The 140,056-nt window shown below is 51.6% G+C and overlaps 3 protein-coding genes across 10 annotated transcripts; 1 reads left to right on the top strand and 2 right to left on the bottom strand.

Moving 5' to 3' along the window:
* Window positions 1-18,432: 18,432 nt before the first annotated feature.
* On the bottom strand, window positions 18,433-37,039 carry CAPN11 (calpain 11). 3 transcript variants are annotated; one of them, XM_037519805.2, is made up of 22 exons: window positions 36,950-37,039; window positions 31,941-32,194; window positions 31,524-31,593; window positions 28,632-28,750; window positions 27,404-27,537; window positions 27,043-27,211; window positions 25,246-25,329; window positions 25,085-25,170; window positions 24,479-24,553; window positions 23,676-23,833; window positions 23,295-23,467; window positions 21,862-21,873; window positions 21,379-21,590; window positions 21,040-21,079; window positions 20,885-20,953; window positions 20,732-20,789; window positions 20,544-20,608; window positions 20,213-20,281; window positions 19,714-19,792; window positions 19,499-19,615; window positions 18,980-19,038; window positions 18,433-18,856 (listed from the first exon to the last, which is right to left on the bottom strand). In XM_037519805.2, the coding sequence occupies exons 1-22, from the start codon at window positions 36,978-36,980 to the stop codon at window positions 18,830-18,832; spliced, it is 2,160 nt and encodes a 719-aa protein (XP_037375702.1). In that variant the 5' UTR covers window positions 36,981-37,039; the 3' UTR covers window positions 18,433-18,829. The 3 variants fall into 3 exon arrangements, with proteins under 3 accessions (XP_037375702.1, XP_037375703.1, XP_054554806.1); XM_037519806.2 differs by having other exon boundaries at window positions 31,941-32,191; XM_054698831.1 differs by lacking the exon at window positions 21,862-21,873.
* A 6,601-nt stretch (window positions 37,040-43,640) lies between these two features.
* On the bottom strand, window positions 43,641-65,706 carry TMEM63B (transmembrane protein 63B). Of its 3 annotated transcripts, none has more exons than XM_037519797.2 (24): window positions 65,641-65,706; window positions 59,418-59,600; window positions 59,074-59,153; window positions 58,804-58,842; window positions 57,733-57,823; window positions 56,353-56,390; window positions 55,241-55,383; window positions 55,094-55,145; window positions 54,506-54,614; window positions 53,972-54,042; window positions 51,717-51,797; window positions 51,168-51,291; window positions 50,482-50,615; window positions 50,210-50,347; window positions 49,929-50,082; window positions 49,006-49,112; window positions 48,687-48,773; window positions 48,377-48,442; window positions 47,006-47,168; window positions 46,329-46,434; window positions 45,253-45,420; window positions 44,892-45,007; window positions 44,637-44,717; window positions 43,641-44,379 (listed from the first exon to the last, which is right to left on the bottom strand). In XM_037519797.2, the coding sequence occupies exons 2-24, from the start codon at window positions 59,574-59,576 to the stop codon at window positions 44,188-44,190; spliced, it is 2,499 nt and encodes an 832-aa protein (XP_037375694.1). In that variant the 5' UTR covers window positions 59,577-59,600; window positions 65,641-65,706; the 3' UTR covers window positions 43,641-44,187. The 3 variants fall into 3 exon arrangements, with proteins under 3 accessions (XP_037375694.1, XP_037375695.1, XP_054554805.1); XM_037519798.2 differs by lacking the exon at window positions 65,641-65,706 and adding an exon at window positions 64,956-65,071; XM_054698830.1 differs by lacking the exon at window positions 58,804-58,842.
* Window positions 65,319-78,314, top strand: MRPL14 (mitochondrial ribosomal protein L14). 4 transcript variants are annotated; one of them, XM_037519804.2, is made up of 3 exons: window positions 65,319-65,334; window positions 74,654-74,745; window positions 77,776-78,314. In XM_037519804.2, the coding sequence occupies exons 2-3, from the start codon at window positions 74,675-74,677 to the stop codon at window positions 78,140-78,142; spliced, it is 438 nt and encodes a 145-aa protein (XP_037375701.1). In that variant the 5' UTR covers window positions 65,319-65,334; window positions 74,654-74,674; the 3' UTR covers window positions 78,143-78,314. The 4 variants fall into 4 exon arrangements, with proteins under 4 accessions (XP_037375701.1, XP_037375697.1, XP_037375700.1 ...); XM_037519800.2 differs by lacking the exon at window positions 65,319-65,334 and adding an exon at window positions 65,921-65,985; XM_037519803.2 differs by lacking the exon at window positions 65,319-65,334 and adding an exon at window positions 65,992-66,076.
* The last annotated feature ends 61,742 nt before the right edge of the window (window positions 78,315-140,056 follow it).

Below are 140,056 nucleotides of genomic sequence, written 5' to 3'. Positions count from 1 at the left end.
TAAAGCGCGCGGGTGAGGACCCACAGCCAGGAACCCGTTTAATATCGGGGTTGCTCTATAACACTATGAGGAAATCCAAACCCAGGCCTGCTTGCCTCAGAGCCTGTGCTACTGAGCCCTAGAGCTCCATTGGTCAAACATACTCCACGGAAGTCTCTCTAACTACTCTATCCTATCTGTGAACTCTGCAGGCCACAAACAGCTGCAGAAAGGCACTTGGAGGGGAGGAACTTACTATAGGGAGCCAAAGGGAGGGTAGGTCAGGCCTCTTGGGTCCCTCTGGGAACCTACAAGGGTGTAACTTCCAGAAAACCATGGAGGTCCAGCCAACCCCTGGCCCAGATCCACAGCTGTGACCTTGGATCACAGCTCATCCCACCCCTCAGTTTTTTTCCAGCCTCAGTTTTCTCAGCTGTGGGTCTATCAGCTGTAAGATCTTTGGAGAATAGTCAGGGTCCAAACTGCAGCCTCAGCCACGCCCTCAGTAAACAGAGTGAGGGGCTGGGAGGTGGGGGTGACCTGGGAGACTGATAATGGAAACAGGATGTAGTCTCTGGTAACAATGAGGACAATGAGGATCCCCGGAGGGGGTTGGAAAGGGAGGTTTGGGAGGGGCAGACAAATAGCCAGTTTACTGCTGCTCCCCAAACCCCTCCTAGTATTCACCCCCTCTCACTCCCTTCCCACCTTTACTCGGGGATTAACCCTACTTCCACCCCCAGGGTTGCATCCCAGACATTGTCTCTAAGGTAGAAAGAATTTCTGCTAAGGCTTTCCTGGAAAGATAAGATTCCCTCTGTCTATTTCCCATTTCAGCCTTAGTGATGGACCCTGCCTGTGATGCCTTAGGTCCTACCCATCTATCCTCTGCTGACCTGGAAGGGGTCAGGCAACTTTGAGGACATTTGCTGAAGTTCTTGTTCCTCAAGGGCAATTAGAAAACAAATGTTTGGGTGCCAACTTGTGAAGTTGAAGCCTGTGTATTAGCAGGCAATGGAAGAGCACACTGGGCCCCCCCAAACTTGCATTCTCTAAAGGGATCCAGCCATCTGTGTGCATAGACAAAATAGATTTAGGGGCCTCCCTGGTGGCGCAATGAGTTAAAATGCAACTATCATGCTATCCGCAGCCATTGCAGCTCAAGTTTGATCCCCAGCCAGGGAGCTACCCACATGGCGCAGTAGACCTCTCCTGACTTGCCTGCTGCTCCCCTCAGCAGTGTATTTCACTCAGTCTGCCTGTTCTGCTCCCCACTCTGTCTCTGGTGAATCCTCTCGCCGCCCCCTGCACCTCTGGCCTGTACCCCAGTTCTTGTATGCATAAATAAATAAATCTTTAAAAAATAAATTTAATGTAAAAAAAACCTGAATACAATTGGTGTGCATAGAGAAGAGAAGAATAATAGTTTCCCAATAAAACATCCAAGTTACCCAACCCCTTCTAGGTAAATATCCAGCCAAGCAGTGGGCCTGAAGCAGGGCTACCAAGGTCTGAAATCTTGCCACAAGTCTAAGGCAGCTAAGGAAACCATAAGAAAGGAGTTCTGAAACAAGTCCCAAAATGCTGGGACCAAAGGAGCAAAATCAAAGTGCAAGACAAGGTGATGGCTGCCATTGTTAGCCTCTCCACGTTTCTCTCCTCCACGAGTCTCCCCCAAGCCCTCCAAGTCCCTAGTGCAAGTCCAAAGTTAAGAAGCCAGCATGCCCTTCTTCCCATGTCTCCTCTCTGGTTAGATAGCTTCCCCTGCTGCTCAGTTAAACCCATCCTTGGGTGGGGCAGGGAACATAGAACCTCTCCTCTTTATGGAGATGCCGCTGTTATAGTTGGATGGGGCAGTAAGTGACCCCCGGGGACCTCCTTCCTGGTCCTCTCCTGGGATCCTCCATGCTCATCCAGCAGCATCCTGTGAAACTCCACTGAAAGGTCCATGCAGCAGGCCTGGAATGCAAAAGCCTACCCGGAAGCCCACCTGGGGGGCAGGAATGCGGATACCTGCCTGGAGGACTCAGGCAGTGAGCCTCCCCCCTCCCCCTAGGAGTCTCTTCTCAGACAAAGAACCTCTACCTGCCCCACGAACCTTTTCGCACCCTACAAACTTTTTCTGCCCTTACAGCCCAACTACCCACCTGACCTCTCCTCACCCCATAAAAGCCTGCTTCCCCCTAACAACGTGCGCGGCTTCACTGACCCCCACCTTGGGTGCGTGAGGTACGCCCGGGGCGCAATAAACTTTCCCTCCCTTTGAGAAATTTAGCCTGGCTCTCTTTTTCTTTACCACGCCGAACCTTTCATCCACCATTCATTGGCATCGGTTAATTGGGTTGTTCATTGCAATAACATGCATCGAATGCCTGCAGTGTGTCAGGCCTGTGCAAGGGATAAAGTGACAAAGTAGGGTGACAGGCCAAGATCAGCAAACTGAAAATGGGGCAGTGAGAGCTGAAAAAAGCTAATAGATTCTTGCAAAACCTGGGAGTCTTATTCTTCCCCCTCCCCCGCATGTCAATATCAGGGGTCCATAGCACCCTAGAACTTGGCCACCGACCTGCATAGGGAGGTGAAGGACCTTCTGCATTGGTCCCTCAGGTCTGGATTCCTGTGCTGGCTCTAATGCCCTCTTAGGCCCACTCTGGATGCCTGAGCAGACTGTAGACTGCTCATAGAGGGTGGGGTGAGCCCTCAGGAGTAATGCCCTCCTTTCTAAAGTGGGCGTTGTTGTGCCCAACGTCAACCAGTGCAGCCCCCAAGGACACACAGACAGCCGATGCAAGAACAAAAAGGAGGGCCTCCCCGGTGGCGCAGCGGTTGAGCGCTGGGTTGCGAAGCTGCACGCGGCCTCTGCGACGCCGGTTCGATCCCCGGCTGCTCCCCGGCCACCAGAGGAGGGTCCCACATGGCGCGCAGACCTCTCCTGCCGCCCGCTGCTCCCCTCAGCAGTGTACTTCGGTCCTTCTGCCTGCTCTGCTCCCCGCTCTGGCTCTGGGGAATTCTCCCACCCTCCCGTGCTTCTGACTGTACCCAGTGCATGTATAAACAAAACAAACAAACAAATAAATAAATAAAAAAAGCATGCCTCTATTAAAAAAAAAAAAAAAAAGAACAAAAAGGAGTTTATTACGGGCTCGAATCCGGGCTCACGACACGCACCTATGTAACAGTGGAGGTCGGGAGCCCTGAACAAAGGGAACAGGGATCTTATATAGGGTTACAAGCAGATTTCTAAAAATTAAATCATGTTGACAATCATTCATTGATTACACAGGTGCATCATTCATTGGTTACACAGCTGCATTTCCTAAATACGGTGGGTACACAGTTATTTTATGGCTAGTTTGACCCCATTAGTGGCCCAAATTGCTCAGCTCTATTTTATGGCTAGTTAGACCCATTACTCGGCTCTGCTGTGGCTGTCCTTCCGAGATAAGACTAGAGTGGGGTGGGGGTCATAAACCCTCTTTGGAATGCAGGCTATTTAGTCTTGAGTAAGCAAAACTTGAAATACTAAAATGGTGATTATACACAAGATGGAGGAATAGTGGCGAAGTCTCACAGGCGTGACCACAATATCTCCCTCTGACAGGGTCAAAAGGTGGGAGAATACCAGGCCTTGGCTCCTAGACAGTGTCCAATAAGCAAGCGTTTCCTTCCTTCTATCATTTTGGTTTTTATCTCCCTGGACAACCTGTTCCTGAGGCCAGCCCAATTGGCTGCTCCTTGAAGGCACGCCTGAGGCTCAGGAGCAGCAGCTGGGAGTGGAAGCTGGGGCTCTGTTAATGCTTGAAAAATCAATGCAGGGCCTCCCTGGTGGCACAGTGGTTGAGGGCTGGGTTGCGAAGCTGCCCGCAGCCTCTGCAGCACCGGTTCGATCTCTGGCCGCGGGGCAAGGGTCCCACATGGCACACAGACCTCTCCTGCCGCCTGCTGCTCCCCTCAGCAGTGTACTTCGGTCCTTCTGCCTGCTCTTCTCCCCGCTCTGGCTCTGGTGAATTCTCTCACCCTCCAGCGCTTCTGACTGTACCCAGTGCTTGTATAAATAAATAAATCTTTAAAAAAAAAATCAATGGAGGGTTCATTGTCATTATGTCCCTTTTAGGGCATCAGCGCTGGCCTGGAGCCCTTCCCATTCAAGGGAAGTTGAAGGCAGTGCTGACTCCCAAGCAAGGAGTTCTGAATAGAGGCCAGAGAGTTTGTATACAGGGCGGGGAGTGTTGAGGGGCACTGTTGGCCAGCAGCAGCTATCAGTGGGGGAACTTGAACCCCAAGTATAAGAAGTATTGGCGGGGAAGGGAGGGGCAAAATATTAGCTCAGGGGGCCTCCCTGGTGGTGCAAGGGTTAAAGTTTCAGTGCTATCAAGCTATCACCAGCCATTGCAGTATGAGTTTGATCCCCACCCTGGGAGCTAACCCACATGGCACAGCAGAACTCTCCTGTCTAGCCCGCAGCTCCCCTCACAGTGTATTTCAGTAGATTCGCCTGTTCTGTTCCCCACTCTGTCTCTGGTGAATCCTTTTACCCCCTGTACCTCTGGCCTGTACCCCAGCTCTTGTATGCATAAATAAATAAAAATAGGGCCTCCCTGGTGGCGCAAGGGGATAAGATACAACCTATGAAGCTGTCTGCAGCCACTGCAGCACAAGTTCAATCCCCTGGCCGGCCAGGGAGCTAACCACATGGTGCAGCAGACCTCTCCAGTGACTTGCCCACTGCTTCCTTCAGCAGTGTACTTGGGTCAGTTTGCCTGTTCTGTTCCCTACTCTGTCTCTGGTGAATACTCTCACTGCCCACCCCACCCCCCATCTCTGGCCTGTGTCCCAGCTCTTATATGCATAAATAAATAAATCTTAAAAAAAAAATAAAAATGAATCTTAAAAAATATATATATTAGCTCAGGGGTTGGTAGTTCAGCCCTGTCACCTATCCCACATCTCTCTGCCTGGCGCTATAGTGCCAACTCAGAGAACACTTTATGAACTATAGCATCCTCTGAGGTGAGAGCCTATACATTCACATTCAGGAGGCTGGTCCCTGAGCCATGGCCATCACTCTTTTGCTCACCAAGTCCAACCATGGCAGACCCATGAGCAGGCAATTGGGCACCAGCTAGACATGAAGAAAATGGGGCTTCCCTGGTGGCGCAGGGGTTAAGCACAGCACTGTGAAGCTATCCACATCCTCTGCGGCATGAGTTTGATTCCCAGCTGGCGAGGGAGCTAGGCCCAGCAGACCTCTCCTGTCTCGCCCCCTGCTCCCCTCAGCAGTGTATTTCAGTCACTGTGCCTGTTCTGCTCCCCACTGTCTCTGGTGAATCCTCTTTCCCCACCCCTGCACCTCGGGCCTGTACCCCCGTTCTTGTATGTATACATAAATAAATCTTTTTTAAAAAATTAAAAAGAAAAAAAGACATGAAGAAAATGGCTTACGGAGTTGAACATGGTGTGAAAAGGTAACCTGAGATGACAGGTGGGGCCCTACCCTATCCACCAGAACAGTTGCTCTGGCATGGGGGAAGGAGGCTCAGAAGACTGGCCTGTACAGAATGCTGCCTATTGTACCCACTGAAACAACTGTCATTGCCCCCACTCAGCTGACTGGAACACAAGGTGGGAAGGATGCACCCAAGGAGCAGTCAGCTGTTGGGACAGGACAGCTGCTTCCTGAACAGAGGGAGGGAGCAGTGTGGTCTCAGGATGGGCTGGAGTTGGGGTGAGGGAGGAGGTGCCTGGCATTTTTGATGCGAAGAGGGAACAAAGCAAAACCCACAAGACCCAGGAGTCTAACAAAGACTGAGGAAGATCCTCAAGGAGAAATATGCAGAGGGGCCAAAAAAGAAGATATTCTAGACAGATAGATAGACAGACAGACAGACAGATAGATAGATAGACAGACAGACAGACAGACAGATAGATAGATAGATAGATAGATAGATGAGTGGGCCAAAGTAACAGTCAGAAAAGTGTTTTGTTATAAAGATATTAGTTTTCCCCAAATATAATCCAGAAATTCAACACAATTTCAAGTCAGAACCCAATGGTATAAGTTTGTTTTCCTTTTCTAGAATAGGGTGAGTTGATCATAAAATTCATGAAAGAAAAAAGGACCAAGAATAACCAAGTCAGTATGAAGAGGAAAAAGAAGCGTGATACCAATCTGGCCCTACAGATACAGTCTGGCCCATCTGTTAAGATGGGAACTGAAACCAAGTAGCACAATGCAGCTGGAAAAGAATGGAATAGAGAAGATAGAACAGAGCATAAATATAATGAGCTGAGGGGGAATTTCTGGTCTGAGGAGAGGACACATACAAGGTCAGAAATGGGGCAGAGGCAGTTGGCCATCCACAGGGGAAGGTAAGATTTGCTTCTCTGGCACACCGATTGCAAAAATAAATGCCAGTGGCACTAGAGGCTGATTGTGGAAGGTAGAACTTTAAGATATAGGAACTGATCTATAGAAATTTGGGATTCTGGAAGATGATTTGTTTCATAGATTTTTACACTCTTTTGTTATGGTAATTTTCTGAATTACACCAAAGTAGAGCTCACCATGACCCCCTGGAATCCCTCACCCAGCTTCAGTAATAATTCAGGATCTTTCGATTAACAAAAGACACTACATGATGAAAAGATAATCCCTCACAGACTGGGGAAAGACATTTGCAATTTGATTTAGTACCAATCACCAGTACTTTCATTCAATAAGAGAGGTAAAAGTGAGAGGCTTCTGGGCCTCCCTGGTGGCGCAAGGGGTTGAGATGCAACCTTGAGGCTGTCTGCAGCCACAGCAGCACAAGTTCAATCCCCAGCTGGGGAGATACCCACATGGCACAGCAGACCTCTCCTGACTTGCCCACTGCTCCCCTCAGCAGTGTATTTCAGTCAGTCTGCTTGTTCTGTTCCCTGCTCTGTCTCTGGTGAAGCCTCTCACCCCCCACACCTCTGACTTCTACCCCAGTTCTTGTATTCACAAATAAATCTTAAAAAAAAAAAAAAATGAAAAAGAATTGTTCTTAAAAAAAAAAAGTAAGAGGCTTCTCATCCACACCAGCTCGTGGGGAAGTGCCAGAGAAAGCTATTGCATCATGCCAGGAGAAGCAGAGATTCCTGGAGTACTGGAGGGAGAGCTGCCTGCCACACTCATTTCAGAAAGTGATTTGGCAGTAGCTGGTAAAGGTGGGAAGGCACATTTCCCAGCAAACCAGTCTTTCTCTTTCTAGGTAGGACTCTAGAGAAACTCTCACAGATGTTCAGAGGAAGATGTGTTTTTGTTTGTGTTTTCTTTTGTTTCCATTCAAACTTTTTTTTTTAAAAAAGATTTATTTTTATGCATACAAAAACTGGGGTGTAGGCCAGAAGTGGGAATGTGAGAGGATTCACCAGAGACAGAGTGGGGAGCAGAACAGGCAAATGTATTGAAATACACTGCTGAGAAGAGCAGTGGGAGAGACAGGAGAGGTCAGTTGCATCATGTGGGTAGCACCCTGGCTGGGGATCAAACTCATGTTGCAGTGGCTGGTGATAGCTTGATACACTGTGTCTTTAACCCCTGCACCACCAGGGAGTACCCTCCATTCAACCTTTTTATAGTAACAAAAAACTGGAAACAGCCTTAATGTTCACCAATAGGATGTTAGCGTGCAAGTGAGAGGCACCCAGGGAACCCCAATCTTTCACCCATAAAGGCAAAGTAGAATCTTAGTATGAAAGATTATAGAAGTAGCCTGCATGGAAAAGAAAGAGAAGAGAGGGTATTTTTCCCAATATGTCACCCAAAGTTACCCATCCCCTAATGTGCAAATGCCCAACAGGGCCACTTAGGCCAAAAAGCTTGCCATAAGTCTAAGGTACTTTCTGGCAGGGAACTATAGGAATGGGGCTTTGAAGCAGGTCCCAGAAAGCTGGGACAAAAAGAGAACCCCCATGTGTCTCTTCCAAGTGTCTCTACATGTTTCTCCTCTACACCTCTCCTTCCCAGCAGTACTAGGGTGCAAGATGAGCAGCAGGAACAAGACAGCTCTGTCCTTCAACCCACCCACTTCCCATGTTATATACCTGTCTGCTCTGCTCTGCCTCTTGTTCCCAGTATCACACTGGGAGCTATAGTCCAAGGTGGCTGCATGTAAGTGGGGACAGGGAACATGGTATCTTTCCTAACAAGAACAGAAAAGTAAACTTAATCAAAATAATGGAATAGTGGGCCTCCCCAGTGGCACAGTGGTTGAGCGCTGGGCTGTGAAGCTGCCTGCAGCCTCTGCAGCGCCGGTTCAATCCCCGGCTGCTGGCGAGGGTCCCACATGGCGTGCAGACCTCTCCTGCTGTGTCCGCTGCTCCCCTCAGCAGTGTACTTCGTCAGTCTGCCTGTTCTGCTCCGTTCTGGCTCTGGTGAATTCTCTCACCCTCCTGCGCTTCTGACTGTACCCAGTGCTTGTATAAATACATAAATAAATCTTAAAAAAAATAGAATAGTATATACCAGGTAAAAATGAACACACTAACTCTCATTGTCAGCAGAGATAAGCATGAAAAAGGCCATGTTCAGCAAGATAAATCTGAATGGCTAAAGAATATGAGCCAAATGATGCCATTTATATAAAAAAATTAAAAGAGCTATAATATGTAATTTTGTGGATACATACATGTATGGAAGGTGGCAACATGGATGAGATTAAACAGGTCTTGTGGAGAATAACTCCCTCTAAAAGATAAAGGGCAGAGGGAATAATGTTTCTCTGGTGGGGTGCAGGTTAGGGCTGTATGATTATGACTGCAGCAAATTCTCCCTTTATTTATTTTTTTTTCATAGAGGCATGTTTATTTATTTATTTATTTGTTTGTTTGTTTATTCGTTTTGTTAACACAAGCACTGGGTACAGTCAGAAGCACGGGAGGGTGAGAGAACTCACCAGAGCCAGAGCGGGGAGCAGAGCAGGCAAAAGGACCAAAGTACACTGCTGAGGGGAGCAGCGGGCAGCGGGAGAGGTCTGCGCGCCACGTGGGACCCTCCTCTGGTGGCCGGGGAGCAGCCGGGGATCGAACCAGAAATTCTCCCTTTAAAATGATGAAGAGTACAGGGAAAAGGAGAGGCAAAGGAGGGAGGCCAGGGGAACTTGCTTCTGGGGAGGTGACTCCCCAAGCAACCCCCCTGGTGATTCAGGGCTGCACTGCCTGCTCCCTTGAGCCACGGACCCAGAAGAACTGCAAGTGCCTACCACACTTCTCCTTCTCTCCTTCTCTCTTCCCCTGCCCCTTGTGGATCCAAGTGGAGACTCCCATCCAGGCTGGCCTCTTCCCTCCCTGCTCCCCATCTCTCTTTTCTTGGAGAGAAAATTCTGAAAATACAAGGGAAGGACCTGAAAACTTATTCTAAGAGTGCTTGGAGGACCTGAAATGGAAGGTTTGTGGATATACTTTTGTCAACTCCTCTGAAACTAAATCTGTGGTCAATTATAACAAAAACAATTGTCATTAAACTTCTCCGTGGTTAATTCAACGGATGAACATTTATATTCCATTTGAATCTGATAATGCAGATGTTGAAGAGCGGAAAGTGTGGGAAATAGAGCTGATCTTTTAGGATTAAATGCAATAATACTGGTCAACTGTTAGAACATGTCCTAGTGTAGGTAACACCAGGACAGGAGGAGAAATTGTGCTCGTCTCATACGTGTTTATCCTATTGCTGTTTTCAGAGCACAGCTTTCATTGGATCTTTGTAATTTGCCCCTGAGTGTTCTCTTTTCTAGACAGATTGTTGTAGAGCAACCTCGATACAAAACGGGGTGCCTGACTGTGGGTCCTCACCCGCGTGTTTAAAAGGACTTATCAGGGGCCTCCCCGGTGGCGCAGAGGTTGAGCGCTGCGTTGCAAGGCTGGCCGCAGCCTCTGCGGCACCGGTTCGATCCCCGGCTGCTCCCAGGCCACCAGAGGAGGGTCCCACATGGCGCGCAGACCTCCCCTGCCGCCCGCTGCTCCCCTCAGCAGTGTACTTCGGTCCTTCTGCCTGCTCTGCTCCCCGCTCTGGCTCTGCTGAATTCTCTCACCCTCCCGCGCTTCTGACTGTACCCAGTGCTTGTATGAATAAATAAATAAATAAATAAATAAATAAAATAAATAAAATCTTTTTTAAAAATAAATAAATAAATAAAAGGACTTATCAATGCTCTACTGCAGGCACACGCGAAAGGTTAATAAAAGGTTTATTTACAAGGGAAGGGCAAATGAGGAAATGTACAGCTCAGGGAGAAAAGTGGGAGACAAAGTTTTAAATGAGTCTTACCCGATCCGCCTATCTGGAATCCCAAAATGGCACCCTGAGAGCTGGCCGCAAGCCAGGAGCCATGAAGCAGGGAGGCGAGCGATAGCGAGCCCCCCCAAGGCCCACGTGTTTGGTTTTTTATATCCAACCTGGCTGCCCAACTCCACCCTCAGGTCCCAGCCACCCTCCCTTTGGTGGTGACGGGATTTGTCTTTCCCAGTGTCTTGATGGCTTTAGTCTGGAGTGGGGGTGGGGTCCACAAAGCCTGTATGGGATTAGCTCAGGACATCATTTCCCCCTAACAAGATGAGTAAACCAAGCCTCAAGGAGGGCTTCCATCACAGTCAGAAGAGAGTGATGGGAAGGCATTTGAGTTAGAGGGGTTTGCACATCTGACCCAGGAGGGTTCCAGCTTCAGATGGGTCATGGTGGCCCTCCACACGGAGAGCTTTGGAGCTTCAAAATGAGTGGCCATGGGCCTCCGTGGTGGTGCAGGCGCTTGAGCGCCTCACTGTGAAGCTGTCCGCAGCCTCTGCAGCACGGGATCCATCCCAGCCGGCTGGCGAGAATCCCACATGGTGAGCAGATCTTTCCTGTTGCGCCTGCTGCTTCCCTCAGCAGTGTATTTCGTCAGTCTGCCTGTTCTGTTCCCCACTCTGTCTCTGGTGAATCTTCTCCCCTCCTGTGCATCTGGCCTGTACCCCAGTTCTTGTATAAATAAATAAATCTTAAAAAACAAAACAAAAACAAAATGAGTGGTCATGTTAGCTGGGAGGGACATTCATTTCCTTAGTCAACAAACTTATTTAGTGTTCACGTATGTGGGCACATGAAAAAGGTCAATGAAAAAAGTTCTGCCCAAACATATGGTCAGTATAGCAGGCGGAGGAGTAAACAGGAAATTACAGTACAGTGATCAATGACTTGCTAAGAAAGTGCCTGGCACCTTAGGGCATCCAGGGCCCCTGGCCAGCATGAGGCCTGGGGTAAGTGCCCAGGGAACTTCTCAGCAAGGCCATCTGGAGGAGGGACAGAAGAGAGAGACCTGCAGAAAGGGACTTGGGAGGTAGAATGTGATTTATGGTCTGGTCTTGGGGTGTGGGCGTATGATGCAGGAAACATGAATTTAAGACATTTCTTGAATTCTGTGCATGTGAGGTGTGGGCCAGAAACTATGCTTGGGTGAGTCTTGTGCCCTAACAATGTTTGGGTGAGACCCTGGCTGGTGTCACTAAGAGAAAGAGGGAAACCAGGGAATGGGTCAACGAACTCAGGTTTCACGAAGTGATTCAAAGAATCCCATGAGGCCCCGGGTTTGAGGTCTCTGGCAGGGGGTGTGGCAGTGGCTAAGCTTAGAAGGGATAAAGGCAGGGGAAGTGCGGAGGGGGTCAAGGAGAGAGAATGAGGGATACCTTGGGCAAGGGCAGGAGGGAAAACGTTCTACCATGTCAGTGCCTCTAGTTCACCTGCTTGTGGAGACAGAATAGGACAAGGAACAATCCAAGAGTGGAAAAGTGAAGTCAGAGACTCCGGAAGGGACTAGGTAAAGTTAAGACATGTATTCTGTAAATAAATAAACACAAACATGCACTGTCAGTGATAAACAGTAAGTGGTTGTCCAGGGAGCTGGAATAAAAGGTGAGTTTTTGGTTTTCCTCTGTGTGCTTTTCTCCATTTTCTATGTTCTAATGAGAGTTTGTATTCTTTGAAGTCAGACAAAGGACACAGTAAATGTTATGTACTCCCAGGAGTCTTCAGAATAGAGTCAAAAAGGGCACCAGAAAGAATGAGGAACTGGCGGGGCTTTGGGGGCTACAGATCTGAGAGGGGACAGGTGGCCGGGGATGACAGTTCTGCGGAGGGAAGAGGTGAGGGCCACATGACAGGCACTAAAAACCTAACAGAAAGACAAATGATGAGGAGGAAGATATTTGTAGCCCCATAGCAGACAAAATTTAAATCTCCCTAAAATATAAATAGCTCCTAAAATTTTAAAAGGAGAAAGCACAAAACCTAGTACAAAAATGGACAATGAATATATAGAAACATTTCACAGAAAATGAAATGCAAGCAAAACTTGAATAGTTTGCTCAGTCTCATTTGCAATAAGAGAAATGCAAATTATAGCATTGAAAGAGCCTTTTTCTTCTATCAGATTGGAATTATGCAGAAGTTAGATCACGTGCCATGTTGATGAGACTGGGAAAATAGGCTCTCTTATGTTGCTGGTGGGAGTATAAATTGGTACCACCTTTATGGAGAGGAATTAAATATTGATCCAAATTACTGATGTAGGGCTTCCCTGGTGGTGCAAGGGGTTAAGCACAGCACTGTGAAGCTATCTGCAGCCTCTGCAGCACAAGTTTGATCCCTGGCCAGCCAGGATGCTGCCCACATGGCCCAGCAGACCTCTCCTATCTCGCCTGCTGTTTCCCTCAGCAGTGTATTTCAGTCAGTCTTCTTCTTCTGTTCCTCACTCTGACTCTGGTGAATCCCCTTACCCACTGCACATCTGGCTTGTACATCAGTTCTTGTATGCCTAAATAAATAAATCTTACAAAAAATATTTGCACTGGTATAAAATGACATTTTTGCTGTTATACATGGTAGTGTTTTTCAAAAAGCAGAAAATTGGAAACAACCATCAATAAAGAACTATATTGATAAGTAAATGGGGCCTCCCCAGTGGCGCAGCGGTTGAGCGCTGGGTTGCGAACCTGCCCGCGGCCTCTGCGGCGCCGGTTCGACCCCCGGCTGCTCCCCGGCCACCGGAGGAGGGTCCCACATGGCGCGCAGACCTCCCCTGCTGCCCGCTGCTCCCCTCAGCAGTGTACTCCGGTCCTTCTGCCTGCTCTGCTCCCCGCTCTGGCTCTGGTGAACTCTCTCACCCTCCCGTGCTTCTGGCTGTACCCAGTGCATGTGTAAACAAAAAACAAAACAAAACAAATAAACAAATAAATAAACATGCCTCTATAAAATTAAAAAAAAAAGAATTTAAAAAAAAATAAAAAGATAAGTAAATGATGAGACTTCACTACAGTAGAATACTATGCAGCTATAAAAAATTATAAGGGCCTTTCCTGGTGGCGCAGGTGGTTGAACGCCATGCTGTGAGCTGTCCGGCTGGCCAGCGAGGATCCCACATAGCGCAGCAGACCTCTCCTGTCTCACCCACTGCTCCCCTCAGCAGTGTATTTCATCATTCTGCCTGTTCTGTTCCCTGCTCCATCTCTGGAGAATCCTCTCACCCTCCCACGCATCTGGCCTGTACCCCAGTTCTTGTATAAAATAAATAAATAAATCTAAAAAAAATCATAAGAAAACTATGTAATAGAAGACTATCTCTGAGGTATATGTTTTAATTCTTTTTAAAAAGCAAACTCTTCAAATAGTTTTAGATTTACAGAAAAGTTGTGAAGATAGTATAGAGAATTTCTGTATACCAACAGCCAATATTCTTTATAATTAACTTATCTTAGTGCAGTATATTTGTAACAATTAGGAACCAATACTAATACATTAGCATTAACTACAACTCAGAGTTTATTCAGATTTCCTTAGTTTTTTAAAAAAAATTTATTTATTTATACATACAAGAACTGGGGTGCAGGCCAGAGATGTGGAGGGGTGAGAGGACTCACCAGAGACAGAGTAGGGAACAGAAAAGGCAGATCTACTAATATACACTGCTGAGGGGAGCAGCAGGCGAGGCAGGAGAGGTCTGCCACACCATGTGGGTAGCTCTCTGGCCAGGGATTGAATTCATGCTGCAGTGGCTGAGGACGGCTTCATAGTGCTGCATTTTAACCCCTTGCACCACCAGGGAGGCCCCCAGATTTCCTTAATTTTAGCCTAACATCCCTTTTTTGTGCTGGGATCCCACAGAACACTTCACTGGCATATCTCTTCAGAATCCTCTTGGCTGTGACAGTTTCCTAGACCTTCCCTGTTTTTGATAACGTTGGTAGTTTTGAAGAGTACTCATCAGGCATTTTGTAAAATGCCCATCAAGAGAGATATGTCTGATCTTTTATTTGTGAATAGACTGCAGTTTTGGGCTTTAGGGGAGGAAAACATGTAGGTAACGTCATTCTTATGTACCCATCATAGGGTGGGTACATTCTGCCCACATGAGTTATCATTGTTATCAGTGACCTTGATCATCTGGCTGAGGCTGTGTTCTCATGTTTCTCCACCATAAAATTTTCTTTTTTTTCCCCTTTACCTTGCTGTCCTCTTTGGAAGGAAATTTGCTAGGTGCAGCCCCCATGTAAGGGGTGGGGAATCATGTCCCACCTCTGACATACTCTCTGCTCTTTCAACTATTGTGTTTTGTTTTTTTTTTTCCCCAGCATTTCCTTTCTTCCTTGTATTGAAGATGCTGCTCCGGGTTCGTTTTGTATACTTCCTGCCCCAGGCCTGGACTCAGTCATCTCTCCAAGGAACCCTGGTTCTATTTATTGGAGAATGGTGTTAAAAGTCAATTCCTGGGCAGTAGGTGTGGTCTTTGCTACTGAAGTGTTGTTTGTTCTTGGGCCTTCCCAGCTGACAGAGTAAGAAGATATGTATGCTCACTCCTGTATATGCACATATCTACAAATATATGGTATATAATCATATTGATTGATATGTCCCAATCTAATCATTACCATATGGATCACTTTAACCTCCTCCCTTGGCTTATTTGTAATCTTCCCAAGATATGTATTTTTTCAAGTGAGAAAAGGAGGGTATAGACTGATGTGTAGCATATGCTACTTTTTGTGCAAAGAGGAGGGGAAATGTGAATATGTATTTGTGTTTGCACAGAGAAACTCTAGAAAGATGGTAGGAAAGAGGCATAGGCGATTCATTTTTGGAGTCAGTGGGTTTGGAGTGCGGAGTCCTTGGGTTCACTCTGGAAAAGATTTCACCAGAGCCCCCGTTTCAGTGGCACGCTGCGAGTTTCCCAGGAGATTTTCTCCACGAGACAGAGACGTTAGTTATATTTGAAAGAGCAGATTTTTTTTTTTTTTAAAGATTCATTTAGTCATGCATACAAGAACTGAGGTACAGGCCAGAGGTGCGGGGAGGGGGGTGAGAATATTCACGAGAGACAGAGTCGGGAGTAGAACAGGCAGACCGGCTGAAACACAATGCTGAGGGGAGTGTCTGGAGGGGGTGAGGCAGGAGAGGTCTGCCGTGCTATGTGGGCAGCTCCCCGGCTGGGAAAAGAGCAGGTTTTGTTTGAAAAGGGACAGAAGATGGGCCTCTGTGGTGGTGCAGGGGTTAAAGACAGTGCTGTGGGGCTGTCTACTGCAGCACGAGTTCGATACCCCTGCCAGCCGGCCAGGGAGGTGACCCACATGGCGTAGCAGACCTATCCTGTCTTGCTGCTCCTTCAACAGTGTATCTCAGTGGACCCACCTGTTCTGTTCCCCAGTCTGTCTCTGGTGAGTCTTCTCACACCCTGTACCTCTGGTCTGTACCCTGGTTTTTGTATGCATAAATAAATAAATCTTAAAAAAAAAAAAAAGGGACAGAAGAGTAAAGTGCACTTGCATAGACACAAGTGGGCACAAAGAGCTGCCCCAAAAGGAACAGGTTTGCTGAGAGGCCTGTGGGTTGCAGGCCTTGAAGAGAGCTGCCTCTGCTGAGAGAGGTCAGTGAAGAGAAGTCCTGGCCTGGTACAGGTGAGGGCAGGCAGGAAGGCTGCTGCCCTGTGGAGGGAGCGAGTAGGTGAAAGGAAGCACCTGCATAGTCATAGGTGGGCAGAAAGACTGCTGCCCCTGCCAGTGCAGAGACTGCAATGATATTGTCTTCTCTTTGGGAGGGACTTACTCCTTTGTGGAGTGGCCTGTTTGCTGCTGATTCTGGAGGCCGGAGATAGACTGGAGATTCCACAATGGGCCCAATCCCCACACCTTTACGTCAGGTCAGAGTGTCCGTGCTCCAGACACTCCCTACAGCAGTCTGCTGCTCCCCTCAGCAGCCTATTTCAGTAAAATCCATCTGTAATGCTCCCCACTCTGTCTCTGGTGAATCCTCTCACCCTTCATACCTCTGGCCTGTGCCCCAGTTCTTCTATGCTTAAATAAATAAATCTTTGTTATTATTTTTTAAAGATTTATTTATCTATACAAGAACCCAGGTACAGGCCAGGGGTGTGGGTGTGAGAGGATTCACCAGAGACAGAGCAGGGAACAGAACAGGCAGACTGACTGAAATACACTGCTGAGGGGAGCAGCGGATGCGATAGGAGAGGTCTGCTGCGCCATGTGGGACACTTGCAGGCCAGCCGTGATCAAACTGGAGCTGAGAGGCTGCAGACAGCTTCACAGCATGGTACTCAACCTCCTGTGCCACCAGGAGAGGCCCGATAAATATTTAAAAAAAACCAAAAACAAATACTGGACATTTACATGGTAGACCAGGCAACAAAACAAAATACCTGTAAACACTGGTAGACACTGATGAATGAGGATAAGAGGGAGGGGGAGGGCAAAAAGGGTCAGCGGGGTATTAGGGGGATGGTGGTGGGAATAAAAGGAGAGAAGGGCTGGGAGCATTGGTGATATGGGAGGGACTCTGCTAGAAAGGGAGGTGAAAGCAGTGCTTGGAAAAGACCAATTTGAAATTCCCATAAATAGGGAAAGAAAACATGTTCACACAAAACTTATACACAAAAATATCCAAAGAGGCATATTCACAACATGGGTGATGTTTGCACAACCATGTGACTATCCTCTGTGTCACTGGATTTACACTTCAAAATGGTTCTGATGGCAAATTTTAGGTTCTGTGAATTCTTTTTTAAAGATTCATCTATTTATGCACACAAGAACAGGGGTACAGGCCAGGGGGAGGTGAGAGGATTCACCAGAGACAGAGTGGGGAACAGAACAGGCAGACTGACTGAAATACACTGCTGAGGGGAGCAGTGGGCGAGACAGGAGAGGTCTGCTGCACCATGTGGGTAGCTCCCTGGCCGGGGTTCAAACTGGTGCTGCAGTGGCGGCGAATAGCTTCATAAATTGCTTCTTAACCCCTTGCCCCACCAGGAAGGCCAAGGGACTGTGACCTTTCTCAGAGGGGAGGGGAAGGGAGGAGGGGAAAGCAAGGTCAGAGCTGATTCCTCTGAAGGGCGCACTGACTCAGTTTAGTCTTTGAAGTCACAAGATGGGAGGGGGCACAAGATTAGTTCACAGAAACAATCACCAAATCAAGGCGGATCAGGATCTCTCAAACCCCCACTAAGCGTCAGAGGGGTAGGTGTGTTTAGTGCAAATAAAAAAGCCTCAGGGTGCTGCTGTGGGAGGAAACTTGAAACTGATAACCCAGGTAGCTGGAAGTGTACATAGAAAAGGCGATTTAGTCATTTGGGATTGACAAATCTCTTATCTAAGGGCATTTTTTTTTTTTCCTCTATGGCAATTAAGAGACTACATGAATAGGTGAAAAGTTTGCTTGCCCAAGTCACAGTATCTGGGCAGTTGCACCAAAAGGGGAAGCCGCAGAGAGATCTGGAAGGCTGGGGGAAGTGCAGTGGAGGGGACACTGTGGTCCGCTGCGCCATGTGTCAGCAGGAGAGTGGGTGGGGAGGACACTCCAAGGTCCAAGCTCAAGAACTGGTGGACCAGGACCCATAGGGCCTTCCTGTGAGGGCAATAGTTTGACAGGCAGCAAATTTCTAACAACAATAATGATTTGAATCTGAGCATCTTAGGGATGGAAATGAATCTACTATTGCTGAAGTCCTTACTCCTCCCAGCTGCACACTTCAGAGGGTCAGTTCATCTCTATGGCCTTTCGCAGGTGTTGGAATTTTGACCTTCAAGATGGTTGCAGTGTCACCTTTGGAGACCCCAGTAGGAGATGAAAGAGGGGCTTAGGCCCCGGTGGGCCCTCACTTTGCCCAGCTCAGCAGTGACAGGTTAGGTGCCCCTGGCTTGTTCCTTCTCTGTTGCCGCTCCATGGTCACATGCTCTACAAATGTGCACTTGGCATCCATGGCACTGACCACAAAGGCCAACATGCCCTGTGGTTTTCATGACCCCAATTCTTTAAATGGTCCCTGGAGGTGGGGTAGTAACCCTGAGAGCCCCCACCCCCACCTGCCCCGCTCCTCTTTGGTGTTGGGGAAGTGATTTCAACCCCTACCAGTCTCCTTCTGCCTTAGAAACAGAAACACAGAAGCCAGTGGCAAGTGCTGTTTATTATAATATGCCCCTGAGTGAGGGAGAGAAGAGAAGGTCTGAGCCAGGAGGGGTGGCCAACAGGCAGGTGTGAACAGGACAGAAATCACAGAGCTTCCCCAGTTAGGGAACACTGGGGAAGGATCGCTTAATCTTTAGTGAAATATACTCAGAGGGGAAGAGAGCTTGGGGGGCTGCCTGAAAGCCTGGCTGGGGAAAAACAGAAAAGCTTTGGTCTGGGAGGGTGGGCATGGAGGCCCTGTTGCTGGAGTCAGCATGGCGTCTGGGACCAGATGCTGCCACCAACAGAGACCACAGAGCTGCCAGCCGCAAGGAACACCTGGGCCCCTGGGGTAGAGCAGAGGCAGGAGGCCGGGGCAGGGAGCCAGGGCCTGCAGCACGTCTATCCCCACATGGTGATCTGCAGCCACTGAGGACAGAGAAGCAGCAGATCTGAGAAGGGTAGAGGTAGGGGAGGGGCAGGATGGTTGGGGACCGCAGGGGTGGGGTGGAGTCATGGATGGGGGGGTGCCCTAAGAATCCTTCCACATACCTGGTTCAGGTTCAAACGAATATGGCCAGTATTTTTGGGGTCCATAGTTAGAAAGTAGGCTGTTTTTGGGGGAAGAAGCAAGGGGAATGGAATTGAGAGTCAGTGGTTTGAAGGATCCTCTCTTGATGCGGCAGAGGTGGTCGGAAGGGGCAAAGAAGCTCATCCTTCCTGCTCCCAGCTAACCTCTTGCTGGGCCCAGCGGGGAACTAATGACTCACATAGCCTTACAATAAGCTAAGCCCTGGTCCAAGGGCTCTTCATAAACCAGCATTTAATCTGCACCTCCGTCCTCTGAGACAGTACTATCATCATCCATGCTTTGCAGTCAAGGGAATAGAGGCTCAGAAAGAGAAAGTGACTTCCTCCAGGCATAGAGCCAGCAAGTGGGGAAACTGGGACGTGAACCCACGGAATTATGGTGCCCTGGAAAGGGGAGGGGCCTGGAGCAATGGTCCTCTTGTAGGTATTTGGGGAAAGACCAGTGGTCCCGAGTGGGGAGCGGGCAGGTGCCTGGCTCACTGAACATGGCCTTCAGCCTCAGGAAACAGGTGATGAAGTCGTCAAAATCCACGATCATGTTGTCGTTTGCGTATCTGGCCACCAGCACCTGCATCACCCTGTTATTCACCTTGATGCCTGGAAAAGAGAGAAGTGCAGAACGGGGAGAGTCCAGCCCTCTGGCTGCTGCCTCCCCCATCCCTGCCCTAGTCCTCCCTCTCCTCGCCCCTGGCCACCTGCTTTCTCAATAGCCAAGCGCATCTCATAGGAGTTCAAGGTGCCCGAGTGGTCCTCATCACACTCTCTGAAGATGTCCTGCAGAGCCCAGTGCGTGGCAGGGTGGTTGAAATGATACTTCAGTATATTTGACTCATACAAGACCCTGGGGCGCTCTACACTCGCGCACCTCAAGCTCTCACTATTCTTATCATCTAGTGACAGTTAATTCCAGGCCCATAGAGAGACTCTGGTGCTGCGCCCTGGGCTCCCTGCATGCATCCTGTGTGTTACCAAATGCTTTGACATGCTAATGCACCAACACCTCTGCAGGTCCTGTCCTGCTGTGTGGGGGTGTGCACGTGTGTGCTCAGGCATATGCATGTGTGGAGATGTGCATGCACTGGGTGTGTCTGTCTAGTCAGGGGCACCTCTTCTATTTTCATGCTTACTAGCCCCCATTTTTCTTGAGGACTTTCCTTTCTCACCCCCATCAATTGCCCTTACAATACCCTTTACCGTCCATTTCTTGATTTTTTTCCACAGGATCTGAAACTCCAGAAGCCCCAGTTTGCCAGAGCCATTTTTCTGGGGGGTGGTCAAGGATATCAAAGGAGAGATGAAAGAGGGTATCTGGGGCCAGGGAAGCAGAGGTATCACTGAAGGGGAGCCCATGACCAGGGAGTCCTGTGTGGTAACTATGGTAATAGCCAAAAGAATTGAAACCTTTTGTACCCCACAGCCTAATCCCCACCAGGAAGATGGCGGGCCAGTGAGGCAGCCACCTTGGGGCCAAGCTTGGGGATGGGGGCGGGCGTTGGATGGGGCTGCCCATTGGGCAGGACGATACATCCATGAGGTTGAGCATACAGCGGCACACATCCAGGCCAAAGCCCTTGGTCTTGATGGTTTTGACTGTGAAGGAAGGAAGGAAGGGTAGGAAGAAGAAACAGAGTGAGCCAGGTATTGCACAATGGAGGTCAAGGTGGGGCACAGGTGATGGGGGAAGGGTTGTGAGCTGGGGAGTGAAAGACTCACATCTGGAGGCCATCTTGTTGAGTAGCTTTTGTAGGTCATATATGCCTATCTCCCGGTCCTGGGAAGGGAGACTATAAACCCCTGCTCTGGCCCCTGCCCCCCCCCCACCATCTACCTCCACTCAGGCCCTGCCCCCAGCCTCCAGCTGCTCACCTCTCCTCCAACCACTATCTTATACAGATGTGTGATGTCCTGGTCAATGTCTTTCTCAGAGATGTTCTCCTGGAGGGAAAGGGACCCAGAAAGTTCCTCCACACACCCTCCTCCCCATACTTCCTTAGATCCCCCAACCCCACCACCCCCCTCACCTCTTGGAGCTGCTCAGCATAGATGGCTTCATCAAGTTCCCTGAGCAAAAGCGAATGAGAGTCGCAGAGGTTACCAGGGGTCAGGAGACGGGGATTTCAGACGAGTGGCGGGGAAGTCACGCCATGCACGAAGCAGTATGGCACAGCTTCTTTATGGGGTTTGGGGGTTTAGTTCTGGCTCTGCTACTAACTGGCACTTTCCCTCCTAGGGCCTCAGTTTCCCTGACTGTAAAATAGAAACAGAGGTGGGGGTGGGCCAGAGGTGGGGGTGCTCCCTGAGCTTGGCATCTGAAAGCTCTTGGGCAGGAGCCCTTGGAGCAGAGAGGTGGGGCCTCTCACCAGGACTCGCTGTGCTTCTCTGTGAAGACCCGGAGCAGGAAGTCGGCATCTGTGTGGGGCTCAAAGGTGGAGGGAATGATGAGATATTCCCCGGGCGGCAGTCGGAGATGGCTGTTCACCTCCCGGGAGTTGGTGAAGATCTCTGAGAAGCCATGGTCCTGATGCTTCGTGAAGAAGTCCTTCTTCAAGTGGATATCCTGGATGTTCTGCAACTAGAGGGGCCCTGGGGCTGGGGACAGGGCGGGCATGGGAGGACAGGGAGGTGGGATCCCCAAGGTGAAGTCTAATGGGGCAGAGCTGTGGGGAGGCATTGCCCAGCTGGCAGGTAACCTTGGTAGGGGCTCTTCCTTCCTTGAATCCCACCCAGGCTGGACTCCTAGCTCATTGGTCTCCAGAGCCCTTTGAACCCCACCCCTTGCCCATCCACATGGCAAGAGAGGTGGGGTGGGTGCCTGTCCAGAGTCAAGTTCCACATCTCTGTACCTCCTTTGGGACCTGGGAAGGGAAGAGACGGGTAGGTTAGAGCTCCTCCATGGTGAGAGGGCTCGGGCCTGTGGAATCCAGGTGTGTGTGCATGTGTGTGTGTGTGTGTGTGTGTGTGTGTGTGTGTGTTGGGGGAAGTGGTGGTAAGGGCACCAGGGCGCTGGTAATGGCATGAAGTATGGAATCTGATAGCTGAAAGCCCCAGCTTTGATGAAGGAAGGAAGGAAGGGAGGGAAGGAAGACAGGAGGGTGGGAAAGAACTGCTCCAAAATGGGATCCTTCATGCAAAGTCCCACCAAGACTTAAGAACTAATCTAGGGAACTCCCTGGTGGCCTAAGGGTTAAATCTATGGCCCCTATAGCCTGAGTTCAATCCCCTGGCAGGGCCAGGGAGCTACCCACATGGTGCGGCAGACCTCTCCTGTCTCGCCCGCTGCTCCCCTCAGCAGTGTATTTCATCAGTCTGCCTGTTCTGTTCCCTGCTCTGTCTCTGGTGAATCCTCTCACCCTCCTCTCCCCACCAGCCCCTCTAGCCTACACCCCAGTTCTTCTACACACACACACAAAAAAAAGACCTAATCTTTCAGCTTTGCCCCCTGATCAACCTACCCCATTAAAAAAAAAAAAAGGGAAATTTAATCAACCTGGAGTTTTCTGGCCAGCACCAGTGAGGTCATCTACACGATGTGATCGCCCTGCCCTTCCTTAAGGAAAGTTGACTTTGTCTTAAACAACCTTCCTTTCTTTTGCTAGTAACTTTGTCCCATCCTTTCTGGCTAGAAAAACGTTCCATTTTGTACAACTTCTTGCAATGTCTTTCTACTTGCTAGTGGGACGCTGCCCAATTTATGAATCATTTAATAAAGTCAATTAGATCTTTAAAATAACCTCAGATGTTTTCTGATATTTTGCACTATTGAACCCCTGGATACTGGTCTGGGCCTGGCATACAGCAGGTGCTCCATAAATACTTGTTGGATATGCAAGTGAATAAAGCATCTGTTTCTGGGATTTTGCAAAGCCTGGTTTGGAAAACACTTGGCTTCTGGAGTCAGTGCTCTTGGTGGGGCTTGGTGGGGGCGGGGGTGGAGCTGTCTTGGGGTGTCTGGGAGTCGGGACACAGGTTCTGGTGCTGACCCTTGCTTGTGTTAGCTTAGACACATGACCTCCCCTCTTTCACTGTCCATCTCCTTTCTCTTCCTTCACGGCACTGCTATTCAGAAGGCTTTCAAACAATGCCTGGCACAAAGGAAGCGCTTTCGAAATGTTCAAATTGAAAAAGCTGGGGGATAAAATGGCCAGTCCTGCCTCAAAAGCACAATGTGCCTTCCAGAAAGAAGCAGGACTGTGGAGCCCGTTGGAGGGTGACTTACTCCTGGCTGGACTCTGGGGCAGAGACCAGAGGAGGGAACAAGGGTGGTGCAGGCCCCCACCGTGTAGAGGACAAAGCCAATGGTCAGCAGCTCGCCTCCATGGGACCGTGCCCGCCGCCAGTTCTTCTGCATCAGGGCCACCAGGCAGGTGCAGACAGCGTCACTGCTGTCGTCATCGTCGTCATCCTCCTCAGGGAGAGAGATCTTAAACTGGGGGTTGGTCCAGAATGTGTCTGTGGAGGAAGTGGGTGAGGATGCCCTTGTCAGGGTGGACTGGCATCTGAGCCACTGGCCTGCCTTCTCCCAGGAGCCCAGTGGGATCTGAGAGGACTCTGACCTTTTCGTGGGCCCTGATCCCTGTGACCCTGGGCTCCCAGGAGCACTTGAGTGGTGAGTCAGTGGCCCACCCCTTACTCCCAGCCCCCTGAGCCCCTCACCCACCGAGGTGGTTTCTGCAGCCCCCTGCTGTGCTACCCCTCCGCCAGCTGCCTTCATAGAAAGTGGTGTGCCAAGAGCTCTTGCTCTCAGAGAGCGCATCGGGCATCAGGTTGCAGATCTCCAGCAGGGTGAAGTTGTTCAGAAAGTCATCGTAGGACATCCTGGGGGGGGGGCGCGGGGAGAGGGGTGGTTGTCTCATTATGATGTGTGGCAGAGGGATGAAAATGGATTACTCAGAGTCCATGTCCGGAACAAGGAGAAGCCTAGAGGGACTACACTAAGAAAGCGCAGCCCAGCTCCAAGGGCAGTCTTGTTTTTATTTAGAATCAGACAGAAAGTAAAAAGATCAAGAAGCAAGCAGGCAAACAAGGAATGACCAAGTGTATGGGGGATGCGTCACCAGCTGGCCCCAGCCAAGGTTGAGAAGGAGAAAGCCAAGGATAGCCTCAGTGTTTATGCTACTCTAGCCGTAACACCTATTGCTGTTTCTGCACGTGCTGTTTTCAGCATGTTTGGATCCTCACACCAGGACTTTTGCTCTTAGAGGTTCGTTATCACCTTTCCCTGTTTCTGCACACAGAGAGGTACAGAACAGTCAAAGCAAAGAATAATCAAGGCAAAGACACAGAATAGTTGAGGCACACAATAATACAAGCTCCCACAGGGTGTGAGGGTAGAGCCCATGAGTGGCACACCACCATTTGTAGCCCCCCACAGACTCATCGAAGGCACAGGTGGGATGGTGGCAGGGGAGGTGACAGGGTGGGAGCCGGGGGAGAAGGAAATCCATCCCAAGCCAAGCTGACCAGAACTCCCCGTCCTCCTTCTTGTTCAGCAGCTGCTTCTGGAGGTCCTGGGTCACCTCTTGCCACTCCCTGGAGCTGGAGCAGAGGCGGGCAGTGGAGGGAGAGGGTCATGGTATCAGGAGGCACCTCTTTCCCCAAGGTATTCTCTAACCCCCACCCTCAAGGCTGGGTGTCCTGTTTTATTTTTTTAAAGATTAATTTATTTATACAAGAACTGGGATACAGGCCAGAAGTGTGGGAGGGTGAGAGGATTCACCAGAGACAGAGTGGGGAGCAGAACAGGGAGACAGACCAAAAACACTGCTGAGGTGAGCAGTGGGCGAGACAGGAGAGGTCTGCTGCGCCATGTGGGTAGCTCCCTGGCCTCCGGGAATCAAACCCATGCTGCAGAAGCTGTGGACAGCTTCACAGTGCTGAGCTCAAACACCTGCTGAGCAACCGGGGAGGCCCCTGGGGGTCCTGCTTTAGATGGAGAGTAGAGGGGGGGGGGCTTTCCATGGTGTGCAGGCTGTAGGCTGTCGGTCCCATTCCCACAGTGGCCTGGCCTTGCTCATGGGCCCGCTATGCCCTCTGCCCGCACCTGAGAGGCTGGCTCAGGGTACCTACTTGTCACTCCAGGCTCCATTCCACTCAATTCGACCCCAGGGATTCTGGACTCGAATCAATGTTACCACTTTGCCTCTGTAGGAGATCTGGGGGGGAAGGGAGGAGGAGAGGTCAAGGGCATAGGGTCATCCTTCTCCAGGTGGGGTACAGTTGTCACTTACGTCGTGGAGGCCTGTCACTGAGTAAGCATGTCCTTTCACCAGCATTTTTCGGGTCATCGATTCCAGTTCAGTGTTACTGGAGATCTATAGCACAGGGAGGGGGAGGAATCAGTGTGTCATCAAAGGGATGGGGGTGACCGAAGAGAGGGGAGAACTCTCCTGCTATATTATTATTTAAACATTTGTTTATGCATACAAGAACTGGGATGTAGGCCAGAGGTGCTGGGGAGGGGTGAGAAGCTTCACCAGTGACAGAGAAGGGAACAGAACAGGCAGACTGACTGAAATACACTGCTGAGGGGAGCAGCAGGGCAGACAGGAGAGGTCTGCTGCGCCATGTGGGTCACCTCTCTGGCTGGGGATTGAAGTAGTGCTGCAGTGACTGCCATAGCTTTATCATACTGAGACTTAACCCCTTGCGCCACCAGGGATGCCCCAGTATTATTATTTTTTTTATTTAAGCTTTGCATTTTCTAATAATTGCAGATTCACATGCAGTTGTAAGAAACAATAGAGGCATCCCGTGCATGCCATGCCTGGTGTCCTGAGCAGTAACAGCTTGCAAAACTCTAGTACAATATCCAACCAGGATGTTGATGCCATTTGTTAATCTTTTTTTTTTTAAGATTATTTATTTATTTAATTTATACAATAGCTGGGGTACAGGCCAGACGCACGGGAGGGTGAGAAGATTCACCAGAGACAGAGCGGGGAGCAGAACAGGCAGACGGACAAAAGCATTGCTGAGGGGAGCAGTGGGTGAGACAGGAGAGGTCTGCTCGCCATGTGGGTTGCTCCGAGGCTAGCGGGGATCGAACCGCCATTGCAGAGGCTGTGGACAGCTTCACAGTGCTGCGCTCAACCTGTTGCACCACTGGGAGGCCCCCATTTGTCAATCTTATGCAGATTTCCCCACTTCCACTAAAACTCATTTTTGTGTGTGCTATGCAATTTCTTGTCTCCACCGGCAAGGTCACAATACTTGTGCTGCCATGGGTCGCCACACTGCCCTCTTCTCGTTACCCCTCTTCCCTAACCACCTGCAGCCACTGATCTGTTCTCCATTTACAAAATTTTGTCATTTCAAGTCTGTCATATTAATAGAATCATATAGTAGGGAATCTTTTGGAATTATTTTCATTTGAGATTTCCTTGAGATTCACCCAAGTTGCTATGTGTATCAGAGTTCAGTTCTTTTTACTGCTGAGTGGTATTCCGTGCTGTGTATGCACCAGTTTGCAGAGCTGTTCACCCAGGGAAAGACATTTAAGTTGTTTCCAGTTTCTGGTTATTGCGAATAAAGCTGCTGTGAGCATCTGTGTACAGACTTTTGTGTGGATGGAAGCATTCCTTTCTCTGGGCTCAATGCCCAACACTACACTTGCTGGGTCACACAGCAGCACTCAGGAGTCATTTATTTGTTTGAACAAATATTTGTTGGGTGTCTCTAGTGAGCCAAGCACCACCCTACGTCCCAGGATCCAGCAGAGAATGACACAAATAAAGGCACTGCCTTCCTGGAATGTGAAAACTGTCTGGAGTAGATAGACTATGAATAAATATGCAGATAGGACAACATCAGATCTTAGTAAGTGATGGAGAGAAAATCAAAACCATGTACTGAGTCACAGAGGGTAAGAATGAATAATTTAGATTGGGAGGCTGACTCGCTTGAGAAAGAAGCATTTGAACGGAAATGTTAATGAGAAAGCTAGTTACGCAGGTGTCTGGGAAAGAATCTTAGCAGTGAGAGGTGCAGCAGGTGCAAAGGCCCTGAGTCAGGTGAGGCTGGCTTACTTCAATGGAGCAGCCCATGAGGGAACACCGTTCTATGGCTTTCCTTAACATTCTCTGCAGGTTCGGAGGTGGCTTCTGGAGTTCCACGCTCTCGGTCACACCCCCAGTGAAGTCCTCAAAGCCCTCCACTGTGTTGCCCCCTGACAGAGCTTCATAGGATCCGCTCAGCCTGTGGGCAGAAAGAGGACCCTGTTTGGGCTCTGGGATGGAGATGTGAGTTTGGACATCAGAGGGTATTATGAGAGAAGGGAGGGATGGATGCCCTATTATTCCTTTGCTTCTTCCCCTGATTCCTGCTACCCCCGTAGCTGCCAACTGAAGGAGCAGGCTGGGAGGTAAGCCCTTGGCTCAGGGGACTCACTTGGCATATGCCTTCTCCAGCAGGGCACCCCAGAACTCAGAGCGTTCCACTGAGTGCACAAACACCAACTTGCCGTTCTTTGTGGGCAGCCGGTCATCTACCACCACGTCCATCCACTGTCCAAACTGCCAAAGCTGTGGGCAGAAAGGTGGACCTCAGTAGAGCATGGGGCATCTGTCTGCCCCAGGCCTTCCCCCACCATATGTTCATATGATCTCTCTCTCTCTCTCTCTCTCTCTCTCTCTCTCTCTTATTCTCGCTCTCTCGCCTCTCTCCCTCTTTCTCACTCTCCTTGTGTGAGAATTCTGTTACACGAGCACCTCCTGGTGGCTAGGCTCAGAAACTTTCTAGGTCATTCCTCAGAATGACTAAGTAAAAGACAATGAAAAGCCTGAACCCCCACCCCCCACCCCAACTCTCTTCTTCAGGTTCTGCCCCAGGGCCTCCAGCGGGACCCTGCCCATCTTTTGACATTGGTTGGGCTTTGTGATTTCTGAGATCTTAAAAATTCTTGTGGTACTTAAAAATATAGGCATATATTTTTAAGATTTATTTTTTATTTATGTATATCAGAACTGGAATGTAGGTCAGAGGTGCAATGGGTGAGAGGATTCACCAGAGACAGAATGGGGAACAGAACAGGCTGATTGACTGAAATGCACTGCTGAGGGGAGCAGCGGGTGAGACAGGAGAGGTCTGCTGTGTCATGTGGGTCACCTCCTTGGCTGGGGATCCAACTCATGCTGCAGAGGCTGCAGATAGCTTGATTGCGCTAACTTTAACCCCTGCGCCACCAGGGAGGCTCCGATACTTGAAAACATATTTTATTTCACAGAGAATTTGTCCACATATGGCTAAATTTAAAGAACAAAAATTATGTGACAGGGATTCCCAATGTCATTCACACATATTCACACACATACACATGCAAATGTGTGTGTATGTGTGTGTATCTACTGAGAAAAAGAGAGGCGGAAGGAGATGACAGGACACAAACTGATAACAAATTTTTTTGGTGGTGGGATTAAAACATAAGTTTATATGATTTATTTAGTGAGCAGTTATATTTCTGATAGTTTCTAATAAATGCCATTTTTCAAAAAGGAAAAGACAAAAGGTAAAACTTCAAAGCACATTTTAATTCTCTCTTTACACACACACGCGTGCGTGCACACACACACACACACACCACCTTACAAAACAACTCTGACATTCAAATTGCCCTCACCTGAAAATGGAAGATGCCCGCATAGTTTTTCTTGAAGCTCTGCCCTTTGGGTATCACGCGGTACAGCAGTTCAGGGTATGTGGTCAAGGATCCAATGGCAGCCAGCAGCCAGCAGTCCCCTGGAGAGAGAGGCGGGAGCTGCCCTCTTAAGCTCCCCATCCATATATGTAGGCACCAGAATCCATACCCACAAGGAGGAACAGGTACTGACTGTGAGGTCCCCTCCCAGAACTCTGCTGCCTGACCCTCCACTCTCTCTGGTGAGTCCTCTCACCCCCGACCCCACACCTCTGATCCACACCCCAGTTCTTGTGTGCATAAGTAAATAAAAATAAATCTTTAAAAAAAATAGATTGCCTATGGAGAAGCCATTTCTTCTTTCTCCAGCTCAGTGAGCTGCGGTGCCAGCTATGGGGCGAGAGGGCTCTTTGGCCTCTGCCCTGCTACATAGGGGACAGAATTTAGGCCCGGAGGTAGCCCACCCTGGCTTTGTCCCTAGAGTTGCAATAAAGGGTTTGGAGGAAGCAGTGGAACAGAATAAAGTGGAAGCTATCTCGGGGCTGTCTATGGGAGAGGGAGCTGAGGAAACCCATTGCTCCTTTACCCCACATGGAGAAAATTCTAGCACCTGCAGTGACTTCAGATCCTCTCCTCAAGGAGGAGAGCTTGATTCTCCCCCACTTTAGCATGGGCCAGATTTGTCTTCCGTTTTACAAATAGAACCTGGCAGAGTCACAGTGTGTTCTCCTGAGGCTGCACAGGTTAATCCCAGGGAAAGTGGAGGTTCCAGGTTCCACCCTAAGGAAGGGTGGAGCTGGGCAGGGAGGAGGAGCTAGAGAAGACAGGGAGAAGAAAGGAAGGAGATCAAGGAGACCTGGAGGAAGCATGTGGAGCAGAGACGTGAAGAAGCTGAGCTTGCTTCTTGGCCTTGGACTTGTGCTAGGGACTTGGGAGACATGGAAGGAGACACTTGAAAGAGATAGAGACGTGGGTGAGAGGCCTGTGGGGAAGCTTTTATAAAATCTTGACTTGAGTTTTTTTTTAAATTTATTTATTTATGCATATAAGAACTGGGGTGTAGGCCAGAGGTGCAGGGGGGTGAGAGGCTTCACCAGAGACAGAGTAGGGAACAGAACAGGCAGACTGATTGAAATACACTGCTGAGGGGAGCAGCAGGCGAGACAGGAGAGGTCTGCTGTGCCATGTGGGTTGCTCCCTGGCCTGCTGGGGATCAAACTCGTGCTGCAGAGGCTGCGGATTGCTTCATAGTGCGGTGCTCGACCCCTTGTGCCACCAGGGCGGCCCTTGACTTGGGTTTTGCTTTTGCTTTTTCCTTCCAGGCTTGCCTGACCCCTTCTGCCCCTTTTCTATGGGTTCTTGCAAAAAGGTGCCTTAGAATTGGGGCAGGCTTTTGGGCCTCAGCTGCCCTGCTTTGGGTGACCCATCCAGCTGGGCATTTACCCATGAGGGGATGGGTAACTTTGGGTGCTTCATGGGGAAACTCTTCAACTTTTTTTTTCTTTTCTCTCTATAGCACACTACTCTCTATAGTATTAAAGTTCTTTTTTTATTGAAGGTCTAGTGCATGCGAGGGATAGAAGAACCTATTTAGAGCAGGCAGATTTGGGGGTCCTGGCATGCCCCTCACTCTGCCTGCTAACAGATATGGCCTGTTACTAGACTATGTAGTAAAAGTCAGCATGGCGTCCTCCTGTTCTTGCTCTTTTTTTTTTTTTAAAGATTTATTTATTTATGCATATAAGAACTGGCATATAGGTCAGATGCACGGGAGGGTGAGAGAATTCACCAGAGACAGAGTGGGGAGCAGAACAGGCAGACTGACTGAAATACACTGCTGAGGGGAGCAGTGGGTGAGACAGGAGAGGTCTGCTGCGCCATGTGGGTTGCTCCCTGGCAGGTCGGGGATTGAACTCTGCTGCAGTGGCTGATGCTAGCTTCACAGTGTGGTGCTTACCCCCTTGTGCCACCAGGGAGGCCCTATTTTTGCTCTTGTATCCCTCACTCTGCCGGGAGCCAGCAACCAGGCTGTGTGGACACTAAGGTGTTCTTATGGAAAAACCTATGCAGCTGAGAACTAAGGCCTCCTACCCTCCTACCCACCATATTGGAAGTAGATCCTCTAGCTCCCATGAAACCTTTACTGGACCGGTTTCCTGCCTGACATGCTGACTGTGCTCTCACGAGACACTCTGAGGCAGACCCACCTGCCTATGCTGCTTCCAAACCACTGCCTCACAGTAACTGTGAGACAATAGATGTTTGCTATTGCTTTAATTTTTTTTTTTTTATAGAGGCATGTTTTATTTTTATTTGTTTGTTTGTTTTGTTTTTGTTTATACATGCACTGGGTACAGTCAGAAGCGCAGGAGGGTGAGAGAATTCACCAGAGCCAGAGCAGGGAGCAGAGCAGGCAGAAGGACCGAAGTACACTGCTGAGGGGAGCAGTGGGCGGCAGGAGAGGTCTGCGCGCCATGTGGGACCCTCCTCTGGTGGCCGGGGAGCAGCCGGGGATCGAACCGGCGCCGCAGAGGCCGCGGGCAGCTTCGCAACCCAGCGCTCAACCGCTGCGCCACTGGGGAGGCCCTGCTATTGCTTTAAGTTGCTGAGCCTGGGGGTAACTTGTGTGGTGATGGATAACTAACATATCACCCCAATTTATTGCTTCTGTTCATGGGGTGTAGCAGGTAGGGTAGAATCAGGGCTAGGAGAGGAGCGGGGAGAATGTACCCTATACTTTTGCCACCACCTCTTCAGAAGGGAAGGCACAGGGCAACAGAAGAGGTTGTCTGAACCTAGGATCTCCAGTTTCCCAGCCTCAAAAGACACTCTATTGCTCCCCCACCTCTGTCATCTTCTCCCCTCCCCACTCACCGAGTACCCCTTGGCAGATGTCTGTCGGGGTGACTTCATTCATAATGAATTCAGGATTGCTTGTGATTTGCTGCAGTGAAGGAATAAATGTTTCAGGGAACCTTGAACAACCCTTTCCCACCTTTCCTGGGGGATCATGCCCACCTCTAAGTTCTAGGGAAAACATGGGGGTGGGGAGCAGGGGACAGAGGAGAGGGAACGGGTCAGCTTGGCATTACTGCAGGTGTGGTGACAAAAGTCACTGACTTTCCCAGGGTTTATCTGAGAGGCTCTGCTTAAGAATGTCCAGAACCATCCCAGCCCTGATGGAGCCCAGTGCCAGGGCTGGGAAAGGGGATTGGAAATGATTAAAATCACTGGGATCCCCCACCCCTATAAACCACCCCTATAAACCACCCCTCCCCTCCCAGTGCCCACACTGGGCCGCTGCCAGGAGATATTCTGCACGCTTTTGGAGTTGGGGCCCAGATCCTTGAAGCCCAGTGAACAGGGCTCGGCAGGGAATAAGGGGTCCTCAAACAGCTCCCCCTTCCTCAGGCAGGCTGCTCGCAGATCCTCAAAGTTCTGGTTATTGTAGTTCTGGGCGTTGTGGTGTTGGCCCAAGCCCTGGGCCTTGAGTCGATTGTGGCTTATGTGAGCTGCCATGCCCGTGTTGGTAACAGTGGCCTCTGCTTGATAACAAAAAGACAAATCACCCAATTAAAAATTGAGCAAAGGGTCTGAATAGGTTTTCACATGAGAAGATATAGACATGACCAGTAATCGCATGAACAAAATTGTTCAGTATCATTGGTCCCCAGGGAAATGCAAATCAAGGTCACAATGTGATACTACTTCACCCCACTCAGATGGCTATCATGAAAAAGACTGAAAAATAGCAAGGGCTGCTGAGGATGTGAAGTGGGACTTCTCATACACTGCTGCTGGCAATGTGCAAGGGCTAGTCACTTTAGAGAACAGCCTGGCAGTTTCCTCAGACAGCTCCACACAGAGTGACCCCATGACCCAGCAATTCTACCTCTGGGTCAACAGTCAAGATAAATGACAATGTATGTCCGTGCAGCACCTTATAGACAAATGCTTGTGGCAGCGTTACTCATAGAAGCCAAAAGAAGGAGCGTGGGACCCAACGTCCATGGAAGGATGGTCAGATGAAATGAGGCGCATGCACACACACACACACACACGCAACACGCATGTACTCTGAAAACATGACACTAAGTGGAGAAGGCAGCCAGCCACAAAGCACCAACTATTCTAAGAGTCATCTGATGGAAAATGCCCCAAATGGGCCAATTTATATGGAGACAGAAAGTAGATTAGTGGTTGCCCTGGGCTGGAGGGGATCTGCCGTTGTTGGCTAAAGGGTATATAGGGTTTCTTTCAGGGGACCGTGGGAGTGTAAGTTAATTGTGGTGATGGATGCACAGCTCTGTGAATGTGCTAGAAGTCATGAAACTGTCCATTTAAGTGGGTGAATTGTATGGTGTGTGATTATAGCTCAATAAAGCTGTTTTAAAAAATGACCTCCGGACCATCAGACAGGCACTGCCTTTTGGGGAGAGAGGAATTAATGCAGCTTGGAGGGCAGGTGTCAAGGAAAAGGGACTGAGGGAGTAGGCGGAGAGTCAGGGGATGGCCCATGGGGGTCCGGTGGGTGAGTCTCTGGAGAAAAAGTCAGGCTGGCTGGCAGATCCTGAGCCCAGACAGCTGGCGACCAGCCCATACCTCCTCCCCCAGAGGGATGGCAGCCCGCTTATATCCCTTCCTGAGCCCACCGGAGCTGCCTGTCTTGTGTCACCAGTGCTGGCCACAGGGCAGGAGAAAGGCCAGAGAAGAGTGTGGAGGAAGAGGAAGAGGAGGTGAAACCACAGGGCCAGATCAACTTTGAATCTCCGCGTGCATCCTGCCCTCAAGCTCCCCACATTCTCAGCTGACTCTGGGATGAGGAAGTGCTTAGGGGGCAGGGGAGGAAGGATGTGGTCTAAGTTCAACAGAACCCAGTTGGAGCTGGGGTGTGGGAAGAATCGCGAGTGAGGGAAAGAAGGGAGTGTTTACGGGGGCGGGTCGGAGGGCTCTGGATTGTCCAGAGTGGGGACTGGGAGGCAGCCTATGCAGGGTGGAGTTCTTCAGAAGAAAAAACAGGGGCTCCAGCCTCCCTGGTGGCCTAAGGATTATGTCTCGGTGCTATCAGCCCTATGGCCTGAGTTAGATCCCTGGCCAGGGAGCTACCCACATGGTGTGGCAGACCTCTCCTGTCTCTCCCGCTGCTCCCCTCAGCAGTGTATTTCAGTCAGTCTGCCTGTTCTGTGCCCCACTCTGTCTCTGGTGAATCCTCTCACACCCCCCCCCCACCTCTGGCCTGTACCCCAGCTCTTTTTTTTTTTAAAGATTTATTTATTCATGCATACAAGAGCTGGGGTACAGGTCAGATGTGCGGGAGGGTGAGAGAATTCACCAGAGACAAAGTAGAGAGCAGAATAGGCAGACTGATTGAAATACACTGCTGAGGGGAGCAATGGGTGAGACAGGAGAGGTCTGCCACGCCATGTGGGTGTATTTGCGCAGACAGCTTCACAGTGTTGCGCTCAACCGGCCGTGCCATCAGGGAGGCCCCAGTTCTTTTTTTTAAAGTTTTTTTTTTTTTATGCATACAAGAACCCATCTCTCTGAGGCTGTGGGCCCTCAAGGTTGGCAGGGCGTGGGGGGCTCCTCTCCCCCACTGACTTCAGTCTGTCTTGCACAGTGCCTGGCCAGTAGGGCCTTGGCAATACTTTCTGTGAATGAATGAGTGACTGCCTTGCCTTCCACAGGACTGTTTTTTATCTGTTTTTTCCTCTCCAGCCCTGCCCATACTCCCTGTCCACTCTAGTCCCTGGGGTATTATATGGCTTATTATTTGCCTCACTAACTGGAATGAAAACTGTGGTCATGAGGGCAGGGAGCTTTGTTTGTTTCGTTTGCTGCTGTTTTCCTGCTGTTGTGTTGAGCATACAGCAGGTGCTCAATAAATGTTTGGAATGATGTTTCCTGCCTGCTGGTGGTAGGGATGAAGTTTGTGTTTCTTGGATTTCTCCCAAAGATTTGGGCCCAAAAACTGTTCAGTGGAAGAGGTGGATGTCCATGGCTCACCCCTGGGGCCCTCCTTCTGTTAGAACCCACCTTCAAGCAGGTGCCACTAAAGGGACCTGGCCCGACTCACAGGCTGCGCCTGAGCTGGGCACCATTCTGGGGAAGCCAGAATGTTTGTGGGAAATAAGCAAAGATCCCGGCTATAGAAGGCCTCTCTGCTGTCCCGTGGGGATCCCTGGGGCCTGGAGTTCCCCGACCTCCACTAAGAAAAGCTCACTGGCTGTGAGCATTGAGATGAGTTTGCTGAAGAAAGACTTTGACTCCTGTCCTTGGCTTCTTCCATGGAGCCAATCACTTGTGATGAGAAGATATTAGGACTCATCTCTCAGTTACACAAATAGCTAACACTTAGGTAGCATTTATAAAAAATAATAATAGTTAACAGCGATTGAGGACGCAGCACCTGCCTGGTGTGCTTCTCCACACTTCACATGCATTAAAGCATCACAACACTGTCAGTTATTATTATCCTCTCTCTGGCAGGGAGGGAAGAATAGAGGCACAGGGGCTGGACTTCCTCAAGGCAGTACCCTTAGTGGGCAGCAGAGGCAGTGGCGCACTGAGGTCCATGCTGCTGCCCAGCTCACTTGCTGCCTGGCTCGGAGGGAGCCTCGGTGGAGGGGCAGATGCTGCCTCTGAGAGGATGAGTGGTGAGCAGGCCTCGGTCCTGGGTGATCTTGTTAAGCTACTCCCCCTCAGCTGGGAGTGGGGACTGAAGATGGGTAAGGTATTGGGGAAGGGTCAGGAGGCAGCTTATTCCTCTTCAGTGGAGTTAGTCCCTGGACTGCATGGAGCCAGAGGGGGTAGCTGTGTGACCTTGGGCAAGTTGCTTTACATCTCTGAGCCTAGGTTTCTTTACCTGTATAGAGTAAGCTATATCTTTTCGGTTTCCGGATTAAATGATACCCAATAGATGAAAAAGACTGGCATCCAATAGGTGCTAGGAAAATGTTAACTGCCTTCTCTCCACTGACCTGGCTGCCCCATGAGTATTTACTGAGCCCCTGCCAGTCACGGCCCTGGGCACTGCACTGAATGGTCACAAGGATAGCAGTAACCTACGAATTCATCACAAGGGGGTCCTCTGTGGCTTGTCTGTCTCTACTCTGCATCAGGCTTTTCTTAGAAACGGTAGAAAACTCCTTCCTTTACCTTCAGACTAAGCAAAAATGAATAAATGTGTGTGTGTGTGTGTACTATAAGTGGCATATTTTCTCCCCAAATTACCAGGGGAAAGAATGTGAAGGAGTTACACACACACACACACACACACACACACACATTCACTCACCCACCATAGTTATCAACAAAAATGTCTCCAGAGAGGGCTCCAGCTCAGTCATGTGGGCTAGGGGCGTGCACCAGCTGAGATAGATGGATGGACAGACAGAGTGGGCTGCTTGAAGGACATGCAGAGGCTAGAGCAGTAAGCTGAAACTAGTCCTGTGTGAAAGAAAGCATTTTGCCCTCAGTACATATCCTTATCACCCGGATCACACTGGGAGTCTCCCCCTGAGGGTGGGAGCTGCTACACCACCACCACCTGCAGATTTAGAGACAGTTGAATTTCCAGAGCTAGAAGGAAATGAGATGTCTAAACTCAGGGAAGTTTGAAAAAGCAAGGGCTGGCTTTGGGGTCTCTTTCTAGGGTTAGAACTCAACTTTCAGGGGTTCAAGCTGATGGGGAGGGACCAGAAAGCTGGGGGCTGTCACTGGGTGCCTGGCTTGGCAAAAGCCCTTCTGAGCTGGGTGAGGAGGAGGGCTGAGCATTATGCTGGCTGGGGTTGGCAGCCTGTGATCACTTACCTCCCATCCCCCACAACAGCTTCGTTCTGCCCAGCCCCCCACCTCCTCTGCAGTACTGTCTACCCCAGGTCCTGAGGCCTGGTCCAGGCCTGCCTCTGTAGGCCTGGCCTGCATCTGCGGCCCTCCCGGGATCTGATCTTTCTAGACCAAGGGCCTGTTTTTCTAGGCTGGGGAGAGGTTCTCTGTATCCAGTTTTATTTCTCTAACAGTCACTGTGGCTTCCCTCACACAGATGCTTTTCTGAAGGCGGCTGTCCCAGCCCTCTTCCAACCCCAGCCTCTCGGTGAAGACGGAGGGGAAGGACTCCTGTGGGTCTCACAGCCAGTGACCTGTTCTTTCCCAAACGGTCAGAGGAAGATGCCCAGCTCCTGCTCTTGGGAAGCAACCAATCTGATGGAGGAGTCACCCTCAAGGGCACTGGCCCCATCCCTGAGGGGACGCCCTCATCTTCAGAGGCCAGGAGCAGAACAAGCCCCCAGCACGCCTACCTTCAGAGGACAGCTTTTTGGCGGCCTGCATGGTGCTGACAGTTGAAGGTTGTGGGGGAAGGGGCAGAAAAGACCCCACCCCCACCCAGAATGCTCCAATTGCAGTGGAATTCTTAGGCCAGTGGCATACTTTAACAGCTGCCTTCCTGGTCTCTCTTCCCTCCCATTTGTCCTCCCCACAGACTGGCACTGTGGGTAACCTAATCCTTTCGCATCTGCCTGGTCTCCATCTACCACCTGAGGCCATCTCCCCAGGGGCATGGAGACCCAGCACCCCACTCAGGGGGCCTCTGGCAGGTTAGCTGTCTTCCTTGTGTCATCCAGTCAGAACAAGTCTGAATCCTTCCCCTCAGCACCACGCTTCCAGAAAGAGGTTGTCCCTGACACATCAACTTGATCTTTTTATCCCAGAAGCTTCCTCTGCCCAAAACCACTTTCCCACTAACTCAGGGGCTCTGTGTGTGTGTCTGCATCTGTGCGTGACCTTCTCCTCCGCAGCTCTCTTCTCCTCTTAGAAGCTGCCCTTCTCCAGCTTGACCTCATCCTAACCAGCCAGTTCCCCAGTGACCCTATTTCCAGACAAGTTCATATTCTGAGGCATTGGGGGTTAGGACATCAACATATCTTTTGTGGGAGACACAATCCAACCAGTAATACTCTCTTTAGCATGGTCAAGGCCACTGGCATATCCAGTGGGGAAGGGCGGGCTCTAAGCTGGGAATTCTGCCCCCGTAGTGTTCGGTCACTGAGGACTGGGACATGAGGTTGTCCAGGTGGTGTCTTGGAGACAGAACAGATGCTCAGACCACTGAATGGAATCACAGAGCTTTTTCCAAGCACCAGCATGAGCTGATTGGCCGCAAGCCCTCCTCACCTCCATTTCTGGGAATATTAATCATAGTTTAAGTGCTGATTATATGCCAAACCGGGCTAAGAACTTCCCTCTTGTTTAATCCTTGAAACAGACATGGAAGCATTATTCCCATTCTACAGATGAGGAAAGTGAGGTCCAGCCATGATATAATATAATAAGACATATATATTTGGTCTCTGCCCCGGTTCCTGACACAGAGCTCCTAAATTCCTTAGAATTCCCAGGGTGATAGGAGTCTTTTGTTGTAATGAGGGGTTTCTGGATGGGCTCCTTGGTCACCTCAAGATGGGGAATTTTCACCAGTCTAATTTAAACCTGGATTAGAAGCTTGCAACTTTTCGGAAGTTGCAAAGGGTTGCGCAAGGGGTTAAGTCACAGCACTATGAAGCCATCCGCAGTCACGGCAGCAAGAGTTTGATCCCTGGCCAGGGAGCTACCCACATGACGCAGCAGACCTCTCCTGTCTCGCCTGCTGCTCCCCTCAGCAGTGTATTTCAGTGTCTGCCTGTTCTGTTCCCCACTCTGTCTCTGGTGAGTCCTCTCACCCCCCTGCACCTCTGGCCTGTACCCCAGTTCTTGCATGCAAAAATAAATAAATCTTTGAAAAAAAAAGATTACAACTTTCACCCCCACCTTTCATCCTCTAGGTTGGGGAGAAAGGCAGGAGATTAAGTTAATAATTAATCATGAAGCCTCCATAAAAGTCTCAAAAACACAGGCTTTGGCATTCTCCTGGGTGGTGAATACATCCATGGGTCTGGAGGTGGTGGCCCCAGCTCCATGCAGACAGAGCCTCTGCTTGCGAACTTTCTGGACCTCGCCCTGCATGTTCCTTCATCTGTATACCTCAGCAGATCCCTTTACAATAAACAGGCAGCCATGTTTCTTTGGGTTTTGTGAGCCTGAAAGCACATTGCAGACATCTGAGTAGGAGGTCACAGGAGCTTCGACTAATAACCAGCTGGTCAGAAGCACAGGTGACAACCTGGGACTTGCCATAGGCATCTGAGGGGCTGGTCTTCTGGGACTGAACCCTTTGCCTGTGGGAACTTACCTGGCTCCAGAGGGATAGTGTCAGTGCTGAGTGGGGCTGAAGAACACCCAGATGATGTCTGGGCAGTTGAAGAAACGGTTGGTGTAGAAAGCCCTCCCTCCCCGCATTGGTGTGAGACTGTTTTGTGTGTCAAGGAAAACAGCTTTCCTTTTCGAGAATTATGACCCAGCCTGTCCAAGGTCACACAGCTTGTCAGTGGGTGACCTCGAACTTGAGGTTAAAGTTGCAGCTCTGATCCTTTGTCTTCTGCTGAGCCCAGCTGTAAAGAGAGGAAGTGATTTTGCAGGCCCCCTGTGGCCTCCCTGCCCCTTTCTGTGACTCTTCTTGGATCCTTGACAGCATTCAGCCTGGAGCTGGACACTGATGCCCGGTGAAGAGATGGCTGTCAAAGGACAATATTGGAACCCCCTGCCAGACATGGGCTCTGCCTGTGATGAGGGTGGGGCATGTTGTGGGTGGGAGGTTGGGCTCGTGTTTCCTCTGTTAGGATCGCCTTTCCTGGCCATGGCCTCTCCCAGGGACCTTAACTCTGCCTGTGGCCACTATCTAGTGTTTCACACTTGCAACTTCAGGTCCTTCTGGAAGACTGTAAGTTGGGGTTAGAGGAGATGCTCCCCAAGGGAAGGGAAGCATGTGGGGATGTGAGGAATTGCGGGATTGACCGGAGGCCCAGGCTGAACTTCCTCCAGGTCATGCTGTGCAGGCAATGGTGCTTGTCACACAAAGGTGGTGGGGTGTCTACCCATCCATGTAGAAAATGGGCTTCAGGAGAAATGAGGGGACTTCATGAACAGGGTCCTTGATTCAAAACCCTTCCTGGGGCCTCCCCGGTGGCGCAGCAGTTGAGCGCTGGGTTGCGAAGCTGCCCGCAGCCTCTGCAGCACCGGTTCAATCCCCGGCTGCTCCCCGGCCACCAGAGGAGGGTCCCACATGGCGCGCAGACCTCTCCTGCCGCCCGCTGCTCCCCTCAGCAGTGTACTTCGGTCCCTCTGCCTGCTCTGCTCCCCGCCCTGGCTCTGGTGAATTCTCTCACCCTCCCGCGCTTCTGACTGTACCCAGTACTTGTATAAATAAATAAATAAATCTTTAAAAAAAAAACAAAAAAACCCTTCCTGGCTGTTTCTTAAAGCGTGGCCCCCTGGATCCCGCTGGCCCCACTCCAATCAGCACCAGCCTTCTTCCTGTTTCTTTCCTTCCTTCACTTGTGTTCCAAAGAACTTAATTGGAGCCTGTGGGACCGTCAGAGGCTGGGTCACCAGCTTTTCCTGGTCACCTCAGCCTTCCCATTGCCAGCCATTATCTGGGACCAGGTCCTTACATGGGACTCCCACCCACCCCATGCATTCCCTGCCCTGCACTTCTTTTTCACTGTTAAATTTCTCAACAGTAAAAAGGAGCCCAACAGTAAAAAACTTGCAAGAGGCATGATGCCCTGCCTCTGGGTTCTCATAACACACTGAGATTTCCTCCCCTGACCGGCCCCACTGTGCACCGTCATGCTAGCTGGGGGAGGGGGTGTGGAGGTGCCTGACTCAGACTCCTCTGAGGTCTCAGCCAACTCTCAGAAAGCGCCAAGTACAGTGCTGGGCCCTCAGGGTCTGCACACAGTAGGTGTTCAGGATGGTCTGATAGAGGGTTCAAGGGTGACAGGTTTTTTTTAAAGCTTTATTTATTTATGCATATGAGAGCTGGGGTGCAGGCCAGAGATGCAGGGAGTGAGAGGATTCACCAGAGACAGAGTGGGGAATAGAACAGGCAGATCGACCGAAGTGCACTGCTGAGGGGAGCAGGGGGTCTGAGACAGTAGAGGTCTGCTGTGCCATGTGGGCCGCTCCCTGGCTGACTGGGATTGAACTTATGCTGCAGTGGCTGTGGATTGCTTCATAGTGTGGTGCCACCAGGGAGGCCCCTCAAGGGTGACAGTTATTTGGGGCCTTAGGGCCTGCCTGTTCTTTTTTATATATATATATATATATATATATAATTCTTACATTATTTTTCATCTTTGTGCAATGTATGCATTTTCATTTTGGTTATATTCCCCATACAATTGCATCCCCCTCTTATTTTGAAGCTAGTACTTCTTCACCCCACCCCTCTCTCCTCTCCCCATCCCCCGCCCACCCCCAACCCACCGTAGTGTGTCTCTGGTTTATAGTTGCTTGTTGATTTTGATTATTACTTTATTATAATTAGTCTTTTTCCTGGTCCCTTATTTAGGTTTTCTAAATTCCTGCTATGAGTGAGACCATCCAGTATTTTCTTAGGGCCAGTTCTTTGTGCTTCCTGCTTGAAATTCACAACTGATTTCTACCTGCCCAAGAATTAGCACTTTACTCCCCCACCCTCGGGAGCCCCCTCCCCTATTTTGGGGATTCTACCTGGGAGTCCACAGTTCTCAGGACTGCAGATCTTGGGACAAGTGGAGGCTTCAGCATGGACGAGACTCTGGACTTCATTTCTCCTGTGTTTGGGCCTCTCCCACCCAGTCTGCCTACAGCCGGCCCCCAGGGAACACTCTCCACAGCCTGTGGTAGGACGCCTGGCGCTGCTCCCCTCTGCCCCTTGCTGTTTGCTGTCCCCTGTTGGTTTCTGGTTGCTGGTCTGCAGGTTCCTGTGGCACCTGTTTCTTCCTCCTTCTCCCCTGAGGTTTTTTTTTTTTTTTTTTAAAGATTTATTTTATTTTTTAAATTTATTTACACAAGCACTGGGTACAGTCAGAAGCGCGGGAGGGTGAGAGAATTCACCAGAGCCAGAGCGGGGAGCAGAGCAGGCAGAAGGACCGAAGTACACTGCTGAGGGGAGCAGCGGGCGGCAGGAGAGATCTACGCGCCATGTGGGACCCTCCTCTGGTGGCCGGGGAGCAGCCGGGGATGGAACTGGCACTGCAGAGGCTGCGGGCAGCTTCGCAACCCAGCGCTCAACCCCTGCGCCACCAGGGAGGCCCTCCCCTGAGGTTTTTCTCCCTCTGGGAGTTCTTTGACTCACTTTGGGTTCTGCTGGTGGGTGGTGGGTGGGCAGGATGATGCGCTGCGGTCTCAGAGGTCACTGGGTCATGCTCTTGATTTTATTGATGAGGAAATGGGCCCAGTGAGGAGAGGTGGCTTTCCCAGGTTGCATGGGGGGAATGGTGACAGAAGGACCCTGTGCTGGTGCAGCGTGCATGAGGCTCTGCAGGCCTCAGGAGGGTGGGAGGCAGCAGTCACAGGAAGGCCCTCAGAGATGCTAGTTTGAGCTGGGCCTTAGAAGTTGAGTAGTAATTGACTAGAGGGCAGGGAGGGGATTTTGGGGGGAGGACCTTGTGCACTCCTAGGGAAGGACAGATGGGCCAGCAACTCACTGAGATGCTCAACAAGGTCTTTCCAAGGTCCCTTCCTGGCCTGTGACCCTGGGCAAACCCTATCCCCTCCCAAGCCTCTGTCCTCTTCCAACAAGAGGCAAACCATACCTGCTTTGTAGGTACTATTAGCTATGCGCGATCACAGTACTAATTATAGTTGCAGTTATAGTATTAATGATAGCTATTGGGTTTTACTGTGTGCTGGGCGTCAGGCCAAGTGAGCACTTATTTGTTATCTCAGGCAATCCTCACAGCAAACTCATGCTTGACCCCAGAGCAGCCTTCTGAGGTGTAGATACTTTAAGCAGGTAAGTCACTTAGCAAAATTCCTGGTACATAATAGTCACTCAGTAAAATGTAGCAGGGGGGCCTCCCTGGCGGCGCAAGGGGTTAAGCACAGCACCATGACGCTATCCGCAGCCTCTGCGGCACGAATTCGATCCCTGGCCAGGGAGCTACCCATGTGGAACAGCACTCCTGTTTTGCCTGCTGCTCCTTTCAGCAGTGTATTTCAGTCACTCTGCCAGTTCTGTTCCCCACTCTGTCTCTAATGAATCCTCTCACCCCCTGCACCTCTGGCCTGTACCCCAGTTCTTGTATGCATAAATAAATAAATCTTAAAAAAAAAAAAGGTAGTGGGGTCTCCCTGGTGGAGCAGGGGTTAAAGACAGCACTATCAAGCTATCACCAGCCATTGCAGCAATTCCCTCGCTGGCCAGGGAGGTGATACACGGCGCAGCAGACCTCTCCTGTCTCACGCTGCAGCAGTGTGTTTCAGTAGATCTGCTTGTTCTGCTCCCTACTCTGTCTCTGGTGAATCCTCTCACCCCCAACCCCCTGCACCTCTGGCCTATACCTCAGCTCTTGTATGCATAAATAAATCAATCTTAAAAAAAATAAAATGTAGCAACAATGTCAACAAATAATGATGACAGCATTTGACCTGGTGATCAATGGCTCTGTTTTCTTGCCTCTCCCCCTCCAGGGCAGCCACTGAAAGCCCTTTTCTGGAAGCAGCCTCCTGGGATCTCCCTTCCAAAAGGTCTTCTTCCCACACAATGTGGACTTGTGGCTTTGTCCACTTTCTGCCCTAAATCTCTATCCCCTCTGCGTGGCTGTCAGGGAGAAGGGTCCCACAATTTCCTCAGGGCAGGCATGGCAGCAGAGCTGGCAGGCAGGACGACAGGTGGAAGTGAACACAGCAGCCCCTCCCACCATTCTGCTGCTGTCCCCATGCAGAAATGGAGGCTCCACAAGCTGACTGGGGAAGCTCTTGCCCAGGGTCATGTGGTAACTCTGAACAGGTCCTCCACGCAGACAGAGGGTGGTTGGTCCCTGGGCCTGTGTCCAGCTCAGCAGCACAAGTCAGACAGTACCTCGGAGCTTTTCTTTTCATTTTTATTTTAAAGGAAAAAAAAAAACAGTGCAAAACCCCATTTTTCCAGTGTCAGCCATGCCCACCCCCCCCCCAGGTCACCACCCCCCAACTCGGGGCCTGACTCTTCCTCCCACTCAGTTCCCCCTCCCCACTCATAGTGGGGGGGCTCCATTTCCCTGGAGTACCAGATCCCAGGGGGGGGTATGGGGGGGGGAGGAAAGAACTGGGGGGGGCAGCCCCTGATTTACCTGCCCCCCCAGGTCTCCAGCCATGGCACCAGGTACCCCTCTTGGCTCTCATTAACCCTTTCCTGACCTCACTACTAGCCTGGGGGGCATTGATCTGGGGGAACCCTAAGCACACCCCTCTTTGCCCCGGGGCCGGCTCGGGGCTCTCCTCACTGAGGCTGGGGGGTTCCCTCCCTCCCTCCATAGTGGGGGAGAGCAGTGAAATCCCCAGGTTTAAATACCTTAATGAAAGCAGGGGATGGGGGAGGACGGGGCTTTAGATCTAATAAATTATTAGCAGTTTAGTGTCCGTGGGGAGGTGGGGCAGGGTGGGGCAGGGTGTGGCCTCCAGGGCCCCCCTCCCCTTACTGGTGAATTTCATTCTCTATGAGGCTGTCCTCGCAAGACTGGAAGTCTGTGTCCGTGAGGCCATCAGGGGGCATCAGCAGCTCCTCATCTTGGGACGAGGATGATGGGGGCTCGTCCCCTGAGCTCCCAGGACCCCCATCCCCATCCCCGTCCACCTCTGAGTCCTGCAGCACCTGAGCGATGTATTTCTGCAGGGAGAGAGAAAGGGGGTGAGGGTGGACAGCTGCCCATGTAACGAGGGAGTGTGTGTGTGGGGGGAACACAGGGCCTGCAGAGGGAGGGTGGCGATCCTTAGGAGGAGGTGGCAGAGCCTCAATGAAGCCAGACTGCTGCCGTCCCCTCTTCCCCACCTCCCCCTTCGCTTTCTAGATGGGACATGGAGTTTCGGGACCAAATCTCAATCAGAAGTACCTCCCTGCCTTTGGCCATGCATCAGGGCACTCACCGCAGATTTGGGGACAGCGGCAACAGTGGGGGGCCGTCCATTGCTTCTGGAGTTCACGGTATCTGTCTCCGTGTGCTCAATCTTGAGGGGCCCAGAATGAGTCAGGGAGTGGGGAAATGCCCCTGCCCTCAGTCTCACTCATGACCCCATACCTTCTCAGCACCCCATTTGGCCCTCAGCTCCCAACCATCCCTCTGCCCCCAGCCCCTCTAGAGGTTCTGCCATCAGCCATCCCCCTGCCCCCCAGCCCCCCACCTTGTAATTGTGGGCACTGAGGTATTTGAAGTGTCCGAAGCAGACGTGGCAGAGACAGATGACGATGGTGATGACCAGGACCACGAATGTGAACATGGACGTGGGGGCTAGGAACCCTGGTATGGGGGGGCAAAGAACGGGGCTGCTACCTCTCCTCTGGGCCCCTCCCAGAGGCCCACTACCCCACTCTGGCTACCTTCTGATGCATGCCCATGGTCCCACGTGCTGCAGCCTTGCCCCGGCCTCTCCCAGGCCCCGTGCCTCTGGGCCCTGATTATTGAGGACCCTCCCAGGGCCTGCTCTGCCTCTGGAAGGAGGCCCCTCCATCCCCACCCTGGCTCCCCAGGGGGGCGGCCCTCACCCGTGCGCATGGTGGAGAAGAACAGCAGCCAGAAGAGGCAGAGGATGGGTGCAGCCACCACCTGGTTCACAGCCCCGGAGTGGATCTTCTTGTCCAGCTTGGCCGGCAGGTAGGCGTAGTAGAGATTGTACCTGTCTACCAGGTGCTTCAGCAGCATGTACATGAGCCCTGGGGGAAGCCACATGGGCCCTGACCTCGGCACCTTTGCATGTCCATCACAGGTGGTCCCGGTCCTTCTGAGGTGGCTGAAGGGCTGGCCTCCCTCCTCCCGCCTAAGCCCTGAGCAGGATCGTAGAGCTGCAGCCTCTCTGCCTCAGCCTCTTCAGTCTACAGCCCCTTTTTAGGAACTTTAGAAATCCATTCATTTGGATCAACAAGCATCCCCTTAAAACCTATATCGTTTCTTGCTATCCCTGTCCCTAAAGAGATGTTAGGTGTTAGTTCTATTTTCCTAGAGCCTGAGGGAATGGGAATTTTTGAACGAGGACAAGGAGGTTAGTTTGGGAGGTTGGAGCTGTCAATACCAGGGAGGGTGGTTAAGGTGGTAGGATGTTATCAAGGGGGAAAGTAGAGGCCACTAGTGGGGGGACAGTTGAAGAGAAACTTTGTTAATTTCTTCAGAAGGAAGAGGGACCTGCCCAAGTCATACGGCTCAGCTAAAGCCAGGCAAGGACCCAACCCCACCCTGGAATCCAAAGATCTTGCCTGAGTTGACAGGGCTGTGTACCAGTGTGCCCATGGATCCTGTGTAGGCATGTGGACACCTCAGTGGGCATGTGATGCATGTTCAAGAATATCCATTGGGTGAAGCCACTGGTATGGGCGGGCATGGCCATGTCGAGGTGACTGCCCAAGGGCCCAGCACACCAACTGGGTCTGGCCTGAGCTGCGATGGCTTTTCCCCTCCTCCCCCCTGGCCTGCCCCAGACTGAGCCAGGGACCGGGCGGGAGGCCTGAGGGGTCGGTCTCCCAGCCGGGGCCCTGTCCACTCGGGGTGGCCTGCCTTACTGGAGTGGAGCGAGTGAGGTCCTGGGTCCCCCCGAGCAGGGCCCAGGTCCCGGCGCGGCGGTGCCTACCGAAGGGCACGATGATGGGGCAGGTGATACTGTAGGTCATGACCACCGTGAAGACGCACATCATCCAGGCGTAGGCTGCGCCAAACTGGAACTCGTAGGCCTGATGCTGGGGGGGAGATGGGCAGGAGGGCGGCTCAGGGAGGGGAGGGGCAGACTGAAGGGGCACAGGCAGGTGGGAGGGGCCAGGAAAGAAGCCCTGGGAAAGGAACCCAGTGTTCAGGGCAGGGCAAAGCAGATGGAGAGAGGAGCTGTGGCCAAGATGGGAGGGCAGGCAGGTAGAGTGGCAAGTGCATAGGGAAGGACCTTCAAGGGATCAGGGGCTAGCAGGTGGGGGATCAGGGGAGAAGAGGTGGGTGGACATGGGAGTGGGGTACCCACAGCCCTCATGTGGGGTTAGGACAAAGGAACCCTAGGTCTAGGGACCCAGACCTCCCCCAGCTCCCATCAAGGACACTAGACTGTCAGAACTGGCTTTCAGGCTGAACCACTGCTGTACTCAAGGGAAAAGGCCCTACATAGGAAGGGGATAACTCAGGGCCACCAACTGCTCTCCACAAGCCCACGAACTATATACTCCCCCAAGCCCCTGCACCTTTGTACTCCCACTCCCTACACGCTGTTTCTGATTGGCCCCACCAGGGGGCGCTGTGCTACTGCTGCGGCCCGGTAGGCCGTACCCGCTTCACGTTGCGCCTCTCGGCGGCTGAGCGCGCCAGGCAGAGCCGGATCATGTACATGAGCAGGCCCGGGATGCGCAGCAGATCCATGGCGTTGCCGATAAAGGCTGAGGCAATGACGTAGTTCACGAAGAAGGCGCCGTTGTCGGGCAGGAACACGCACCTGCGGGCACCAGCTGCTCCAGCACTGTACGCTTAGGTTACCCAGGGGCCACCTGCCTACATCCAGCTGATAGCACACACCTTCAGCCCCACAGAGCCGTCTGCCATTTGGGCATCCCACCTCAGCTCTCCAGAACCAGTGTCCCAGTCCTCTCAGATGTGAACCCCACAGGCGGACCCCAGAGTGTCAACAGACGCCTCCAGAGTAAGCCCCAGACATCTTCGTTGTGAGTGGACACACCTGAGAGTGTGAGCCTGAGACATCCCTCAAACTTGTGCCCCAGAAAGACTCAGGGAGGAGTATTCAAGACCCCTAAGGCCACCAGAATGTTCAGGATATGACTGACCAAGATCTCCAGAGACAATCCCTATGAGAACCCAAAGATCACCAAGGGTGTGAGTTCCAGGAACACCTGGAAGGTTTTCCCCCTTAGACCTTAACTTAACCAGGAGCTGCTCCCAGAATATGAGCCCCTCCAGAACACAACTTCCAGAGACCCTCCCCTGGTATCTGCAGGCGGGCGAAACCAAGAGCCTTAGTCAATGCCCATGTCACTCCAAGCATGAATACATGAATACCCCAGAGGGCTTAGAGATAGACCCCAGGCTTGTCCCCCCACTCCACAGCTATTGCCTGTGCTCCCCAGATACATTCATACATCCCAGAGCAGGCATGTGATGAACTCCAGTCACACCTCTGCACAAGCCCAAATCTTTCAAGATAATCCCAGCTTGAGCCCCAGCCCCAGAACATCCGAAAGTCCCCCAGAGATATCCCAAGAGGTTTCCATAGATACTTGAAAGTGTGGGCTCCAGAGACCTTCAGGGATACCTCTAGGAACCCCCAAATCACTCCCAAAACTCCGCTGTAGACACCACTCAAACCTCCCAAATGGAACTCCAGACTCTCATAGTTAGCCCTAGAATATGGGCCCCAGAGCTTCCCATTACCCCCCTCCCCAGTGTGGTCCTCTGAGCCCAAATAAATCTTGAGTGACCTCAGAATCCAGAGAGGTTCACAAAGAGAGAGCCCAACCCAGACCCCAGGGACCTCCCCGACACATATACCCGAGACCCCACAGATGCACCGAGCTCCTCCCCACTCCTGCCAGAGGGCTGGAAGCCAACCCTTCCACTGAGGCTGGCAGTGTGTCTCAGGCACAGCCACCCCGCGGTCAAGGTCCTTTCTTAGGGCCCCCAGTCACTCACTCAAACCGAATAGCTGCCTCGGCCAAGAATTTCTTGTCAAAGAGCCAGCGGAAGAAGAGGTCCAGGCTAGAGGAGAAGAGAGGTGTGGTGGGGGCTGGAATGGCCCAAAGTACCAGGGGGAGGGGAGTTCCACTTACGAGCACTCCTATGTGGGAACAACCTCCCCTATCCTTCAATGGGGCAGGTGAGTCAGGACCACCTAGGGATGACCAGCTTCATGCCCTCAGCTCAGCAGGGAGGTGGGAGTCTGAACTCTTCCCCACTACTGCCATCTTATAACCCCCAACCCCAGCTCCCACCCCAAACTCACCTGCTCAGCCCCAGTGAGGGTAGGAGCAGCACCATAAAGATGAGGAAGGTGTAGCACTTGTGCATGGTGGTCCTGTTCTCCCCGGAGCTATGGCAGGAGCACAGGGACAGAGGTCAGGGAAGCCAGTCCCACACCTGCTCCCCAAACCAGTACAGTATCCCAGAACAGTTTCCTGGAAAGGGGGACTTCCCAAAGGGAGGATGCTAGTCACTTCCTCTTCTGTGTCAGCTCTGGATGGCCTGGGGCAGGGAGCCTGGAGGTCGAAGGGCTGCCCAATGGGGATAGGTACACCAGGGAGAGGTTGCTGTGCGTGTCTCACCGTGTCCAGTGAGCTTCAAAGAAGGCAGAGTAGTAGACGATGGTGGGGAGCAGGGCTGAGAAGCACCACAGCAGCAGGGTGGGGAAGAACTGGGTGATGATGGGATTCTGTGGTGGGGAAAAGAAGTGTGTGCCAGGTGGGGACAGGCCAGTGGCCCAGATGATTTTGCCTACCTGCTCCCACCTTCACTGAGCCCAGGGCCCCGTCAGAACATCTGGAAGGCCAGGGCTATAGGTGCAATCCCAGTTTGAATAATGTTAGTAGTTAACATTTGCTGGACAGCTCCTATAGGTGACGCACTACAGGGATTAATCCTCGCAATGATGCTGCTGACCCATTTTACGGATGAACAAACTGAGGCAGAAAGACATTTAATAGCTTAGCCAGCTGGTAAGCAGTGGGGTAGAGATCTGAACCCAGGCAGTCTGGGCCTTATCTATTATGCTCGGATCACTCAGTGATTTTCAAACTGTCTCCCTGTGAACTTAGAGGTTCCCAGGAGGTATGCTGTGCACGTGGCAGGAGTGGGAAGGGGAGACCAGGCGGAGGTGACTCCCATCCTACCTCCTCGGAGCAGCCATGTTTTCCACCACGGGTTTCATGTGAGATGCCTTTCAATAAAGGCATCAGGGTCTAAGTTTGGAAGCCAATGACTTAGTCTGAGCCTTTCATGCTTCTATTCGAGAAACTGAGGGATGAGGAGAAGGAACTTATCTGAAGTCACATGGGCAGTTAGGGTGGCCTCTCCTTGAGGAAGGTGGTGGGGAGCACAAGAACAGTATACAGAGCGGTCTAAAGCCCATAGCTGTGTGGGCGCTTCCTGGCAGGGCCTGGCTGTGGGGAAGAGGAGCTATACTGGGCAGGAGGGGTCGAGCCTGGCATCTGTGTCATGTGACAACATGGGGGGGGGCGGGGTGTCTCACGTTGAGGTACTCCACGGGCTTGGTGACATTGAACTTGTCCATGGTGGTGATGATGATGGCCGGGGTGGTGAGGAAGAAGAGGAGGATGAATAGGACCACGTTGATGACCAGGCAGCGCAGCCACCAGATGAAGCCTCGGATGGAGAGGTGCTCCCTGGGGAGACAGGGCAGGGGGGTCACTCCAGGACAAATGTCGGTGGTCCCCATGACACTTAGGACCCTCCACTCCTCCCCCAACCCCACTGGAGCCCACTGGGGCCCCACGAAGCCCCATTATTCACCAGTAGATGTTCTGTGGGTCAGGGGCGTAGGACACGGTCCAGTTGGAGATGTGCAGGGACTCGCTGCAGGACGAGGCGCGCGGCTCCCCCCGGCAGGCACAGCCCTGGCACTTACACACGTTGAAGTCCTTTAGGATGCTGGTGGGATGGGTACCAGTTACTGTGGCACCAGCCATTGGGGACCCCACTGCTGACAGCTGGCTGGAAGCGAGGAGCCCCAGCTGGTCACTGGGGGACAAGGGCCAGGGCGAGCAGGCCTGGAGGGGACTCACATGGCGGTGATGGTCTCATTGTGGAAGGTGACAAAGGCCATGCCTAGAGGCTTCTCGTTCACCTTCTCCTTCTCCCGCTTGTACTCCTCCTTCAGCTTCTGTTCCAGCTTCGTGTAGTACTCAATGGCCTCCACCTGCCAGGACAGGTGAGATAGCATGAGAGCCGGGCTGGGGCGCGCAGCTCCCAGCGAGCAGAGCCGGGGCTCACGGCAGGCCTGCAGCTGCTGTAAGTTGCTAGGTGTGGCTCAGTCAGCCACACAACCATCCCCCGAGGTTCATACACTTACTCCCGTCTTATAGACAAGAAGTCTGGGGCACAGAGCAGTCAAGAAACTTGTGAAGCCACAGGGCTAGTAAATACAGCACAACTGTCCCCTTGACTGCCCGCTCCTGATAAGGGGCTTGAAAACTTAGCCGTTGTAGGGAAAAGTTAAAAACTGCTCCTACCCCAGCCCTGGTCTTGCCTCCTCTAGGAGGTCCATCTGCCTTCACGGATTTATGTGCAAAGCCTATTTATGTGCATGTGTTTCTGGGGTTTTGGGACAGGATCCACTGTGGGGTGCACCCATCACCACTGCAACCTGTCTCCCCAGGACCTTCCAAGTCCTCCCAACTTCCATCAAGAGCTCTGGGGGCCCCGAGGTCTAAGTGGAGGCCAGGCTCCCCCATGGCGGGCCCGCTCCTACCTGCTCACAGCCTCGCACCACACAACAGCAGAGGTGGCCGCAGGGCTTGGGGTTGATCATGGTGGGGACGTTCTCCTTGCTCTGGAGGTTTGTGAAGTACAGCTTCCCCCGCTCGGCCTTCTTCCTGTGAGACCCAGGTGCCCAGTCACTCATGGCCCAGCCGGGGCTGGGGCTGCCTGGGAGGTTGGGTAGCTTTGGGTAACCTAGTTCACTCCCCAAGTATAGGGTTTAAGATACATGGTTCAGACATGTCCCCATCCCAGGGTCTCCCCAACCATCCCTTGAGGGCCAGTCTGGCCTAAGTTTCTCATTTTGTAACTGAAGGGTAAGTCCTCAGGTGGGGTTGAGATGGCAGGCCCCTTTCCTTTGCAATTAACACTCCCAGTCTTGCTCTTTCCAGAGTGAAATTACTAGGCATACCAGGGAGTGAATAAAATCAAACACCTTGGGAAACACATGGAAGGGGAGCCAGGTTCCTGTGTGGTAGCCAAGATCTCACCAACAATGAGCAGAGGGCCCCTCGGTGTGTCCCCCCTCCAGCCCCATTACCTCTCTGCATCGAGGAACATGAGGCGAGCCACATTGTAACATGGGCGGGCTTCGAGAACTGTGCAGTTGGGGTAGGCCTCCCTGAAACACAGTGCACCATCACCCGCTGCAGGGTCCCACCCACCTCCCGGCTTCCACCCCACACCTCAAGACACACACTCCCAGTTCAAGATCCCTCTTTCTGAGTTTATAAAAACTAGAGTTCCTTAGGACCAAAACCTTGAAATTCCTCCTCACCCTTATCCTAGTGGGCCCAGCAGTGTGGGAGCCCAGGATCCAGCAGGGATATGAGGGCACGCCTGCCTGCAAGGGGCTGGGAAGCCACTCTGGGGGCTGACTCTTGCCCCAGGCTGTGGACTTGAAGTTGAGAGAAAATGTTTCTAGCACGGGCTGTTCTCTTCACCCTGGTTCCAGAAGGCCTGGCTGGAGTCCAGCACTGAGCCTTGTCCATGACTGGCCCCAACAGCACACAGTGCAGCTACAGAATGATTCCTGGTTCAGCACCAACCAGAGGCTGATACTGAATCTGACCTGAGACTGACCTCTAACCTGGGCCAGAGACAGAGGCCAGAACTCTGAACTGTGATGCAAACTGACCCATAACCCAGACCTGAGACTCACCCGCTAGCCCTGACCCAAGATCGATCCAACCTTGACAGGCCAGGACAGACCAGCCATCGGCTGTCCCTGACTCTCGGCCCCTGGCACCTGGTAACTGGAGAGGTTGCAGAAGGCTTGCTGAACTGAGTGCAGGAGCAGTTCCTTTATTCTTAGGAGCACACATTGCTGCTGGAGCCTAATCCCTAGTCTAGACTGAGCTCCACCTTTGAGAAATTTTTTGATGGATGCCGAAGATGCATGAGATACAGTTTTAAAGAGACAGCAATGTGGACATTGCACAACCCATGAGAATCTGGAAACTTAAATATGGAATGGGGCCCTTGAAATTCACTTCCTAGGAGGCGATAGATCTTCCCAGACACTGCTGGTGCTCAAACCATTTTAAGATTCCTCTTTGGAAGGGCCTTTATCACTGTGGCTTGATGAGCCCTCATTCTCATGTAACTAACTCTAAACCCCTAGTCCCCACCACAGAGGCTCTCTGACTGCGCATGGGGTGGTCTCTAATTCTGCTGAGTCTGTCTTTCAATGCCCCTAATTCTGAGCATGCCCTGTTCTTAATCCTGACCTTGACTGCCCCTAATGCCAAATTTAAATTCCAGATAAGGTCCCAAATCATTCTCTCCTATTGACCAGGGACAATCTCATTTTAACTGATGTCCTATAACTTGTATGAGGACAGGATCTATTTCTAATTTATTTGTCCCGGGTGTGCAGAAGGTGACCAAAAAGTGGGAGCTCTTAATGGTGACCACAAACTTGCCACTGTCCCATATGAATCTGATCTATATCAGAGAGTAGCTCTCAATCCTGTTCTGATCCAGGATGATGACCAAGTTCTGATGCAGGCCAACTGACAATGGATCTAGACCTCACTAAATCCTGGTCTTGACCAGACTGAGCCCTGGTCCTGACTGGAATGAGCCTTGATCCAGACTACCAATGTTCCTCATCAGGACCACCGGGAGGCACCTCATTCTAACAATAAACTGACCCAGACAAATTTCCGACCAGACCCTAGACTAGTCCTAGTCCTGACCTCCATACTGTGAAACCTCCTGAGCGCCTGATGGTATTTCACAGCCCCAGGGTGTACCACAGTGACTTATGCCTAACAGCACTGGGAAAGTTTGCTGAAGGGATAGATGAATGTATGACAGGATCGCCAATCCTGTACATAGACTGCTCTGGCCACCCAGGATGCCTAGAGCATCCATCCTGCTCTTCCCCAACAATCCCAGAGATGAAACGAGCCTTTGAGAATGTGCAGCCTAGGTTTCCCAGGACTGCAGTTTGCACACAAACTCCAGGATATCACTCATGGTGTAGAGGGAACCACATACTTCAAAGGGCCCATGGACCTTGGGTTAGGAACTCATGACCCAGTTCATACTAGGAGGAGAGGCCCTGGAGACTCACTTTTCAAGTCTTACTTGTATTTCTCCTATTCTTGACAGGGTCGATCACCCAGCCAAGTGCTATATCACCCTGGATCAGAATTCATCCCTAGTCTAACCTCCAACTCCTGATGCAACCCTAGGTCTCAGAATGGGAGGCGAGTAAGGGCGTTCTTGTTGCTGAAGGCAAAGAAGAGTCTGCAGGACTTGGGGGTGGGGGTAGGGGTGGCTACTCACTCAAAATGCTTCTTGATTTTTTCTGACTCTGCATATTTGGAGATTCCATTGATGAAGAGAGTTCGCTTTACCTAGGGTGAGAGGGGAGTGGGTTTGCCCTCCTTTTTGACTCCAGAGGAACCTCAGGATGCAGGGAGGGGGTGGGGGATGGGGTAAGCAGAGCAGAGCAGGCAGTGGTAGGAGGAGGCCTGAGGGAGGAGCCAGGTCCTAGGAAAAGCAGGGGGCATGTTTCTAATAGAAATCAGGCAGTAAGCCCAGTGAAAGAGCCATCTCTTCTCGGCTCTCAGATCCTCAGGCCATGAAAACCCAGCCTAGTGGCTCACAGTGCCTCTCTAGCACCCACCTGGGAAATCACTGATGTGATTCCATTTCACAGATGAGGAAATCAAGGCTGGAGGGAAGTAACTTAACTTGTTGGATGGGTGTTCCTGAGCTGCTGAGCCAGGATTCAAACCCAGCTGGTCTAACCCTGGAGATGCCACCCCTTGGGGCCGAGGCGAGAGAAGCCTAGTGGAAGGGGCACTGCCCACTCACCAGATCATCCTCCTTATAGCGCATCTTGGAGGTGTGTCTGCGCATGCTGTAGACGGTGAGCAGCAGGTACAGGAAGGCGAAGGAGGTGTGCAGCCATAGCAGGTTGTTCCTGTGGGGAGCAGTGGGGGGAATGTGGAGCCACTCAGGTTAGGAACACAGACACCCCCAACCTGCCAGCATCCATTAAACCCAAGCACAGTGTCCCTACACCACCACCAGTCTTCTGGCACTGCTGCCCACAGGACAGACTCCATGCTTCACACTCCATGCTTCACACCCCGAGTTTGCTCCATCTGGCTAAAGTGTCCCGAAGAGGCCACCTCTTCCTGCCATACCCACTGGCCACGCTGCCTTTTAGTCTGCCCCAGTTAGCTCCCCTGGGCTTGAGGTTGCACCCTCCTTTGCTTTATTGGGTCATCCCTGGAGATCCGCCACAGGAACTACCTCTTCCATCTCCAACCCAAGCCCGCAGGGCCCCAGAGCCATCTCTGCAGCTGCAGTCACCTCTTCCTCAAACCTTCTCCCTTTCCTTCCTGCCCATTTATATGGCCCAGACTCTGGCCTCACTGACCGGCTTCCCAACCTTACCCTGATTTCAAGTTGGCAATGGTGGTTCTCCCGAAGCTGTAGGCATTATTTTCTGGGAGGTGGGAAGAGGGAGAGGAAGGTGAGGGGGTAAGGACACATCTCTTCCTGTCTTTGCTCCCTGCCCCTCCCACCTTGGCCCTCACTGACCCAGCAGGTCCCCTGAGAAGTTGACAGGCAGCACGATGCCTACAGAGAGGACGCCCACAACAACCAGCAGCCCAATGATGTGCCGCTGGAAGGACAGGTAGTGCACCGCGTCGCCCCCACATTTGTCCCGGATCTCATCATCTCTGCAGGCACAGTGGGGACAGAGGAATTAGGTGAGGACCAGGGAAGCACGGTCCACTACTTTCCTGCCCTCGCCCACCCCCAGCCCACATGCACCCCAGCCAGTGACAATCTAGCAACAATATGGGGCTTGAAAGGGTGTCTCTGGATCCCCTATTTTCTCAGAGGGGAGGGAGGGAGGCAGGAGAGGGAAGGGGAAGGAGAAAATGGTTGCAGGGAGAATGGGAAGAACAGAGGGAGGAAAGGGCTAAGACAGGGCAACAGAAATGAAGAAAGAAGAAAAAGAACAAAGGCTTAAAGGAAAGAAAGGCGAGGGAGAGCCAGAGGAAAGGAAGGGACACAATGAAGACAGCTGACAAAGGAGAAGTACACTAAGGGATGGGAAGAAAAGGGAGCTGTGACAGGAGAAAAAGAGGAACAGAGACAGAAGGCAGAAGTGGGAGGGAGGACGGAGCAGCACCTATGGGTGCTGGGAAGCATGTTACACTTGGGGAGGGGCCCTGGTGTTGGTGGTGCTGACCTGTCCCGGCCTCCTGCCTCTCTCAGCGCTCACTGCCTGCCTGCCGCACTCTGGCTGGATCTCCTGACTTCTGCCTGCTGGGCACTGGCTCCAGCCTGCTGCTGGCTGGCTGCTCCCAGCCTGCCTGAGCCCCCACCCGCTGGCTGCTCAGAGGCCTGAGGTGGGAGCTCCAGGCCCTGCTCTTGCGGGGTGGCAGGGGCAGGGAAAGTTGAAGGTAGAGTGAGGGGTCCCCCAGGTGGGGGGGCACACAGAAGACTGTGGGGTGATGTGAGGCCAGCTCAGAGGACAGCGAGATGGGGATCCCAGGGCCTGGCTCCTGGAGTAGGGGAGGTGCTGGGCTGGCTGGGAGCGCTAGGCCCTCAAAGCGGCTGGCCTCTGTATTTTGTAGGGAGAAGACAGGTTCTGAAGTTTCTGTTTTTCTTTCTTTAGAGCCTGATGACTGTTCACTTACTTTATCCTGAAGATGGCTGTCAGCCAGGAACAGAAACCCTGGGGGGACAGAGGGCTATTAGTTGGAGTCCCATCCCACCAATGCAAGTCCCTTCCTCCCCAAGTCCCACCCACCCCATTCTCATAATCAATCACCCACTGCCAAGGAACTAGCTCATCCCCAGAGAGGGAATGAGGAAATGAGCCAGCCTTCAAAGCAGAAAAGGACCAATATCAACTTGGGCTATCTGCGGGCCTGTAGGGCTATCTGCAGAACTACAGGTCCCCACAGATACCCAATGGGGCAGCAGAACTGGAGGAAGTCCTGCAGTTGTGCGGGACAGGGTGGGGTTCAGGGTTCAACAGAAGTGGGACCTCCAGACCTGCAGCTAACAGGAAGAGTTTACCACATAGCTGCCAAAAGGAGAGGGTGGGGGGCCATACTGCCTGAGGTTCAGCCCCCACCTTCTAGTGCACCACAGAGGCACCAAAATCCAGGGTCTTTAGAGCTGCAATTTCCCCTCAACCCTCCAGACCAGCCTTCAGAGACCAGCAGCTGAGTGGGGATACATGGCGGGGGGACCGGACAGACAACCCCCCCCAACTTCCTATTAGGAGAGGGTCCTGGCTTTGGCAGGATGGGGAAGACAGATGCTCTCCAGCCAAGAGGCAGGATTTTGCTACCTGTTGCCAATGTCACTTGAATCTTGGGGCCATCTAGACATTCTGGCTGGCTGGGTGACACCTTTGCTTTGCCAGTTACCAGTGTGTGCCAACTCAGGAAGCAGATGGGCTTCTGCTGCTATAGCTGCTACAAGAGCTGCTGCCCTTGGCCCCCAGCCCGAGCTGGCTTGACCAGGGTCTGAGGAGTAAGTTCTGACCAGGACCCTTACTCTGGAAGTGTTGGGTCTGACGTGAAAGGAGGTCTGGGGTCTGGGGACTATGTGAATCACAGGCACATGCCTTGTCTCTGGAGGCACTGCCAACCAGCTCCAATTTACAGCAGGACAACTGCACTATCCAGCCAGGGGCCATCAGCCCCTGAGCTACACAATGGATTCTGTATGTTTTACTAGGCAGGCTGGAGGGCTACTTATTACCTCTAAAACCATGTTTAAGGAGAAAGGGGTCCTCAGGATTAATCGGCACAGACACGCACATAACTATTGTGGTGAACAGGTTTGGGAATCACAGATGTTAGTTTTGTGCTACTTTGGAGGTTGACATGGGAGCACAGAGCTAGGGTTCTGGGTCCAAGTGGTTATCCTGTGGTGCTCAGACAGCATTCCCCTGGCTGAGAAGAGCCACACTCCATAGGTCCCTGACTCCATGTCACTAGAAGCTAGGGGCAGCCATGGAAGGAGAGAGTGGCTAATAAGTCAGGCAGGAGGAGGGCACTCACATTGTCTCTTTGGTCAAAGTCCACGGAGCTGGAGACAGATGTGAGCCGCTCATACCGATCATGACTGTCCCCGTGCATAGCTGAGGCCACACTGGGGGTGGGGAGATGAGAGATCAGAAAGAGCCTGGTGAGTCCAAGCCCATGGAAGCAGGAAGGAAGTGGGCAGATTCCCACTCCAGAGTTCCAGGGGCTAGACAAGGCACAGAAAGTGCAAGAGGCTGAAGCGGGGTGCCCCTACCCTGCCTCCCCTTAAATATGCTTTCCCTTCAGAGGGCCCTGGGGTACCAATTCAGGGCAGCTACAAAGGGAGAAGGGTGTCATTGGTCATCTGCTCTCACCCCCAAGCACCAACGTTGGAATAAGAATGAGTGGATCTGCAGTTCCACAGCTGACCAGTGGGGGGCGAGCAGGGGCAACAGATACCTAGGTCAATGGTGGTGGTGGTGGGATTGGTGTGGGGGGGGGTGTGCGTGTAAGCTTGTAAGAATGGACAGGAGCGCCCCAGAAGGGTTGGGGGTAAGGAGGCGCTGGAGGATGTCTTCCAGGTGGGCCCCTGACCTCCCTCTTCTCTGACTCCAGCAACTGCTGCATCTCTAACTCCAGGTTCTATAGACAGAGACCATGACGTGACACCAGGACCAGACTCAGGGCTCCTTGAGCAGCCCCCCTCCCAGGCCTCCAGAAGGGGTGAGCACGGATCCCTGAAATATGAAGAACTAGCTGTTAGGGGATGGGAAGCCACTGGTGACACCCAATCTTGTCTCTGCAACCAACAGGGTGAGTTGTGAATTTCTGGGAGGATGGCCCCTCCATTATAGCCAACTAGGGCCACAAAGATTGGGTACATGGTGAGGAACTTCTCTCAGGCAGACAGCCAGAGGAGAGAGGCAGAGACAAGTTGGGGAGCCCCCTGCTCTGCAAAGCACACCACCCGCGTTAATCTGAAACATGAGCCTGCAGAGGAGAAAACTGCAAAAAGAAACTAGCAACTTGGCAGGAAGAAAAGAGAAGCATGAGAGAAGAAAAGGAAAGCTGGTTTAGTGGGGATGAGGGGGCTGGTGCCCCACATACTATTCCTGTTCCACTCGGTCCCTCTCTTGTCGCCAAAGCCTGGGGACAGAGAACAGACAGGGTTAGCGGGGGTGGGGGTGGGGTGGGAGGGTCCCTGGGAACTGGCAAGGAACAAAAGCCCAATTTTAAACCCTCATGACCCCCATACCCATTCTGGGACTGGCCCCTCTTCATTCCCCTAACAAAGGGTGATGAAAGAAGGCTGGTTCTTTCCTGTTCCTGAGGATTGTGGAACAAGGTAGGGCTAAAGGCAGGGCTCCAGAGCCTTACCTGTCTGCATCTGTCACCAAGGCCAGCCGCCCATAGTCCCAGGCCACCTTCCGCAGGATGGAGAACAAGAACAGCAGTGCCTGAGAGAAGAGGGTGGTTGGCAGGTGGAGAGACCATCCACCCATGGATTAGCCAGAAGGGCAGGAGCAGAGGGGCCCAAATCTGATCTCGGAAGGGGATGATGTGGGTGAACAGAGAGGCTAGGCTTGGGCTGGGTGATAAGGATCCTCTTGTAGTTAAGCCTGGGGAGTCTGGATCAGGTGGGGGAGTGGTCAGAGCTGCAGGTGTCTGTTAGCTCTATACAGGGTGTGGAGACCAAGGGTGGGGGACCTTTGAGCACTCACAAGGAAGCACATGAAGTCAAGAGCCAGCACAGTGGGGACGCCCCCAAAGGGCAGGCCCTGGAGGACGGTGCTGCGGATGCGGGCACTGTAGCAGTAGTCCTTGGGGTTGCTGTTGTTGAGGGCCGTGGTGCCCAGTGTGGCCAGCAGGAAGGGCAGCATGGCTGCTACTGCCGCATGGTCCTCCTGGGCAGAGAGCAAAGAGGTCAGCTAGGCTCAGCCCCTATCCCTCTCTTGGCTTCAGTAGGGTGAGCCTGGGGAGGGGGCAGTGAGGGCAGATCACTGGGCTGCCTGGGTGGGTGAAGTTCTGGCTTCTGGAGATAAGGGTTGGGGAGGGGAGGGTTGAGTCACATGGATTTACCTTCACTGGTTCTAGGGCTGCGACCCCACCCTGGGTCTGGAGAACTCAGCTTAGATCCCAGGCCAGGCCTGAACTGGGGAGACTGGCTTGTCTGAGCTGAAAGGTTTCTGTGGATCTCTAACATCTGCCTTCTATCACCTCCACATACACACATACAAAATCTCCCTCTGTCCAGCCAGAGCTGAGAAAGACAGGAAGAGGTCCTAGTTCTCAGCATCTATGGCTAAGAGGAGGGGCCTCCAGGGGAGGGGAGGACGGACCAGCAGCCAGCTTCCTTATCTTCTCATCTTCTATTTATACCCATATTAGAAAAAAATGGCATGACTTCATTTGCTTAGTTTCTCACTCTATTCATCTTTCCAATATAATTGGCTTCAAAACAAGCTTCAGAGGCTGCCCCTCAGTCCTCAGAGTCGGGGTCTGAAGATGGGGTCCGAGTGAGAAGTCAGTTGAAATGCAGGACTACTGGGTATTGTTACTTGCTGGGTCCCAGCCACTCCTGCTTATCCTCATTCCTCTTCCCCTACCATGGCAGCAGCTACACTTTTCTCCTCTGGCTCCCTCCCTCCTCTACATTTATTTCTTGCATGGGTCACCTGAGTGGTGTGAAAACTACAACTCCCAGAGTGCACTGTTTCTGCCTCAAGAGCAGGGCAGGCTGGGAATGCTGTGCCCTCCAGTGAGCTTTTCCACTGCAAAGGAAGAGAGAGTGTTCAGGGGCCACTTAGCCTGCCTAAGCCCTCTGTAGACAGGTTACAGCCCTGCCCATTCTCTGCCACTGCTGGGCAGGATGGTCCCAAGTCACAAGGATGGGGTAGGAAGGAGCAGGGAAGGGCCAGGCATAGACCTGCCTCCTGCTGAAGAGCAGCCTGCCAGGATGCCTGGGTTCTGGAAGTGCCTGGGGATGAAGCAGAGCAGGGCTCTGGGGAGGCTCCCAGGGCAGAGAAGAAGTGTGGCCAGGCATTGCTGCCCCACCCCCATCTTACTGGAGGGCCCCTGGGGCCCCTTCTGCTGACAACACTAAAGCTCTGCCTTGGAAGAGGGGGGTTCCCCAGGGAAGAAAGGAACCAGACAGAGAGAACAACAAACCTAGAATCGGTGACTGTAACTCTGGGAGCAAGCACCTTCCCTCCTCCTTCCCCCAACCAAGTCCCTGGAGTGACTCAGAGGATTTCTCCTGCCCACCAATCCCTGGGTACCCCCTCCCTTTCCTAACACTTCAACAGCTGGGCAAGAGGCACCAGCTTAGATGGAGGGGAAGCTGGGATTGTTTATATGTTTCGCTTGGTCCCAGGGAGTCTCTGAAAAGCCTGGGTTAGGAAGGCTACAAGGAGTAGCTGCTTGTGTGTGTTATGCTTCCCTTTCCAATGTAATCAGTTTTTTAAAAAGGGCAATTTTGTAATTGTAGCAGGCACCATTTATCTAGTGTCCACTGTTTCAACAATAATATATACATGATTTCATTGACTCCTTGGCAATCCAGAGCTGGATGGCATTGTCATTTTGAGATGTAGGCACAGGAGCTGAGAGAGGAGGTTAATAACTTTCCCAAAGTCACACTGTTAATAAAATGATTGACCCCAGGGCTCAACCCTAGGTCAACTTTTTTCTCCCTAAAGCCAGAAAACTTTTTTGGGACACTGATTGCTTTTTTTTCCCTTTTTTTTTTTTTAAAGATTTATTTATTTATGCATACAAGAGCTGGGGTACAGGCCAGAGATCCAGGGGGTGAGAGAATCCACCAGAGACAGAGTGGGGAACAGAACAGGCAGATTGACTGAAATACACTGCTGAGGGGAGCAGCGGGTGAGATAGGAGAGGTCTGCTGCACCATGTCGGATTCTCCCTGGCCGGCCGGGGATCGAACTCATGCTGCAGAGGCTGTGGATTGCTTCATAGTGCGGTGCTTAACCCCTTGTGCCACCAGGGAGGCCCAATGATTGCTTTTTTGTTGTGCTTAGGTCAGGACTCTGCAGACCATAGAAACTTTGGAATGTTCTATGGCTGGAGAACACAAGAGCACTGGGGGCATGAGTGTGTTTTGGTGTGTGAATGCCTGTTGTATGTGTGGGAGATTAGGTGACTGCACGGTGGTCCTTGGAAATGAAAAGAATTGTTGGTTTCTAAGTGGGGGTATGTATGTGGATGTGTTGGAGGCCTGGGTATGTGAAAATAAGGTGTACAGAAGCCTGGGACATCATGAGTTAAAGGTAGGTAGGTATAGGCATACTGATAGTAGAAAGTCCTCTACATTAGCCCCCCCCTTAATTCCCATCCAATGCACTCTAGAAATCAAGACATCCCACTAATGTTTCTGTCTCCAAGGCTCCACCAGGCCAGAGTGTCCCCGCTACTCCACCTTTCCATTCTGAAGGAAGGTGGAACATTCAGACAAGTCATTAAGGGAACCCAGTAGGTTCTTTAGTAAATGAAGTCATTATGTCCATCTGCCACCTTCATCTTTACAGGCACAGTGCATGTGCCCCTCCAGAACTGCGTTGATCTTTCTACCCACACCACAAGGAAGGAGGAACACAATCACTATCCCCATTTTATAGAGGAGGAAGCAGGGAACTATGGAAGAGAAGCCACTCTCATGAGGTCATGGGGCAAGTAAAGGGTGGAGTTGGGGTTGGGGGCTCTGCCCGCAGACAGGGTTATTCCAAGTTCTTAAATGTGTGGGTGGCTGTTGGGCTAGGCACCTGCTTTCAAAGCCTTCACTAAGAGCAGGTGAGAGGAGGGAAGAAACTGAGGAAGAATATTTGGGGAGTAGGGGGTGGGAGAGGGTGGCGTTCTCCACAGAATTGCTTGAGCCAGCAGTATCCTGGAACTTCTCTAGTCTGACACTAAGGCTTTAGCAGAAGAGTGTTGGGAGTGATGGAAGATTTTATTTCTAGCTATCCTAAGGTTGGTATTTTACTATTAAGGTGTGTGCATGGTGGGGGGAGTTAGAAGTCAATATTTTTTCTTACAGAATTAGTTGGGAAGTTTTGATTTAGGACTTGGGGTCATAAAAAGGCAGCGTGGGTTGATGGGAGGAGATGAAGATGGAAGCCAGCTCTGTTACTATGTAAACTGCGCCTCAGTTTTCTACTCTGTAACAAAGAGTAGGGATAGGCAAAAATGTGTCCACAAACGAGATTAAGTAATAGGAAAATGGGGCCTCCCTGGTGTTACAAGGGATTAAGTCTCAGCACAATGAAACTATCCACAGCTGCAGCAGTAGTTCAATACCCGGCCAGGGAGCTAACCCACATGGTGTAGCAGACCTCTCCTGTAGGGAGCTGACCCACATGGCGCAGCAGACCTCTCCTGTCTTTCCGGCTGCTCCCCTCAGCAGTGTATTTCAGTCAATCCGCCTGTTCTGCTCCTCACTCTGTCTTTGGTGAGCCTCTCACTCCCCTGCACCTCTGGCTTGTATCCCAGTTCTTATATGAATACATAAATAAATCTTTAAAAAAATAAAATAAAATAATAGGAAAATGATGCACTTATCAGGTACTTATTATATCTTATTTTGTGCCAGGCACTACTCTAAATGCTTTACAAATGTTCACCAATTTACTCTAATACAATCCTAGGAGGACACTGAGAACAGAACGGAATATAACTTGCTCAAGATCACACAGCCAGCCTAGTAGATCTGGATATGAACCCAAGCAGCCCAGCTTGAATCGATGCTCTTAACCACTGCACTTTGCTGCCTAGACAACAGAGTCACTTCCATCAGGAAGCAGGGGGCTGGAGGCTGGCAGCTTAAGTGGGTGAGATGCCCCACCCTATTATTACCCATTTGCTTTCCCTCTCCCTTCCCAGACCCTCCTTAGGTCTGTGATTTCAGGTTCTGAGGGAGGTGAAGAGGATAGGCAAGAGGGCCTGGTGGTAAGAACACAGGCTCCAGGAGGAGAGATTTAGTTTCTGACGTGGGCAAATTGTTTCAAAACCCTGGGTCTCACCTCCTTCATCTGTAAATGGGGATAAGAATTCAGTTGTGTGGTTGCTTTGAGGATTAAACAAGATGACTTTTGTACAGCTCTTAATAGATCAAGGTACATAATGGGTTCTAAAAAATTAGCTACTGTTATCAGTGAAGTATGGGAAAAAAGGGCTTGGTTTAGTGGAAGAGTGTTAACACTCACAGCAGAATTTAATATGACAGTACTTCTCTATCAGAATAGGCTTCTTATTAGACCTAAGGGGTTATATTGGGTTTGGGGTTCTGTCACTCAGTGACAGGGAATGTTCCCAAACTCTTTCAAACATCCACATCCATCTGTAATTGGCTGGGAGGTGGGGGTCAGAAGTTCAGAAAAGAGGATTTTTATTGATCACCTACCAGGCAGGGTGCCAAGCTCTTTACCTGTGTTATTTAGTTTGATCCCCCTGCTAAATCTTCTAAGGAGATGTTTGTAAACACACTTTTAATTGGAAACTAAGGTTCAGACAGGTTAAGTAACTTGTCAAGGTCACACAGCTAAAGAGTACCAGAGGTAGAATTTGAACTGAGGTCCCCAACACTCTGTTCTAATTGGAGGAAACCTGTAGTATGTCCAAAAGGGGATTCTGAGCTACCTACCACCTCCCTTCTGCCTTGCTACATCCCCACTCACCCACCCACCTATGGGCTAAAACCAACTTGGCTGAGCCAACAGCAGGCCACAGCATGTGCCACGTGGGGCGTGCTGGGACCTGGACCCTCTGGTGCCCTGGAGGACAGTCATGCTGCCAGCACACCCCCGCTGGAAGCCTGGCAGACACTCCCACGCCCCTCCTCACATGTGCCTGGGAGGCAGGACTGGGGGCCCCTCCTTAGGAGGGCTGTGTACAGCCTCATTCTCCCCAGGGCTGCTGCAGACCCAGGGAGAGGCTGGAGCATGGCACTGGGTAGAGAAGACGGAGCCCCTCCACCCTTGGGGGAAGTGGAGTGCTGAGCCCTCAGACCTCCGCCCAGGGGACCCAGGCAGGTGGCAGCACAGCGCCCCAAGGGCAGCCAGACCCTCTGACCTCTCCTTTCCACTTCCCAAGCGTCCTTTTCTTTTCTGGCGAACAAGGCACCCCAGCTTTGGGACTGTCTTCGCTAGGCAGTCAAGAAGGCCAGGAGGGACAAAGCGCGCCCCCTGCCCCCAGCAGGGCCTTTCCCTCACTCGGGGTTCCGCGTCGGAGTCCTTTTCCCACCGTACCCTCCAACGCAGGCCCGGCGGCTCATGAATGAACTGCACTGTGTGGGGCGCAAGGAGAGGACGCGCTCCCGGGGCCAGCCGCCTCCCCAGCCCGCCGACTAGTCCCCAGACGAGTCCGGGGCAGCGGAGGGCCTCGTGCGAGCGTCCACAACGCTGCCCTGCCGGAGTCCGAACCCCCGCCCCGGGCCGGCTTCGGGGGTGCTAGGCACCGGGAACTGGAAAAAGATAAGAGACGGCGGGCATCAGACTTGGCGACCCTGGAATCCAAAGCTCGGGGGCGGGGGAGGCAGGCTCTGCACCGCGGCGGCGGGCCCGGGGCGGGGGGCGCAGCTGGACCCCCCCGAGGGGCGCGGAGGAGACGCGCACCTGGACCGGGCAGGTGGGAGAAGAGTGGCGCTGGGGGCACCGGGGCGGGGGTCCCACCCCTCGAGACGTCCCGAGGGGTGGGGACAGAGGGCGGCGCACATCTGGACCCCCGGCAGGGGTCGGAGGGTTCCCATTCGGCTCAGGATGGTGCAGGGCAGGGATCAGAGCGCGCACCATGGGGTCCCCCGGGCCCGGGATCCTCTGGGTCCCGGCGGAGGTTGAAGGGAGGGGACGCGCAGCTGAGTCCAGGGTTTTCCTCTGGGTGGTGGTGAGCTCCTCAAAGAAAAGAGAGGGGGCTGGGGAAGGGTCGCGTACTCACCCCCAGGCGCAGACTCGGCTCCGACTCGGAGCCCCGGGTTGGGGCGGGGCGGGGCTGGGGAGGGGGAGGGGAGTCGCTGGGCGGCTCGGGCTCCGGGCTCCTGCGGCGGCCGCGGCAGTGTCTGGGGGAGGGGGAGCGGGAGCGGAGCGGGAGGGCGGGGGAGGAGGGAGAGGCGGGGCCGCGCAGGCCCCGCCCCCACGCCGGCCCACGCAGGACGCGCGCACTCGCAGATCGCCGCCCGGCTCGGGGCCCGGCGCGCAGGCGCAGGGGAGGCCGCGTGGTGGCGGGGAAGGCGGTGCTTGGCCGGCGGGGCCCGCGGCGGGCTAGTCCAGGGCGGCCGGAGCGGTATGGAGGGGGCGGCGCTCGTCGCGCTTCTGTCCGCGTCCCGTCTCCCCTTTCTTCCTTGCGCTCGGGGAGGTGCTCTCGCTGGAGGGGGGTGAGGAAAGGCCGGAGTGGGGGAACAGCGAACCCTGGGGTCGAGGCAGGGGAGGCCTCGGTCCAGACCCTCCCGCTGCCCGGGGGCGCTGGGGGCGCCCGCGGCTCTGCCGCCCCTCGCCCCGGAGCCGCGCTCCTCTGCCTGCCCAAGAATGTGGGGTCAGCCCGGGGAGGGGCGGGTGGTAGTCGGGCCTTGGAGAGGTGGCTTTGGCCGGTGGCTCTGGCGCAGCTCTTCTAGTTTGCTCACTTGTCCTTCCTCCCTGGCCCCATCCTGTGTCTTGAGGTGACTTGTCATCTGTGACTCGTCTGCCTGGCGCTTCTGGAGTGGGGAGAGGGAGCTCCCTGCTTCCACTGTCTTGCGGTTCATTGCTTCCGTGGCTCCAGGGGGTTCCCGGGTTTCTCATTTCGGCCAGGCTGCGCCTGCATCTGCCGGGAGTTAGGGACTACTAGGAAGTATTGCTTCCCCACGAACTTTGCCACCCTAAGAGAGTGAGTGAAATGACATTGACAAAGAGGTTAACAAAAGAGTTAGGACAGAGTCATCTTGGGTTACTTGAGGAAATCTGGGAGGTACCTGGTGTGACCGAGGAAGGGCACTGCCTACCTGGGTCTGTCTGGTTCTTCTGGTTGGCCAGTAGTGTCTCAGCTGTTTGCTGGTTTCTTAAAGGGCTCATTAATAGCTGGTGAAATACACCTGTACGGTTTCAGTGCCTTTCAAACAGTCCCATTGGTTAGTTGGAAATAAGTTTACTGGCTCGCAGCCATCATTTAATAAAAAAAAAAATGAAATAGAAAGTGAATGCATTGTTTTTGGTAAGGATAAGTAATGTCTTGAGACTTGCTGCAGGTATATGCAGTGTGAGTGTATCACGTGTTGTATGTGTATTTCTGTGTGTCAGCAATTTTCTGAAAGCAGTGGTCTCCTGTGTCCTCTTGTTTGCCCTCTTGCCTGCCTCAGTCTGAGTTTTCAGTCAGTTGAAATTGCTGACAAGGATGCAGTTAGCACACCAGGAATATACAATGAAGAACAGTGAACAGAGTGGGTCTCTTTAGGGAGGTTACTGCCCAGGTAGAAACCCAGTGCACTCTTCATGAGTTGGAAATATATGCAGTTGAAGAATAAGGATTTGTGGGGGTAGCAAGTAGGTTGGCTTACTTAGGAAGGGCAGAAAACAAGATGGGGTGAAACTTATTTTGGTAGACTGTCTGGTAGGAGGTGTCTTTATTGAATAGGATTCTGGGAATTGCCTTGGATTGGAACAAGCCATGAAGAGGAAAAGGAATCTGTTCTAGTTCCTGCATTCCCCTCTCCCCAGGGGAATTGCCCATTTTACAGTAGGGCTTCTTGGATATCTATTTCCTATAGGACTTTTTTCATGTTGTGTTGATTTTATCATTGGAAAGTTGGTGTGATCCCTTGCCAAATGGCACTCTTAATGGATATCTGGAAAGTGGAAATGGATGCTGTAGTTATGTGGTTTTGGAGCTTTGAGGACCAGAGAAGGCATTTGTGAGTGAGTCCTCTGTATCGTTACTTTTTAAAATAATACAGTTATGAATCTGAACATGTGGATTCTTGATCTGTTTTTGCCTATACCTGACTAGGGTCACCACCTAGACACAGCAGAGAAGAGGAAACATTTCAGAAATCCTGAAATGAGAATTGAATTAAATGCACTATGGATTCCATGATGGAACAGTGGTCAAAATATTTTATTATTGTTTCTAAGTGGCAAGGGTAAGAACCTTCCCTGGAGTCCATTTTTCAGGTGTACTCTGCTGGACACTGTGCATGATTAGTTAGTTTCTCCTCAACATCAGTAATTGTATATGAGGTAAGAGTGCTTTAGAGCCTATCTTGCCCCACTTCCATCTTGGGGATTATAACGTGAAATTCTAAGACCCACATCTTATGGCTATGTGGGGGCTTGTGAAGATCTCAAAAGTCAGGTTATGACTTAGTCTTTCCTTTTTAAAGGCTGATAGTTCTAGGTTGTAGCTCACTTTGGTATGATTTTACATATGTATTAACAGTGACAACCAGCTTTGTGAGAGGACAGTGATTCAGGACTCAGAAAAGTTGCTCTGGGTCAGGCAATGAGCTCTCCTATTAAGAAGGTGCCAGGTAGCTTCTTGATCACTAGGGAAACACAACTCAGAGTCGGAAAGCCCCCCCTGTCAGAAACTCATGGAATCATCAAAGTCTTCAGATAGTGCTGAGACTTAACCCGGAGCCCACTAGGGAGGCCCTGGAATTCCTACCTTAAAATGATCCCTTACAGGGGCCTCCCTGGTGGCAAAGGGGATAAAGATGGTGCTATCAAGCCAGCAAGCAGCAGTTCCCTCATCCCCAGCCAGACAGGGAGCAACCCACATGGCACAGCAGACCTCTCCTGTGTGGCTGCTACTCCCCTCAGCAGTGTATTTCAGTAGATCTGCCTATTCTGCTCCCCACTCTGTCTCTGGTGAATCCTCTAATCCCTCACACCTCTGGCTTACACCCCAGTTCTTGTATGCATAAATAAATCTTAAAAAAAATAAAATGATCCCTTACATAAGTGAAGGTAAAGCACTTTCATTTCCTCGCTTCCTTCCTCTTCCCAATGACCCCTGCTTGACAGAGTCATTGAGGCTTGGGAAGCGGATTCCAAGGTAGCAGACTTAGCTGGAGAAGAGGGGACTGCGAGGTGAAGGGGGTGTGCTGTCCATCAGTGGCAGTCTCACTTTGAGTCTAGGGACCCCCTAGGTTTTCCCTGTTCTCCATTTCCCATGTGCCCACCTGACAGCTCCACAAACTTGGCTGCTTGCCACAGGTCCAGTGTTGGTACTAATAAGGTGATTAAGTAGAACTTAAGTGCCTTGTGCAGTTTTTCTGAGTTTGGTCACACCAAGATTGTTACAAACACATTTCTGGAACTATAGGTGTTTGCACGCCTGTGAGTTGAAGGCGGAGGGGGACCAAAGCTAGAATAGATAAACTACAGATTGAAACGTACCTTGAATAATTGAGAATCATCAAATACATTTAAGACTCTCAATTTGAAATACTTTTGTAACAAGGTGAAATCTAACATAAATAAGCAAATATAGGACAAAAGCCCTGGAAACATTTTGTTTTGTGAATCAAATTGAGAATTAATGGTGCCCTTGCTGGTAGCCATGGCAGAGACAGCCTATCATGCAATTGAGGGATGCTGCCTATTGATGGTGATGCTGTGAGAACTCACAACTTGGTGGGTGAATCAGAATCTGTTTCAGTTCTCAGCTGTGCTGGGTGTAGTGCAGACATTTATTAAAAAGACGGCTTTTAGATTCCTGAGGGTTTTTTTTTTTTAAAGATTTTTATTTTATTTATTTTTGCATAGAAGAACTGGGGTGTATGGCAGAGTTTTGGATGGTGAGAGGATTCACCAGAGACAAGAGTGGGGCGCAGAACAGGCAGACTGACTGAAATACACTGCTGAGGGAAGGAAGGAGAGAAACAGAAGTGGACTGCTGCGCCACATGGGGGTTGCTGGGGGTGGTAGCCCTGAGACTTAACCCCTAGGCCACCAGAGAGGCCCTAATTCCTGAGTTTTAAAAGACTGTGTGGCACCCTGACAAGAGAAGGAGTACTTCCCCCCACAACAGTGTGGAGTGTGTTTATTCCTGCAAAGTTTATTTGTGGTTATTAAAGTATCACCTTAACTGCATATATTGTGCTGGATGTAATAGAAACAGACTCCTAACCTTGGACAAGCCAGCAGGTTGCTTAGCATTTTCAACTTCATTTCGCCATCTGCAAAATGCTACTTACTTTTTTGAGCCTCCAGAACTTTCAAAAATCCTTAGCAGATACATTCCCTATAGATTGTTTCTCTTTGTTATTTGTCTTTGTGTTTTTATTGGGTTCAGGTATGAAATCATCCAAGAATGGTATGTGTGAAAGTACTTGGAGAATTGTGTTACACTTCTGTAAGTATATATTTAAAAAAAAAAAAAAAAAGCAGTAATGAGGTTTTTAAGCTGTAAATAAGAGTATTTATTGCTCCAGAATGATTGGGGAGGAACCTACCAGGAAATGGGGTTGGGGGATTATGTCTTCATGACAAGGATCCTGGGATTTCCTTGTTTTGATTCCTGGAAACTGCCAAGCCTTTGTTTTCCCTGCTTTAATAAAGAAGAAAGTTTATTAGCTGGAGTTTGTCCTTTTTGTGGTTGGGCCTTGCATTTGATTGCTTAATTTTTTTCCCTCTTCCAATACTTACTAACAGGGTCCCCTTTAAGCACTCCTTTGTAATTAAGCTGAGCTCTTGGATAGGCCCCATCCCTCTTGAATGTATGTAATGTGTGAGGGCCTAAAGATGAAAACTAGTATAATTTATAAAAAGGAAACAAAGTATAATTATGTATCAGTCTGTGATACTATATAACTGCTGATCCTTAGTAAGCAGTGGTCTTTCCACAAAATGTCAGAGGTGTAGGCTTTTTCCAACTCAGGCTGATATTAAAATTAGCTCAAAACAAAACAAAACAAAACCAATTCTCAGGGCCTGAGAGGCTCCCCATAGTCACTGGGAGCCTGGGTAGGGGCACAAGAAACACCACCTGGAGCTAGAGGCTGAATGGCAATTGCAGATTAATTTTATTCACTTAACAGATACTCTCTGAGCTCCATTTGTGTGCCAGGCACTGTTCTGTGTCCTGAGTGTGCAGCACTCAGCAGCCCCGGCTCTCACAGAGTGTACACTGCTTCCAGTGGGGCCGATAGTGTGATGCTGATTGAAAAACTCACCTGTGAGTCCTGAAATCCAGAGTCCTCTCTGGTGCAACTGAAGGGGAGTCTTAAAGCAGGATGGAAAACGAACACAGTTCGTGGGTTGTACTTAAGTAATTTCTCCCCCTCTCCATCTCTCCCTGCTTCCTCTTCTTGCTGCTCCTCTCCCTTTCTCTACGGGACATGTTCTTGCTCTTCCCGTGGAGTGCAATACTCAATGCTGACCAGGAAATGGCATGAAAAACCATTTCTGGCAATGGAGTCTTCTGAATTTCTGGCCTCCTCTGAGTCAGAGTGTTGTGGAGGAGGAAGTATCACTAGGGTCTGTCTCCTGTGCAAACACAAGACTCAGAATAACATTACTTGTGAAACAAGGCAATGTATACCCACTGCTCTGAAGTGAATCAGGGCCTTTGTCTATAGGGTGGATTTATGCTGGGAAATAACATCAAGGTCAGCCCAAGTTGCTTTGAAGTAAATTGCCGCCTCTATTACTCTTCCCTGATCTGAACCACTTAGTTAGTGATGGGATCAGGTGTTTTTTCAGTGGCAGTGTGGGCACCAGGGCCAGGAGATGATTCCAGGAGTCTTTAACACAGCATGAGCTCGTCTTCCCATAACCAGCACCAGGGTTTCCTTCAAGCATACTTGCATGTGATGTTTTGGTAGGCAACAAAACAGATAAGAGCTCTACAGGGTTTGCATGTCCCTCTGTGTGGTGCCTTGAGTGGGGGCTCTATCTTTCTGTTGGCTACTTCATTGAGCTCATTCAGCAGTTACCTGTCAGGACCTGCTGGAGTATTTTGGTGGGAGTGGGAGGGAGCCACTGGGGTGTGTGTGTGTGTGTGTGTGTGTGTGTGTGTGTGTGTAAGAATGAGGGACTTATAAATAAGTGATTTGGTTCCTTTGGACTTTCAGGTTCACAGGAATGCCTACTGCTATCTATTTGATGCCAGAGGTCTTTTGGGTCTAAGGGTCACGATCATGATCCACCAAAGATCTAGTAAAAAGTGTTTAAATTGAGCCTTTTCTTATGGAAATGGAAGTGCTCCCTGGAGACTTACTCATATGTGACACAGTACAAGAAATCCTCACCACCTGAGAGTCTGTGATTCCTGAATCCCTATAGTGAGTTCATAAGCCATGTTGTCAAGATCTTTGTGGTTTCTGAACCGCAAGAACTGGAATCTTAACGGGTATCAGCCTTATTACAAAGGTATCCATGTTTATTCAGTGTCTGAGTTTGGGTAGTGAAAGTTGGGGGTAGTGAGAGTTCCCCCAGCACTGGATACCCACATGTCCTCAGTGTGCAGGAAGGTTAGCAACCGATGCTACAGTCTTACGCCAGCCTTCTTGGAGGAGGTATGTTTGGAGCTGGGTCACATTTGGCTAGGCAGAGATGGCGTTTAGGTTGCAGGGTGGCTTGTGAGCAAGGCACAGTTTGGTTTGTGCAGACTGCCTTGCAGATTTTCAAGAGGTGGGTCTTGCTATACCCAAGTCTGGGAAGCCCCCAGGCACTTGTGCAGTTCTTGGACTAACCGAAGTGTTGTGAGGAAGCAGTGTGGTGTAGAGAGGCTGGGTGTCGCAGTTCTCAGAAGAGGGAGTGTGGGTGGTGTTGGGCTAATCTGGAGGCTTCTGTGGAGGAGCTGTGGAGCCTCTTTTTCTCCCAGGGAGTGAGAGCAAGGGCCCACTAGCGTCAGATGGGAAAGCTTGGCTGCGATTGGTAACTGCAGCCTGGACCAGAAGGAGTGCTTTTTAGAGCTCTGTTTTATTTTTTTTTTAAAGCCAATTTTTAGTCATTGCTCAGAGTATGGAGTTCTCTTTGCCACCTACACTATACATTGTCAAAAAAAACTTAAACTGGATTGAAGTGAATAGTTTTCACCTGGTGTTTGTCTGCATTTCAGCTGATTCAGCAAATATTGAGTTGGGTATGAGTAAAATGTGCCTGTGATTTCAGTATTCTTGATGGAACAAGGAGGATAACAGTTGGAAAAATACTATATTTAAATTAAAGTTAGCCATGTTAACTCTGTTGAGTAAGAGTACAGGGTCTAGGAAGCTGACTGTTGCGGTTCAGATTTCAACTTTGTCGTTCCTAGCTTTGTGACCTTGAGCTAATTACCTAACCTGTCTGCGCCTCATTTCCTCATATATGTAAAAAAAGGGATGATAATTACGTCCATAGCAGAGTTTTTGTGAGGCTTAAATGAGATGATGATGTAAAAATACTTAGCCCAGTGCCTGACACATTATAACTACTCAGTAAATTTTCATCTATGGGAACTAGAAAGCAACCTATAAAGCTGCTTCGCACCCTCAGCTCTGTATAGCAGAGTGAGGCTGTAGGCTGTAGTAGAGGGACTTGGACTGAAGCTGGGTCCAGTGCTGGTTCTGGTTCTGCCCTTGGCTAATTGTGGCAAGTCACTTCATCTTTGTAACTCAGTTTCCTAATCTGTGAGATGAGGTGCAGCTAGAGGCTGATGAAGACAACTAAGGGGTGCTGGTGCTCATGTGTCCTTCTGGGAAACCCCAGTACAGATGTGGGAGCTGAAGCTCATAGTTCCTTGTCCAGGGTCACCTAGCTGTAAAGGTAAAGCTCTTCTCATCCCACAGTCTTGTGTGTGTCATATGTTAATCGTTCTGTAACTTACTGCCTTCTTTTGCAATTAATTTTCTGATTTTAATTATTTTTTGCCCAATGCTTCCTGGGTTGTCTAAAGGAAAACACTGGAGAGTGAACTTGCAGTTTAAGCTAACTTGTTGATAAGCATTTATGAAGTGTCTGGCTATTCCTATGAAGGTAAATAGTGGATTTTTGCCCTACCCTTATTAAATAAAATCTTATCTGAGGTGCTTTGAACTTACTCAAGGCAAAGCTGTGTGTAAATACTACAGTGGTAGGGGCCTTCCTCAGCAGAGCTCTCAAATGAGGCTCTCTGCAGCCAAACACTTAGGAGAACAGGCGTGGGACGAACCAGCTGGCTGTAGGTTTTTCATAAACATGCCCCTAAATGATGCCCAGGTGTTGCAGAAGACAGGGGATTGCTGTATTGTTTAGTGCCGGGATCAGTGAGCTGAGGCCTGAGTCACAAGAACTGGTATTTGTTCTTTTATCTCCAGCTTGCTGTCCTCATCCCAGCTTTCAGCAGCAGTGTGGGGTGGGCAGTTTCACCAGGCCTTAGTGCTGTTTCGGAGGCTGACCCAGATAGGAGACCCTGATCAGTGACTTGGTGAGGACATCCTTTGTCTCTCTTCTGCTAGCCTTGGGCATTACAGGTGCACTAGCTGTTACATTTGGAGGAAAGGTGATGTGCTACCAGACAACTGGGCAGTTGCTCAGATAATCTTCACTCGGGGTGTAAGTTCTGGCTTCAGAAAGCACATGCGTGTCAACAAGGGTACTAGTGTGCAGGTTTTCCTCCGCAGAGGACTTGAGAAATGCTTGCTGACTAGGTGTGTACCAGAGGAGTCATGCTTTCTTCCTACCTGTGGAGGTGATGTGTCAATGAAGGCATTCTTCACGCTGTTGTGTTACAGCAAGGCCGGTTGCGGGCCATTCCAGCTCCCTGACCCCAGTTAGAATATGAATCAGCAGATTTGTAGCTGGAATTCCATCTAATTATCCGCGTAGCTTTTAACCACCAAGATTTATATTTAGTGACTAATGATCTTGTGCTAGAAGTACCATCTCCCACACAAGTTCCCAACAGTCTTTTACAAAAAAAAAAAAAAAAAACCACAAAAAACTCAAAACTGGATCTGTGTAAGGACACTGCTTAGAAATAAATTCTCTCCCCTCTGACCCCCCTTTTCCTGCAGGATTTGCTATCTTGGGATCCCATGGCTTTGACTACTGGACTCTTGGGCCCCTTCACACATGTAAGCAGAACCCTCAGCCAGCGTCTTTTCAGGTAACCTTTCCCATTAAGTTCTAAGAGCTGTGTAGTTGAGTATGCGTTCCCCATCAGGGCTGGGTGTCCTGGTGGCTAGAGTGGAAGTGGAAGCTTGGGGGGACGGGCTCAGGGTCAATGAGAACTAAAGGAATCCCACCGAACTAAGGTGTGATCAGTCAGATGAGGGGACAGGTAAGCACGTGGCATTGCTGTGGAGGTGGAGTGGGGATTGGCCATGGTAGAAGATACAGCTTTCATCCTTGTCCCAGACTCTCATGGTAAATCTGACATCTTGACTAGATCACTCCCCGAGTATATTGAAGCCTTCTCTTTTAAAAATGGAATTTTTTTAAAATGATTTGTTTTATTTATTTATGCATATAAGACCTGGGGCACAGGCCAGAGGTGCAGTGGGGTGAGAGGATTCACCAGAGACAGAGTGGGGAGCAGAACAGGCAGACTGACTGAAACACACTGCTGAGGGGAGCAGCGGGCAAGACAGGAGAGGCCTGCTGCGCCATGTGGGTTGCTTCTTGGCCAGGGATCAAACTCAGTCCAAAGTGGCTGGCGATAGTTTCATAGCACTGAGATTTTAACCCCGGTGCCACCAGGGAGGCCCCAAAATGGAATATTTTAAAAAGAAGAAAAGAATATATGTTCTGGGCCTCCCCGGTGGCGCAGCGGTTGAGCGCTGGGTTGCGAAGCTGCCCGCGGCCTCTGCGGTGCCGGTTCGATCCCCGGCTGCTCCCCGGCCACCAGAGGAGGGTCCCACATGGCGCGCAGACCTCTCCTGCTGCCCGCTGCTCCCCTCAGCAGTGTACTTCGGTCCCTCTGCCTGCTCTGCTCCCCGCTCTGGCTCTGGTGAATTCTCTCACCCTCCCGCACTTCTGACTGTACCCAGTGCATGTATAAACAAAAACAAACAAACAAAATAAATAAATAAAAAAAAAAAAAAAAAAAAAGAATATATGTTCTTCTGTCCCATGAGTGTTCTCTAAGTTTCAATAATATTCAACTGGTAGATAATGTTGTCAAGTCTTTTATGTCAGGGGTCCAGTGGTACATAAACTTTTTCAGTAAAGGGCTATATAGTGAATGTTATCATTTTTGTGGGCCATACGTTTTCTGTCACGACTATTCAAATCCACAGCAGTGATATAGAAGTAGGTGTTCTGGATTTGCCCCACGGTGAACTAGATTTGTACCAAAGGCAATAATTTGTTGATCCCTATTCTGTGTCCTGAACAGGCAATGATTTGTTTGGTTCCCAAACAAATTCTGTGTCCTGAACACTTTTCAATTAACTTGTTTATCAGTTATTGAGTGTTGAGTGTTTTAATCCCACCAAATAAAAATGGAATCTTATTAACCAAATACTAAATATGATAGAAGTGTGAGAACCTCCTCTCTCTTCAGGTGCTTACCAGGATGGGCAATACGGGTTGCATAGCTGTTGGCAAACATGGCTTCTGTCCCTGTTTGTGTACTCATTCCACAGGCATTTACTGAGCATGGTGCCTGGGGTTGGTCAGAGAGAGAGGAATAAGAATTGCTTTCTGCCCTAAAAGAGTTTTCACAGTTGGCCATGGGAGCAAAGTTGGAAACAAATAGCTCTAAGAAAATGTGACAAGTATAATAATAGAGGTTTGTATGGTGCTTTGGAAGGCCTGAGACAGGGGCTGCTAATGGAGATGGAGGAGGAGAAGAGAGGAGAGGCTGCCTTCCCAGAAGAGAAGTGGAGCAGCCTCTGTCCAGGCCTCTAGGGAGGTCATGTGAGAGGCATGGCATGCTTGGAGAGCTCCAGGAGTTTCTCTCTGCTGGCACAGAGTGGATATATGATGGTAGGAGGTGATGGACCTCAGAAGACAGGAAAATCAGGGCCAGATTGTTGATAGTACAGTGGGGAACTTTGAACATTCAAGGAGGGGTGTGGTCTCAGTTTTATATTCCATAGTGAACTCTGGATCAGCAGAGCCAAGTATACTGGGAACTAGTTAGGACACTAATTTAGCAGTCTTGGTGGGAGATAGCGAGCGTCCAAATTAAGGAAGTGTTGGTGGGGTAGAGGAAAAGCACAGAGTGCTTCAGAGATAGTATCAGTTGGACTTGGCAGCCAGTGGATGTTGATGGAAAGAGGTTTATGGCTTGGGAGCTGGGGTTCCTGGAGAAGCCTTTATGTGGGTGGGAAAGGCAGCAGTGGAAGGCGATGAGCATAGTATGGGACCTGCTGAGCTTGTGGTATCTGTGTGACCATCTTTGGGGACTTTAGAGTAGAGAGAGAGAGCTAGAATATTGGAGAGAAGTGGGAATAGAGATGGAGTTTACTCTTTGGAGACAGTGGGGATAGATAGAATTGCCCAGAGTAAGCTTGTGGAATGAGAGAAGAGGATGTAGGGTTACTCTGGAGAACACCAGCATTCAAGTTGCTAGCGCCAGGAAAAGAGAAACCTCATGTTATCAGGCTGCTTAGTAATAGCTTACCTGCCTTTAATAAGTACTCTTTAGAAAAAAATTCCCTTCTAGCTTGGAAAAATGCATTAAAGCAAAGCATTATTACCTGTTTACAGTTTCTGCTATATTCTGTCAAGGGATTCCCTTAGCAAACCCTTGCTCATATCTTCTTCTGCCCAGCAACAAACAGATGAGAACATTAGGAAATAAGGGTGTTCTGGGGAAGCAGGTTTTACAGGCTAGGCAGCGGGTAAGGTTCAGCCCATAATACGTTCCCTTAATCCTCAAGGTATTTTTTGGAAACCAAATACTTTCAGCTAAGGTAGCCACGAAGATTGTTATAACAGAAGTTTGGGTTCTTCTAAAACCTATCCAAGTCGAGTTCTTGATGTGGCAGCAGAAGCATTTGAGGCCATGGACTGTAAGGAAACTGTCTTGAGCACAGAAGTATTTATAAGCACCTGACTCGATGTCAGGCCTGGGTTGAGCTTGGTTCCACTTCTTGTTGCTGACAGGTGCTCTTTCCCAAGCCTGGCCCTCTCCTGTGTGCACCCTGGCCAGGAGATGCAGATCTCAAAGTCTTTTCTCTTCCACCAGCACCTCTGGGAGCCTCAGTGCCATTCAGAAGATGACGCGGGTGCGTGTAGTGGACAACAGTGCTCTGGGGAACACCCCCTACCATCGTCCTCCTCGTTGCATCCATGTCTATAACAAGAGTGGGGTGGGCAAGGTGGGCGACAAGATCTTGCTGGCCATCAAGGGACAGAAGAAAAAGGCACTCATCGTGGGGCATCGCATGCCTGGCCCCTCAATGACACCCAGGTTTGACTCCAACAATGTGGTCCTCATTGAGGACAATGGGAACCCCGTGGGAACCCGAATTAAGACACCCATCCCCACTAGCCTACGCCGGAGGGAAGGCGAGTTTTCCAAGGTGCTGGCCATTGCACAGAACTTCGTGTGAGTGGAACCCGGCTGAGGCTGCAGCGGGGCTCACGAGCGGAGCAGGTTGGAGAACTGGACCTTTGCTGAGAGGGAGGGAGTGTGGGCCCCATGGCTGGTGAACAGTGTCCTGTGAGCAAATAAACAAGTTTTCACGTATGTTTTCTTCCTGAGCTTTCTGAGATGTGGTCATGAGGTAAATGGCGCTGAAACACGTAAAAGGTGGCCAACCCATGTCTGGCCATGCGGACGAGTCTGCTTGGAGCAGCCTGTGTGTTCATCAGGATGATGTGGCCTTGGAGTAGTGAAGTACAAACCAAATGCCAATTTAATAAGTGTACAGTAGAATCTGTACATTTCTACCCAGGCAAAAACTTTTTTATTTTTGCCATCCAGAGTCCCCTTCCTGTGGTTGTGAAGATTACTGGGATGTGGGTAAGAGCAGAGGACTTGTTTCATCTAGTGAACACTGCCTTCAAGCTTCTTTAGAACTCAGAGAATAATTCTGTCTCCGCTGGGGGGTCCTCTGCTAGAAACCAGAGTGCCCCTCTGTTCTCAATAGCAGAAAGCAACCTCCCTGGCCCCTGGGGAATGGACTCCTTTGTATTTTGCTGGCGACTTAATTTTGGTCTTGTGCAGGCAATTCAGTGACAAATTATCTTCCATTTATTTGTTGGTCTTGGGGAGATTTGGGACTCCCTTAGTTCTTTCAGTGGAATCTCATCAACTCATTTATAAATTCATTCATTAAAAATATCCCTGACGGGCCTCCCCTGGTGGCGCAGCGGTTGAGCGCTGGGCTGTGAGGCTGTCCGCAGCCTCTGCAGCACCAGTTCGTTCCCCGGCTGCCGGCGAGGGTCCCACCAAAAAAAAAAAAAAAAAAATCCCTGACACCCACGCGTGAATCTTCCAGTGACTGGTGAGAGGCAGAGTGGCATAAAGATGAAGAAACAAGGCTCTGTGGCCAGACAGCCTGGGTTTGAATCCTGACTCCACCACTCACCGCTTAACAACTTTGGGAACTTCTCTGTCGCTCAGTTTCAATCCCTGTAAAATGGGGACTTAATAATAGTACTAACTTGATAGAGCTGGTGTGAGGATTAATGAGTTGTTACCTGTAAGTGCCTGGCAGTAATCAGCACTTGATAGGTATTCGCTGTTTTCGGTTATCATTCCTGTGCCTGTGCCAGCACTGGGAAACAGGCAGATACAGCCTCTGCCCTCAGGGAATTTACAGTGTCCAGGAAATCAACACAAATCACATTACTCACGCAAATCACCAAGTGTAACGTGCCTGTGACTGAGGGGTTAGACTTGGAATGAGACTGGAGTGGGATTGGAGGCAGCTTCCCTGAGAAAGGGCTGCATCCGGCACATTCGGGGTGAGGGGGGGTAGGCGCTGAAAGAAGACCTGATTGGGGGACTGGGGTGGGAAGAGTGCTATTGGAGAGGGGCAAAGGGCACCTCTACGGTGGTGTTGGAAATGTTCTAAATCCAGGCCTGGGTGGGAGTCGCATGAGTGTATACATCTGTAAATATTGAGCGGTACACCTCAGTGTACTTGGCACTTGTAAAGATAAGTGGCCAGGCATTAGCTATGTGAGAGGAGGGGGAAATGTTCCAAGAAGAGGAAAGAGCAGGTACAAAAGCCCTGTGGCAGGAGAGAATGGATGAGTACCAGGACTCAAAAACCCAGTGTGTGGAGCAGGGAGAGTGTGAGGGAGCGTGTGAGGCTGGAGCAGGGTCGCATAGTGCAGGGCCTCGACCCAGGAAGCAGGCTTCATTCTTAGTGCATTGGGATGTTGTTAGAGTCTGGCCTGTGAGGTAAGGGTGCTGGGAGAGGAGATGTGGTTACTCTGCTCAGTGGAGAGGTCAGAATGGATGAGTGGAGGCTTGTGGTAGACTGTGCAAGAGGGCAACCTGGGCAGGTGGTGACGGAGGGAGTGTGGCCTGTAGGACGCACAGCTGATAGGGCTTGGTAAAGCATTAATATAGTGGGGAAGGGCCAAGAGTGGGTCCTAGGTTTCTGGCGTCCATGCCTGGATGGTTGTCCTACCGAACACTGAGCTTGAGTGCTCTAGGATGGGGCAGGAAGCTTTGGTGCTTCCCTGAGGATGGGGGAGGAAGGGCAGTGGATGGGAGCATCTGAACAGGTGCCTCTGAGTCATCCAAAGATGTCAAATAGGTAGCTGAGTAGAAGTAATCTCTTAAATGGGAATAGGACTTAAGTGTCTCTTTGGAAAGCATTTACATACACGTATGTTCTTGTTATGCCTCATAGTTCTGGGTTTGGCAGGCATTCACCCTGTTTCTTAGCCGAGGACACTGTTATAGAGCTAACACGATTTCTCAGGCTCCTAAAACTACTGGGTGGTAAACCTGCTTTCAAAGCCAATTGCTGTGACTTGCACCTCAGCGGTCTTCCCAGTGTTCTGGCGTCCCACTTTCGTGGTTGTTGAGTCCTCTCCATCTTGGGTTGATTCTCACTAGCTGAGATTCTAGAAGATGAAACACTGATTTTCCGGAGCTCAGTGGGTACACCTTGAAGCCTGTTGTCCACTGAGCCTTGCCTGGAAGGCAGTGGAGATGCTTTGCTTTCCATCTTTCCCTTGCGGGGTGCACCTAATATTCCTCCATCTGGCCCTCTGAAGGACCAACAGAATCTACAAATGATGTGTTCTGTAGTGCTGATGGTGGCCAAGGAGATGGAATCATGCCCAAATGGGGGTCTGCTTTGCTAGTGGTGTGTGGGTCTTCAGCTGCAGCAGCTGCTGCTCAGGAAACTTAATTTCTCTGCTTTCTGGTCTGTTTCCCAAAGGCTGCAGGAGGAAGAGGCCCGTCATAAAGTAAAGTAAAGGCAGGATTGTTCTCTGTCTGACACCACCTGCTCAGGAGTGGACCTTTGCTCTCACCAGGGCAGCTTGGCTGGAGCTGCCCTCTCACAGGTCACTTGCTTATGGGGGTCGGGCTCACTTCTCCCTCCACCTTAGTCTGCAGAAAGGGTATTCATCCTTTCATGAGTGTGCAGGGTGCTGACTGCTTTGCTGCAGCCCCTCACCCGCCTCCCTGCTGTTGAGCTTTACCGAAATCACACAGACGTCCTTGCGGTCCCCTTCTCTGGCTTTACATGGGCATAGACACTCTCCCAAGGAGTTCTGTGCTGACCCCTGGAAGGCTGTGGTTTCCACAAAGCTGGGTGACCGGAGCCCAGGCTGTGTCTGTGACGCAGGCCCTCGAAGCATACCGCCCAGAATAGCCTTGGTTTTGCTGCTTTTCCAGCTGCCCTATCACTTTGCAAACTGGGATCTAATTTGCTGTCCACTTCCCCACCCCAGTCTCTCAGCCAGTGCCGCTTTCTTTGCTCATGAAATATTTATAATCACAGATTATGTTTCCCTCTGAGTATAAACTTGCTTTTGTTTTTTTCCCCTCCTGTGCCCTTACAAAGCTGCCCCTGACAGGTCAAAGAGCTTCATCTCTGTTGTTCATACACCTCATCAAAGTGTCTGCCGAAGCCTCCAGCTCTGCCCTTGGCTGGACTTCTGCTTGACCAGTGCCAAAGAAATGTGGCAGAGAGAGATGTGGGTCAGTGGTTGTGGCTGAGAGACCTGGGCTCCAGTCAGGCCTGTGTGGCTAACTAGTGTGTGACTTTGGGGGAGGCACAGCCTCAGAGGGGCTGCTGGGGAGTTTACCACTGGAGGACTTAGTACTCCAACCAGTGGGGTGCCTCTGAACAGACCAGGTCCAGCTCTGACTGCAGCCTCAGCCCAGCCACCTTGAGGGGAGTCCCACTGGCTACAGATGGGGACCTGGCCAAAGAGCCATCAACACTCCTGGAAAACAGTGAGAAGCCATCCACCTCCTGCAGGAGTGGCCAGGCCACTTCCTGGATGACCGGCAGCTACCTCCTGGAGCCCTCAAACCCCTCTGTCTTGAAGGCCTGGCTCCTCCTGTGTCAGAGTGATGAGAGGAGCCCCCCTCCCTAGCCCCTTGGGCCTGCCTGGGGCCACCCAGTGCTCTGGCCTCTCCTGGGCACAGCCTCCTCAGTGTCCCCGCTCCATTCTTTCATTGCCTTTCTTGGCCCCTTCTCTTGTCCGCTCATGTTCTTTCTCAGCTGCTGAGAATTCTTGTTTTTGACGAAAATTACATGATACTGGGATCAAATCCTTAACTGAAACTCAAATCTGTCCCAGCAGCTGCATTTCTTTCCTTCCTCTAATTTGGTAATTCAATCTTTAACAAAACATTTCTAGATTTTATTTTATTCTTTCCCACCTGGAGCACAGTTATAGTTCACAGCTCAGTTTCCCCGCAGCACTTTGAACACTTGCCAAATATTAACGCTTTTCCAAATTATTTGGTCTTCCTAGGTTCAAAGTGGCCACGAATCTGCCTCTCATTTTTCAACATCAAACCCATTTCTTTATATATATTTTTATTATTTTTTTTATTTTATTTTTTTTTTTTATAGAGGCATGCTTCATTTATTTATTTATTTGTTTGTTTGTTTTGTTTATACATGCACTGGGTACAGTCAGAAGCGCGGGAGGGTGAGAGAATTCACCAGAGCCAGAGCGGGGAGCAGAGCAGGCAGAAGGACCGAAGTACACTGCTGAGGGGAGCAGCGGGCGGCAGGAGAGGTCTGCGCGCCATGTGGGACCCTCCTCCAGTGGCCGGGGAGCAGCCGGGGATCGAACCGGCGCCACAGAGGCTGCGGGCAGCTTCGCAACCCAGTGCTCAACCGCTGCGCCACCGGGGAGGCCCTATATATATTTTTAAAGCCACTGGTTTCTGCCAGATTCAGGAAGAGTGATAACCTGTTGTCATTTACTTGATATCTTGACAGGCTGTCTCATAAGGCATACCACAAGTGTTTTTTTTAAGATGAAAGTGAATTTAAACATTTTATTTTGAGAATTTCAAAAGAGCTCTTGAATAATTGGGATACCCTTGGTTGTTATGAAACCTCCGTTGGCAGTTGATTTAGGCCAAATATTTACATGCCAAATAGAGACAAGTCTTGGTCAATCGGCACTGATGATCCAGCGTGTGATCGGAGCCGCTGGCCTGCCTACTCCCCACTCCCAGCGCTGGGGTCCTGTTGTTTTGTAGCTCCGCACCTTGCCCAGCAGGAATAGGAGAGGAAGACACCTTCCCTTCCAGGTGTTGGCCTTGCCGAGTGTTGCTGCCCCTGGCTAAGTGCATTCCCCAGGGGGGAGCGGGCTGTGCTGCCCTGTCCCCACAGCTAACCCAGTGCCCTTCCCGGCTGGCACACATAGCCAGGGAGTGGAGCTTTTATTTGTCCATGTAACTCACCTTTTTTTTTTTTAGATTTTTTTTCTTTTTCTTTTTTTTTAAAGATTTATTTATTTATACAAGCACTGGGTACAGTCAGAAGTGCGGGAGGGTGAGAGAATTCACCAGAGCCAGAGCGGGGAGCAGAGCAGGCAGACTGACTAAATATACTGCTGAGGGGAGCAGTAGGCGCGGCAGGAGAGGTCTGTCACACCATGTGGGACCCTCACCGGAGGCCGGGGATCAAACCGGCGCTGCAGAGGCTGTGGGCAGCTTCACAGTCCAGGGCTCAACCGCGCCACCAGGGGAGGCCCCACATACCTCACTTTAACCTCCTGCTTAACTCTCTGTTTTGCTGCCAGCTCTGGCTAAAGGTTTGCTGGTGAAGAATGAAACCTGTGCTTAAGATGTGGTTTTAGGGTTGTCTAGGTTTATGTCTCTAGGCTGTGTCCCCATGACATCCACAATGAAGAGGTCTCCATTTATTTTAAGCAGACTTTGCTGCAGACCTGTCCCACAGGCTTCTTTTTGTACTTAGTTAAATTGCTTTTTTGTAGGTAACTGCTTGCAGAGAGACAGTCTACATATGCATTTTTTCTCCCTTTTGTTACATGTGAAAATTAATTATAATCTCACCCACTCCCTTTATTTATAAGATCCTGTATTTATGTTTTTTAAAAGTCCGATGCTGAAGTCCTTAGAAGAAGTGTCATGTCTGCAAAATTACCAGTTCATGAATCTGAATGTGGAGTCTAAGGTGACTTTACTCTTCTTTCAACTTTTCTTAGGTTTGACACTTTCAAAATAATGGTAGGGATAAAAGAAAAGATAGTGGTGTTCATCCTGCCCCTTAAAAAAAAAAATTCTGATGATAAAACCAAATGTGTTTGAAACATGTTCCTACTGGCCAGTGCCCAGGGTCTGCTGAAGATGGACTGGCTGGTGCAGAGGGCAGGGCTAGGGCTGTGGTCTGAGTGCGCTTGCTGCCGCCCCCACTCCAGCTCTGGCTTTGTCTTTCTCATCGTTCCTCCCTCTCCCTGTGCCCTGGATTTCCTGTGCATTCTTCTTCTTCTTCTTCTAACATTTATTTATTTATGCATACAAGAGCTGAGGTTTAGGCCAGAGATGGTGGGGGGAGGGGAGGAGAGTAAGAGGATTCACCAGAGACAGAGTGGAACAGAACAGGCAGATCTACTGAAATCACTGCTGAGGGGAGCAGCGGGCGAGTCAGGAGAGGTCTGCTGTGCCATGTGGGTAGCTCCCTGGCCCAGGGATGGAACTTGTGCTGCAGTGGCTGCTGGTAGCTTCATAGTGCTGAGACTTTAACCCTTGTACTACCAGGGAGGCCCATTCCTGAGCATTCTTTCCTTCCAGTTTAGGAACATGGCTACAGTATTTCTTTTAGCTCAGCTCTGTATTCCCAACATCTGGCGCACAGTAGGTATGTGGTGAGTGTTGAATTAATAAATTACTGCTGTTCAAGTTTGTGGTGAACTTTTAAAGGGACAACTTTGTGCTTCCTAAGTAGCTACTGCTATTCCAGCATGCACTCTGAGTTTTTTCTCCTTTGATGTGTGGCCAGGAATGTGAAGGGTGCTCAGGAGAGGACCTGTCAGTGCTAATGCACTGTGGCAAGAGTTTATTTCAACACCAAACTAGAGTGAATTCTCACCAGTGTTCTCTGAAGCTTTCACTGTAGTTGTGTAGACATGGGGGCTGAGGAGCCCCCCAAATTTCACAGATGAAAGCAGCAGGTTCAGGATTAAAACTCGGATTTTCTGATTCACCATTGCCAGCACTTTCTTTCACTGCTGAGTTTAAAAGATATGAAACACTGAAAACACTTTTGAATGGGGTCATACATGCCCCCCTGCAGGGGGTAGGAAGCAGTGCTGGGAGGAGTTAGGAAAAGCTCAGCCCCTTTCAGGAGTGTGAGGTTTCCCAAGGGGTGGTGACTGGGTGGTCCTGGGGGATGCAGAGGTGATGGCAGGGGGTGGGATGAGCATGCCACCAGGGCCTGAAGTCACCCCTCTGGCGCAGTCTTCCTCATTGGGCTGGGTGCTTTGCATTTAGCTCTCTGCTTCTCTTCCTGCTGAGGAGAGGGCGCTCCCTCACTGGCTCCTCATGGCTCCTGAATTCCACCGCTGGCACTTAAACACTTCGCAGAATGCTCTCATTTTTATGATCTTAGGTCATGCCTACAGCTAAGCTTTCCTCCCGCCTTGAACTTCAGTGACTTCAGGCTTGGGACAACTTTGGGTTTGGAAATGCTGATGTCCCTGCTCCCTGGAAAGACAGCAGAGTGTTTGCGCTGTGGAGTTGGGCCCAATGTCCTTTGTTACTCCGAGGGGCTCAGGCAGAGCACTATTTGCTGCTTTGTAATCTGTCAAGCCCCATGGACTTAGGAGTGGTGTCCATCTTGTTCACCGCTCTCTCCCAGTGCCCAGTAGCGGCACAAAAAATGTTGAGAGCTCAAATGTTAAAATCAGGATTCTCAGTTTAGGAGCCTGTCTACATTTTGATTCTCAGCTAAGGAGTCTGTATGCAGATGTCTCGCACAGGAGCTGGCAGGAAATAAGACAATCACAGAGTATTTCCAAGGACTCAGCTGGATAGGCCTGTGTGTCTCTGTTTAGGCCCTTACACAGGTCTCACCCATGCTGGCTGGAAGCCCAGGTTCCCTGATCATAGAATGTCTTCCCATGCCAAGTCTGGACTGACAGCCTCGTTAAACTGGAGTTCACATTCACGTGCATGGAATCAACGTGAGCTTTACTGGAGAGAACCTATGATGAGGCGATGCTTTTGGCCATGCCTTTGATGTGTCTTTCTAGAACTAGCCAGGCATGGGGATGTTGGAACTGGAACTTGATTTCTTTCCTCTCCAAGTATAGAATATTGTATTCTATCCTAAATTTGCTTTAAATCATACAAAAATTTTAATGCCCTTAAATGTTTAGGCAACAATAAAAAAAGAGGGACAGGATGGCTTGGAAGGCAGTTGATTCTACAGGCGCTCAGAGGGTGCAATCCCTGCCGCCTGGGTGAATACCTGCTTTGGGGGGGGAGAGGGGAGATGTGTGTGAACAGCTTGGTCCTGGGCTCGAGTTCACTGGGCTTAAGGGGTATCCTTGGAATCAACCAGCACTCCTCAGGTTAAGGGTCCAGAGTAAGGGAGTAAAAGTAGAAAAGAAAGAGGAGGAGAGGCAGGTGGTGGTCCATGACAGTGTGCCACTGCAAACTGGCTCCAGTGCCCAGGCTGTTGGTCACTTCACACTGACAAAACTTTTCCACCCTCTTCCATCTTATTATATCCTCTACTCTCTCCACCCAAAGGATGTAGAATAAACAGACTTACTAATAAAGTTGAATTTTTTTTTAAAGATTTATTTGTTTATACAAGCACTGGGTACAGTCAGAAGCGCGGGAGGGTGAGAGAATTCACCAGAGCCAGAGCGGGGAGCAGAGCAGGCAGAAGGACCGAAGTACACTGCTGAGGGGAGCAGCGGGCGGCAGGAGAGGTCTGCGCGCCATGTGGGACCCTCACCAGTGGCCAGGGAATGAACTGGTGCTGCAGAGGCTACGGGCAGCTTCGCTGCCCAGCGCTCAACCGCTGCGCCACCGGAGAGGCCCTAAAGTTGAATTTTTTATCCTTCACCATAATTAGGAAAAAAAATAAAGCTATAATGAACAATGTTGTAAAAAATAATAATTAAAAAAGAAATAAAGCGATGCAAGTGCTAAGGCCGGGGTTCTCAAACAGGAACACTTGGAGGTATCATTGGTTATTACAGCTGCTGGTGGCATCTGTGGTTGCAGACCAGAGACACTACTGAGCATGCCGCAGTGTGTAGGGCAAGCCCTCAACAAGGAACAATCCGGGCCCAAGCTGGATAGTCCCAGGACTGAAACCCTGGAGTACGACTAGGTGGGACCTGCTGTGTGTGAGGAAAGAGGACATCTGGGAGTCAGGGTGAGCACTTGGTTCCAGAATAAGCCAGTCTGCCCATTGCCCCGACTTGCACCCAAAACTGGAGCAGGTAATAGAGAATTTGCTTATAAGGCACCAAGGGTTGAGAAACAGACTAACCGAGTCAAGGTCATCAGAGGCTTCTGCTCAGAGGGGCTGGAGGGACTCACTTGTCCACCGAGAGCACATCCAGGGGCTCCGGGCTGGGGGTTGAGGTCCAGCTGGAGGTTGGCTTCAGCCACTTGCTCACGGGTTGGGTCACCTGGGCTGGCCACCTCTCTTGGCGCTTTGGCTTCTTCCCTGCGCTTGTCCTCCTTGGCCGTCCCAGCTTGCAGCGCTCCTACCATAGAAATGGCATAAATTCAGAGTCACCTTGGGTTTGTCTGCTTTTCCCAGTGCGTTTCTGGTTTTCACAAAGGGCTGCCCATTCCCCTGTGGGAGTAGTACTCTTCCTCCCTGGTTTTGGCAGGCTGCCCAGTGACTGACTATCCAGCTGCCCCCCACAACCCCCTACATCCCTCCCCCATCACGTCTCTCTCAGCCTGACATCTGTAGCATGTGGTGTGGTGAGAGCAGAGCAGAAACCTGGAGGGTTAAGTTTTGCTTTGTGCCAGCTCTGAGCAAGCCACCTTATGCCTTCTGTCCCAAGCAGTCCCCACAGTGGCGTCTCGTGCTGACGTGTGAGTGAGAAGACCAGCCTGAGAAGAGGTAGGGAACCGTCTGTAAGGAGGCTGGCCGTCTGACCTCAGTGTGCCTGCTCTTTCTGCTGCACTGAACTGTGGTGGAAATACTTTTTGGTAACGTGCCCTCCCTCAGCTATTAAAACCACCTTCCGGAAGCATCAATTGGATGACCACTGCGGATCCACACAGTTGCTTCCAGTTGCCTCTGAGGTCAGCTCCTTCCAACCAGCCAAGGTCAACTCTCCCTGCTGCCGCCCTACCTTATTTAACAGCCCTGTTTCGTGTCCCTCGAAGAGTGTCTGCTCTGGCCAAGGAAGTGGGCCTTGTGCACCCAATTCATGGAGGGCCCCCTGGGCTGGTGGCCAAGTTGCCATGCAGCCCTCAGCCCCCAGTGCAGTGCTGCGGGATCCTTGATTTTTGTGGAGTGAGGTCTCAAATGAAGGGGGCAGGGCAGGGCCTTCCTCACTGCATGAAGGGCTGTCTCTGCTTCTATTTTTAAATTTTTTTTCAAAGATTTATTTTTATTTATATAAGTGCTGGGGTACAGGCCAGAGGCATGGGAGGGTGAGAGGATTCATCAGAGACAGAGCAGGGAGCAGAACAGGCAGATGGACTGAAGACACTGCTGAGGGGAGCAGTGGGTGAGACAGGAGAGGTCTGCTGCACCATGTGGGTATCTCCCCGACCAGCCGGGATCCAACCCGCCCTGCAGAAGCTGCAGACAGCTTCACAGAGCTATGCTCAACCTGCTGAGCCACTGGGAAGGCCCCCCCCCTTTTTTTTTAACCTCTGCTTCTTGAAACCCATTCTTCAGCTGGAAATCCCAGCCAAGCCAATCCTTTATAGGCCAGCTGATCACAGCTAAAAATACAGCTCTGCTCACCCCAGCCCAAGCAGGGCGGCACTGTCCCACTCAGAGACTTCTACTCACTTGGTTTCTCCAACCTAGTCCACGCGACAATGGCCTTTGCACCCAGCACGAGCCACTGAGCCCTCCGATGGGCTCTTGCATGTCTGGCTTGGAGTGTCCCTTTCTCCTGTGGAGGTGTCAGTCACCCTGAGCCCTGCGCAGACATCCCATTAGTTAACTCCTGCTCAATTGACATATATCAAGCTCTGACTTGGACATCTTACTTTGCAGCTCAGGGTCCCTCTTCCCCTTTCTGCCCTGCTCTGTGCCCAGAACCTGACCTGTGTGGGCTGCATGAGGGGCTCTGTGCCCTCTGACTTCCAGGTGGGCTTGGCTGGTGGGAGGCACCAGCAGTAACTTGAAGGCAGGAGCAACGAGAGGGCTTGGGCTATCTGTCACTGCTCCCCTTCTTCCTGCAAGGCTAGTCACTTCCCTCAGGTACATGGCACAGCTCCTCTTGGGGTAGCTTTCCTGCCACACTTCTTCTAGGAACATTGGTCTCTGGGCACTGCAGTACCCACTGTGCTGGCCCCTTTTAAAATCCTCCTCGAGTGATCTGAACTGGAGTGGCCTGCCTGTTACCTGCTCAGACCCTGTCTGATACAAAGCTATACTGTGTGAACCCAGATGGGTGGAATCTGGGTCCTGCCCTGGAGAGGCTCCTGGGAGCTGATGGAATCACTTAGTTCTACGGTATGTGTCAGGATTCCTTAGTGTTACCTAGAAGATCAGAACCGTTCATGCGGGGATACCCGGAAGCTGGAAGGTTAGTCAGAGTTACCCAAGTGACAGTCTGACATGGGACACCTTTCATCCCAGGCAAAGCCAGAGGCTCAGCACTAAGTGGGGTGTATTGGAACCTACCAGCAATCCAGGGCTCCTACAGGTGGCAGAGCTGCAGAGGGGGAATAGGTTATTGAGGAGCAAGCTTTGTGTTCTGAGGAACTGTGAGGTGGGAAACCATGAAGGAGGGTAGGTGGTGGCTCGGCCTGCTCTGGGGTATTTGCTGGTGGTCAGGGCTGAGGCAGGGAGGGGCATCCTGCAGCCTCCCTGATATAACTGGGGCCTTTGGGGAGGCCTGGTCAGACTGCTGGTGAGTCCAGGTATGGGCTTGCCAGCCCTCTGCAGCCCTGGCTGTGTCCTGCCCTACACTTGGGCTTAGGAGCTGCCCCTCCTCTGAGCTGTGTTCTGGAAACCAAGTGCATCCACTCATCCTGTTATAGGACAGGGAGAGGGGCAGCCCAAACCCCGCAAACCTGCCTATTCTACATGGGTTCTGCCATCCGCCGCATCAACACAAAACATAGGAGACTTTAATGGGAAGGAAATTTAATAAAACTAGGAAACAATACAGGTAAGGCAAAGAGTCTAGTTTCTAAATGAAGCATCCAGAGTTACCCGTCCCCTCGTGGGTAAAAGTCCATCCAAATGGGATTGGCCCAGAACAAGGCCCCAAAGCCTGCTACAAGTCTAAAGCATCTTCCAGTGGGGACCCACAGAAAAGGGTCACAAACAACTGGACAAGCCCGGAAGGAAAAGAGCAAAATCAACATCAAGATAAAAGCTGCCATTGTCACCTCCCCACGGGTCTCACCCACATCTGTGTCACCTAGTCCACGACCAAAAGACAAGCGCAGTTTCTTCACGTGTCTCTAGGCTCCATGCGCCTCCTCCAGGTCTCCTTGCTCCATCCTGCTTCCTTCCTCTGTCTCTTCCTGCAGCTTCTTCTCTTCCTGCTCAGCTCCACCCTCCCTTAGGTGGGGCAGGGAACCTGGAACTTCCCCCTTTCCTGGGGACCACCCTGTTACAATCCGGCCCTTAAAATGTGCTGGGCAACTTGATTTTTAAACTGCCACATAGGTAAAATGGGTGGGATCTAGTGAATGTTTGGAGGTAGAAGGAGGTGAAGCTGCCTCCTAGATCTCTGGCTGGAGGGCCTGGAGGGGCTCCTCATGGAGTACCGGATCCTGCGAGATGAGAGGAGGAGCCTGTTTGTGAGTTGAAAGTGTTTTAGGGGTGGGCCTCCCCAGTGGCGCAGTGGGCTGAGCACAGCACTGTGAAGATGTCTGCAGCCTCTGCAGTGCAGGTTCGATTCCCGGCCGGCCAGGGAGATTCCCACATGGCGCGCAGACCTCTCCTGCCGCCCGCTGCTTCCCTCAGCAGTGTACTTCGGTCCTTCTGCCTGTTCTGCTCCCCACTCTGGCTCTGGTGAATCCTCTCACCCTCCAGTGCCTCTAGCTTGTACCCCAGCTCTTGTATAAAAAATAAATAAATCTTAAAAAAAAATTCTTAAAAAAAAAAAAGATAGTGTTTTAGGGGAGTGTGGGGTGCAGTAAAAACAAGGTCAGGGAGAGAGGAGTGGAAGTTTCAGCAGCATCAGGAAGCACATGGTACTCTAACCCTGGGGTAAGGAGCGGGGCAGGGAGGGGAGGGGAGGATCTGCCAAGGGCAGGGCGCTGGAGAACACTATTTAAGAGACTTGGAAAGGAAGCTGGGCAGATCAAGAAGAAACTCTGGGGAGGGAGGGGGAGAGCCAGGCACGTGGAGTCCCAGTCAGAGAGGTGAGGTATGAGGAAGAGGTGCCAGGAGGGATTGGGATATGTGAGGAGGGAGTGGTCCCTGGGTTTAGTGTGGCAGAGCCCTTTAAAGTGAGGTCTGCAGAGGGACAGGCGGGGTGACCACATGGCTGTCACTGGTGGGGAGCCGGCATGAGAGAGGGTGAATGAGGGGCATAGTCATTGGTGTAGAGAATTTCTGCAGGCGGAGAGACAGGCTGAAGCTAGAGTACAATGTGAAGTGCTTTTTAGGCTGGGAGAGACCTGAACAGCTTTCCATAGACAGGTGGGTTCTGCCCTGGCTGGAAGAGGGTTTTTGATAAGAAAGGTGTTAGCAGGTAAATACTAAGAGGTCAGTACTGGTAGAAGACTCATTAGCAGGGTCTGAGTTTCACTCTGAAGCTCATCCCGCAATAGCCGACCCCAAAGAAGCTTACCCTCTGAGGAGAAAGTGAACCAGGTGGGTGGAAACCTTAAGAGGGACAGATTTGGGGTTCATCTGACTTAGATTAAAAGATGACGTGATGGGGAAGGGAAACAATCATTGGTGCCATCCCCTAGGCCCTGCATTCCTGATCACTAAGCGTCATTTAGTGGCGCTGGCACTCTTGCAGATATTGGGGGTGCTGCTAGGAGTTAGAGCAGTGGCAGTCACATTTAGTGACTACTTTGCCACCCTGCCATGGGCATTTCACATGCTGACATCATTTCTTCCTGATGCCTTTGGAGAAGGTTCTGCCAGTCATCGTGGGTTTTGCCCTGTGCTAGGGTACAGAAACCGAGGCTCAGATTGGTGGAGTAACTGTGAGGTACCAGGGCCAGGAATGGTGGAGCTGGGGGGCTTAGCTGCTGCAATGCTGCTAGAGGTGGGGGCAGTGGAGACTGATGAAAGGAGACCCCAGCAGGGGGAGGTGGGCTCGGTGCTGGCCACTGGTGATCTCATTCACTTCTACAACCCTGTAGAGCAGGTCTCACTTCATTTTGAAAAGTGGAAACTGAGGCCTGGGCATTAATTAGTCACCTTCATTGAGGGGTGGAGGCTGGATTTTGGTTCCAAACATCTCAGCATCAGACGGAATCTATGTCAGCAGCACTGCTGGGAGAGAGGAGGCTTGATGCTGCTGCCCCTTGTCCTTCCCAGCACATGACATCCTGTTACACAGGCCCAAGAGTTAACACGGGCCAGTGCTTCTTAGCTTTCCTCTGAGGCCCTCTGAAGATCTGAAAACCTCTGAAGGGCCATGGGCCTGTCCCCAGAATAATCCATAATGCAGAGGCACACATAGATAACCCTGGGCACTGTTTCAGAGGTGGAGCCACCCCAGACCTCCAAGGGCTCCCAGGTTGAACTCTTCTGTGACAGACTAGAGTTGGTAGCTGTACCTGCACAGGACACGAGGCACAGCACAGAGCACAGGAGGTCTGTGCATTTCAGCCCCATTTTCAATGGTGATAACTGGAAATGACCTGAATGGCCATCGGTGACAGGCTGGTTCAATAAACAAAGCCCATCCGTATCACAGAAAATCATAATTCCAAGAAAGGGTGGCCGAGCTAAAAAAAAAAAATGGATGGCTGTAAAAGCATGTTGAAGAGATACATGTACTATTTATGTAAAATAAAACAAAAATACTCAATAATATTACATGTTTCCTCCACATGTAGGGAAATGCATGGGAAAAGGCCTGAAATGATATCGGGGTCATGACTGGTAGAGGGGGTACTTTGGGGAGAGTAGAACATTCTGGTCAAAGATGATACAACCCTATCTATAATGCTTTAATTTAAAAAAAAATATATTTATTTATTTATTTATTTATTTATTTATTTATTTATTTATACAAACACTGGGTACAGTCAGAAGCACGGGAGGGTGAGAGAATTCACCAGTGCCAGAGCGGGGAACAGAACAGGCAGACTGACGAAATACACTGCTGAGGGGAGCAGCGGGCGGCAGGAGAGGTCTGCACGCCATGTGGGACCCTCACCTTTGGCCGGGGATCGAACCGGTGCTGCAGAGACTGCGGGCAGCTTCGTAGCCCAGCGCTCAACCGCTGCGCCACCAGGAGGCCCTAATGCCTTAATTTTTTATAAAGAGAATGTATCCCTGTAGTATTTGTAGATTTAAAACTAATTTGGAGGAGCAGCACACTCTGGGTTTATGGGGGAAGGAGGGAAGGAGGAAGGAATTCTGCAAGAGGTGGTGTGGAATAAGGAAAACCTACCCCACACCCTCATTTCCAGTCCTGACCTTGACAGTTACCTGCCAGTGACCTTGGGCAAATCACCTCAGCTCTCAGTCTCAACTTCCTCATCCATAAAATGGAGATAAGAATGTTTGCCTCCCAAGACTCTTTCATATGCAGCTGAAGTAGGATAGGGAACTCCTGGCACATAGTAGGATAAAGAACTCCAAGCACATAGTAGGTATTCAGTGAATCATCCATTATTGTTATTTCAAATTTCAGTCCCCTCTCCCCTCAATATTTGAGCTCCTACTAGGTGACAGTTGTGTTAAGGGCTTTGAGACTACATCTGGTTCAAGCAGAGAGGACTTCCTGGAGGAGGACGAGTTGGCACTACTTGAATGTGTGTGGAAAGCAGGGCAGCAGTGAATCAGAGGAGGGCTGTGTGCAGCAGCCAGGAGGGGTTATATCTGTGCCCTTGGAGTAATGATATTACTGATGTCTACATTATAGACAAGGACACGTCAGGGATCTAAATGAGCTGCCCATAGACACATAACTAGGAGGAATAGAAAGAGAATTTGTGGTTCTCTTGGCACAAGGGGTTAAGCACCGCACTATGAAGCTGTCCGCAGCCTCTGTAGCACGAGTTCAATCCCTAGCCGGCCAGGGAGCAACCCACATGGCAAGGCAGACCTCTCCTGCCGTGCCCACTGCTCCCCTCAGCAGTGTATTTCAGTCAGTCTGCCTGTTCTGCTCCCCACTCTGTCTCTGGTGAATTCTCTCACCCCCTGGATCTCTGGCCTGTGCCCCAGCTCTTGTATGCATAAATAAATAAATCTTTAAAAAAAAAAAAAAAAAAGAAAGAAAGAGGACTTGGAGAAATGCCAAAAACTGGGGTAGTACTTTGTGAAGCCAGTGGGAAAGAATGCACTTTGTCACCAGAGACTTCTGAAGATAGGAATGTAATGCACCCCCCCCCAACCCCCGCCTGGGTGTGTCCTTGGTGAGTGTTCAGTGAAGGTGGGTGGAGCAGGTCCAGGGAGATAGTGGGAACTGAGGTGTTATAACTGCAAGAATTTTGAGACCACAGCCAGCAGCTTTCCTCCTGCCCTCAGGCCCAGGGGAAAGGGCTCGGACCAGGCCAGAGTGAGGGAGGCTAGGCTGCATGCTCCTGGGAGTCTGGCTCCCTCCAAAATGCGTGAGTGGAGAGCCGGCTTAGGTGCTATGTCAAATTAAGTCCCGTTTTATTGATGTGGTAACTGGTAAGTGATGACAACTGATTCAATGACCGGACATGGTGGTGGGCAGTGTGCCAGGGGAGTCTTCATGGAGGACCTAGCATTGGACAGCCCCTAAGATAAGGAGTCAATTCAGACGTCCCTGAGGAGCTGGCAGGGTCCTGACCGTTTGCCCACACCTGCCCTCTCACACCTGTCTCCCACGACTTGTACATTCCAAGACTCTATTGCCTTATTTCCCAAAGAGGTGACATACTTCCCATCTCCAGCCTCAGCTCTGGGAGGACTGGGTTCATTAACTACAGCCCCATGATCTGGCAATTCTGCTCCCTGAGTTCTTAGGCAGGGTCGCCCAGGTCATGTTCGAGGACACCCATGGCAGGATTGTTGAGGGGTGTTGGGGGAAATCTAGGTGTCCATCCCCCTCAGAACAGGTAAGTAAGGTGTTGGGGGTTTGCCCACCAGGGACTAGCCACATGGATGGATTTTAAAAATACGGTGCTGAATGAACAAAATAAATATGTAATGCTGTTAAATATGAAACAAAAAATCGCTATGCTTATTTTTCAAGAACACATACAAATGGTTGGATCTGGGGTGGCATGAGGAATGGGAATAAAAGTGAGATAAATATTAAGAATGACTGATGAAAAGTGGGCCCTGGAGCCCCCACAGGGGAGGCGCCGTGGTCAAACCCACATTTCTGTGCGCATCTCGCCATCTAGTGGCCGTGAGATTCCCAGCACCCGACTTCTGGCAAGTGTGACCCAGCTCCCCTGAGGGCGGGGCCGCCTGCATGGGCCCTTGGAGCAGAGGTCTGGGGGGAGAGCTGGCTGTGTAGGCTGTGGGCGTGGCCACCAAAATGGGGTGCCAGGTTTGGTCAGGCCCTCTGAGATGTGGGGGTGGGAGAGGGTGCAGATGGACTTGCCCTGCCTCTCCAGGGGGCCCTCTGACGTCAGAGTGAGCTCCCAATAAATTGCTATTGCAGGCAGGTGGTGGTTCCTGAGGGGCAGAGGCTGAGGCCCAGATGTCAAATCCCCAAGCGCAGCCCTGGCCCCGGGCAGGAATGGGAGCATCTGGCATGACTGTCATGGAAGCAGAGAGGAGAGAGAAGAAGGGAGACAGTGATGCTGAGTCCAGGGAGACCAATGGCTGACTTGAGACACAGCACACAGGAGTCTATAGGCACAGACCCTGGCGCCAGATTGCAGGGTTCAGATGCCCTGGGTAAATCATTTGTACCTCGGTCTCCCTCTTTAGAACACGATAGTATCTATCTTTCAGGGAGGCTGTGAGGATGAAATGCATAAAAATAAAGCAAAAGCAATTAGAACAGAACCCTTCTCAGAGCGAGGGCTCTTAAGTACTGGCTGCTTTCAGCCTCTGAGGGCCCCAACCCTATGTAGTTGACCCTTTATGACACCTCCTCACCCCATGAGGGCTGGGGGCTCTGAGTGCAGATAATGGGCCTGGGGGCCTGGGACATGGACAGAAAGCCCTGGGCTGACCCCCGTCCGCAGTACCAGAGCGGGGGCCCACTGGCTAGGATGGACCAGGGGCCCAGGCCAGGCCGGCTAGGGGGAGTGAAGCAGGCTGTGCTCTCGGAACCTATTCTTGGGCTCTGTAAAAATACCTCCCCATTGGTGTGGGGCTGCTCAGAGAGCCGAGGCAGAGCTGTGGAAAGGCCTCCGCCTGGGCTTGCGGGTCACATTGGGTGCTGAGCACACGAGGATGGGGCACCTGTCCGAGCACCGCCAGACCCGTGGGGCTCCCTACACAGGGATGTCCGGACATGGAAACAATTTGAATATTTCCGGGACAGAAACAAAACCTTTAAATTTATGCTAAGCAAGCAGGCGGTGATCGGGGTGGGAAGCGGGGGTTGCCAGGATGAGCGTGGCCAGAGAGCCAAACTGCCTCCCCAGACGACTCCTACGGTGCCACTGGACCCACCAATGCCACTCTGGTCTTCGACGTGGAACTTTTAAAACTGGCACAGGAATGGCCTCCTCATTCTTGAATGTGCCACAGAGGAATCCAGCTGCTCCAGGTTTGTGCACCCCAATCTATATGGAGCTCTTCCGGGGAGCTTCAACAACACTCTGTATAAACATCTCCCTGACCGAGCGGTTCTCTTTCCCTTTTTGTATGTGTGTCGCCTAAGCTATATGCCATAAACTTCAAGATACTCATTTTATTTTGGTTTTATTTTGAGGTGAAGATTCACTCTCAGTTTTTCGAATATAGGTATCCAATTAAGTATTAACAGCACAAGTAATGAGGAAATTTTAGAATAGGAACTGGGGTGTGTGGAGGCGGGTACAAGAATATTTTCTTCTATTTTTAGATGAAATTTTTTTCTAGTATATGTTAAATAAACACTCTTGCAGCTGCACTGAAAACCACAGCAGATCTGAGGCGCTGTTGAAGGTGGGATCATTTTCCCAAGTTGAGAGATGTCCTTGAGTTGAATTAAAAATCCTTTGAGGAGGCCTCCCTGGTAGTACAAGGGGTTGAGCACAGCACTATGAAGCTGTCCGCAGCCTCTGCAGCATGAGTTCGATCCCTAGCCGGCCAGGGAGCAACCCACACAGTGCAGCAGACCTCTCCTCCTGACTCGCCCGCTGCTCCCCTCAGCATTGTATTTCAGTCAATCCACCTGTTCTGTTCCCCACTCTGTCTCTGGTGAATCCTCTCACACGCCCCCCACTCCACCCCATCTCTGGCATGTGCCCCAACTCTTGTAAACATAAACAAATCTTAAAAAAAAAAGCCCTTCCACAACTGAAGTGGGGAGGGGGGAGAGAGACTTTGCCCCTACTGCCCCGTCCCCTTAAATGTTTTCATTGAGATGGACACTGCAGGGATCTGTCCCCAGCCAGCTGGGGCCAAGGAAGCCTTCTTTGTGGCCTTGACCTGCCTAACTCCCCCACATCTTGTGGTTTTTCTAATGGATGGTCAGGGCTTTTGTAATCTCATAGCTACTCAAACTTCTTCCTAACTTTAAGAACTTTAATCAAAAGTTTAAATTGAAGGTGCTGTTTGTAGACACATAACACCCAGCGGCAGCCAGTCATCAGGACAAATCCTGCATGTTCTCTTAAGAAAATCACAGTAATCATAGCAGCTCCTGCTTTTTGATACTCAGCTCCCCTCAAACTTTCCTGGTTTTTCCTCTCCTTATCCCTCACCCCTGTGCTGTGTTATGTAGTGATCTCGTGGGAGAAATGATTGAGTTTCAACTTTTTAAAAAATTTTTTAAATTTAGATTTATTTATTTATGCATACAAAAGCTGGGGTACAGGCCAGGGGTGTGGGGGGTGAGAGGATTCACCAGAGACAGAATGGGGAACAGAACAGGAAGACAGACTGAAAGCACTGCTGAGGGGAGCAGCAGGCGAGACAGGAGAGGTCTGCCACGCCATGTGGGTAGCTCCCTGGCCAGAGATTGAACTTGTGCTGCAGAGGCTGCGGACAGCTTCATAGTTTGCATTTTAACCCCTTGTGCCACCAGGGAGGCCCTGAGTTTCAACTTTTATTATTGCAATAAAAATAGTTCATGTTGGCTTTTCTCAAAGCACACACACATACACACACATACCCACACACACACATTCACACGTGCATGGAACAAAAGAAAAACCCTACAACTGTTTGACACCTCTGTTCTCCCAAATACCCACCAGGCAGGCAGTGGAGGTTACGTGTGATTGGATTAATGAGTGCCTCTGTGGAACTAGAGTGCTTTATCTCCGGGTTTCAGGGGCTCTGCCCTGCTCTACCACCCTCTGCAATTCACAGCTCATACCACCTCCCTCTTATTTCCTTCTGCCCTCTCCACCATACTGTCTCCTTCTTTATTTTTGGGCCCCCACCCCTGCCACCCCCCCCAGCCTCTCCTGGTTCCTGCGCCAGAGTCCTCTTCCTAAAGCTCAGAGCAGCTTCACCCTCTTTGGCTTCTCACTGCTGCCAGTCAATTCAGATGTCTCTGATGGGCAGGCAGGGTTCTTACCATCTGCCCCCACCTGCCTTCTCACACCTGTCTCCCACTGCTGCTGATCTCCAAGGCTCCTTTGCCTCTCATCCCACCTTGGCCTCAGTGCAGTTATCCTCGCTGTAAACACCCTTCCCACTTCACCTGGTGAATTCTCCTCGTCCTTAAAGGCCTGGACCAGTGCTTAGGTCCTCCATGAAGACTTCCCTGGCACACCGGCCGCCTCTGGGCTGCTGCCATTGAATCACGTATCAGTTACCACATGTTGGACCAGTCAAGTTCAGTTCAGTGCGCAAGGGAGAGAAAATGTGGGGCTTTGACATAGACTGCATGGTGGAATCAGCTGTGTGACCTCAGGCAAGGTAGTTAGCCCCTCTGAATCTTGGTTTTATTATCTGCTAAACTGGGAAAAGCTCTTGTTACAGAACCCAAATTCCTCTCCACAGCCTGCCCTGTCTTCTTCCTCTCTCCAAGTGACTCTCCATGCTCTGGCCACACCAGCCTCTGCTCGCCCTATAACACACTCTTCTCATCCTTCTTCATCTCATTTCCAATGGCCCCTCCTCAGCAAGGACCCTGCAAATTCTCTCTAAACCCTGGCCCCGCTCTGCGTTGTCTTATCTTCTGTTTGTTTCCATCTAGGGCTTACCCCAATCAGTAATTTTTCTTTTTGATGTGGTTGTCAGTTCCATGCAGATGGGGTTCTTAACTCTGGTTTATGGAACATGAACACACTTGACAAGTGTCAGTCCTGGCTCAGATTGTACCTGCTCTGGTTGCTCGTGGGAGCCCCCAGGACGGGGTGTCTCATTCATGTTTGCATTCCTAGCAGGAGCACTGCCGCTGGCCCAGAGCGGCCCTCGTCTTATATTTGCTGCCTGCCTACCTGTCCTTGTTCTTCCCACTCTGCTCTCTTCACAGTTCCTCATGGTCTCCTGAGGGTCTCTAACACATGTCAGACTGAGCCTGCCATCTCCCAGGGTGGGATTGCACACCCCATGTCTCTGCCACTTACTTTGCTCCCAAGCCTAAGAGAGGGTCTTAAATGGAGAGTCTGTGTGATGTTCCTGGGTGTAGTATTAGAGGCCCTGGCCATGTCTTCAGCGTTTCCCTGGATGGAAGTCACCTGGAATGGTCTAATGTAACCTGAGAGACTTGGGAAAACCCTGGACCTTCCAGTGATGCTCACAGATGCCTCTCAAGTGGGGGGCTGAGTGGAGGTCCTCACAGAGTGATGACCTCCTTGAGGTCATAGGCAAAAAGTTTTGGTTCATAGGCAAAAAAGGTTCTGACCCACCAGCTAAATCAGAGGACTGGTGAATGGGAGAGTGCCAGGCCCCTGTGTCATCCCTTCTGCTACTGGGGGGTCCTCTGGTGCCAGGATACAGGAACCAGTCTGTTGGCATGCAGAGGCTAGATTGGGAGACCATGAGCTGCCCTAGCCTGGAATCAAATGCTGAATAGGGGGAGGGGCTGGAGAGAACTTCCTGGCTGGGACAGACCCCAGGGCCCCCACCCTTCCCTCCTCCCGTCCCCAGAGCCAGAGCCTTAGGGTTAGCTCTCTAGGGAGAGAAGGAGAGATGGGGAGTGGGGAGGGAGAGGATGGGCAGAGCCATGCTCCCCAGATTTGAGGATTTACCAGTTAAATTTTTAAAAGGTCATTATGAGAACCAGTATAAGGGTTGCTGGCATGTTCTCTTGTCAATTAAGAACATGAAGACAGTTAAAAAAAAATTAACTTCCTATTATTACATCTTTAAAAACATGACCATTTTAATACCAAAAAAATTAGAAATGTAGACTAGTCTTTCCCCAGAAAAGTTGGTAGGCATTCTGACCCTGACACTGCGCTATGGATGTGTGAGAACGTGGTCAGGGGCCAGCTCTTGAGAGATATTGGTTTAGGGTCTTGTGTGAGTGTGTGTGTGCATGCACGTGCATGTGCACACGCATAAACACGCACACACAGAAAAATGGAAGCAGATCACTGCCTAAGTTATATGACTAGAGGCAAAGGAAGTTCTCCTCATCCCAAACATTCTTGAATGAGTCCTGAAATTCTTCACTTCCCTATATCACTTAGGTTTTGTGTGGATTAACTAGTGTCCTATTTGAAAGTGCAAATATCCCCGGGCAGGGTCCATTGGGTGCCTGGACAACCTCCAGGGAGGTGTTTGCACAGATAAAATCTGCTAGGCATAAATGTCAAGGGCATGTGTGATTAAAGAAGTGGGGAAGGGAAGGGACAAACCTTTGCTGAGCTCACCGAGTGCGTGTCAGGTACTGTGCTCCATTTAGGATAACTCCTCGGATTTTTCCAACACAGAGTGTTGCTTTTTTTTAAAGATTTTTTTTTTTTTTTGTGGGACCCTTGCGGGGCGGCCAGGGAACCAGCGCTGCAGAGGCTGCGGGCAGCCTCGCAGCCCAGCGCTCAACCGCTGCGCCACCAGGGGAGGCCCTTTTTAAAGATTTATTTATTTATGCATACAAGAGCTGGGGTACAGGCCAGAGATTCAGGGCGTGAGAGGATTCACCAGAGACAGAGTGGGGAACAGAACAGGCAGATCAACCGAAGTACACTGCTGAGGGGAGCAGCGGGTGAGTCAGGAGAGATCTGCTGCGCCATGTAGGTTGCTCCCTGGCCAGCCGGGGATTGAACTCATGCTGCAGCGGCTGCAAATTGCTTCATAGTGTGGTGCTTAACCCCTTGTGCCACCAGGGAGGCCCAGAGAGTGTTTTTTATTATCTCCACTTTCCAGATGAGAAAACCGAGGCCCAGAAAGGCACAGTGTATGTCCAAGGTCACACAGCCAGTGGTGGAGCCAGTATTATATCCAAGTCTGTTTGAATTCGAGGCCAGAGCTTTTACTTCTCTCCCAGACCAAGACACAGAAATACTCAAAAGCAACTAGAGTACCATATCTGTGTTCAGGAAGCATCTAGTAGACTTGCTTTTTAATTTTTCTGTCCATGCCAAACATTGTGACCATGTCAGCTGCTCCCAGGTCTGTGGAGGGAAGAGTCAAGAACTTGTCTGGTCCAGGCTCTGCTTTTAATACACTTTTCTGTTAGTATTATTTTTAATTGTGGTAAAATACACATAACAGGGCCTCCCTGGTGGTGCAGAGGTTAAAGAGCTATCAAGCTATCACAAGCCACTATGGCATGAGTTCAATCCCTGGCCAGGGAGCTAACTCATATGGCGCAGCAGACCTCTCCTGTCTCAACCACTGCTCCCCTCAGCAGTGTATTTCAGTTAGTCCACCTATTCTGCTCCCCACTCTGTCTCTGGTGGATCCTCTCACTCCCCATACCTTTGGCCTATACCCCAGTTCTTGTATGCATAAATAAATAAAATAAATCTTAAAAAAATACACATAGCATAAAATTTACCATCTTAGCTGCTTAAAAATGTACAATTCAGTAGAGTACAATATACTGAAGCCAATAGCATTTAGTATATTCACGGTTGTGTACCCATCACCACTATCGAATTCCAGTGCCCATTTAGGGGGTCACTCATGGCAACCACCCATCTACTCTCTGTCTCTATGAATCTGCCTATTCTGATCATCTCACTTCAATGGAATCATACACCATGTGGCCTTTTGCAATTGGCTTCTTTCACTTAGCATGATGTTTTCCAGTTTCATCATGTTGCAGCATAATTCAGTGCTTTATTCCTTTTCATAGCCAAATAATATTCCACTGGAAGGATATACTGCAATTTGTTCATCCATTTTATCAATGATGGATGGACATTTAAGTCATTTCTGTCTTTTAACTATTGTGACTAGTTCTGCTATGAACCTCATGTCTGACACTTTGCCTAAACGCTTGTTCTCATTTTTTTGGGGTACATACTCAGAGTGGAATTGTTAGGTCATAGGACGATTCTATGTTTAACTTATGGAGGAACAGCCAAATTGTTGTCTACAGCAGCTGCATCATTACACATTCCCACTTGCAGTGTTTAAGTGCTCTAATTTCTCCACTTCCTTGCCAACATAGCCATCATAATGGGTGTTTAATGGTATTGCATCATGGTTCTTTGCATTTACCGAATGACTGAGGACATTGGTCATCTTTGCCCATTTTGGGGACCTCAGGTGGATCCCTCACCCTCTCCATGCCTCAGTTTCCTCATGTCTAAATAAGACTATTATTTAGAGACAGTGTGGGAATTAAATGAGTGGATGATGTAAAGAACTTAGCATTCACGCTGGGCACACAACAGGGCTCTCAAGACAATCTTAGGCAAGCCCAGATCTGCCGTTTCTCAGCTAAGGGAGAGGCTGACTGCTTGCGGGCCTTCTGCTCTGAGCAGCTGGGACTCTTGGGGTAAGTTAGAGCTGCAACCCTCTGCTTGGTGGTCCCCACCTCCCCCCACTACCTCCACCATCCTGGACTCCTTGGAAGCATGGCCCTTCTTAGGCTGGGGTGGACCAATTTTCATTCAACACAGATGACATTTATGGAATGTAGCAGACCCCCTGAAACCCACTTTCTGTGCAGTTCCCTGCCCTCTGATTTCCCCTTCTGTCTGCATGCTTGGCTGACTGCCCTCAGCTACTGAAGTGCCTAGAAGTCTATCCCCCCAAGGCAGATGGGTGCAGGGAGAGAAGGCCTAGCTCGCTTGCTTGGTACAGGACAGCCCTGAGGTGTAACTTACCCTCCAGAGTCCCCCTTTAGGGACTTCAGCCCAGGACTGAAGCCATCCTGGGCTCCCTGATGGCCTTCTCCCCTCCTGTCCTACAGCCCCCTCTCCAGCGGGTCCTGGGAGCACTCTTAATAAATCACTGAGACAGAAATCCCTATCTCAGGATCTGCTTCTGGGGAATTCAGGCTGAGAGGTGGAGTGCCAAGCCCTGGGGAAAGTGCTGAGGCAGGGGAAGAAACAAGGTGCAGATTCTTCCTTCCAGCTTGGCCGGGGCTGGTCCTGACTGCTGAGGGAATGGCCAAGGCTGTACCAGGAACCAGCGCGAGCTTAGCAGACATTGCTTCATCTAGACTGTATAGCATCCCCCTGTGAGGGGTTGCTGTTATCCCCACTGTGCAGATGAGGGAATTGGGTCCAGGGAGGGTCTCACAAGCTGGGGTTGCACAGCATGGAAGTGGCTGTGCTCACTCTGCTCCCTTTGTCTGCCTCCTGACCTCTGTGCTGGGGCCCATCTCTGGGGGGGATACCCCAGGGGCTTCCATTCACCGGGGGCTAGAGATTTCCCAGGGCCCCTACTGTGACTGGTGATGAGAGAGTGTCACAAGTAATTTGTGATTGATCTTGGTTAATTTTCTGTAAAGGATTTAACTTAAGTAGAAAGAGAATGATTTCAAGTCCATTTCTGCTACTGTCACTCCCTGCTCATTTACCTTCCACTCTGCTTCCCTGTCCACAGTGCCCCCCCTACAAGGTCCAGCACTGACTGGCCCAAGTAAAGATCCCTTCCACGTATGTGGTGTATGGGGTGCCAACCGCTGCCCTACCTAGTTTCCCTACCCTCTGCACTAGGAGGCATGGTTACTGGCCTGTGGCACTTTGTGACTGAGGTGTCTTCTCTCTCTCTCTCTTTCTCTCTCTCTCTCTCCCTCTCTCTACCCCACCCCCCTTTTTTCCCCCAGGGAAATCAAAAATACTGACCCAGGAGAAGTCAGTCTGTCACTCTCTGGGAGTGTATTGGGGTGGTTAAAGTGCAGCCTCAAGGCAGACTGCTTGAGATCAAATCTGCTGTCTACAAGCTGAGTGGGGAAGTTGCTTACCTACCCTGTGCCTCAATTTCCCCATCTGTAATTTGGGCACAATAGTAACATTGACCTCTTGGCATTGTTGTGAGAATTGAGATAATATATACACGACAACATACACTGCCTGGTCCACAGCAGGACCTGAGTGATGGTGGGGGTATTATTCTTATAAAAGGAGAGCCCAGACCTCTTGGGTCTGAGAGACTCCCAACTTAGATGCCACCCAGCAAGCCCTGAGAGATCCCCTAAGCCAGACCTGCTTTCCTGGTCAGCTGTCCTTGGACCCCACTGTGATCTTGGAGGAGCAGATAAAGGTTTCTGCCGCTCTCCTTCTCTAGGCTGGCATCTCACCCACCTAGTGTTGCTGGAGTTCACTGGGGATGGGACTGGGGGCTGGGGGAGATGGCCCCAAGGACGCTACACTGGTTCTGAAAGAGGGTTCTCTATTACAGGCCTCACAGTGAGGGGGCAGCAGCAGTTGACTTAGTGTCCTGTCCCTGTGGATAAGCCAGCTTGGCTTCCACCTGGCTGCGTGGCCTTGACCAACTCCCTCCCCTGGTCCTGTTGACAGTATGAGCACTAATGAAATGTGGCCTCATTTAATCCTCAATTTCACCCGGTGATTCTGGTCTTTATTACACAGACAGGGAGGCAGAGGCAGGGAGAGTGAGTAACCACAATAGGAACAGGGAGACTTGGTCAGGGAGGAGCTGGGCCAGGGCGACTTCTCCCAGGGACTGTAGCCCAGCTCCCCCTGGACAGGTAGGCGCTGGGAAGGAGAGAAGCCCAGGCCCACGGGCAGGTGGAGCCGAAACAGGGAACAGGTCTGCTTGGATGTGACACAGGGGCCTGGCCCATGGGCCTCAGTGGCTAGAGCCTGGTGCGGGGACAAGCCTCGGTCTCACACGTGGCATGTGGCCAGTGAGGTGGCTGAGGAGATGCAAGGAGTCCCTCATATAGCAGGCGATGACAGAATGGGGCTCTCTGGGGTCAGGGCCAGTTTCCTCACATACTGGGGTGTTTAAAAGTTTTATTATAGAAACTTTCAAACATCCACACAAGTGGAGAATGAAGTACATGGGACTTCTATGTACTCATTTCAGACTCAGCAGCTGCCAGTTCCTGGCCAACTTGGTTTTATCCACCTCCACCGGCCCCCACTCTCCTGATCCCACCCTAGGTTATTTTGAAGAGCACCTCTAGTAGTAATGTCATTCCCCAGGCAAGCCTGAATGTGTGTCTAAAGATAAAGACGCTTCTCAAAGAAAAGAAAGAAAAACCTGGAGCAATAGACTTTTGTGAGGGCGAGCCCTGCTTCTCATCTCCTGGCATCCAGCTCAAGCCCAGCAACACTGTTCACGGTTTAAGGTTCCTTCCAGCTCCTTCACCAGGGTACGGAAGCTGCAAAAACTAGAAGGCCCAAAATGGTGGGGCTCCAAGTTGCAGTGGATTGATTTTGGGGCATATTGAGTTGGGGAAGTAGAGGGGGGCTGGGCGACCACTTTGCTCAGCCCACTTCTGACCCATGTGCTCCTCCTGGCTCCACCTGTGAGCCTGTGCTGAGCCCTTGGGGACAGCCCTCTCTGTCCCCTTGAGGAGATCAGGTGCCCTCAGTCCCACTAAATTCAGGATGGGCTCTTGGGCATCACTGGCCTTGTTTTATGCAAATGTTTATTCCTTTTTATTCCTACCATACCTGTTCCCTGTTCTGTATACATAAAGATATCCTTCACTTTGGTAAATGTCTTGTATAGCTCTCCTTTACTCAGCACTGGCTTGATTGATTGGTTGACTAATTGGTGTGTGTGTCCTCAGCACTAGATTTAAAATCTAGCTTTGTTACTTCAAACTCAGGGCCTCCCTGGTGGCGCAAGGGGTTAAGCATAGCACTAGCACTGTGAAGCTATCCGCAATCTATGCAGCAGTTTGATCCTGGCTGGCCAGGGTGCTGACCCACATGGCGCAGCAGACCAGTCTTCCTGCTGCTCTCCTCAGCAGAGTATTTCAGTAGATGTGCCTGTTCTGTTCCCCACTCTGTCTCTGGTGAATCCTCTCACCAACACCTCCCCAGCACCTCTGGCCCATACAAGTTCTTGCAAGCATAAATAAATAAATAAATCTTTGTTTAAATAAACTACTGTCTCATATCCTATGATGTGCACCCCCAGTTTTCTGCCCACCCCCACAACCACTAGCTGCTATGAATCCCCTTTATGTGCCCCATAGGGAGCGGGCTGAGTACCCCAGGACAGAATCTTGCGTGGGGCTGTGGGGTGCCTTTCATCTGACTGGGCATAACCGGACTGAGTCCACAGTGGCTGCCCAGCTATACTGCAGAGCAAAGGGTCCTGTGTCCCACACCCCTGATGGTGCCCGAATTTCTCCAGCTTTCTGTGCCCACCTACCACAGTAAAGTGATGGCTGGGGATTTTCAGCCTCTCTCATGCTGGCTAACTTTTGGGTCTGGTCTCCTTTAACGGCCACTTCCTGACTCTGCTCCATTTGGGGTAGGGCCGCAGTCCTCTTGTTACTCAGCAGACATTCCTTGCACCATCTGGTCCAGATATTAATCCTTTGTTGGTTTGACATGGCGAACATCCACCATCATTCTGTCATCTTCGGGCCTTTTGAAACCTAATTCCTCTCCCTCTTGCCTGCCCACTCCTTTCTGAGTGGATGGCACAGGTGAGGCCCTTCTCACTCTCTCTGCCCTTTTGGTAAATGCCAGGCGTCCGGGACGGTACAGCTTGCACCAGGAACTTGCTCTTAGCACGGGGCTCAGTCATGGGGCAGGAGGGGACAGGCCAGGGCAGGACAGCAGCCACCTCAGAGCCCCATGTCTATACCCATGAGCTCACTTGACCTTGGCAGGTCTGCCCTTGGCCTGGTCAGGGGGTCCCTCTTTCTGTACATGCCAGCATTAGAGTGGATCAAGGTGTCAGACATGGGGCCTCCAGTGTGATTAAGACCTTGTCCCTGGTCTCAAAAACTCCAGCTCAGGTGGAGGTGGTAAGGCTGAAGCCTGAGAGAGAGGGCACTGTAGGAAATAGCATAGATTGCTGTCATGGCTTGTCAGGGAGGGCTTCCCAGGGGAGGTGCCTTTGGTCCGGGCTTTGGAAGAAGTGTGAGTATTCTCCAGGCCTTGGGTAAGGTCTTCCTTAAAACCCTGAAAGGGGTTTTTCACCTTCATATCCAGGGAACATGACTTCTAGGTCTTTCCCTTTTGTGCATTGAGGGGGTCTTTGTCCCTGGTCCCTCCCGAATGGGGGGTGGGGTGCTTCTTAGGGAAGAGGAGTTTGGGGTTTCGCAGCCCTACCTTCTGTCCTCATACTCAGAGTGACCTTGGGCAAGTCCCCTGTTTTCTGACCCTCGCCCCTCATGTGAATGATGAGGTACAGGGCAGACAACCCCTCCAGGACCTCCGGAATCCTCTGGAGCGAGGCCAATGTGAAGACAGCGACAGTCTCACCCCCTTCCTTCACTCTTTCATACCCTTTGAGGACAAGGGCACCGAGCGCAGAGGTCACCCTCCCTGGGGCCCCAGCCCTCCCTCTCGGTGCTGTAAACGGCTTCCGAGCAGTCCCAGACAGGCTTGGCTCCTCTTTCAGGCTTGCTCTGGGGACCTCATGGACTTTGCTCGCAACAGCTACTGTGAACCCAACAGGTCCTGCCAGCCTGGCACCAGGCGCCAAGCTTCCCCCTGTGACCTCGATTCCTCCCGAGTCTGTGAGGTGGGAGGACCATTCTCCCCACTGTGCAGATGACACAGAAGAGCTCAGAGAGAGCAGGCCGCCTGCCCAAGGTCACCCAGCCCACACATGGCAGGACAAGGATTCAAACGCAGCTCTGCCTGCTCCAGAGCCCATTTCCTCGTCTCCTCTTCTCACGTCTCTGGGTCTCCCTTCCCCAAGTTCCAACTTCCCTGTTGGCATTCCTTGACCAAACCCTCTCATAGTGCCTTTGATTACAAACCTTGGCCTCACACAGACCCTCCACCTTTTTCAGATTCACTCCAGATTCTTTTCCTCTACTCACCACCCCCTTCCTGCTGCACCCCTGAGCCTCTCCTTGCTTCTCTGTATCTCCCTGTAGTGTGTGTAGCACGTGCCTCCAAGAAGTTGGGGGTCCCTGTGATTCCTCATAGGCCCCAGCCCTGCAGCACAAGCTCTGAGGAGGGGTTTGTGGTGGTGGTGGTGGGGTCTCTGGGCCCTGAATCCCAGGAGTCACCCCCTTTCCTGAGGTTGAGCAGGGTCAGTTATCAAGAGGTCACCCTTCAGTGTCCATAGGGCTGGGATGTGGACCCTGGCAGCAGGCCTGGCACATGCCCCACGATGTGGCCGGCCTGAAGCGTACATGTCTGTCCAGCTGTGAGCCACTGGCCTATCAGAGGAGAGGGAAGGGGCTGGGACACTCATCTCCCAGGAGGTATGGGGACTCATGCCTCCATCTGTGAGTGTGCGTGTGCTCTTGCACACAAGCCGGCTATGCCAGCCTAGGGCATGGTGGGCCTGGCCCTAGAGAAGGGTGGGGTTCTGTGCTCAGCACTTGGCTCCCCTGCAGTTAACAAACTCAGTGTCTGGACCCAGTGGACCTCTGGCCTGTCCTCAGCGTTATTATTTGTACAGTTAGGAGCCTAAGTCACATCTTCTTTCCTCTTGGGTAAAGCCTGTATTCCACTGGAAACCCTCGCTGGTGGAGGGCCTGGAGTGGGTGTGTAAAGCACGCGGGGAGGGCAGCCACCCCGGCTGTAGCCTGCCCCACCTTGCTTCATCTTGAGGCTAAGCTTCCCTGCTCAAGGAGGCCAGTACTATCCAGGAGCCTGAAGTGAAACCCAGTGTGCAAGCCACGTGTAGTGCCACCGTGCAACATAAATGTATATGGGGGGGGGGGCTGCTGATCAGCATCTCTTATTTCTACACAGTACCGTGCTAAGGCCGAGGAAGGTGCTCAGTGGAACTCTGACTCCATTTGTAAAGGATTTAGTCCATGCCCTTGAAAATGGAACAGGTTGCCTTGGCCCCTGAGATGTGGATGATCGTACCAGCTCTCTGGATGGATGGATGCATGCATGCAGGCAGTGAGACTCCTGTTTTTCCAGGTGTTTAGGCAGAAGTTGGCTGTCTCCCACTGAGAGGTCCTGGGGTGCTGGACCAGATGACTTTCGAGGTACATTCGTACTGCTGGTCCTTTCCAGGGTCTGTGACTTGAGCTGAGTTCTGTCCTCTTTCCAAGAGCCTCTGGCCCCCAAGCTTTCCAGTGGCTGGTGCTGGGGTGGGCACAGTAACTTCTGTGTCCACATGACCCTAATCTCAGGGGTTTCTGGGATGAGGTATGGAAAGTCAACAGCCAGCAGAACCAAGGTCCATGGTGGACTGATATCCATGATGGGCTGGGGGTGAGACTGGGCAGGGCAGGACATCCCTGGGAGGCCAAGTCTGGGTGTGTGGTTGTGCGGGGCATCTGCCAATTCTCTGTGAATCAGCCTGGAAGGCTTCCCAGAGGAATCGGTGTGAACCTCAATGTCTGAGCTACCTGGCTGGCCCCTGCTGCCCGTCATCACAGGCTTGTGGTGACTAGTTACACCTGCTCTCTGCTTGCCCGGTCATGCCCCAGTTCCTGACCCTGGAGGCCAGTAGGGAGGGGTGCTCTCTGGGGGAGCAGAGGGACTCTGGCCAGGTGAGCATGGGAACTCCTGAGCCTGCAGGTTTTAGTTCTTGCTGGCTCACCTGGGCAGTCTCTGGGGAAGGTGTGGTTCTGACGTTGCATGACCTTGGCCAGTTCCAATCCCTCAAAACCCGTTTCCTCCTTAGCCTCCTTAGCAAAGGCTTCCCCTGGGTTACAACTCTGGGTGAGGGGCTGCTGAGAGCTACCTGTGGGAGCACAACCCAAGACCTAGGGAGTGGGGTGGCTACTTTCTTTGCATTTGCCACCACCTGGAGTGCCTTTTGGGGACAGGAAAGTACCCCCAGCAAAGTTCACTCCCTGGCATCTTCCCCAACCCCCCTCTGCCCATTTTGTCCCCTCATTGTTACATTCCACAGAGGAAAGTGATCCCTCACTCAAGGCCTGAGGATTATAGGCCAGAGTGAAGCCTAGGTTGCCCTGGGAACATTCACGTAACCCTTTCCCACAGGTGCCTCCTCCTTTCACCAAAGGCCAGATAGGGGATGACTCTGGTGCACCCCAGCTTGAGGGAGCAGCCTGACCTCTGGGACTGGTGTGTGTGTGTGTGTGTTGTGTTTGTGTGTGTGTGTGTGTTGGTTGGTGGGGGGCTGGTCTGTTCTTCTCCTCCCTGGAGGTCAGGACCCCAAAGTAGGGGTGAACTATTTTGAAAAGCTACTAGTAGGCTCTCAGGAGGTGACTGGGGGCTAGGCCCCGGGTTTCCAAAGTGCTTGGGCTCCCCTGCTTCTCCCCCTCCCCCACCTCCATCCAGGCTGAAGCCCCCTCCCCCACTCTTCCAAGTTGGGGATTTCCGCAGGCTGAGCCAACCACCTGACTCTAATTATGGTGCTTCATCCTGTTGAGGTTAAGCTCCCCAGTGGCCTTCCCTGCCCCCACCCCAGAGGCCAGGCCTGGGGTCAGAGAAGCAGGCCTGCAGGGCTCCCTCTGGAAAGGGTTGGTTGTGAGCATTCTCCCTGGGCCCAGGCATTGGGCTGCATCTTGTCCTGGGCAAGTTATGATATCCAGGGATGTCTAGAGAGTGAGGGGTGGCTCTTTTGGAGAACTCTTGGGATGGGGGGAGCCCAGGGGAAGTGACCTTTGGAGGGCAGGGAAATCTGAAGATGGGCAACTCCCAGAGGCCTCATTATCAACGCTGGCTTCATGAGAACTATCTCAAAAGATTAAGAAAAGAGGCACCCACAGCTCAACCCTGCGCCTACTGATTTTGATTTCATCAGCCAGGGCGGCCAGCATCAGTATTTAAAAAATCCTCCCCAGGGAATTCCTTGTACAGCCAGTTTGAGAATCACTGCTCTATCCAATGATCCTTTGTGCCCTTAGGGGGACTGACGCTCAGTCAGCAGAAGGCCCTTCAAGGAGGTCACTCCACTAGTTGGACAAGACTGGGCTGGGACTTGGGGCACCTAATGCTGGGTCATGTCACTTCTTTTTGGTCTCCTCTGTTCCTTGGAGGCTTGCTCTGTGTAATCACCTGGGGATATAGGACTTGTGCGACTGAGTGGTTTGCTTAACCTTGGTGTGCCTGCTTTCCCTGTGGTGATAATCATCCCCAGGGATAAGAATGGAATGAGATGATGCCTGAGAAGCAGCCCACAGAACCTGGGGGGCTAGCCATCGTCCAGTGTTCTGCCTCGGGCCAGGAGAGGGTCTGGGCAGAGCTTTCTTGACCATGCCGACCCAGGTACAGCATCAGAGCTGGAAATGATCTCTGGTGGAATGGGGAGTGACTGTCCCCCAGGCATCCTGGGCCCTGAGAAGTTGAGAAGTGCAGGGAAAGTGCTGGAAAAAATGATTCCCTCACCCCCCAGTCCTCTTGCAGACCTGATATAGCAAGGTGTCTCTGCTTTGGGTCCTGCAGCTACAGAAAAGGCCACCAGGTGTCACCCTCAGCTCATGCATGAAGTGAAGCCCAGGCAGAAAGGAAAGCAGCTGGGCTAGGAAAAGGGGGAGGACTCCCCTTCAAGGATTGGGGAGCTTAGAAAGGGCCAGAAGCTGCTGGGGTGATATTTAATTTCTACAGGAAGGGGCTCTGCAAAGATTCATTTGTCGGTCTTCAGAGGTCTCCTTCCACGCTCACGTCAAATCATAATTCAACAGGTTTCTTACAGGGTACCTGGTGCACACAGGAGATAGGCTCTCAGGGAATACCCACTATGGACCAGCCCCTGTCCCTACAACAGTTCACTCACTGTTCACAGCAACCCTGCATAGTGTGTTCAACCCCATATTGTAAGGACTGGCATACAGATGAGGACACTGAAGCCTATACCAGAGGAATCCAAAGTCACCCAGGGGATAAGGACTGAGGTCTGGAGCCTAAATTCTTTCTCTTACATTAGGTCAACTTCCAGAGAGTTCTAGGGCAGGAAACATGTAATGGACTTCCCACCATGTTGGGAAAAGTTGGCAACTGTGTTTCTGGCTTTGGTAGTGGGAGCTCAGACAGACCATGATCCCAGTGGGCTGAGGAAGCTGTACTCACTGGGGTGGGCAGAAGAAGGCTCTGGTTGGAAGGGGGGTGCTGGGTGTTGGGCATGGGTAGGCTACAGATGCAGCAACAAGAGGCTCTCTCCTATCTGCCCAGTCACTTTAATTTCCTCACCTGTCAATTTTTAGGGTGGACTTTGCTCATTCAACCCCTTGTCCTTGTTCCCTGCCTGCTGCCGCTCTTTGAACTGACCAGTTTTCAGGACAGGTGCTAAGATGGAGATGACAAGAAATCCCCACCCCCAACTGCCCCACCTAAAGACTAGGCCAGTGGTTCCAGTGTTTTCTGATCATGCCCCCTAACAATAAAAAAATTGTTGAGTGTGCATTTCCAATATAAGCATATTTCCATATGCTTATTATATAATACATACTATCTATGATATGTTTTTTTATAAGCACATTATATTATCTTACCTTGTAAAACACACACTAAATGAAAAATAGACGAGGTGAAAAAAAAAGTAGATTTCTTCATACATTCTTCCTGCACCCTGGTATCCAGGCCCACCACTGCTCTGGGAGACAGGATCACAGAGTCAGTCTAAACCGTCTCAGGACGGATGTGTGTTCAGTGTTCCAGAACATCCTTGTCCACCCCTTCATGCCCTGGCAATGCAACGGGAGGGAGAAACTTCAGGTAGAGCAGGTGGGAGTGTGGGCAGACAGGAACCATAAGTGAGGCCATGTCTGGGGAGTGACCCAGATGACGTGGACAAGACACAGGTTTTATTTTCGATTCTGATGCTGTGAACACTTTATATTGTCCCAGGACGTACAGGACCAGGACACAGTGTCCCAGCTAGTATCTGATTTCACGTCCTTTACATAGTTCTAGTCCATTTTCAACAGTTCCTCCCGGAAGTTGGGGAGTAGCCCCCTACCCCCCACACCTTTGTGACAGGAAGAACAGAGCCCCTTCCTCAGGGCCTACATCCTCCACTGCTCCTCCCAGTTGGAGACCCCTGCATCCCCCTGGCGGAGGCAGGACCTCATACTGGGCCCAGCACTTGGGAGGCTCCATGAATATGGGTTGCAGGAGGGGATGCAAGAAGCCCCATTTTGGATGCAGAAGGGAGCCTCTCTATGAGGTGCTCTTACTCAAAGAAGTGTCAAGAGAAGCCTCTTCCCGTCAACCCCCCCAGCCCAGGCACTGGGCTGGAGAAGGACCAAATGTCTTCTGAAGGCATCTGTCTGCCTCGGAGGGTGGCTGCCTGGGCCGCAGCCATGATGGCTGGCCCGGTGTGGGTGCCTTTGTGCGCCTCTGTGACTGGGTGTCTGTTTCCACAGTCACTGGGCGCTTGTTCTGTGGGGTGAGGGGTGTGGGGGTGGGAGCCTGGCCTGTGGCTGGGCATGTACGTGAGGCTGGGCACGAACAGCCTCACCCACTAGCCCGACTCCTGCCAGGTACAACCAGCTGCTGCGGCCGCCTGCGACCGCCTCCTCCCTTCCCTGGGCATGGCCAGGCCGGGGGGCAAATGACAAATGACTTGGCGGGCACCTCCCCTCGCTCGCTCGGACCCACTGGGGCAGGGCCGGCTCACCTGGCGCGCAGGCGGGGCTTCCAGGGAGGTGGGAGCCCAGCCTCCTACCCCATTCCTCAACAGGGGGATGCGGAACGGGAACGGGGAGGGGCCGCGGGCACAGACAGGCCCCCTCTCTTCCCCCAGACTCTGGATGGGCAGAGCCAGGAGGGAGCGGTTCTCTTTTTAGGGCCAGGAAATGATTTCCATGCAAATGAGATGCAAGCTCCTTAATGAGTTTGCAATTAGGAGCCGGGGGCTGCCAGGCCCGGGCAGCGCCTGCGGGTTTTATGAATGGGCCGGCTGGGGGGAGGGGGCGGCGCGCCGGGCCGCCCCCACATTTCCCTGCCGCTGCGCCCGCGACATGCCGCGCCGCACGTTGCTGCCTCCCGGCCCCGCCGCGGCCTGGCTCGCCGCCAGCGGGTCAGCTGCTCGGGACCGCGCGGGAGGCTGCCGGGCAGAGTCCCCGCCACACCGCCGGCGACGCGGCGGCCGGCGACACGCCCCCCCGGGGCCCGGCAGGGCCTCTATCCTCCGGCGCCCCTTCCTCGGGTGATTGGGATGGTTTCCTGCTGCTGCCGGGAGCTGAGTTAGCCTGCAGGCCCGCTTTCCTTCAGTACGGGTGGCCCTGGGAGGTCCCGGACCACGGGAGGCCGAGGGGCCCGAACTTGTCCCCTGCCCTCCCCTCCCCGGCAATGACCTTGGCAGTGGTGGAAGTGAGAGGAGAGGGACCACTTCCCACCCCAGAGCCCCTCCTCCAGCGCACCTCACAATACTCAGCCACTCCCCACCTGCCTGCCTCAAAGGCCTCTTCCCCACCACCCGCTGGGCACTGGCTTTTTTCCTGCAGGCACACCCCAGGCCCCTCTGGGCCTTGTTAAGTGTGACCTGGCCGCCAAACAATGGGTGTCCTGGGTGGGCCGGTCGGTTAGTTCAGAGCATCTCTGGTGGGGAGAGAGGGTCACCAAAGCTAGAGAGCCACAGCCCCTTCTCTTTTCCCCTTCGGCGCTGCTTTCAGAGTAAATTAACTAATTACCTCCAATTACCGCACCAGGCTCCCTCCTGGGCCTCAAACCCTGCCCCTGGGAGTCCTTTTCACCGGCTGGGTCTGGAAGAGGACCTGGCATAAGGTGGAAGTTAGCGAAATAATGAGTGTGGCAGGGGGAGGACCAGGAGGGAGGAAACCCACAGTGCTTCTGACTTCTTGGGAGTGGTCCGGCAGCCTGCCCTCTGCCTTCCCTGGGGTCTGGAGACTTGGGCCCTGTGGGGCCTGTGATGTCCCTGGGCAGGTGTTGCTGCTGGATGGAAAACCAGGGTGAAGGGCATGCAGAGGCTGAAGCCCAGAGGATGACCCTTGAGGATGGTCCGTGACTTGAGCTGCAGGTCCTAGAAGCTGCCAGTCTGGTGGCACCCGTTGCCTCTCTCTCATCACATGCCAGGACAGACCCCAGATACTTGGGTGTCTATTCAGTCTCTCCTCTATAACCTCAGCTCCTGCTATTATCAGTGAGAGCCTCCACTCTTTCCTTCCTGCTCCTTGGTGGCCCTGAGGCACTGACCCTAGCACTAGCTGGCCAGTACTACCCTGGCACTGCCCTGGCACCATCCTGGCTGCACGTGTGAGACGTGATAGGGAGGATGCCTGGAGGCAGGATGATGGGTTGTTGGCCCAAGTCTCACCTCTCAGCTAGCTGGCCTCTCCTGAGACAGGGCAGTACCACACCAGGCTCTGACTCAGGCCCCTACCCCACTTTGAGCCATGCCATGCCAAGAATCTGGACAGGGGCCATTCCTATGTATGTGGGATGGGGGTGGGGGGCAGAGATTTGTCAACTGCATATTCCTTTATAGGGTCACCTTCTCTCCCAGTCCTGAGGAGCCAGTGTACAGTTAGAAGGTGCAGGGGCTCCCAGCTCACAACCCCAACAGAGGCTGATAGTGAGGGTCCCCTGAAAGGAAACAGCAGCCATCATAGGCAGTGGGCATGTGAACCATTCAGAGAAGGGGCAGGCCTCTATTCACAAAAGGGCTGCCCCTGGGGTGTCCTGAGCCCCCATCTGCCAGCTTGCCTTGACTCCTCGGCCCACTTAAAGCTGGTTCAAAACTCCCCATATCAAGGAAGGGCCCAGCATGCCCTTCTTATTCAGGACCAGCCCAGCCAGCGCTCTCAGTTTTCTGAGTTTCTCTGCCTCCTGTCCCTTTCTGCAGACCCTCTGTGAGCAGAATCTGCAGGACACTGTTATTTCTTGCACTTTTCAGTGACCAGCAGAGGGCGCCTCCAAAAAGACAGACAACGGGTAGGAAACAGGCTCATCTGCTTCCCTGGGTCCAGGCACTGTGCAAAGTCCAGGTTCATGGGTCTCTGCCTGTTAAGTGAAACTGACCCCAGGTACCTTCCTTCTTGGGGATCTAGATTGAACCTGTCAGCAGAGGACTAGAGGTTAGACTACAGGTTGAACTCAGGTGGCTGCCTTGAAGTTGAACTCAGGTGACCCTGGGCAGAAAGGAGAGCATGGGAGAGCCGCCCCATCCCAGCAGCCTGATTGGGGAAGGGGCACTAGAGGTAGCCAGCTTTTCTCTACTGACCCTGGGAGAGGATTGGGTGGGGCTTCATAGAATAGATGGTGTACACCCTGTGGGAGGGGCTGCTGTGGGCATCTGGGCCACATCTGGATTCCTGGCAGGACAGGGAGCTGGTCTGTTTGGGTCCCTATAGGGATATAGGATCTGTTCCTTGGTGACCTCTTGCCAGTATATTTCTGGGAAATTCTTTACAAGCAGGTGTCTAGGCCACAGCCCTGAAATGTGGTGAGTTCGTGCCAATCTAGGACAGTCCCTCTGGACACTCAATCCTTTGGATGTGGCCCCACAGGCTGGGCAGCAGCCTGTTTTCTGGGCCACCCAACCTTTGCACAGTTCTGTGGCAGTGGGTATGGTGAGATCCTGGCCTTTGCCTTATGGAAATGCAGGGAAATATGTCCCTTTCTCCAGGTAGGTAAGAGAAAAGGGGAGTGAGGCTACCTTTTAGGGAGCTTACTCCATGAAAGGTGGAGAGGGGAAGGGCTTGCTGCAGGGTCCCCTCGCGCAAGTGCTCGGAACGTGAACGGGGCAGCAGGAGGGGAGAAGGGACGACAGGCATGGTTCCTTCTTGGGTTCGGGTTCGGAATTCTGGAGCAGGGACTCCACGGAGAGCAACCCTCTTGGGCTAGCGGTGTTCCAGGACCCCCGGGCAGGGACCGGGGTATGGAGCAATGACCTTACAGAGGAGAGCACAGGCGAGGAGGGGTGGTGGAGCGGGAGCGTGGCGCCCACCCGGGCCGTCCGCCCCCACCCCCCGGTCCCCGGCCCTCCCCGCCCGGCCCGCTGCGGCCCCTCCTCCAGACCCGGGCGCCTCCTGCCCCTCCCCTCCTCCCCCTCCTCTGCGCGCTGCAGCTGCTGCCGACGGACCATTCTGCACGTAGCGAATGGAGGAGACGAATGGGAGGCCTCGAGTGCGCGCGCGCGGGCGCCGGAGCCGCGCGGGCGGGGGAGCTGGCGCGTGCGCGCGCGCGGGCGGCGTCGGCCCTGAGCGCGCGCACCGAGCTCCGCGGCGCGCGGCTCCCCTGCCCGCCGCCGCTAGGGATGCTCGGCCAAGAGAGACCCCAGCCACTCCCAGGCACTCAGGAGCACTCTGTCACCCTTCCAGCAAACCCTCCCTCCGCTCAGGTCCCTTTTCCACCCTAACAGCACGGTCCTGTGCACGTAGTAGGCGCTTCCTGGTGACTGGGTACTGGAGTGAATTGATTCGCTCGCCCTCCTCATCCTCTGGCCACTGCTTGGCTGGCAGCTAGGTTTGAGGCTGGGGTTCACAGAGGGCTGAAAATTGTTTCCCGGGTCACGCAATTCGTGACCAATTTGTCCTACCTTTGCCCTAAGTCTTCTCAACCTGGAGACCCTGTTCTTCCCATCTCCCTGTGCTTGAATCCAGGGCAGGCCTCTTAAGGCCTTAGAAGGTGCTGTCAAGGAAAACAAAGGAGAACTTTGACCTCTATCTCCTCTGGGATGGGGAACTCCTGAGGGAGTGCCTGCCGCCTCCTCTCTCTATAAGTCACCTGCACAAGTCCCACTCTCTGGGGAGTTTTAGGACAGGACTGGGATCTGCCTACATGGGTAGCAAAGATGTAGTATGGTGAGCCCAAAGTCTGTGTCCTGGGGTAACCAGGATGGGCAGGGAGGCTATGCCAGGCTGGGGCAGGCAGCATCCTCCCCAGGGACATTCTCCCCCACTTCCTCAGCCCCTAATCTTGGTGGCTGGCAAATGGGGCTGCCCCTTCCTTGCATAGATGGCCTAGAATGGCACCTCACTCACCATCTCTGCCACTTAGAGTCATGGGATGGCACCTCTTCTGGCTGTCATGGGATGGCACCTCTTGGGCAAAGCAGGTGGCAGGGCCTGGCGAAGGTGTCTGAAAGGCCCAGTTGCCTTTTGAACCTGCTGTGGTAGTAGTGGGAGTGAGTTGAAGGGGACTGGTGAATGGCATGTGGGGGTGAAGATGGCTGAGGATCTTTGTCACATGTTAACTTGAACTTGACTGAGTTTGATCTCTCTGGTCCTCAGTTTCCTAATGGGAATCCAGCATTCACCTAGTGGGGCTATTGAGGGTTAAAATGCAATCTGTATATAACTTGCCTCATATGTTAGAGGCAGATGCTCAGTAAGTGCTAAATCTTTCTTAAATTATATGTGGACTGACTGGGGACATTTTCTTCAGCTATGTTTCTAGAGATAAAGTGAATTCAAATCCCAGAGTTGGCAGCTCCTTGGAATTTGGAAGTAGCTTTTGAGAAGACTATAGAGAGATCAGTAATATGTCATAGTTCTTTCATCATCTAAGAATGAATCAGTTCACGCTAGTTTTCCAGACATTAGTATCTTAAACCTTAAGAAAAGATATTTTGGATGGAAATCACTACTGGCTATTACACACTTCCCTGCCCTCTTAATCAGAGTTTATAGAACATGTGAGTCCTTATGACTCAGAGTTGTGGTTACAAGTGTCCATCACTGTCCTGCTTATAATATAGTGAAAATCCCTTATTTGGTCCCACACCAAATGCCCATTCCATGAGGGCTACATTTTCCTAGTTCTTGTGTCTGCTTTTTATATTTCTTCACCACTTCATTGTTTCTCTTCCTAGTAGTGGTCACTTCAGCTACTATCATTTTGCCTGCCTCTGGCTGACCACCACTTCCCTTCATTCCTCTCAACTTGTTCCTGTTGTACTGTGGGCTGGAAAATCAGGAGATCATATCTGTTAATAGATGTAAAAAGCAACAAAATTGTTTGAACTTGACAAGTTATATTAAAGTTCATCTGGAAAAATAAACAGGCAAAAAGAGCTTGGAAAATTCTGAAAAAGAGGCATTTAAGGGGTAACCAATAGTACTAAAATGTTGTATAAAGCTCCAATAATAAAACAGTTGGGTAGTGGCACAAGATCAGACAGACAGATCAAAGGAACAGAATACAGTCCAGACACACACCCATGAACAAATGGAAATTGAATATATGATAAAGTAACATTTTAGATCAGAAGAGAAAGATGAATTATTCAATCAAATTGGACAACTGGCTAGCAGTTTAGGAAAAATGAAATAAAACTAGTTCTCCCCTCATCCATTATTCTGAAGTAAGTTCCAGGTGGATCAACTATTTATTTATTTATTTATTTAGTTTATTTATTTATGCATACAAGAACTGGGGTACAGGCCAGAGGTGTGGGGGGTGAGAGGATTCACCAGAGACAGAGTGGGGAACAGAATAGTCAGACTGACTGAAATACACTGCTGAGGGGAGCAGTGGGTGAGAGAGGAGAGGTCTGCTGCGCCATGTGGGTAGCTCCTTGCCCGGGGTTCGAACTCATGCTGCAGTGGCTGTGGATAGCTTCATAAGTTGCGTCTTAAACCCTTGTGCCACCAGGGAGGCCCTGGATCAACTATTTAAAAGTGAAAAGAAAATCATAAAATCTCTAGAAGAAAACATTGACAAAAAAAGTTAACAGTCTTGAAAGGGGGAGATTATGACACAAAATATAGCAGTGACAACCAGGATAGAGCTTTAAAGAACTGTCAATGTAGAAATGTAATATCCTAAAAGAAAATAACAAACTAGGAACATTTTTTTCTTATTCTTTTTGAAGATTTATATTTTAGTTATGCATACAAGAGCTGGGATGTTGCCCAGAGGTACAGGGGGTGAGAGGATTCACCAGAGACAGTGGGGAGCAGAACCGGCAGATCTACTGAAATACACTGCTGAGGGGAGCAGCAGGCAAGACAGGAGAAGTCTGCTGCACCATGTGGGTTAGCTCCCTGCCCGGGGATCAAACTCATTCTGCAATGGCTGGCAATAGCTTGATAGCATTGACTTTAACCCCTGTACCACCAGGGAGGCCCAATTTTTTCAATATATATGACAGATAGATGAGTTATTACAAGCCAACAAGGAAAAGAAAGGCAAATAGTAAAATGGGCAAAGTATATGGGCAGGAAACAGAACGCTAAGGGCTAATAAACAGGTGAAAATGCCCACTATCAGGCAGCACACACAAAAAATTAAGAAACATGAATCTTTTTCCCATCCCTGACTTGGTTGACAAAAACTAAAATGGGGGAACGCTCACTTTGGGGACATAGGGATTCTCGAAGTTGGTGGGAAGGCAACCATACCTGTGAAGCGGGTTAGCAGTATACATGAAAATTAATACCCAAACCATTGGCTCAGGGGTACCCTATGTAGGAGTTTACCAGCTGTACTGTCACAAATGTCCTGCTGTTCAAAGTGTATGTGCTAGTGTGCTCATTGCAATTTTGTTTCCAAACCTGAAAACTGAAAGCAACATCAAAACCTCTCATAAGGCACTGATTAGTTACATTATGGGGTATCCAAATACCAGCCTGTTACGCAGAGTTAAAAAGAATAAGGTCTAGCTTCCTCTTTCCATAAGCAGCCTTAGATGTGCTCTGAAAATGGTTCCCTACTCACTTGACCCAGAAATCCCTCCAAAGTCATGGAGTTTCTGATCTTCATGCTCATTTTAGAACCCTGGTGAAGCCGCCCAGGCTGTCAAGGGCGTGCATATCCAAAAAGCCACCCAGAATCTGAGGGACATCACTCTCTGGAAGCCACGCATGCCGTTCATTGTTACAGTGGCGGGTGGAGTTGGTAGGTGTGTTCAGGCCAAACAGTGGGGCTGGATGCGGGGCCAGTGGCTCAAAAAGGTGCTGAATCTTTACTGCACGTGCTTAAAAATGCAGAGAGTAATGCTGACCTGAGGGTTCAGATATAGATTCTTGGGTCACTGAGCACATCCAGGTGAACAAAGACCCGAGATGCGGCACAGGACCTCCGGAGATTGTGGTCAGGTCACCCTCACGTGGGCTCCCCCTCCCCACTTAGATGACCGCACTGACAAAGAGTAGACTGATCCTAAACCAGAAGAGGTGGTGGCACAGACATTCCCAGTAAAAGAAAAGGATATTCCCAGAAGAAAATGAAGCAACAAAAATTTATGTCTGGGGAATAAATTGAGCATAAAATAAATGCCAAAAGAGTAAAAACAAAACCAAAAACAAAACCCAGGTCTGGCTTTATCATTGACATTCACTAAGTGGAAAAGGAAGTGGTGGGACTGTCCTGGGACAGTGCTGCACTACAGAGGTACAGCTTCAGGGAGCACCAGTACCCCCCACGCGGCCTGCTAAGGATCCAGAAACTTGGGCCACCTCAGAACTACTGAGTCAGGAACCCTGGGGCTGGAGCCCAGCCGTCTGTGTTGTACATGCTCTCTAGATGATTCCAGCTGCCCCTCATATTTCAGAAGTGAGGACTATGTTTGTATGAACAGAACTCTACCTGCCCTCTACTTCACGAGTTCCAAGGATTCACTTGTGCTGACAAGGTGGCTTGCTTCAGACTTTTTACTGTGAGAATAGATCACTTTTATTTTCTAAAAGGTAGTTAATGGGCAAGCTAGTCAAACAGAAAAACAAGAAGTGGTGTGTGTGTAAACAATATGGTATAAATATCTACAGTGAAGTAGTATTCAGCCTTAAAAAGAAAGGAAACTGACACAGGCTACAACAGCCCCTGAGAACTTTCTGTTAAGTGAAGAAACCAGTCTCAAAGGACCAATACTGTATGATGCCACTTTAACGAGGTACCAAATTCATAGAAACAAAGTAGAATGGGGTTGCCAGGAACTGCAGGGAGGGAAAAATGTGGAATTACTGTTTAATGGGTACTGACTTTTAGCTTGGGAAGATGGAAAGACTTCTGGAGATGGTTGGCGGCGATTGCACAATGTGAGTTACTCAATGGCACTGAACTGTGCACTTAAAAGTGGTTAAGATGGTGAATTTTATATTCTGTGGATTTTGCCACAATTAAAAAAAAAAAGTTAAAAAAAAACAAAAACAAAAAACCCACCTAACTGGAAGGTGTGTAAATCAGGGATAGTGGTGGAAGCCTCCTCTGCTCTGAGAGACGTCCTCTAGGTTGCAGAGCCCGAACTTGAGGGCTGGCTTGCTGACAACACTTTCCACTGCAGGGCCGGGTGGAGCAAGTCTTGGCCTCCAATAAGAGAGAACACATCCTCGCCCACACAATGGGAAGCAGACCTAAGCCACTTGCTTTGAGAGGTGGCATAGGCTGGTGACAGGGACAGATAGGAGAGTGTTTGGATGGAAGACAGAGGCACGAGAGGTGATTGGGGAAGCTGGGTCATTGTCCCTTCCTGCTGCCTCAGCTGAGACCCTTCCTGGCGTAGGGGAGGGGCTATCTGTCCAGGTGGGTCTGAGCTCTGCCAGGAGTGTCGTGAGCCCACTGACAAGGGGAGATGGCGCTTGTGGGCAGAGATTGGGAAGACAGTGGGCAGGAAGAGTAGAGACTGCTAGGGTAGGATATGGGTTTCTAGGGGACAGGTTTGTGCTCAGACATCTGGCTGGAGCCAGAGCTGTACTTGAAAGAGGGATGATGTGAGGGTGAGGGTGAGAGGGGATGGGGCACTGGCCAGGCTGGACCTAACACAGCCAACTGGCTGGGGCCCAGGGGCAGAGGGCTGCATGTGGGCTTCCGCTTGCCTTTTGGCCAGCTTCAGGGAGAGGCACCAGGCTCTGGGGACTTCTCCAGGGAGCCTCTCCTGGCCTGGATACATGTCTGCCCCCCTAAGCACCAGGAGTCTGGGGCTACCAAGAACCAAGAAGGAAGGGGCTTGTAGCCAAGAGGGCCCAGAGGTGAGGGGGTCTTGACGCCATCCTGGTCAGGTTGGGGGCAGGGGTGGGCAGCACAAAGTGAAGGGAAGGAGAAGAATCTGGTTTAGAGAATCTTTGGAGTTTCTGTGGGTTCTCTAGGACTAAGGCAGGAAACACTGCCGAGGCATAGATGTTGAGATTGGAAGCTTCCTATCAGCCTCCCCCATCCCCTGGATCAGCCTGGGGCCTGAGCTGAGCCTACCCTTACTTAGCAAACTCCTTTCAGGCAGATGGAGACCAGTCCCTGACCGCAGAGAGCTCATAGTTTGACTGGGAGGGACCCCCTGGCTCAGGCAGAGTGAGCGCCGACTCCACACCTGGCCAGGCCACTCCAGGGCTAGACTCACCCTGGCTCTGCACCAGCCACAGGCCTTCGTCTCCCCATCTGTACCATGAGGACTCAGCCATGTGCTGCCGAATTGTTGGGTATAGGTAGGAGGTATAGAATCTCTGACCCCATCAGTCTGGAGGGTTTGTCAAAGGAATAAGGAGGTTCCAGAATTTGTAGCTTCCACTGTGGCCGTGGCCACCCCAGTCTCTGCATGGCCCAGGGGCCTCTCCTCTCCTCTGTGTTGGGTGCTGGTGTGCAGGATTCAAATGAGCTGATAGGGGTTGGAACTTACTTCTTGTGCTGATTTGGACTTGTGGAAGCCGGAGCCTTCCTTGCCCAGCCTCCCTAGGCCACACATGCCCAGGCTTGTCTGTTTCTCCCCATCTCGACTGAGGATCTAGGGGGAGCTGGACCTGCAGACGCCTCCAGCTGACAGCAGCTGTAGATGATGATTCCAGGGAATGCCAGCTCTCTCAGCTGGACCTCCACCCTACCGGGCCCCAGCAGGCCCTATGCATGTGTCCTGTGGGTCCACCCTGCCCAGCAGGTCGTTTTGCATGAAAGATAGAGGCTAGACTGTGGGAGGGACCACCCAGGGGGGTGAGTGGGTGAACTGGGAGAAGGCTGCTCTCTGAAGGGACCCCAGTCAGTGAGTATAATTTTCCTTCAGGATGGCGGCTCTTTGGGAAGTTGACCACCTCCCACTCCAACCTGTCTGAAAACTCAGAATGATGTAGATGGTGGTGAGTCACCTGCATAGAAACTAAAAGTGATCCAGTTAATATCCAGTTGGATGGGAAGGACATACCCCCTGCACCCTGGAAATCAGTCCGAGAGAGACACAGCTGTACCTCAGGGAGCCCCAGTCTGAGGGGAAATACACAGCCCTGCCCTCAGGGAGCCCAGGTCTGGGGGGACATAGCCTGCCTCAGGGACACCCCCACTTGATGGGCAAATGCCATGTGCTCTCTGCTTCTTCCCTTCCTGGCGTGTTGTCACCCTCTTGTGCTCTCCTGGGGATTTTCTTCTCTAGGAAGGAATGGGTGCAGACTTTGGGTGCTCCTGGCTCTGCTGCTGCCTCCTCCCTGCTGACCTCCTGACCTGCTCACCGTCAGTGCCTGACGCTGGCGAAACCTGTGTGTGAGGGTTCCAGGCAGGGAGACTGAGTCATGGTGACTCAAGGATGGACTGGATGTCCCTTATCCCAACAGCAGTGGTTATGTGAGAAGCAACATGAAGGCCGGGGCTAGGAAAAGAAGGGGCTCCCAGCCTCTGCCCCTTCTCCCTACGAGCTGGAAAGGAGCATGCATCTGGGGAGCCTGCACAACTCAGGGCCCATGTCCCCCACCTCTCTGCAGACGCGGGAGGCTGGAGTGAATCATGGAGCCAGAGGTGGACGTCTGGAAGCCAGATGTGGCCCAGCTGTTGAGGGCAGCGAGCCCAACCACTCCCAGACCAGATGTGGCAGCACTCTGTCTTCCTCACCCTTCATCTTCCAGGCTCTCAGAAGTACTTCTGGATTGGTGAGGGACATATCTCCTGTTCTGGGCTCACCCAAGGGCTTTCTCTCCTGCTGAGAGGAGTTGTCTTCCCCCATCATACAGGGGTCCCCAAGGGGTTAAGAGCCTCCACACATTCGCATGTGCCCACACACCTTTCTCTAGTCTGAGTGTTTGTGGACAGTTCACCCTGAGGACGAGAGCAGCCTGAGCTCAGAGGCCATGTCTCCCCATCAGTGAGAGGATCTGAAGGAAGACAGGATGGGCACACTCAAGCATGTGCTCCCTCAGTTACAGACACCCCAAGCGAGAGCCCCTTGAGAGAAGAAACTGAGTCTGCACCCCCGTCATTTCCCTAAGGCAGATGTCAGTTTGACTTCCCCATCAGACCGGGAGTTCCCTGCAGACAGACTTCCTTTCTCGCCTCCTCAGATGGGGGCTTCCTGAGGGCATGGATGTGTGTCCACATTGCCCCCCCCCCCCACCTCACCGAGGCAGGCCTCACTTCACCCCTCGAGTCCCTGGAGCTAAGGTCTGTGGCAGCTCCCGTCACATGGTGCTCGGCCACCTCCCCATTCCTTGAGGCTGCCCTGTGTCTCCTGTGGTTCCTCCTGTGGTCACTTCACTCTCCGTGGCTGGAAAGGCAGCCTGTTCCCAGCATCTTCCACATGGCTGGTGACTCAGCCCCAGCCTTTCTTCCTCTGCCTGGACAGCCTCAAGCCCACATCGTGGTGGGGAAACCCGACTGCTTCCCTCCTCTGACGTCTGCTATCTCCTGTGTCCTCCCGTCACATACACACTGTCATCCGAATCCTTCACCAGAGATCACAAGGCAGGAGTGTGTCACACGTGGGTGTTCATTTTCCCTTCACAAGATCAGGAATGTGATCCCCTCTTAGCAAATGAGTTCACGGGGGCCCAGAAAGGTGTAGGGACTTGCTCAGCCTCATACTGCTCCTGGGGAACAGGCACTGACTACCTGTATGCCCAGTTTAGTAGCCCAAATTGTCCTGCTTAAACAGCCTTTGCTTTCAGGGTGCCCCAATGGGGTATCTGTGAAGGGAGGGAGCACATGTTTGAGTGAGTGTATTTGTGTGTAGATACATTTCCTGTCTTCCCTCAGACCCTTCCATCTGCCAGGGAAGAGCAGCCCCTGCCTCAGTTGGCCAGCTTTGGTCCTACTGCAGGTGGCACAGTCTCCTGAGGAGAAAACAGGGAGAAGCCAGTGTCTCTGGAGGGTTCTATGCAGCATTGGGCTGAGTGAGCCATGCCATTGGTGGGGGGTGGGGGGGGGTTGCTCCGTGGCCAGGTGTGCTGGTGGCTTGAAGCAGAGCTTGTGTTCTGGGGAATGGACTGATTCTCTGCGTCTGACCCAAAGAGCTGAGAGGCTTCAAGGGGCCACACCTTGAGCTCTGCAGGCGAAGGGGAGTTGCATCTTCTGCCTGTGAGGCCGTCCACTGCTCTTCCTCACAGCAACATACTCATTTTCACAGGCGAGGAAACACTGGCCCTGAGTGCTGACCCTGGGCCTCAAGCATGCAGTTCCCAGCCTCAAGCCCACGTCCATCAGAGCCTAAAGCCACCGGTCCCAGAGGCAGGAGTCGAGCACTGCCCAGTCCTGTCCCTGCTCTAGTGTCTGTTCGGGAGCAGTTCTGCTCGAGACTCAGCCTGCCTGGGTCTGGATCCTGGCTGTCCTTGCTAGCTGTGGGTTGTGGGTAAGTTATTCAACCTCTCTGTGCCTGTCTCGCCATGATTAAATGGGTGTAACTGATGTTTGTGAGCTGGTGACCCAGAGTAATTATATGAAGATGTCAGCCTCTTCCTTCTTCCCCACTCTAATCCCCTCAACCTAAGAGTGGTTGAGAGTGGGGTCTTGGCAAGATGGGACTAAGTTCTCTCTGGCGATGGGATAGTCCCCAAGGGGTGCACAGGCTCCTCCTTGAGAGTTGGGGAGACAGGAAGTCTCACTCCCCACCGGTCCCATTCAGTCCCCTCCCCACTGAGAGTGTGGGCATGTGGGCTCCTAGCACGTACCCGGTGATAAGGGACACAGCAGGCAGGACGTGGACTACGTGAGGGGCCAGCGGAGGCGGCTGCTTTGGCTGGCAGCTGCCTGCCCAGCTCAAGGGGCCAAGGCCAGGAGGCTGGGCTGTGGGGTCCATTGTCTGCCTGCTCCCCCCTACACCCCCTGGCAAGCACAGGCTCAGCAGCAGCCGGCAGCGGGCACTTGGCACAAGTTGGGTCCTGCCCCCCCCACCCCCCACGCAGGCACATCCTCCCCGGGCCTCCAGCCACCATGGCACTCCTCTGTGCTGGCCATGGCTGCTGCTGGCCTCCAGGGGGCACTGCGTGGGTACCTGGGAAGCCCTTGCAGGGTGACTCTCATCTTGGGGGTATCAAGGGCTGGGTCCCCCAGTGTGGGGCAGAATGGGAAGAAGGCAGAGGAAAGGTAGGCCACTGAGCAGGGGGGTAAGACAAGGTGGCTTCCTGGATGCGGCCTTGGAGAATTATTAAAGCACCCACATCAGATTTCAGGCCTGTAGTGGGTGAGGGTGCAGGGGGTGGGGCTAACCAGCGGTGTGACCTTGGGACCCCTCTGCAGGACTCAGTTTTCTTAACTGTGTAATGCAGGGACTGGAGAGGACTCATGTCCAGGTTCAATGTTCTGTCATTCAGGGCACCCTTGTCTTCCTGGCTGAGCTCAACCCCAGCCAAGAGTAGTGGACGAGAGGGGCCACATTCTGATCTTGGTCTCCCTCTCCCCTTCTCCAGCAAAGTGAAGTCTGTTGTTCCTGCGGCCCAATGCCCTTGGGGGGTCGTGGAAGTGAAGTGACACCTCACTGCCCTCCCTCCCCCAATCGGGCCCCCAGCCCCAGCCTCCCAGGGCCAGAGCTGTGGCCTCTGACCAACAGGTTAAAAATAACTCCCATGGGCTCTTCTCCCTCCACAGGAATGATGTTTATGTTGGCATCTGTGGCCCCGCTCGTCCTGCCAACTTGCACAGCATGTGACATTGTCAGGGGACTGTAGGTGTGAGGAAGTCAGCCCAGGGGCTCGTGCTACCCCGACTCCAGGTAAGGGCACAGTGTGGGAGCCAAAAGGGCTGAGAGGCCACCTGTGGCCACGGGGCAGCCACGGGGCTGGGGCACATGATGGGCAAGGTGAAGCGAACTTGTGGAAGAAAACGGATTCGGGTTGCGGGCGGGGCTGTCAGGTGCTGGGCCAGGGCTGGGCCTGGCTCTGCGGGCCTGTCATCCCTGGTCTTTACACTCCAGAATCATGACTGGGGAATCACAGGATTGTGGAACCCAGTTGCTCTAGATGCGAAGAGAACTCCAAGAGACACTTGCAGTCCGATCCCTGCCTAGTCAGGAGGAGACAGCAATTCACTAGAGGATACTATGGAGCTTGTCCTGGTGCTGCCTCTCCACTGGCAGCTGCTGAATTAATCCCCCCAGAGGCCCTCTGAGCCCATTTTTTTTTTTAATTTAAAATAAAAAGAAAAGAACAGAAGAAGAAACAAAGGCTCAGAGCAATTAGGTAACTTTGTCTGAGGTGGCTGCAAACTCACTTCTCTGTGATTCCCAAACACACGCCCAGAATCATTACCTTGTCCTATCTATGCAGTGGCGGTTCAGATGTTCAACCCCAGCCACAGGTTGTGGTTTGGGGGGCAGGGTCCTTTCATTCTGACTGTCCACTGCTCCCTCCATGTCAGAGCTCAGTGGTGGTAATCAGAATTCTCCCCTGTGCCACAGGAGTCACCATGATTTCGTAGAAGACTGTTTTTTTCCCTTTGCTCCTCCAAGGACTGTAACAGATTCTCTCAGATACCCTCATAAACTCCTTTCTTACCCTTAACAGTGGTCTAACCTATAAAGGGGAGTTTTCGGAAGGGCACTCTGTGCCATTCATCCAATGCTGAAGCTGGTGTTGGAGGCAGCTTGAGCTTCCCTTCCCCAGGCAGGACAAGCCAAGTCCCTTCCCCTTCCCTCTCAGGCCTGTGCTTGCCCTGCTCAGGCTCTGCAGCGCTGCCTGGCCTCACGCCAGCTTCTCTGAACAAACGTGGAGCTGCTGAGGGCCTGGCCAGCAGTGGTGGGACCCTCAGCCTCCCCACCCTGCCAAGCGTCCCCACACCCCACCTTTATCTAGTCTTTGCCAGTGGACCCTGACACAGGTGGGAGGTGTGACTCCCCCAGTAATGTGATCTTTATGGCCCCCGAGGGCTGGAACATTGTTCTGGGAGGACTTGCCCAGGTCTCTTTCCCTAAATGCACACCACAGGCCAAAGGGGTAGTGGTTCTTTGTTCTTCACACCCCAGGTAGGTTCGACAGCAGCAAACACAGCATCCTGGGTTTACTGAGCACTCACCCTGCACCAGGCCCTGAGAGATACACATTGTGGTGTTTCGCTGAGTCCTCATGACAGCTGGGTAAGAGGGGCTCCAGTCACCCCCCCATCATAGCTGAGGAATCCCAGGCCCAGACAGGAGGTCTTGGCTGGGGCGGCGTTGTGAGTGATGCCACAAGGTTACAGTGGGGTTTGAAGGATCACTTCATGCTGAGTAGTGAGGCAGTAAGTCCCTTTCCCAAAGCACAGGTGGGAAAACCAAGAGTGGGACATGTGTGGTGGACCAGGTTGGCTATTCTGTTCTCCCCGCCGCCCCCTCCCATCTCCCCCTCACCTGTAGCATTGTCCCCAGGTATTTTTCTTCCTTCTGAATATCTCTCCTCATCTCACTCACTTACCTGGCTCTTCCTCCCTCCCTCCCTTCTTTTCTTTATCCATTCACCCACCAACCCATCCATCCATCCCTCCATCCATCCATCCATCCACCCATCCATCCATCCATCCATCCATCCCAAACTCCTCCTGGAGTTAAAGCCAGGGGTCCTTTTGGCCTTGTGGGGCATGTAGGAAATGTTCCTTGTGGGGATCTCACATCTCCAGCAACTCTTCTCTTTCAGGCACCCCATCTGTCTTACCCTATCCAGTCACACATGGACATTCAGGTGCTTCCACCAGAGGAGGGGCCTGTATCAGAATTAAGTTAGGTTTACACAAGATAGGCGTACATCCTTCACTCATGTACTGGAAGTCTATAGGTAAACATCCCTGGGCTGGTCTGACAGCTACACATTGTAAGGGACCCAGTCTCTGTCTACTTTATTGATCTGGGTGTAGTTCCCATTTCCAAGGTCACCTTGTTGTTGAAGACATCTGCTAGAGGTCCGGCAAGCAGGAAGGAGGAAGAAAGGGCTGGTGAAAGACACGTTCCTTCCCTTCAAGGCAACCTTCTAGAGAACACACTTATATCTCATTGACCAGAACACTGTTGCTTACCACACCTAGCTGCAAGGGAAGCTGAGTGAGACAGTGTTTTTTATCATGAGTGTGTGACTGAAAACTGGGGAACAGGAGAATAGATGTTGGGGGACAGTGTCTGCCACAAGCTTTTGCTCCCTTTAGTTTGCAATTGTCAGGGGCTAGGTGGGGCCTTTCCAATTCCCTATCTCAAGCAGCCCAGGTTCTCTCTTTTTTTCTGAAGTCTGTTTTTCCTGTAGCTGGTAGCAGCAGTAGCACAATGAAAGATGGGATGCCACTGGCTGTTGTCCACCCACCGCAGATTCAGGCCAGTGCACTCATTTATTTTCGTGGCAGTTCAAGAGGCAGCTAGCTAGTCTTATCCCAGTATAGTGAAGGCCCAGAAAGATTGGGTAACTCTCCTTAAAGCACCCAGCTGGGCTCCAAACCTAGTTTCTGTGTTTTCCTCCCTTCCTCATTGAGCTCGCCCTGTAGGAGTGGCTACCCTGGACCCTCTCAGGGTCTTTCAGGAAGAATTGGAATTGCCTGGGCCCAGGAGGGGCCTGTCAGAGGCAAGATGGTGGAAGGAGTGTGACCTCTATCCACAGTTGTCTCCCAGGCACGTCCTCAGTGCCATGGCAAGAGAGTGCTGGTGAATAAGGTTTACCGGGGATTTCTATTGGCACCACTATGGCGGCCACACCCTCAGACACCACTCTCCCGGGCAGAGCAGGAATAGGGTGGCCTCCATCACTTCCCTTTTCTCTCTCTTGCTCACTCTTGGTGGGGGAGGGGCAGAAGAACACAGAGCCCATAACCCAAATGACCTGCGAGGGGCGAGGGTATGCAAACGGCTTACTAGGGAAAGGATCAGATTAGGGGCTCTTCAGGCAGATCAGGGTCATCCAGACCATCCCTCTGCCTCTAGAAAGACTTTCCTTGCTTGCTGCTGACCCCTGAGGGTTAGGTCATTCCTCTGCCCTTGAGGGGCCTGGGAGGTGCTCTGAGCATAAACTTGGTCACAGCCACAACATGTGGTTAGTAATGTTACTGTAATATCTGCTCCCTAATCTCTGGCCAAGAGGAAAGGCTCATGAGCCATGAGTCACAGCTGGTAGTCGTAGTGGGACAGGCCATGTGTGGCTCCAATGGGGGTGTCTTGGGATTGGCCCCTGAGACCCAGACATGACCTCTGCCCTCTGGGAGTTCCCACCGGAAACAGGTGCTGAGCAGGACAAAGAGATTTGTGACTGGAAGCCCCCCCACCCTGTTCCCTGCCTACCTCCACCAGGAAGTCTTCCTTGATTAACCGTTTTGGAATTGTTCTGGGGTTAACCTTGAGTTCCTGGCTCTGGCAAAATGGACTCGTTTTTGCTTTCCTATCCTGCCAAGTCTGAGCACAGAGTACTCATAGGTTCTGTGCTAGGGACAGGGTTGTGGACAGAAGTGTCGTTCTTTCATTCAAGCCGTTCATTGATGAGTTTGTGGTGAACTCCATGAATTCAGTCCTGCTATTTTAGTAGAGCCTGGAGGAGACTTTCAGTCACACTAATAAAATGTCACACCATTAGTCAAATGGTCATACTAATAAAAAAGAACTATAAACTGGGCCCAGGGAGGGTGGGGCCTCGGGGTGGAGGGGTTGGTGAGGGGACTTCCTGGGGTGGGGCCACTCCCAGTGGGTACTGATCCCCATGGAAGCCCTCCCCCATAGCTGCCACTGAAGGTTCTGCAGGGAGACGGCTGGCCAACAGGGTGGCACCGTGCCCACCAATGAGGGCCGTGCCAAGCATGATGCGATGTGTGCTGATCCCTTTCTGCTCCTCGCTGAAGACCAGCGTCTGCAGCTCTGCCGCACAGGGAGCCTGGGGCGGCAACTCCATCACATCCAGGGGAGTCTGGGGAGGTGTCGGAGTAGGGGAGCTCGGTCTGAAAGAATCACCCCCACCCGCCTCTCCCACCGAGAGCTGATCTTCCACTCCAAGTTGATGGGGCCATTGAGCACTGCTAGGGTGTCAGTTGCTCTGCATTCACTCCTATGATGGATGGGGAGGCGGCCCCTCCGTGCAATTGCTCCTTTCACTTCCATGCTTTGGACCTCCCTCTCCAAGACATGTTGGAGACATGTTTTCTTGCCCTCTTTTACCCCAGTCTGCTGAATAACCTGAATAACCCACCCTGAATAACCAGTGCAGCTGGGGTGAATGCTGACCCCTTTTGCTTCTGAGGGGTCCAGTTGTCTGAGATTGGGGCTGCCCTGGGTGGGCAGAGGTCCGAGGTCCAAAGCTGGGGGCAGCTATATTTAAAAACAGACTCTTGAACCCTCACAGAGACTGATTCTCTAGGTCTGGAAAGGATCTTATGCCTCTGCATTTTAAAAAGCTCCTAAATGTTTGTGACATCGGTGGCCGAGGAACACGCTTGCTGTTGAGGGAGGGGTTCAGGTTTTGGAGGTGGCAAGTCTTGAGTTTGGCCTCAGCTCCTCTTGTGCTCAGGTGACTTGGGACACTTATTCTCCAGGCCTTGGCTTTCTCATCCGTGTAATGGGACACCGTGTCTGTAGAATGGGACAGCACTACCGATTTTAAAAACTTTTTGGGTAGTGCCTCTCCAGTGGAGCAGCGGTTGAGGGCTGGGCTGTGAAGCTGCCCACAGCCTCTGCAGCGCCGATTCGATCCCCGGCTGCTGGTGAGGGTCCCACAGGGCGAGGCAGACCTCTCCTGTAGTGCTCATTGCTCCCCTCAACAGTGTACTTCGGTCCTTCTACCTGTTCTGTTCCCCGCTCTGGCTCTGGTGAATTCTCTCACCTTCCTGCGCTGCTGACTGTACCCAGTGTTTGTATAAATAAATAAATAAATCTTAAAAAAAAAAACTTTTTGGGTAAGTGCAGACAAAGGGCCAGCATCAGGCCTGACATTTAGCAGGTGTCCATATAAACACCAATAAAAGGTGTCCGTTCTCATGTATCCAGGCTGTCCTGGGAACGAAGCTGGTGCACTCAGTTTCTGGAATGGCTGTTGCTCTGGCTGTTGCCCCTGCCCCTTCCACCATTTAGAGATCCTTGTGGGAGCAGGATGGGATTCAGGGGTTGTGATGTGTAAGATGGATGTGCAAGGGGAAACTCCAGAAATGCTGCTGCTGGCCAAGGGACTGGTGGGCAGTGAACCCTGGTTCATTAGCTTGGGGACTCTTGGCTTACAAATAGTAACTTAAAGCAAACACATGGCGCCATGTCCCAGGCACTGCTCTGAGTCTATCAACTAATGCAATTCTCATGAGGAAATGCCATCCCATTTTACAGATGGGAAAATCCAGGCACAGAGGGATTAAGGAAATGATCCAGGTTATATTCAGTCATTGGGAGGGCTGGGGCTTGAGTGGTTGTGTGGGGCTCTGGTGCTCTGGAGGGAAAAGGCAGACCCCATTATACCTGGGGGTCTCCCAGACTCTAGTAGCCCCTCCCCATCCTCCCTTGGGCATCTGTGCTCCTCTGTGGGTGCTGCCTCTTTCCCATCCTCCTCCAAAGTAGGTCAGTGTTCACTTTTTCCAGTTGTGAACATCTGGACCCCCAGGAGCTGTGACTAGGCTCTGCCTGCCCCAGGCTGCCTAGGCTTGGGGCCCAGTGATCAGGGTGAGGCGCGGAGCCTCATGTCTGAGCTCCAGTATGACCCAGTGGCTAGAGATCAGTGGCCCTTGTTCACTGCTCCCTTGGTCTTGGTCCTTAGGGGATATGGGCTTGAGAGCAGTGGCACCCCCTGTCTGCTGTTTATGACATGGTAAATCACTCATTGTCCCCACCATTGGCCTTAATGAGGGCCAGTGCCCACTATGACACCCCAATTAACCACAGCATCTGTTTCCCTTTAGTGGAAACAGCAACCAGTGAGCCAGAGGCTAGGGTAGGGATGCTGGAGCGGGGGGTGGCCCAGTGCTCAGAAGGAAAATGAGTTACTTAACCCTGACTGCTAATGTATCCAGAAGGTGGCTCCCCTCCCTTAAAGGGGAGCCCAGAGTCCCCCAAAAGGCATGATTATCTGTGCCACCCAGCAGCTACCTTGTGTAGCAGACTAGATTTGGGTTTAGTGGTGACTCAGATTGGACACATAGTGCTCCATTGTATGGGGGCTTCCTGGAGATTTGGGAGGCCAGATGTCAGTGTCAACAAAGGCCTTTGAGTACAGGAATGGGTAGGAGGCAAGAATAGGGAAAGGGAAACCTGTGGTTGGTGAGGTCACTCCTGAGCAATCTGTGTGTTCTTTCATTGATCCATGGGTTTATCCCGTGCTTACCGAGTGCCCAGAACTGACGGGGCATAGGGGCACACATGTGAGTGGGCTCACAGCAAGGAGGAACTCTGGGGAGCCTAGAGGTCAAGTCTCTTCCTGGAGAAGGTGTGGTTTTACTTTATTTCAAGGACTTAGCCCATTTCAGCTCTAGCTCTTTCCTGAGGTTAACTCCTGACCTCAGAACCCTGGTGAACATGAGAGCTAGTGTGAGCATGGGAGTGCTGGCCTGGAGGGGGATTAAGCTGGGAATAGAAATCAGGAGTCATTAAGAATAGTTGGTAAAACAGATCAAGGAGCAAATGCTGAGTTGGGGAAATCAGTGGGTAGTATCAGGAACCTGCACTAGGGCTGGCTACCTCCCTGGGGAGTACACAGCTGAGTGGAGCCCCACATGGCTTAAGCAGAAAACACCTTCATTCAACCCTCAATATGTACACAGCTACACACCATGCCCATGGTCACTGTCTACTTCTATACCGTGGGAGACATCACTAACCTTCTGAGTCCAAAGCAGCCTTACACTTTTTCTCACTCACAGGTCTAGAAAGAATGTAAGTGATCAGAGTTGATAAATGAATTGAAAATCCATTTACTGTCCTGGACTGGGATTCAGACATGCACTAGGGTCTAAGGAGACTCCTAGAAAAAAAAAAAAGCTCATCCAAAGGGAAGTAAGATTTGGTAAACAATCTTGGCCAAGTGATAATGCTTTACTGTCACAGGCAAGTAAGGCAGTTCTAAGTTGGCAGGCGATTGTCTCTGGACTTGATTGGCCTGACTGGCCAACAGCTAGACTCATATCCGCATCCGAAAAATAGGAGGAGAGAGAACTGGGAGTAGAATATAAAACAGGTGCATCAGGATTTGGTTGCAGAGAACATAATTCAGTGAGTTTAAACAGAAGGGGTTTATTACAGAGTTTGAAACGGCTTCAAAACTATTGGGAGTGCCAAAGACATACACTTTGAGCTTTCTGGCACAACCTTCAAAGGTATGCTACAGAACTGGGCCACCATGGAAGCTGCTGCCCATCATGTGCTCATCTCTGGAAGCATGTGCAGCACTATGATGGGGAAGCTGTCCCTGTGCCAGCTCCATACCACACCTGCTGTGGGCCACTTGAGAAGGAGGAACTGGGCCCTGCCTCCTTGACCCTTTCTACAAGCATCACAGTAAAACAACAACAACAAAAAATAAACCTCCCGTGCTACCTCTTTCCCAGAAAGCAGTAACAGGAACAGTGAAGCACAACCTTCCAAATTTCATGCAAGTACATCTGGGTGGCTAAATCTGAATTAAGTCCTGAATTTCAACAGAAGGGATACTGGGAAATTTTTTTAATAAACTTTTAAAAAAGATTTTTTATTTATGCATACAAAAACTGGAGTGTAAGTCAGAGTTATAGGGGGTGAAAGGATTCACCAGAGAGCGTGGGGAGCAGAACAGGCAGACTAACTGAAATACACTGCTGAGGGGAGCAGCGGGTGAGGCAGGAGAGGTCTGCTGTGCCATGTGGGTTGCTCCCTGGCCTGCCGGGGATCGAACTTGTGCTGTGGAGGCTGGTGATAGCTTGATAGCTCTGTCTTTAAACCCTGAGCCACCAGGGAGGCCCAAAACATATATATTTTATTTAATTTTGCCTGTCTCTGTAGTCTAGGAAGAGACTTAGCAGGAACAGATGTTGAGAGCCAATGCACTGTTTCTCTAAACTTCTATAAGATGCCAGGCACCAGCAGCTGTGTTGTGGCATGTTCTCAGAGGGGGAGGAGAAAGGGAGACACATTCTCCCCTCTTTACCACTAACGACTGGACACTTTCCGCCCCTTGAGGGCTAAGGCTCATCACTGGTGCCCCTGGTGGGTGGTCCTGGGTGAGTTTTAGCACCAGGTCATTTCACCAGGTGAGGAACCTGCCAGTTGGGAAGAGCTTGAGCCAGAAAACATTGGTTACTAGCATCTGAGTGATTTTATGGAACTCCTGGCTGCATCCCTCTTGGAAACACCACCACAAGCATGTCCCATGTGCCAGCACTATTCAGGGTACTAGGAATGCGAGAGGAATGGAATACAGTCCTGGCTGTCCTTGTGGTTCCTTATTTAGCCAGAGAAGGGACACAGAAAGCAGACAAAAGGGTGCCCATGGTGCCCAGGGTGCACAAAGGAGAACTCATCCAGGACAGCAGAGAGCTCCTCTGGAGAGGTGACTGGGTCCTGCAAGGAGGAGACCTGGGGAGAGATAGGGTACAAATGAGAAAGATGCTGCCATCTCAGAGAGAGGGCTGGGAGAAGGTGCGTGGGAAAGAAAATCGTGTTTGAGGAACCAAACCAGGTATTTCTCAGGGTCCAAGACTCAGTGCCTCACCCAGGCCAGCCTGAGGCACTGCCCTGGGCCTGGAGGTCCTGCAGTGTGTCCTCTCCTCTCCTCAGGCTGTGGGGTGGGATTTGCTGCCTCTGCTCGCACAGCCTGTTGGGAATGACTCATGGTTGACCCAGGAGGGGCCGGGGTGAGGGGGCCATGGGCTGCTGCTGGAGTTGGAGACTGTGTGGAGGCCTCTTTCCCAGGTGGCTGTAGCAAAAGAAACCAGCCCATGTGGAGCCCCCATGGAGCTCCCAGGGGAGCCCCCATCACCCCACCCCCAGCCTCCAGGCAGTAGGATCAAGGGATCAGGAGTTAGCAGAAGCCCCAAGCCCCCATCTCTCCTTATACTCTGCTTTCCCCCCAAGATAAGGCTTTCCCCACCCTCCCTACATCCCCCTCCAACCTGATACCAGCCTTTCCCAGCCTGGGCAGCAGGGGTACCAGCGGTGGGGTCATTAAAGGACATGGCTGCCCGAGGGTCAGAGTGGAGAGGCCCAGCTGTCAGCTGGAACCCATCAGAGGCCAGACCAAGCCCTGGCAGCAGGCAGGAGGGGAGGGCAGCTGAGGAGAAAGGTGTCCCTGTGAGCAGCAGTTGTCAAGGCTTTTCTTAACCCTTCTCACTTCTGTCACCAGGGTGTGTCCTGAGATTTTCCCATGGTGACAAGTGGCGCAGATCCCTGATTCTTCAACCCAGGTTGGTGAGAAGAGAGTAGGATTAAGATAATGGAGCGACCCACCCTCTTCAGGGATCCCAAGTCTGAAGAGAAAGAAACAATACAACCCTGTTTTCAGGGAGACTTTAGTGGTATAGGGAAGGCACGGCTCAGGCTGACAGGAGACACAGTCTTGCCCTGAGGGAGCCCGGACTGAGTGGGGAGCACACCTCTATCCTCAGGTAGCTCAGGATCAGAGATGGGGAAGCTTTTGTCCATTATTAAAATGAAAAATCAGAGCCTCCCTCTTGGCACAAGGGCTTAAGTCTCAGCACTATCAATCTGTCACCAGCCAATGCAGCATGAGTTCGATCCCCAGCCAGGGAGCTACCCACATGGCGCAGCAGACCTCTCCTGTCTCGCCCGCTGCTCCCCTCAGCAGTGTATTTCAGTCAGTCTGCCTGTTCTGCTCCCCACTCTGTCTCTGGTGAATCCTCTCACCCCTGCACCTCTGGCCTACACTCCAGCTCTTGTAGCATAAATAAATAAAATAAATCATTAAGAGTATGAAAAATCGAATCCATGGTACCACTTTTCACTTTCTATGTGGTTTTGTAAGAACTGGTAACTTGAACACACACCCTGGTGCGCTACAAGCCCCAGGAATGATGTATCCGCAGATCCAGAGAGCTGTCACTAGGGGACAGTTTTATCCTGGTTGCCTCTCAGCTGTCTTCCTCATGGCCTGCTTTTCTGAGACTCCTCCTCATCCTGAAAACCACTCAGCAAGTGGGCTATTTTCAAGAGCTTGTTTAACTCCTTTGGTATCCACATAACTTATATAACTCATGGCTTTCAATTAACAATTAAACTTGGTGAACAAGAGCACAAAAGGAAACATGTCTGTGTGCAACTGGCCCTTCCTCAACTGCCTGGTTTACATGTCCTTGATTTATTTTCCACAATTAGCCGCTGGCCCTCTCCCAACTTCTCTCCCATTCTCTTTGTAAGGTCTGTTGCTGGCCGGGCACAGCAGCCTGGCGAAGCTGTTTCAGGGCACCCCTTCCTCCAGTGCTGAGATCACGGAAGAGTTGGAGCCTCTTGGTTACTGGGCTGCATGGGGCTAATTACCAAGCTCTCTGTGGGGAAGGGAGGGCCGCAGGCCCTCACACAGGGCAGGAGGCAAGATGCAGAAAGATGGCTCCTTTGCAAGCCTTTGGTGTGATTTTCAGCTTCAGGCAAGTCATTCCAACTGCCAGGCCTTGAGTTCTTTGTCTGTGAAATGGGCATGTACAGCCTTGCACTTGGACTCTGATGCTCTGCTGTGGCTCTCCTACACGCGTGTGGCTGCCATGGGTGTGTTATTCATGACCTTGGTACTGCTGGGCCATCTTTTCCAGCCCTAGTCTGGCATCCCACATGTGAGACAGGGCGAATCTGCCAGCCACATTTCCTGCGACCCTCTAGGCCAGCCTCTGGGCCTTGGTCTTAGGGGGCTCCCTGCACGTGTGAGGCAGTCCTGGTGGCTTGAGGCAGGACTGCTGCAGCCATCAGATATTTCCCAACACCTGCTCTGAGCCAAGTCTTGGGCTGGGCAGGAGGATGACAAGGGTGAAGAGGCTGATGGGGCGGAGTGGCTCATTTCCTCCCTGTGTTCAGGGGCAAGTGCAGGAGTGCTGATGGCTTTAAACCCTGGTCTGACAGTGCAGGAGGGTGAGGGGCTTAACCTCTGTGTCTTGGTTTCTCCAACTGTAAAATGGGGTCTGGAGGGAATGGTGCAATCTGCCAATGTGAAGTGCTTAGAGCCTGGGTGTGGCCTTCACAACTTTCGTTTCCTGAGCTCCCGCAGGGAAGGAGAGGGAACCCTTCCAGCTCAGCTGGGGAAGGCGGCTTCATGGGAGAACTGGCATCAGAGTTTGGACTTAAGGGATGGGATAAATTCAA

This window comes from Talpa occidentalis, unplaced genomic scaffold (genome assembly GCF_014898055.3).
Source record: "Talpa occidentalis isolate TD23 unplaced genomic scaffold, MPIMG_talOcc4v2.1 talOcc4.2, whole genome shotgun sequence".
Taxonomy (NCBI): Eukaryota; Metazoa; Chordata; class Mammalia; order Eulipotyphla; family Talpidae; genus Talpa; species Talpa occidentalis.
This window is presented reverse-complemented; position numbering and strand designations above follow the sequence as displayed.

Bases quoted from the DNA above. Each gene is read 5' to 3' on its own strand.
- CAPN11 (XM_037519805.2), bottom strand. From the start codon at position 36,980: ATGCAGGCCGCCAAAAAGCTGTCCTCTGAAG. The intron at 23,834-24,478 runs GTCAGCTTGGCT...CCCCCCCCCCAG, and splicing joins AAGGAGGACGGGGAGTTCTG to GATGTCCTACGATGACTTTC. The intron at 20,790-20,884 runs GTGAGCAGCTGG...CTCCCTTCCCAG, and splicing joins AGATAGTGGTTGGAGGAGAG to GACCGGGAGATAGGCATATA.
- TMEM63B (XM_037519797.2), bottom strand. From the start codon at position 59,576: ATGCTGCCCTTCCTGCTGGCCACACTGGGCACCACGGCCCTCAACAAC. The intron at 56,391-57,732 runs GTGAGTGCCCTC...CTGTCCCCCCAG, and splicing joins ACTTTGACCAAAGAGACAAT to GGTTTCTGTTCCTGGCTGAC. The intron at 48,774-49,005 runs GTGAGACACGCA...CTCCTGCCATAG, and splicing joins TTTGAAGCTCACTGGACACG to CTCCGGGGAGAACAGGACCA.
- MRPL14 (XM_037519804.2), top strand. From the start codon at position 74,675: ATGGCTTTGACTACTGGACTCTTGGGCCCCTTCACACATGTAAGCAGA. The intron at 74,746-77,775 runs GTAACCTTTCCC...CTCTTCCACCAG, and splicing joins CTCAGCCAGCGTCTTTTCAG to CACCTCTGGGAGCCTCAGTG.